The 144,179-nt window shown below is 32.6% G+C and overlaps 9 protein-coding genes, 1 long non-coding RNA gene and 3 pseudogenes across 11 annotated transcripts; 6 read left to right on the top strand and 7 right to left on the bottom strand.

Moving 5' to 3' along the window:
* Positions 1–10,247: 10,247 nt before the first annotated feature.
* LOC124821900 (uncharacterized) lies at positions 10,248–11,274 on the bottom strand (annotated as a pseudogene).
* Positions 11,275–36,942: 25,668 nt separating this feature from the next.
* Positions 36,943–39,513, top strand: LOC124827673 (uncharacterized). Of its 2 annotated transcripts, none has more exons than XM_047300782.2 (2): positions 36,943–37,184; positions 37,689–39,513. In XM_047300782.2, exon 2 carries the CDS (start codon positions 37,719–37,721, stop codon positions 39,216–39,218), a length of 1,500 nt encoding a protein of 499 aa, XP_047156738.1. In that variant the 5' UTR covers positions 36,943–37,184; positions 37,689–37,718; the 3' UTR covers positions 39,219–39,513. The 2 variants fall into 2 exon arrangements, with proteins under 2 accessions (XP_047156738.1, XP_047156737.1); XM_047300781.2 differs by having other exon boundaries at positions 37,587–39,513.
* Positions 39,514–49,385: 9,872 nt separating this feature from the next.
* LOC148194441 (uncharacterized) lies at positions 49,386–50,545 on the bottom strand. Its single transcript, XM_088097230.1, is given in 2 exon segments — positions 49,386–49,631; positions 49,867–50,545. Coding segments are annotated over 2 exon segments (759 nt in total). The 5' UTR covers positions 50,380–50,545.
* A 4,166-nt stretch (positions 50,546–54,711) lies between these two features.
* Positions 54,712–57,233, top strand: LOC124827674 (uncharacterized). Its single transcript, XM_088097471.1, has 2 exons — positions 54,712–54,965; positions 55,303–57,233. Exon 2 carries the CDS (start codon positions 55,484–55,486, stop codon positions 56,975–56,977), a length of 1,494 nt encoding a protein of 497 aa, XP_087953597.1. The 5' UTR covers positions 54,712–54,965; positions 55,303–55,483; the 3' UTR covers positions 56,978–57,233.
* A 14,559-nt stretch (positions 57,234–71,792) lies between these two features.
* LOC124827675 (uncharacterized) lies at positions 71,793–74,231 on the top strand. The gene is made up of 2 exons (XM_047300785.2): positions 71,793–72,044; positions 72,421–74,231. The coding sequence occupies exon 2, from the start codon at positions 72,459–72,461 to the stop codon at positions 73,983–73,985; it is 1,527 nt and encodes a 508-aa protein (XP_047156741.1). The 5' UTR covers positions 71,793–72,044; positions 72,421–72,458; the 3' UTR covers positions 73,986–74,231.
* A 2,186-nt stretch (positions 74,232–76,417) lies between these two features.
* Positions 76,418–79,471, bottom strand: LOC124827676 (heat shock cognate 70 kDa protein 2-like). Its single transcript, XM_088096568.1, has 2 exons — positions 79,162–79,471; positions 76,418–78,327 (listed from the first exon to the last, which is right to left on the bottom strand). Exons 1-2 carry the CDS (start codon positions 79,373–79,375, stop codon positions 76,595–76,597), a joined length of 1,947 nt encoding a protein of 648 aa, XP_087952694.1. The 5' UTR covers positions 79,376–79,471; the 3' UTR covers positions 76,418–76,594.
* Positions 79,472–83,241: 3,770 nt separating this feature from the next.
* On the bottom strand, positions 83,242–87,238 carry LOC124827678 (putative ADP-ribosylation factor GTPase-activating protein AGD6). Its single transcript, XM_047300786.2, has 4 exons — positions 86,344–87,238; positions 86,168–86,257; positions 84,017–84,620; positions 83,242–83,567 (listed from the first exon to the last, which is right to left on the bottom strand). Exons 1-3 carry the CDS (start codon positions 87,097–87,099, stop codon positions 84,018–84,020), a joined length of 1,449 nt encoding a protein of 482 aa, XP_047156742.1. The 5' UTR covers positions 87,100–87,238; the 3' UTR covers positions 83,242–83,567; position 84,017.
* A 9,025-nt stretch (positions 87,239–96,263) lies between these two features.
* LOC148194440 (short-chain dehydrogenase TIC 32 B, chloroplastic-like) lies at positions 96,264–101,265 on the top strand. The gene is made up of 8 exons (XM_088096581.1): positions 96,264–96,766; positions 98,702–98,933; positions 99,020–99,099; positions 99,532–99,685; positions 99,833–99,911; positions 100,560–100,644; positions 100,739–100,785; positions 100,876–101,265. Exons 1-8 carry the CDS (start codon positions 96,646–96,648, stop codon positions 101,047–101,049), a joined length of 972 nt encoding a protein of 323 aa, XP_087952707.1. The 5' UTR covers positions 96,264–96,645; the 3' UTR covers positions 101,050–101,265.
* A 1,325-nt stretch (positions 101,266–102,590) lies between these two features.
* LOC124820972 (uncharacterized) lies at positions 102,591–103,407 on the bottom strand. The gene is made up of 2 exons (XM_047292762.2): positions 103,261–103,407; positions 102,591–103,170 (listed from the first exon to the last, which is right to left on the bottom strand). The coding sequence occupies exon 2, from the start codon at positions 103,141–103,143 to the stop codon at positions 102,775–102,777; it is 369 nt and encodes a 122-aa protein (XP_047148718.1). The 5' UTR covers positions 103,144–103,170; positions 103,261–103,407; the 3' UTR covers positions 102,591–102,774.
* Positions 103,408–108,810: 5,403 nt separating this feature from the next.
* Positions 108,811–111,191, top strand: LOC148194439 (uncharacterized; annotated as a pseudogene).
* A 2,385-nt stretch (positions 111,192–113,576) lies between these two features.
* LOC148194438 (uncharacterized) lies at positions 113,577–115,739 on the top strand. The gene is made up of 3 exons (XR_015781565.1): positions 113,577–113,727; positions 113,877–113,948; positions 115,604–115,739. It is a non-coding gene; the product is annotated as an uncharacterized LOC148194438 (long non-coding RNA).
* Positions 115,740–121,861: 6,122 nt separating this feature from the next.
* On the bottom strand, positions 121,862–123,920 carry LOC124847988 (actin-depolymerizing factor 2). Its single transcript, XM_047325588.2, has 3 exons — positions 123,761–123,920; positions 122,473–122,738; positions 121,862–122,352 (listed from the first exon to the last, which is right to left on the bottom strand). The coding sequence occupies exons 1-3, from the start codon at positions 123,761–123,763 to the stop codon at positions 122,202–122,204; spliced, it is 420 nt and encodes a 139-aa protein (XP_047181544.1). The 5' UTR covers positions 123,764–123,920; the 3' UTR covers positions 121,862–122,201.
* Positions 123,921–129,407: 5,487 nt separating this feature from the next.
* LOC124847987 (phosphoserine aminotransferase 1, chloroplastic pseudogene) lies at positions 129,408–133,274 on the bottom strand (annotated as a pseudogene).
* Between the last annotated feature and the right edge of the window lie 10,905 nt (positions 133,275–144,179).

Below are 144,179 nucleotides of genomic sequence, written 5' to 3'. Positions count from 1 at the left end.
CTCTGATCATCTTCATCTTTGGTGTGTGCGTGCCCTAGCAGAGCTCCTCCATTTTCATTCTCTGATCTCTCTCTTTCTAGAAAACTCTCTTACACGTTTTCTCTCTCTTGCTACGAACACGGGTGTTTTAATTAAACACTGAAAGGGTGCTTTTCTCTGTTTTACCCCTCCACTCTCTGAATTCTCTGTTTTGCCCTTTTCACTAATACCGTTGAGCATCATCTTGCACTACAGGTATGAAGAATTTAATTCTAGGACGCTGAGTGGTAGAAGAGTGTCATTGAGCCCGACTTTTTGCAAGAAGAATAACACTAAGCACCACCTTGGGAAGAAATAAGCACCACCACTAAGCGGCAGTATGCATTTTGATTGTTTTTCTTCTTGGCTGTCTCACATTGATTTAAATAAAATTTAAGTATGTTTGTAAGTATGACTATGTGTGCAGAAATAAGGATTTTGTTATGGATATGTTTGGAAATGTTGTTGAGAGAATTTCAAGGAAAAATTTTGTGTGGTGGTATGTTTAGTGTATGCGTTGATATATGAGAGTTCAGAATATATGCTTATATTCTACCAACCATTCAACTCATATAGAGCAGAGTGATAAGCGGGAGAGAATGACAAATGGTCCTGACCATTAAACTATTTGGTCCTACGCAGAAGGGACTGTAAATAGTAGGGTGATAATCCTTATGTTACATGAGTTATTGCATTTATCAATGTTTAACTTATATGTGATGTGATTTAATTATCTTAGGATATTTCTTTTTGCACACTAACTTACCTTGTTTTCTTTTCTGTGTTTTGATGTTCTTTTGCGATTTTCACTTCACGCTGTGAGCATATGCTGAAGTAGGTGATGATATGCATTTGGTGATAAACGATGACGCAACAAAATAGTTTTATAGTTCTCTTAAGTTGTTTTGTATGGGAGTTCTTTCTTTTTTAAAAATTATTGTAGTTTTTATTTGTTTTGTATATATATTTTGTTAGTATAGTGATTAAGATGGATAATTGTATTAATATTATATATATTTTCTAATTATATGTTGTGTATTATCAAACTTTTTAAGTTCTATACTGCTAAATGAGATTTAAAGTTGTTAATAAATAATAAAGTTGAATGAAAAATATTTTATTTGAAAAAACCAACCCTAAAACCCTAAGCATAAAACACGGACTATTATTGTAACGTTAATATAAAAAAATTAATAAAGAAACACTCATGTTCATATTTTAATTCATTTATTTGTGTCAAATATGAATATGTTGAAATTCCTTATATTTATCTTTCAATCGTTCTTTTAATTATTCAAAATTTGTCTGTAGTATTTCTTTTTGCGTATTTTTTTTTATCATGACACAAATTAATATGATATTTAAAAACTGTCATGTGCATCAAGATTATGCGAGAGATTATGCGACTCATTTGTTTAATCAAGATTTTGAAAAGTGAACAAATATTAAAATGTATGAGCTTTATTTTCATGTACTAATGAAAATTAAATTCCTCTTGAAATAAACATTAAAATATATTTTATTGTTTGTTACACTTTCTTTCATTCAAATTAAAAATATAAAAATTAATAGTGGAAAATTCAAAATTAGTATTTATTTATATTTTTTAATAAATTTAAATATTTATTTGCTCGTAAAACAGTGCTATACAATTTTATTTGCAAATGGATCAATGGGAAACATGCTAAAACCAAAGAAATTGGAGTATCTTATGATGGGGTTGTCATTGATTTTGAGCCTTGAATCGTTCTTCTTACACCACCTCATCTTTTTTCCTGCATTTCTACGTTTCAAAATTATCCTTCTTTAACAAATTTTAAAATTCCTTAAAACTTTTGAAAACTTTTTAACAGATTTTGAAAATCCTTCAATAAATTTCAAAATTTGTTGAAAAAAAAAAAGATTTGTTAAAGGTTTTTTTAAAACTTCAATAAATTTTAAAATTCGTTGAAAGTTTAAAAAATTCTTTAATAAATTTTGAAATTTGTTGAATGATTTTTTTTTAACAAATTTATGGAAAAGAAGTGAAATATAGGATTTTTTGAATTGTAAGGAATAGTTTAAGATTTTTAAAAAATGTGGAGATGTAGGAAGAAACCCTCTTGATACATCATGCGGACAAAAAATGAACTTGCCCAAAAATATAACCAATGGCTCATTTAGCATATAAATCAGGGGTGTTACTCCCTCCACCACCACAACTTGCTTCCTCTACCTCTCCAATTCTATTATATATTTTTTGAATTACAAAACTAACCTTTTATAATTACAAAAATAACCTTTATACTTTTTAATTTTAATTATTTACTTTAATCCTAAAATCTATATTTACTTTAATTATAAAAATAACCTTTATACCATTTTCCTCCACCACAGTTTGCACCATTTTTATTTCACCATTTTACACTTCTTCAAAAGACTACAATCATTTATATTCTTTCAGGGAAGATCGTCATTCCAAGAAGAATACTTCGGTTTCCTACAATCAGAAAATGAAGTTGAAGGCAACAAGTAAGTTTCTTCTTTTGTGTACATGAAGAAAACAGATTTCTAATTTTTGGTTATGATTGAGATCTTTTTAATATGCATTCCTTGTTTGACAGATGGTATGGAGGGAAAAGAATGGGAATAAGGTGAATATATATATGTCGGTTCTGCTAATGGATGTCTCTGCAATGGATGGAGAATCGCGGTGTTGAAATGGCTCTCTGCGAATCACTTTTCAGAGAGAAAAACAGTCGACATCCGTTTTCCCTTAAACGGATGTTGACATCCGTCGACGGATGCTCACATCCGTTTAAAGATTACGGTTTATATTTTAGGGTTTTATTACGCACCTTCACGCTTCTGAACCTCTCACGCCTCTGAACTAGCACCTTGAAGCACCACCCCACTCACGGCTAAAGATGAATTGCTTTCCCCACTTTCAATCTTACTAAGCACAAAGTCCATCACACTCTCACGTCACAATTCTATAAGAGAGAAGAAGAAGTGGAACATGAGAGACAACCCAACAATAGTGGAACATAAGAGTGAACTGAGAAAAATAATAAAGAGAAAGAGGGAAGAATGATAAAGAGAATGAATGTTCACGTGAGATTTTAAATAACATTAACCCTAAAATTTTAATAAGGGTAAAATAGGAATGAAAAAATAAAGAAAAGGATAAAAGGGGAATGGGGTGGTGGAGAAAGCAAGTTGTGGTGGTGGAGGGAGTAACACCCATGAATCAGGGCAGCTTTTTCCTGCACTTCCAGTCCATAGTTTCAATCAGCACCTCGTAAATTCTAAAAATTCATATTTAGCTTCTGATTTAGAATTTTAAGTTTCTGATTGTTTAATATGAAGACTTTCAGAATATAGAAATTAAAATATAAAATACATAACACATTTTAAATTACACAATTTAATATTTTCAATAAAGATACATATTGAAAGAAGAAGATATAGAGAGAGAAAGAAGTGGAAAACTGGTGTAAGAAGAAGATGAAAAAACAGGGAAGAGAGATGGAAGACTAATATTGGAAGAATAAGATGATGAAGAATGAAAGAGCACAACGCGAGACTAATATAAAATAGAAAGGATGAAGTGTAGAAAATGATGAAACTTGTGTTATTAAAGACTGGATTTTGGAGTGATAAAGGAAGGAAATGAGAGGAAAGTTTTGTAATGTATGATAAAATATTTTTTTTATATTAATATATTTAAAAAGTAATTTAAAAAATAAAAATTGCAAAAGTATTTGATATAAAAAATACTTTTAAAAAATATAAATTAGAATTTATAATAAAAAATTATAGAAAAATTTAATAAATAAAAATGTTATATTTCAAAATAAAAACATATTAAAAATAATTAATTTACAAACTATTATAATGTAAAACATATATTAATAAAATATTAAATTATTTTATTTTATTTTATTGGATTACAGAATAAGTATATATTAATAAAAAATTAATAATATAATTATAAAAATTTATAGATATTTATAGTTTATCTTTGTAACGGTAGTTATTAATATATCATAATCTAAATTTCTTACAAAATTAATTATGATTGGAATATTTTATTAGTATTTAGGTTTTTAATTTATCATAAAAGAAAGTATAATAAATATATATTAGCTTTATTTGCAAATCTGCTTTATTTATTGCGGAAAGTTCTTGGAAGAAAATTTATTGCGCAACTGTAGGCATGAATACGATCTTACAGATATTGGAAGAAAATATTAATTATTTTTTGTTTTTATTGAATATTTAAATTTGTATTTTTTAGTTGAAAATCTAAAATATTTAAATATATTTTTAATAAATTTAATAAAACTAAAATTTTTAATGAAAATTCAATATGCATAAATTTACAAAAAAATTAAAATTTATTTGATAAAAGTAAATAAATCCGAAAGTAGAGGATACATGCACCAAAATTCCAACTAGCTAGTTACAGCACCAAAATAAGCTGGTCCCAAAGCACAACCAAACACCTCTTAATTTTCAATAAATCACCTGCCACACAGTAAATGCATCATATTTAAACTCAACATCTATCTCTGCCAAATTTATTAAGCAGTTGTTAAATTATTTTTTACATGGATTTATACATGATAGTATATTTACATTATGATGTAAGTGGTACATATAGAATTAGATTAATCTAATTTTAAACTTAGTTTAATTAAATATCAATGTATTAAGTTTGTTTTTATTTAATTTAATTATAATTGAGTTGGATGGAATCATATTAAATTAAAAAATATATTATCTCTTAGCCTTTAAAATGGTACATAAAAATCAATCATTTTAAAAATTTATTGAACTAGCAACTCATAAACAATAACTTTCATAATACCGAGACATTTGTAACTCACTAAAATCCAAAAAATAGGTATGAGATATTTATTCATTAATTTCTAAAATTACTAGAAAAATAAATATTTTTATTTATTCATTAATTTCCAAAATTACTAGATAAGAGAGTTTACATGGAGATTTAGCTCTCTATAAATTATAAAAATAAATACAAGTAATGAAGAGAATTCATTTCTTAATCTTATAAAGATGTTATATTAATTACATAGGATGTGGGTGAGAAAACTCTTTAGAGTCTCTCTCTCAAAGTGCTCTCAAAGGTGTTTAAAACTGAAGTCCTTGAAGTTTCTCTAGTTTGTCTAAAATTCTGGTATTTATAAACTCTGACAGCATGGCTCCAAAGGTGGTTCATGGCTTCAGCTGTGAGGTTTCTTCCCTTGGTCGGTTTCCCCTATTGCTTTAAGTAGTGAGTTATGGACTAGAGTTGTCTGACGTTACTTCATGATGAAGGATTCTTCATGGCTTGAGCCTTAACTCAAGGCTTAAGGAAACCTTCTTTGCTAGGTTTTCTTCGTGGCTCAAGCCCTCAAAATGGTGTTGTAGTCTTGCTGTGACAAATTTCTTTAAAGATGTTTGAATTCTTCTTCTTTTCTTCAAAATACAATTTTGACTCCCTGAATTCTTCTACTCCTACAAAACAAGTGAAATTGGGGTAGTTATCAAGCATTTTATACAAAATCGAAACAAAATATATGTCAAATTAACATTGAGATATACTAATACTATGCACTTATCACTTTGTTCTACTATTGAGGAGTGGTTTGTCTTTAGGGTGGGATTGTACTCATTTTTCTCTTTATTCCCACATACAAGGCCAGCACAAGGTGGAGTTTTCTACACTGAGATCGTGTTATCAAGGGTTTCTTTCTTCTTTCCCTTGCCATCCATTACCTTAGTCTTGAACCTCCTTTTAACCTTACATTTTCCTCCCTTAGGACATCCATCTCTTAATAAACTCCTATTGGATCTTTGAATGGGCTTCCAGGATAATGGCTCTGTCAGTCAGGAAGGGTTTTGCTTATCATTCTCTAACCATCCTGCTTCTTGTGGACATCATAAACACTTTTCTATACAGAATACAAGTTGGCCCTATGGTGGGTGCCAATTGTTCTTATACACAACTGAATAAGTATCCTACTAAGACTTCTATGAACTCTCTAAATACTTCCAACATTCAAACTTTGGGGTATTAGTTCTTCTCTTGAGTACTCTCATTCTCCTTACACTAGGTAGGGTGCGTGCCTGCAGAAGATACTTTAAGGCTCAAGTTAGTCTCTAACGTCAATAAGCAATAAATGAATAATTAAATAAAGTATAATCAATTTATATCACAAAATGCATTATTTATACTTACAATTTATTACTTATTTAGCTAGATGAGTTTGGACTCATTAACCCAAATACATGATATCTTATGGATTGTCATAATTAATGATTGATTGGTGTTACGTGTCTTGTATTAGGTTTTACTAACTGAATACAAATGGATCAAATACATTTTGATTTAGTAGTATGACATGTACTCGTTCAAAAACTAGAGTCATATTGATATGAGCGAGAAGCATTATGTCATGTATAATACAAATTTTGAATTTTATAATTGGTGAACCAATCAATTTTAATTTGTATAATTGGCTTACACACTCCTAAATTGTGTTTAAATTTTTTAGCATTTTAATATTTCTTTTATGAAGCATTTATTTGTTACCCCTTTAATCATTCATCTGAAATTTCTAGGCCACTACTTGTTAAAATGAAAATAAAAGGGAGCTGTCATGCATTTATCTAACTTTTATCTAATTTTTATTGTTTTAATGAATATAATAGGAATGAAGTAAAAGAAATCGAAACTATTTGTTTTTTAAATTAAAAAGAAAAAAAAAACACCTTGGAAAGCAACGGTGGTGAGTGAGTGTGATTGTTGAAGTTAAGTTCTAACCTCAAGTGATGTAGAATAATTAATAATTGAAATTAGATGTACCCATTTACAATAACACCTTCCCTGGTTACCATCTTTGCTACCCTTGTTATCTTAAAAACTCTATTGACACTAAAAACTTCTAAGGTGTACACGTGGTGCGATGGGAGGTTGCAAGGAGCCAAATAAATTAGCTATTAAAGTATTTGGAAAATCATATTAATTACAACCCTTCAATTTCACTTCTCTCATCAATTTTTCTTCTTTATTCTTTTTCTTTTTTTATTGTGGGTCAACTATAATAAATCAATAATAGAGGTGATGAGTTGGTACATTGAAATGACCTTTTTCTTTTATCTTAGGTTTGATTATCATTAAACAATTCTAAAGGTGACTTTTTTAGAATTTACACTACGGTTTCCTTCGTATCGACTTTTCTCTAATTTTACTTTCTTTGTTTTTTATTTCGCACGTGCAAGTCAATTATTAGTTGCGTGTCATACAGGCAATAAAAATGATAAGGTTAGATGTAACTGACTTGTTTAATGTAACGCTATCAGTGAGTCTCTGTTTCTCTTCAAAATAGTAAAAGGTAAAATAAAATTTGGAAAGTAATGAAAATTTAAACGTTGGGATTATGCGAGAAAAATCACAATGTTATAATTTTCTTTTACGGTCTTATAATTTTTAAACTTAAATTATAAATTTTTTTCTCTCTCTCAAATTTTAATAATTTTAGTCTATTTTAAACTTTAAAAATAAATAATATAATATTTTTAGTTCAGTTATGTTAATTTTCTTTTGAGTGTTAAACAATATTTTAGATTGTATTTAAGTTGCAATATATCAAATCATGTAAATAGTTTAAATATAAGTTTAAAATATTGTTTGACACATAAAAAATAATAATGCAATTAAGTTAGAAAAACTGTATTTATTTACTTTTAAAGTTTGGTGAAGTTTGTGACTAAACTGGATCAAAATTTGGAATATGGTAATTTCAATTTTGTATTTTGATATTAAAAACATATTTAACCATTTTTTTTTATAATATCTAACTTTTAAAATATAATGTATAAAAAGTTAGACATAATCAAATATTCTATTTAATATCCTATCATTTATCACTTTTAATTTTAACTATTTAGAATATCAATTTTTATTTATTGTGTAATATTACAGTAACCATCAGTTTATGATAATAAATGTCCTTATTACTACAATTATAGGTTGCTATTTATTATAAGTTACTTTTTGTAAGTATTTTTTGTATGCCACTTTTGTATTTAAACACATACATATCAAAGTAAATCGCACGATTCAGTACCTTTTTTCTATCTTGGTATCAAAGCTTTTGATCCATAACCACAACAATCATATCATTCGTGGCCAATCAGAAAATTGACCTCCTATATGCTAGGAACGATAGAATGTCTCGACAAATTTATTGTTACAAATAACACAACAACAAAAATCAATCTTTGTTATGAGGATTTGAAAATTCAAGATCAAACCATTTTAAGATGGTTGATGAATTTTATGTCAATTGATATTGCAACTCAATTACTTTAGTATGAAAACCGTATTATAATATGAATCTCATAATTTTATTGTATATTTGTTCATTTGTTATTAAAAGATAATCTCAGTAAATAAGAAGTATAATGTTACATCAATGAACTACTAGACTATATTCAAATCAGTGCAACTGTATACCTCTTATTTACTAATATTATTATATATTAAGTCACTTTATCTTCATTGAAACTTATCTTTAAAAACACCAATTACCTCTACAAAGTTTCGATAATGATAAAACTTCTCATTATGTTTTGTTTAACACCTTTTTGTGTAGAGAAGTGTAGGCATAAATGCATTTTTTAATCACATGGAAGAGAAATATATTAATGAACCCACTTATATATGTTTGCCATTCAAATTTGCTCATCACAACCTTGAACATAGGATCATGTTGTGTTCAAATTTGTTTCTGGATGTGTTTATATGAAGAGTTTGAGAATAAAATAAGGGGATTGATAATAGTTATACCGTTCGGTTATACTATTGTGCCGATCGCTCTTGTGTTGTGCCGATTGCTCTTGTATTGATTCAATGCATCGTTCGGTATCACTGACCTGAATCGCTCGGTTGTGTTGATTCATTACATCGTTCGGTTATACTATTATGCCGATCACTCTGGTATTGTGATCGCTCTTGTATTGATTCAATGCACTGTTCGATATCACTGACCTGAACCGCTCGGTTGTGTTGATTCATTACACTGTTCGGTCTCACTGACCTGCACTGCTTGGTTTATAGTTAGGCTTGTAGTTTTTGTTATTTTATTTAGTTCCTGTTATTCTGTTTTAGTTTCTTTTCCTATATATTTCTTTTCATGTATCTCTTTCACAATTCAATAAACTTCATATCTTTCTCAACCTACTTTTCTCTGGCTTCTCTCTTCTCTTTTCTCCCCTTTATCAGCTTTCTTTTCCACTATTGCATAATAAATCTATGAGAGATAACAGGCAACATTGAATCAATTAGACTTTTTGTTGTTGTAGATTTAGACTTATTTGAGTACACCGAGTAATCATCAATAATTTTGAATATTATTATTGGTTAAGAAGTGGACTTTGAGTCTAACTTAATCTCATAAAATTAATTTGTAAAGTGAAATTTATATTCATCTATATATTATAGATTGATCTTATCTCTAATTAATGTATTTTTAACATTATCATATTTTTATTTTTTTTTAAGATTCCAATTGAATAAAAGGATTTGCATGCGGGAATTTTTCAAGTACACCAGATCCAATGCAAAAGTAATTTAAAATCACTTTCGGGTGTTTTATAAAAAAATATTCACTATTATACTTGTTAGCAACATGTCCAATGATAAATAATAATGTTTCACCGGTGTAATGGTTTTCTTGAATTTTTTGCATAAACAAAAATAAATTTTAAATATTTAAATATAAAAGTTATAAAAGAATTAAATAAATAGTCAATTTAGTACACCAAGTAATGATATGTTTTATTTTTAATAAAAAAACACAATCTTATTACACAAATTTTAATTTTATTGAAGTTATATTAAGGCTTAAATGCTTACTTCGTCCCGATGTTAAGAGGTGAATTTTTGTTTAGTATCCGGTTTTAAAAATGAAGATATTGAGTTCCTATGTTATAAAAAGTGTATGAATAAAGTCATGTCCGTTAAGTTGACAGCAATAGCGTTAACTCTACGCTGATGTGACCCTACTTTTTCTCTTCTCTCTTCTGCTGTCCAGTTTTTTCTCTCTCCTCTACAGTAGGACTTATAACGGGATTAAGGATAAAGCATAATCACACATTTTGTCACTCATAAAAATTATAATATAAATATAAAAAAATCCACATCAGCTCTCCATTTCCAGTCATGAGAAGAAAAATGCTTAGCCAGGAAATAAAAAAGGATAAGAAGAAGATTCTGCTTCTCCTTGAAGATTAAGATTATCAGGGGGCCCTTTCTTTGATAATTGTGGTCTGTTTTTCTCCCTGTTTCCAATGAAGTAAAGTCCACTAGTCAACTAATGAAGATGAGGACTATTCATACCCAATCATTCTTCAACTAATATATGATGAAAAAACCAAAATAATTGGAATACATTGATGCTTCAGAAGGTTCCACGCTAGACTTCCCAGCATGCTGCAAGCATAAAATATAAGAACTATCAGAGAGTGCCAAAACTATAACTTTTATAAATCAAAATCAAAATAATAAAAGAAGAAACCAAGGGCACATAACTATTTGAATTCCTGATCATCTATGAAAATTTTCATAAACAAATAAATGTACTAAAAAGTTAGTTTACCTTCGACAGTCGAGCCTGTTTGTCGGTTAATGATCTATTTTTAATATGCTCTCTTGGGATGGAGTCTGAAGCAAAAAGTACCATCGGAAACAGTAGATGCTACCTCTTCACCTTTTCCATCTTTGTTCTTTTTAATTGCACTTGCATGAACACCTCTAGGGCTTGGTGACTTTGCATTCTTACTCTTGACAGTACATTTTCCTGCTTTTGATTCCTCTGTCTGATCTACGATTTCTGCTTCTACCTCCTAACATTGAGAAAATACATGAGATGAAATACTAAATTTGAATAGTATTAATGATTTAATTAAACCAATTCAAGGGAATAAAAATCCTCTCACCTTAGAAATGGTGACATTGTTCACACCTATGCAGTCACCTGATCCTTCCTTGATTTCTACCTTGGATGAGTAATCAGTTGCAGTGCTATCATACTGGATGAATTTTTCAGAAATTCCATTTGGAGCTTCAGTTTGTGCAGTTTTGGTGACAACAAGGTCTACATTTGAGGCAATACCATCCATTTCAAAGTTAGACAATTTGCCATTAAAAACATTTTGGTAGACCTCTTCAAGTCCATTGGCTGGTAAAAGGTTGGTTGGATCCATCGTTCAAGCCAAGCTACAAGTTTCATGAAATCAATGACCAGCTACTTAGAGATAGTTTAATACTAGTGAAAGGAAATAATTATAACCATACAAAACAAGATTGTTCATATGAAAAATTCCTCATTTGTCTTGTAAGCAAGAATGGTTTCCCAAAAATACCAGTGTGGAAGTGAAGGCGCATGGCAAGAGAGAGAAAAAACTAAACAGTAGAGAAAAAAAGCTGGATAGTAAAGGAAAGAAAAGAAATAGTATGGTCACATCAGCATGGACTTAACGACGTTGCTGTCAACTTAACGGACATGACCTTATTCATACACTTTTTATAACATAGGGACCCAATGTCTTCATTTTTAAAACCGAGTACTAAACAAAAATTCACCTCTTAATATAGCGACAAAGTAAACATTTAAGTCTTATATTAATGATTGGAATAATTGAACCCATTTTAATGTTTATTATTTTCATTAAAATAGAAGTTAATATTAATAGGAATAGAAAAATGAAAGGTTTCAATCAATACTAATTAAATATTAATATTAATATTTTTAATAATCATGTGATAATTAATAAATATCAAATATATGCTTAACTAACTCATTATAATTAATAAATTCAAATTCAAACAAAATAATTTTTTAAATTCTATACTAAAAATATTCTTCTTTTTTTATACTAAATAAAATATATGTTTAATACTTATTATGTCGAACTAAATATTTACTCAAAGTTTTGAATATATTTAGACACAAAAAAAATAGCGATATAACTTTTTTTTCATTATATTATACCAACTGCCATAACCATGCCGATGAAATATAAAATTGAAGAAAAGAAAAAACTGAATGTGAGATAAATGATATATGTGAATTTGTCGGACTTCTTAACCCGAAAAAAGAAATATCTTTAACTACTTCATGGCTTTACCATAAATTAAATTAAGAAAATATAAATATAGCAAAAGGAATCTTCTTTGTAAAAGGGCGTGTATTCATTTCAATAAACTTTATAAAAAAGAATATATATTTGACGAATAAGGAAAAGAAACTTTTACTTTTTCATAAATAAGTTGCCATACTTGTTGAAGTGATGAACGAAGTGTTTAGTTTCTTTAAATAGAAATTGAGACTTAAATTTTATGTGCAAAAATTAAGTATCATAAGAAATTTACTCCTTGAAATTATTCTATTTTAATAGACTTAATACCAATTTTGGTTCCTAGTTTTGTTAGGTGTGTTCAAAGTGATTCTACCTTTTTTGAGATGTTCACAATTATCCCATATTTTATAAAAAGGGTTCAAGTTGGTCATTTTTGCTTATAACGTTAAAAATGCTAATCAACCTTAGCCAAAAATGAATGAGCTCTCCAGTTAGTGATTGCGTGACAAGCTCAGTCAAAGAGGGATTCCCACCTAAATTAGGGTTTCGTACAATTGCAGAATGGTCTCTCCTTCTCAAATCAGGGTTTTCAACCCTCATCTGTGGCGACTGTTGGTTCTTCCATTGCATGAAGGAGATGATGTCTGCGTTTCTTCTGCGATGAAGAAAATGATGCTGCAAAGAACGAGATGTTTATTGGCCATGGTGGTTCGCGAGAACGCGATCTAGGTTCTAATATCTACATAATTCAAGTTTCTGTTGTACGTGTAAAAGCACTTACCGTTATTTCTATTATTACACTTTTCTGCATGTATATAAACCATGCAACTCTGTTAATAAAGTGTACGAGTTATCTTTCTTCATGTATAATTTTCATTGCTTCTGCTAGATTAGAAACTCTTTCTTTATCTTCTATTGCTCCTGGTTCAATAGTGGTATCTAGAGCCAGGTTGAAGAGACCTGGGGTGTGCGTGTTTTGATTCACTTTTCACGGAGACTTGCGGTGGTTAAGAAGGGTGGTTGAAACGTTTGAACATGGGCAAGAAGATTGTTCTTGGGCAAGAAAGAGAAGGTGTCATGGTTGATATTCCTGCTGGAAGCTTCCCTGTTCTCACAAGCAATAATTGGAGCAGGTGGAGTGCACAGATGAAAGTCTTGTTTCGTTATCAAGGTGTCAATGTTGTTGTGGAAGAAAGGGGATATGAGGCTGATCTTGGTGGTGACACGGAGGAGCAGAAGGTAGAGTTTAAGAAGAAAGATGACAAAGCCCTGTTCATCATCCACCAATGCGTAGATGATATGCATTTTCAGAAAATACAAAGTGCAGCTACGGCGAGAGAAGCTTGGACAATCCTGGTGCACTGTCATGCTGGTGGGGAAAAAATCAAGAAAGTTAGACTTCAAACATTAAGGAGACAGTATGAACTTCTTCAAATGGAGGAAAATGACAAGGTTAATGAGTATTTTAACAAGGTCTTACACTTACTAATCAAATGAAAAGCTACAGTGAATCTATCAGCGACCTCATGATAATAGAGAAGATAATGCGATCTTTGCCTCAACAGTTTGATTACATTGTTGTGGCGATAGAAGAATCCAAGGGTCTTGAGACGTTGAAGATAAAAGAACTACAAAGTTCTTTAGAAGCACATGAAATGCGATTGTTGGAAAGGAATCCTGTTAAGCATGATGAGCAAGCTCTGAAGGTGCAACATGAAGGTGCAACATGTTAAGAGAGATGGGAAAAAGAAATTTAAGAAATGGAAAGGGAAACCAGGAAAAGGAAAATGGAAGAAAGAGAGTAGCAGTGCAGATGAACCAGATGAAAGATCTGATTCAGGAGAGAAGAAAAACAATTTTGAAAGGATCTCGAAGAAGAAAGATAAAAGAAACATCGAGTGTTTCAACTGCCATAAATTCGGGCATTTTTCATATGAATGTTTCTCAGGCAAAGGGAAGCAAAAGAAGAAGTTTCAAAGCAAAGAGAAAGAGGCTTACATTGCACAGGAAGAATCAGATTCAAAACCGCTGACCTTAATGGTTATGACAACTAATGAGTGTGTGAAGTCATTGAACAAGAACTGGTATCTTGATTCAGGTTACTCAAATCACATGACGTGCAATAGAGAATGACTGGTTAATTTTGATGGCACAAAGAAGAGCAAAGTCAAGTTTGCAGATGATAGCACACTAATGGTTGAAGGAATGGGTGACTTGATCATCAACAGGAGGAATGGTTCACAGGCGATTATTTCCAGCGTGCTGTTCGTGCCAAATATGAAATGTAATCTTCTCAGCATTGGACAACTGGTGGAAAGGGGATACATATGGATCATGGGAAATCATGATCAAGTTGAGTTGTATGACAGCAACAGAAGACTAATCTTGACCAACAAGATCTCGAAGAATAGAACATTTCAGGTGTGTCTAAATGTTGTAGAAAGTTTATAGTGTTTGTCTACTGTGAAGATTGAAGAGAGCTGGATGTGGCATCTGCGTTTCGCCCACTTAAATTTTAGAGATCTGCAAAAACTCGAGGAAAAGACCATGGTGTCATGTATGCCACGCGTTTCTTTACCAGTTGATGCATGTAAATCTTGTTTGGCAGGCAAGCAATCTAGGAAACCTTTCCATTCAAAGATTAAGATGAGATTGAAAGAGTGTCTGGAAGTAGTGCACTCAGATGTTTGTGGTCTGTTTGAGGTACCATCATTCGCAGGAAACATATACTTCATTGCTTTCGTGGATGAGTTCATCAGGATGATATGGGTGTATGTGATCAAGACAAAAGGTGAAGCATTGGAGGTATTCAAGAGATATGTAATCTGTGTAGAAAGAGAGAGTGGGAAGATTATGAAAATTTTGAGAACTGATGGTGGAGGGGAATTTATTTCACACGCGTTTGAAGACTTTTGTCAAAACAAAGGTATAACACATGAGGTTACTGCACCGTATACGCCTCAACATAATGGCTTGGTGGAGAGAAGGAACCGCACAATCATGAACATGGCCAGATGTCTCCTCAAAGAGAAGAACTTGCCACGAAGTTTTTGGGCTGAGGCTGTCTCGACAGTTGTTTATCTACTCAACATGTGTCCCATTAAACGCATTGAAGGCAGAGTGTGCCTGAAGGTCTGGATAGGAACAAAGTCATCCGTGAAGCATTTAAGAGTTTTTGGTTCACTGGCTTTCACTCATGTTGCAGATCAGAAGCGGACCAAGTTGGAAGATAAAAGCGAGCCAATGGTGTTTGTGGGGTATCATGCTACTGGAGCATAAAAATTACATGATCCGATGAAAAGGAAGATGATCATAAGTAGAGATGTGATCGTATTGGAGAAGGAAAGCTGGGACTGGGATCACATGCATGCAAGTCTGAAGAAGACACTGGTGCACAGAGTTACTGATGATGCACACAAGAAAGAGTTGAGGTTACTCCTAACAGCAACACTGAATCAAGGAATGCTTCTCAAAGACCAAGGAGACAAATGGTAAAGCCATCCAGATTTTCTGATTATGAGGTGTATTCGGATGCAGAAATTGATGAAGAAGGGAGCCTAATTCATATAACTCTGATGGCTGGAGCAGAACCTATGGATGTGGATGAAGCATTGAAGCAATCTATATGGAGAAATGCAATGATGGAGGAACTTAGATCAATTGAGAGAAATAACACGTGGAGGCTGGTAGATCTTCCACCTGGAAAGTGAAGTATTGGCGTTAAATGGGTGTTCAAGAAGAAACTAAACCCGGATGCATCGTTTCAAAGTACAAAGCACGACTCGTGGCCATAGGCTTTCTACAGAGAAAAGGAGTTGATTTTGATGAGGTGTTTGCACCTGTTGCGAGGCTAGAAACCATATGTTTGGTTGTTGTGGTTGCATGTGCAAGAAGATGGCCAATATTTCAGCTGGATGTTAAATCCGCATTTCTGCATGGGACATTAGAAGAAGAGGTCTACGTCTATAAACCTCCTAGATTCAGAGAGAGAGATAAGGAAGAAAAGGTGTATAAACTACAGACATGTCTTTATGGCTTAAGACAGGCACCCAAAGCCTGGAATAAGAAGATTGATTCATCTTTGCTTCGTCACAGGTTTGAGAAATGCGTAGTGGAACATGGAGTCTACGTGAAAGAGAATTTAGAAGGTAACTTGTTGATCATTTGCTTGTATGTAGATGACCTTTTGGTGACAGGATCGAGCTTGGAGGATATAGAAGAATTCAAGGAGCTGATGAAAAACGATTTTGAGATGACGAATCTAGGAGAACTTAGCTATTTCCTAGGAATGGAATTTAGTCGTTGAGCTAAAGGTCTTGTTATGCATAAGCGGAAATACATAAAGGAGCTGCTGGAGAGGTTTAAAATGCATCAATGTAATGTTGCCAGAAGTCCTTTAGAGGTGAATGTGAAATTAAGAAAGACGAAGTAGAAGAGGAGGTAAATGAAACGAGATTCAAGTAGATAGTGGGATCTTTGTGTTTTCTGTGTAATAGCAGACCATACTTGACGTTTTGTGTAGGTCTAGTTAGTAGATTTATGTGCCAACCCAAGAAGAGCCATATGAATTATGCTAAGTGTATCCTAAGATACATCAAAGGCACACCAAACTATGGGATATTATTTTCTTATGGGAATCAGGAGAACGGTTTAGAGCTCACAGGATTTTGTGATTCAGACTACGAGGGTGATACTGTGGAGAGGAAAAACATCACATGATACATTTACTTCGTGAATGGAGCACCAATCTCGTGGTGCTCTAAGAAGCAGTCAGTTGTTGCACTATCGAGTTGTGAAGCAGAATATATTGCAGGATGTTATGCTGTTTGCCAAGGAGTTTGACTCAAGGAGTTGTTTGCTTAACTAAAAGTTGTAAGGGAGAGTCCAGTGAAGTTGAAAATGGACAATACTTTTGCCATCAATCTAGCTAGAAATCATGTGAGTCATGGGAGAAGTAAACATATAGAAGTGAAATATCACTTCTTGAGGGATATGGTGAATAGAGGAAAGATTGAATTGTCTTACTATAAAGTTGTAGAACAATGGCCAGACCTGTTCACGAAGGCCCTAGCGTTTGACAAATTTGAAGCTATGCGAAAGGAAGTTGAAGTTGTGTCTCGCACTGACTTGAATTAAGGGAGAGTAATATCTGCATAATTCAAGTTTCTGTTTTACGTGTAAAAGCACTTACCGTTATTTCTATTATTACACTTTGCTGCATGTATATAAACCATGACACTCTCTTATAATAAAATGTACGAGTTATCTTTCTTCATATACAGTTTTCATTGCTTCTGCTAGATTAGAAACTCTTTCTTTATCTTCTATTGCTCCTGGTTCAATAGGTTCTTCGAGATCGTGGAGAAGGCGAAGATGGAGGAGAACTGTTTACGGTGCACGAAGGTGATAGAGGAGATGAACTCGTCGTTGCGACTTGATTTAGGTTAAGGCTTTCGAATGTTGGTCGTGGATGTTTGAATTAAACAATTTGGTTTTAGGCTTTTCTGATATATGATGTAGGTTTTGAATCAATGATGTAGGAGTGAATCACGATTCTAGTTTGGGATTTTTCTGCATGCATCGTCGCGATTGAGTGAGCATGGTTGTGGTGGAGGCGAGGCGTGATTTAAGGTTTGATGCATTTCTGATTTTGTGCAGGTCGCCATGGCTGCTAAAGGTGTGTAGTGAAGGTGGATGGTGGTTCTGCAATTCAGAACGAATATGGTGCAATGTTTGCGCATGGAGGTTGATGGCGTGGTGGCTATGGAGGTTTGATTGCACGAGAAAGTGGTGGCGCTAATGGCAACATGGTGGCCTTGTGGTGATACTTTTCACGAACCTTAACTCTTTCCTTTTACTCAATCACTTAAACTTTTAAGATTTTTATCTACGTTACTAAGTCAATTGACCTCAACAATGTCATGTAATTAGTAACTAGAAAACTCATTTAATTTTGACTAGAAGACAATTATATCATTAACATTTTTAACGCAATAAAAAAAAAGACAACTATTTTTACAAAATATAAAGCAACTATGAATATCTTAAAAGAGATAAGATCATTTTGAATACTTTTAACAAAAACTAGAGAAAAAAATGGGTACTAAACCACCTTAATATAATTTTCTCAAAAGAGATTTTAAAAAAATGCCGTACACGAAAACGGTCAAGTCAATTAATGAACTGAAAAAGTTGGAAAGATTCTTACCTTATCACATAACGGGATAATGCTCGTAAAATGTTTGATTTAATAAAAGCTAAATGTAGAACCGTAGAATCGCTTTTGCATAAACTTTTTGACGTGAAAAGTACTGAGAAACACGAACTAAACGCGCAACCAAACACGGAAACACCTAACTTATTTGTGTCTCTATATATTAAGTAATATCCAGCACTGGATTTGAAAAGAAAAAGGTCGGGATAATTTTTTTTAATTTAGTAGTTTTAAAATAAATAAATATATACGGGGTGCCTTAGTATTTTAACGTATTTTTATTTGAAATTTAAATTATGTTCACTGTTTTATCTAATTGAAATGATATTTCCAACTGTACAGATATATAAATAGTTTTCTGAAGAAATTTTTATACTAAAAATTAATTTATGAAAGAAACTTCATTTATATATTTTTTTCTCCAATAAATACTTGTTAATAAATATTTTAAGAAAAGTTGGCTGCCTTTTCAGTTGTGCATTTGTACAAACATTCACGACGCACTTTCTATCTATATATATTAGACTTCAATTTCAATCCTATATTACCAATTTTTATATGATCATATATAATAATAAAATATTTAAAAATTATAGTTTAATTACATAAAATACTTAAAAATTATACTTTAATTTCACCAATAAAAAATTTTCTATTTGATATTTTGATCTACATTATTTCAAAAATAAATAAAGTCTAGAAATCTCATCTCTTAATATTTCTAACTTAATACTAACACTATACTTGTAGTAAAATAGGTTATCTCCCTAATAACCATCTATATACACATTATTCATCCATTTAAAAATATATAATCTTGTTTCCTATGCCAAAATATTAAATCAATTATCACCATTCTATATAACCATGTTTTTCATTTATTATTATATCAATTAATTAACTCATTACAAATAAAAAATTCTTCAAAAGTAAACAATTAGAAACTAATTATGTCAAACATGTTAAAAAAATCAAGGAAATATCCCTTAAACAAGAAATTTCATGTGAGAGACCTTCCACATTTTATATGGTTGATAAAACAAGAAATCTTAGCCCGAACAATCTAAAACCCAACAACTCAAAACCACTAACTACATCATTCATATATACAAACACATACATTATGCATACACATATAATTTATTGGGTCAAGGCTTAAACATGAACTAATTTAATATCATTTTAAAATTATTTTACTCATATATATTAAGACTCGGAAATATACCACTCCTTAATTACGAGACACAAGTTGCTACTACTTGTAATAAACAACGTGGATGTCAAATGTCATTCTTTAATATTTAAATGAAATATAATTTTTTTAATTTTATTTATTTATAATTTTGGTTTTCATAATCATCCATTTCTATTTTTCTTCATTAGTTTTTTTTTTAATTTTAGTCTCATATTTTAAAATAATTATAAATTTTAGGTATCATAGAAACTTGAATCTATATTGACAATAAACTTAACACATCCCTTTTAGATATAATAGAAAATTATCAATCAAATACAACTTCTAAAATACAAAAACTAATTAAAAAAAAATACATAAAGATAAGAACACACCCCCACATGATGATGGTCCACAGCAACTTTGAAAAGTGATAAACAAAACAATATATCTAATTTCTTAGTTTGCTAATATAACTTGTCCTTCGAAAAGCTCAAAGGTCGTATTGGGCAATGGCCAATTATGATCTTGTTTGGGTAGTACGTCGTACGGATAAACTACAAGACACACACAAGTTCATATATCATCCAATGTATGTGATTATCGATGACGTAAGCAGCTGTAAACTCTCGTAGGTGATAACTGATATGTTCGTATCTGTTCTGATGCACCACGTGTCCACTACACATCATAAAATTTGATTATAATATGCAAGCTTTTGAGCTTTTCCCATGTAATAATGCCCATTTTCTTATTGTTATTAAGTGGGTGAGTAGAATAAGTTTTCCAAGATCTAGTTGCATCCCCTTTTGCTCAATTATTACAATAAACAATTCACCTTATTTCATCATCATGCTTTCTTTCTTTCTTTCTTTTCTCGTCTTGCATTTTTCATCTCATCAACAATGCCAGATAGTGGAAAGTGTTCGACCCCACTCCTCTCTCCCATTTTCTTTTCTTTTCTTTCAATAATAATTGTGTTAGGCTATTACTATATCGTTTCTTTTAAGAAGAAATTGATTCTACATATGCTATAAGTAAAATATTTTTCTTGTTCTATATCATTTCTAGCACTTATATTTGTTTCATTAAACTAGTGTGTAACCAATAAGATGATGTAATTAGAAAAGTCAAGCTAACAAGAGAAAAGTAATGAAATTGAAACATATTTATAAGTATAGTGGAACATATTGATATATAATATAATATATGGTGTTGTATGAAAGGAAGTGGGTAGAAGATTTTTAAAATGGAGGTAGATGGTTGGTGAGTTGTTTGTTTTGGATGATAAATAAAACTAAAAAGGGTGATATGTTTTAAGATGTTAGAGAAAGGGTATTGTTGAAGAAAGTAGGGATAATATGAAATTATCACTTATCAATGAGTTTCCACGATTCCACGTGCAAAAATCAAACAAAAACTTTCTGCCGACAGCAATTTGAGCCAACCAATTGCATAAACAATTAATGTCTTCCTTTTCTTTTTAAACTATAAATGAAAGTTTAGACAATGAAAAAGGTTAGGTTAGGTTTTACCTAGATCACGGTAAGGAACTATATCCTCTACGTTACAATAAAAATTTACACTTATTTTTATTTTTAATATTAAATAATTATCAAATTTATATATTCATAAATTTTTTAGGATTAAATATGTTTTTAGTTTTAAAATTTTGACATGAAAATATTTTTTTCATTTAAAATTTTGATATATTTTTGTTTTTAAACTTTAAAAATAAATTAAAATAATTTATTTAATTAAATTGTGATAAAAAAATTTTGACATGTTAAATACATTTTGTAACGAAGCGAGCACAGTTCAAAATAGTATAAACAACTAAAATGATAAAATAAAACATATTTTATATGCAAAACAAATTTAACATAATTAAATTAAAATTATTATATCAATTTATCTTTAAAGTTTAGAAGCTGTATCTAAGTTTCATACATTTGTGAATTTTAATTTTACATTAAAGTAACTAAAAAATGTATTTCATACTATTTTTTAAATATTAAAAATGTAATATTATTTAAAATTTATTGTAAAATTATTATTTTTTTTCTTCTAAATAAAATGAAGAAATTATAATTGTACAATTACTATACAAAACAAAAGAGATATATAAAAAAATACAATTACAATAAGAAGGAGAGAGATTTAGATCATTTAGTTCTTTTCCATTTTTATATTTAATTTGGAAAATTAAATGTTATTTATATTCATATTCTATCAATAGATATCATCCGTTAAATTGGAACAAGTTTCAACAATTTTTAAAAGTTTATTTACTATGATTAATTAACTGAAAACCTAGATGGAAATATGATTATTTCATAGTAATGCTATCCTAAATGATGTTTTATACAAAAAAAATAGTTTTTATTTTTTTAACCTTATTATTTATTATATTTTATAATTATTTTTCTTCTCTCCTTTGTTTAATTTATCATGGAAATTACATTTTTCTTTTAGCTCTACTAACTAGCGAGTTGCATGTTCTAATAATTAGATAAAGGAGTCGAATTTGGAAGGCCAAATATGACACTTTGACGTCATAAAATGGCATGCGAATTGAATTATTTAATGTTGTATTAAAAATTATATTTTTATTATTTATAATGGGGGCAACTTTCGTAGACAACCTTATCTATATTACATGTCTTTTTGTGACAACTATTTTTATGTTTGATCTAAATCAAATTAATATTTTTTAATTAGTTATTTTAATCAACGAAGAAAGATTAATCAACTCTTTATTCTTTTCGAGTAACATTAGGAAAAATAAAATAAAATAGGACATTAGCAACATTAAGATAATTTTCTAAGAAATTAGCCAGAATTCTTTAGATTTAAAGAAATTGAAAGTTTCAGTCAAACTGATATTTTTTATTATTCATTTTAATTTAATTTTATATTTACTATATAAGGACCATGTATTTTTAATAGTAAAAATATGTATATTTATAGCAAAATATACTAAGAATTTCCTTAGTATTATATATATATATATTTTTTCAAATTTATCCTTTAGTAAAACTATTTTCTTTGTAATATTAATTTCACGATAAAGTAAAATGTATTTTAATTTTTTTTATAACTTTGTAATTCTAATATTTAATAATAATTCCTATTATTTTTAAAAACTTTGAAAAGTAGAAATTCATTTCTCTAGTTATATATAACGAATAGCAGCGAGAACATTGTAAATTGTTGTATAATAGATTCATCTAAGCATGTATTTCAATATTATTTAAACATGTTTTTGTTGGTGACTTGGTAAAGGAGATGGATGAAGAGAGAAAAGATAGTTTGGAATGAAGAAGAAATGTTTTGTATGGAAGCATGAAGGAAGTTTTGTTGGAGAATAAGTTAATTATAGTTTATATTGTCGCACTATAACTTTGTTTAGTTGGAGGGGAGAAAAGGTGAAAAAAGTGAAAATTATAGAATTTTATAAGACGATAATTGTACCTAAACTTTATACAAATTGGGAAATGGAGATCTTATATCTGAAATGAACCTAGAAAATTATTAAGGAATTAACCAACATGTAACATAGGGCCAACACTAATAAAGTAATTCCACTTTCAATCGTGATGCAACAGATAGCCACATAACCCACCAATTAAAGAAGAATGTCACTAACTGGTGGACACAGTTTTCACTTTTTTTTTCCTTGCAAAAGTACGGCCAAATATAACGCCGTTTGGATCAATTAAAGTACCTCGTACCTACATCACACACACACACACATATATATATCTTTATATGTGTATGTCTCCTTCAATTTGTATTTATAAATTATAAATACACGATCCGTATAAGCTTCTATTTCTAGTGTGATTAAAACTCATTCCACATGATTGAGGGTTTACATGGTAAATTTATAACAACATTTTATAATATAGTGTGATTATTAATTTAACAAATTTTTGGCAAATTAAAAAGTATAAATATGCTAAAATTTTCCTTTTATGCTTACTAAATTAATTTGTAAGTTATAATCCTTCTATTTTTAAATTTAATCATTTAATTTTTTATTTTTCATAATTTTTTTTAATAAAATACATCACTTTTCTTACCACATAATACATTTATATATTTTTATTTCATATTATATTATACATGAGGTCTTACCCATAACTATACATATACATACATAAATACATATATTATTATTATTATTATTTTATTAGTAAGATTATAATTTCATTATATATTCCCTAAAAACAAACCACTGAATCATATAGTATATAATATGTTAACATAAGTAGCAAAAAAATTGTGAAGGTAACAATAATAAGATCCATCAAAGATTCGTCCAGAAAGGTTAAGAGGGACTAACCTTATATAATTTAAAAGTTACACTATTATTATGGGCATTTGGACATTTACATTCATTGAATACACCGAGAAATGTGGCTTCTATTCGAATCTTTTGATATACAGAAAAGTTATTTATATGTGATAATTTTTATTAAGAAAATTGTTTCTACGTATCAGTCTCCAAGGTCGTACAAAATTGTTTGAATGGTAACCGTAAAAAACAGTTTAATACTTAAGCTAGCAAGTGTTTGGGCACAATGATATTAAATGCATTATTTGGACCTTTTATTTATACTACTTGTAATAAGTTTTTCCTTATGATGACATACTTCTTAGTCATGACCAAATATACTATAAAAGAATTAGAGTCATATGTGTAAGGTAAACCCAAACTTTTATATCATGGATCATCAGTGAGTTTTTAGTAGATTAGGCTTATTTTGAGTCTTGAATAATAGGTCAAGTAGTCTAGGGTTTCTTTAGGGCCTTGTATTAGACCTTAGGTTGCAATGTAGGGTTTTAGGCCTAGAAAAGATGCCCTAAGGAGACACATGGATCTAGGGTAAAAATTTTGGTTTGGGAGAGCAAACCTTCTAGAAGCTTGTGGGCCCTTGGCGGGTGATCTCAAAGTTGTTCTTTTTTGTAAGACACATGCCCTTGCCACGTGGCATGCTCCTAATGGAGAAAATTTCTTCTTAGTAGTAGCAATGTTTCATGCTCCTCCTAAAAGAGAATATTTCTCTTTAGTAGTGTCCATGTGTCATCCTCCTAATGGAAATGATTTTATCTTGGTCTCAAAGTTAAAGTATTAGGATTTTTCTTCTAGAATTTGGTGACACCTTTAGGCTTATAATAGAGGAGTATCCCTATGTAAATTTATCTTTGAATTGAGTATTGTTATGCTGGAAAATTTGTGTCATGGTACTTGAAAACGCTAGCGTTGACACAATCAAATTAATATTATTAATCATAGTAATTTTAACTAAAGCGCAATCTCAATTAAAAACAAGAACTCTGTAGATTAATCATAATAATTTTAACTAAAGTGCATTCATAATTAAATATTATTGTGCCTAATCATGTCTATTATTTTACCTCTTATATCAAGTAAAAAGATAATTAGCCAATGTACATTCTTGATTAATTATTGTTAAAGTTTTCCCCTTTAATCAAAGTACATTATCAATTATTGACAAAAGCTTATTCAATCACATGAAAGTGTATATTTAATCATAATAAATTCTCAATTAAAATTTAAAACCCTTGCACTTATATGATTAACATGTTATGTAGATTTAACACTATACTAACTTGTTACAATTTAAAAATCATTACTTTTACTTGATTAAGAAGCAAAAGAAATAGATAAAAAAAATCACCACAAGAATCAAAAGAACAAACAAATTTATTCATCTAACCTTAGAATTTAGTTAAGAAATTACAGTAGAATCAATCCCAAAGGCTTAACACTGCATGGAATCTAGAAATAACATGAAACTAGAAGAAAAAGATGATGGAGAATAATGTGAAAGGTGGTGGAGAGGATGAAATTAGGTTTCCTAAAGGGTTCCTCAACTCCCCTAATGTGTTTTCCTAAGCCTCTTTATACAGAAATTGAACTTGACTTTGTTTTGGGCTTTTCTATTCTTGTAATATTCTTTCTAATAATGTAATCTCCTCCAATTATCTTCTAAATACTCTAATATCTTCAAGATATAATTGATTGTTGTGGAAATCTAAAAATATTTGAGAAGGTCTTTGTTAGATTAAAAAAGATTTGTCAAATATTATATTTTGATATTTATTGATATAGTAAATAAAGTAATTATGTAAAAATATAAAATAAAATATTTAAAGATATATTTTCTTCAAATTATCTTTTATCATAAATATTTATCAATTATCAAATCCTTTTTGTAGAAAAAAAAAGAGGAAACTACAAAGTCCAATTTTTGTTCCTTATTCCCTTTTCTTGGCTTAGTCAAATCTCTTCACTTTTTCATGCTTTTCTTGTCTTTTTCATGCAATGTTTGGCTTGACTTCTTGTGATTTTGATTATTTGCTATTCTTAGATTTATCATTAAGGTGTCATGAAACTTTAACCAATTTATTTTCACACTTCCATGAGCTCAACTTAGTTGCAGTTGCACAGACATGCCTAAAAATATTCGAAGAACATTTATGCAACTAAAAATATATCTTTAACATGTTTTTGTATCTCATGCTCAATAAATTCAATTATAAAAAATCCTAATTAAAGTATTCTTTTAAAATACAAAAACCAATCAAGAAAATTAGAGGCTAAATAACAAAATAAATATGCATTCTTTACACCCTCACACTTATCCTTTTGTAGCCTTGGAAAAAACTTAGTAATTTCAAAACTTTATTTCGGGTCAATATTTATATCAACATTAAACCAAAGGAAAAGATATTCACTAGAAACAAATCAACATTCTAAGTCAAGTTGTCATGAACCATGTGAATGGAAAAACTATATTTTAAGCACATGAGTTATCTTTTGAATTTACCAGGAAATCAAGTATGAAAGAGATCACTTAAGCTAAAATGTATATTCTCTCACTAATGCTCTCTTAAGTGTTTAGACTTGTGTTTTTACTCAAAATACTCATGTAAGTAAACACTAACATAACTTAGCAAGATTATAATATTCATATACTTTTGGAAAACATGCATTCAAAGATCATGAAAACTTTTCAAAGGTTGTAAAGTGGACAAATCAAAGGTAAGAAAAATTTAGGATATAAAGGCTTAAAATTTTTGGAAAGAAAGAATTAAGAAGCAAAGATTTTGGGAAATAAATATATTATTTTCTTTGTGCTTGTTTTGAGAAAACAATTGTCCTTCTTTTTTTACATTTTGTTTTTTGACTTTTACTTTTTCTTATATTTCTTTCCTTTCACACTCTCTTTTCCATGAAACTTTTTTCTTCCTTTTTCCGTTTTTATTATTTTTTAGGTGAGGTACTTACCCACACACTTTATTCGTCATTCATTTCTAATACAATCCATCAGCTCCTTCTTTCATCCTAAGGTAAGGGGGAAACATAATCTTTTCCTTTTTAAGGTTTTATAGTGGCTTTAAACAAGAAAAATAGGTTTAAGGTTCAAAGGGGCTTACCAATAGATTAATATTAGAGTAGACTTATTTGGACAAGTAGATAAAAACAAAAAATGCCTCAATCATATCAAATCATTCATATTTACTTAAGTTATAAAATAAAAAGAATCAAGCTAAATATTAAAGTATAAACAAAACATGAGCAAATCACTCAAGAAAAATAGGAATGACATCTGGTGGTCCATCCACCAAAATTAAACTCAAAACTCACAAGATTAAAAACTCTTTCACAAAAGATTCAACCAAGTAATTCTTAAATTAACTCAATTAATAATTTATAACTATGAATCAATTAGGCTGACTTCTAATTAATTCAATAATTCATTCAACATAAAGCACGATTCCTATTACAAGATTATGATAATTCTAGTTACTAAATCAAATCCTAAATTCTAATGTCAATATGTTTTATTGAAAATAAGAAAATATTTTTGATAAATTTCTTATGAGACATTGTTTAAAAGTCCCACAGAGTAGAAAGTTAATATTTTCCCAATTTTCTCAAAAGAAATCACAATTTTTTTAATTGAAAAAAATGTGAAACTTGAAATAAAAAGGAAACAAAAAGATAGAAAAGAAAAATAAAAATCCTAACTATGATTCCTCAGGTATGGCTTCGAGTGACGAGCCATGATGTGAATATCTTCTTTGTATCTAACGTCCACTTTTGATATTTGATTTGTAGCTTTGTGGATACGTGTAGAATAGCTTATCTATAAAGAGTAGACTAAATTGTGTGTGTAGTAGATATGTCTTTTCTTATCACTTTTATTATTTTTTAACATTGAGCATTTAATGTCCTTTAATATTTGCTCAGAACAATAAAGTGCTTTTTGATTTTTTACCGTTAGGTAGCATTTTGCAATTAACCTCTTTTTTTAAGATACCAAGTATTGTATAGAGACTTCATCGTTGGATGAAGTATTGTTTAAGCTTATGGTATCGTTTAGTCAAATAAACGCTTCTTTTGGTTTTGTCTCTTTTTTAGACATATATTGTTTAACTCGTTAAAGCTTTCTTTTTTATATTTTAATAATTACAATTTTTTAAAGTGTTTTGTCACAGACATCGTCTCGATTGTTTTGCTTCCGAGAGTTACGTTGAATACCTCTTTCAGAAATGATAAGAGTTACGTTGAATACCTCTTTCAGAAATGATAAGCATCAAGCGTTTATTATCAACTCTTTTAGATGCTTTAGGAACAATAGTGTTCAACCATGCGTCTCGGTGTTTTAGCCTAGATGTTTTTCTGTTACCTAAAATCCTAAATGTTTTCCTTAGCTTTTCTATGTTGTGGATTCTTGTCCTATGTCTTTGTGTAGGTTTTCTATGTTTGGGGATTATAGTTTTAAGTCTTGTGTTTTCGTCGTAAGTTGTTTACAAATTATTATCCCGTTTTAATGTTATTTTATTAAACTTCAAAACATGAGAGTGCACTAGTAAAAGAATCGCATACAACGTCGAATATTTTGGGCTTTTAACGGCGAATTCGTGAACGACGTCAAATCAAGAGACTTTAAATTTACGTCGAATTTGTCAATATTCGACGTTAATCAATTTTTTTTGGTTTTTTTTAATTAATTGTGATCCTTTCTTACAACTCTACGAGACCTAAAAAAGCAAAAAAAAAAACAAATTTCAGTTTTTGGTATTTTATAAAACATGAACTATGAACGTGTAGTGTAGTATCAACAACAAACAATAATAACCAACAACAAACAAGTTCAATCAAACAACAACAACAAACAGGTTCAACAAAAAAAAACAACAAGTTCAACAAATAAGTTCTTCAAAACGAAAACAAAAACGAAAACTAACCTTCAAAAGGTGGGTTCATCGGAATAAAGTTTTGTCACAGTGAGAGAGAAAGTAGAATGCACCTATGAAGGATAAGAGCACGAAAATAATCGGTTAAAATAAACAAAAATCATACATAAAGTTATTAATTAACATGCATTTGTATCAAATGAAAGAAAGATTACATGTGATGCTTGTCAAACTTCGTTCGAGAAAAGTTTGAGAAGAGAAGAGAGTATCATGCGCTAAGATAAAGTGAATGAATTTTAAATCTTCCGCTCAAATTTTTATTGAATTGACTAACCTTTTGACGTCGAATTTAAAAGTCATTCGACATTTTATATCCTTTTACGTCGAATTACAATTCTAAACAACGTTTAATAATTGCATTTATTTACAAAAATGTCATCGCTCATTTTTAATGTTGGTTATTCAGTGGTTGGACGTTGAACTCGTGACATTATACGTTGTTTTTGTACTAGTGGTTTTTAGACATATAGACGATTTTGTCTTAACAATATCCCTTTTTTATGTTTAACAAATACACATTTAAACGATATAATCTCCCTTAGTTCAACATTTAGTTTTAAGTTTTATGTATTTGGTTTGTTGTGTGTTTTACATCTTTTATTGTTTTTATCTTTTCCGTGCGGTTAATGGACACGGTCGAAGAAACAATATTGCGTATAAAGATAGAAGTGATAAGCGACAATATAAATTAAACAACAGATAAAATGAACAAGTAAACAAATAAACAATAACCAACAAAGTTTTATTAAAACCCAAAACAGATTACATGAATGTAAGCATGGATTTCCTAAGACGAACTCTAAGAATCTAGAGAAACTCCCCCTGATTCTATGTTATCCTAACTTCTGGTGTACTCCCCATGAGAACATGCTCCTAGATGCTGACGCGTCTACTCTTTCTCCATTCTCCCCCTTATTTGATAAACATCAAAAGGGAATGAGAGAAAAGACATCACAGCCCAACTCCGATGGTGAGGATGTGAGGGAAGAAGGAGGAGGGAGCTGAAAGGTGCGACTGAGAAAAAGAAACAAGGGGAATTGATGGTTCAGGAAGAGGGTAAAAGTAAGGGTAGAGGATGAAAGGGGTGAAGAAGAAGAGGAAAGGAAACAAATTAGGGTTTTGGGTATGATTGATTTGGCTTAGAGGTGCGTAGATAAGGTGGAAGAACTACGTGCGTAAGGCATGTAAGTTCTTAGTATAGGAGTAGGAAAGGATGTTGTGATATCATGTGTATCTTGTTCCGATGTTGGATGAGATGACAATGATGGTCAGGAGGTTTGGAATAGGGCTTCATTGGTTTGGAATGTTGAAGGACTGAGGAATCTGAGAGTTGAGGAGGCATGATTGCGACACAAAACTCTAACCTAAGATTGCTAACATTTTTTTGAAGTGTCTTAACATTATCCCTAAACGTAACTACTTTATCTTTTAGCACTAACACAAAAATAGCTTTTAACATCTGTTATTTTAGGCTTTTGACGTATGTTAAACGTTCGACGTCATAGTAGGAGACGTTAAATTGACGTCTGTTTTCTTTGAAAAGACGTTAATTAACGTCTATTGCATTTACAATAGGCGTAAATTTATGGGTTTTTTATACAAATTTTGTCAATATTTTCTTCCCCTGAAACCATGAAAAATCAATATCGAACACAAGAATTTACCACAAAAATTTTCAGAATTTTAGAAGTAGTAACAACTAATTAAAAGTACAATAACCAATGAAAAATGCAACAACTAATATAATGAAAACCCAAAAATGAAACAAATAGTGAAGGTGAGGGAGAAAACAAGTGTCGTTGTGTGGGTGAGGAGAAAAACGCACACAATAACGATCCGGAAATCGCCGCCGTAGTTGTCGTAGAACGTGCTCAAGAATTGCACCAAACCTAATGAAAACGAATTTGAATTGATGCAAATGAAAGATAATGGTACCAAATGTAATATAGTCGGTGTAAAATAATTTTAAACGGTGCAAAATGGAAGAAAACTTACCTGAACGTTAATGACGAACGAGAGAAGGTAGAGGAAGAAGTTGAACGGAGCGAGAGAGAAATCGTGTAACCGGTGCTCGCGTTTTGGAGTGGGTAAAAATGCAGAGTATTTGACGCCAGCCCCCATCCTAGCCGACGTCTAAGTGCTCTAAAACGTCGACCCCTCTTCCCAGTCGACGTCTAAGTGGTAAAAAAAATTAATATTGACGCCAAAAATAAGGCAATTTCAAACCTTTTTTACGTCTGTGGGGAGGGTGGCCGACGCCTAGGTGAAAAAAAATAAATATTGGCACCCAAATGAGATATTTTCAGATATTTTTTACGTCTGTGGAGGGGAAGCTGACGTCTAATTACAATTAGACGTCAGAGGGCCTGTAGCCGACGTCTAAAGGCAATAAAATAGGGAATTTTCAATCCTGTATGCAGACCATTTAACATCTGACCCTAGGGGAGCCGACGTCTATACCTTATTTGACGTCGCGGGCCCATTTAACCAACTTCTATAATGTCATTTTATTTACAAAACTGTCACCTATCATTTTTTATGTTGGATTTCCTTTCGTTAGACGTTAAACACATGACATTAAATGTTATTTCTGCACTAGTGTAGGTTATTTCTATGTGTGAGAAGTTCTCTGCGTTGATTACATAAATCTTTATATGTATAGGATAGTTTAGACGAATACGATAACAGTTCATAATATGTGTTTCTTACTGAGTGTAGATCAGAAAAGTTTACCTCATCATTAAAGTTGTTTGATGTACTCTCAGCATTCCCTGATATCAAACATACTTTGGCATCCTTGTCCTTGTTAGATGTATCCAGATCTTTCCAAGTGCTCATCAACATCTTTTTCTTTTCGTATATGGGCTCAACTGACTTCTTTTTCATCTTTTCAAGCTCGGGACATTCTGATATGAAATGTCCAGGTTTATTGCACTCGTAACAAACAGTTGTTCTTTTGGTTGTTTGTCTTTCGCATTATTCTTAGAGCCAGATAACAAACGTCTGCTCCTAAACATTGTGTCTTTCGTTTTCCTCCACATTGATTGGAGCTTTCTTGTGATGAATGAAAGCTCCTCTTCATCGTTCTCGTCCATGAAGGCATGTTCATCGTCTGACTCCTCAGAGGACTCATCTGTTCTAAGAGCTTTGGTAGGTGTCTTCTTGATAGCTTTAAGTGCGATACGTTTCTTCTTCTTGATAGAACAATCTTGAAGAAGCTCGAGCTCATGAACTTTCAGTATCCCTACATTCCATCTAAATTCTTTGACATTCGTAGAGTTGTGACCTGAGGTCTCCATTGCTTGGGAAGACTTTGTAGGATAATATCAATATGATCAAAGTTGTCATATTGAACATGCTCTGAATGTTTATGTTTTCAAGAATCGAAAATAGTTCATAATGTGTTGTCACCAATCTCAGCTTATTCCTTTTGACTTCATTTGATCCCTCATAAATGATGACCAAGGTGTCCTAAATTTCTTTAGCTCCTTGGTAAACGTGAACTTTCTTGTATTCTTTTGATAAGTTGTCGTTGAAGCTATCAAATTAATACTACTTTTCAAGGCGACTTCAGTATTGCCAAGTAGTATTCAAGAAAGTAGATAGGGTTAAAGTAACCTTGAGTCGTCTCCCAACGAATACGGAATTGCCTTTTAATATTTGAATCTTATGAATGCAATGTAATGTTCAAGAATAAAAATGATGTTTGGAGAAGGTTTAAAGAACAAATAAGAAACTTAACCAAAGTACATTCTTAATTAATTTGAGGGCGATCATGCACTTAACCAAAGTAAATTCTTAATCAAATGCAAAACCTTTCTAGATTATTCACAATGAATTCAACCAAAGTACATTCTCAATCAAATCCTATTGTGTTTAATCATGTCTATTATTAAATCGCCTAACCAAATTAAAAACTAATCAATCAAAGTAAATTCTCAATTGATTATAGTTGAAATTATTACTACCAATGAAAGTACATTTTTAATTGATAGTAAAAACCATTTAATCATATGAAAGTTCCTAAGTTAAATCAAAGTAGATTCTCAATTAAACCTAAAAACCCCATAACTCATATAATGTAGATTCAACCCACACTATGATGCAAAAAGCTTTGCTTTTAACTTGATAGAGAGATGAAAGACATAGAAAGAGAACAACTTAAATCACTAATCAAAATAAACAATTGCATTAACTCAATCTAACCTCAGAATCCATAATGGAATTACATCAGAATAGCCCTAGATGCTTAGCTCTCCATGAAAGGAGTTGAATACAAGATGAAATAAGAGGGAGAGAAGTGGTGAATGAATGAATGAAGTGAAGTCCCTTCTGCCTCCCCTGAGTCTCTTTATATAGGCTTGATTGGGCTTGGACTCTGAATATTCAATTGACAGAATCTTTTATCTTATATCTTCCAAATAACTAAAAGATTTAGATAATTATAACATTATTTGGAAGATATTTTCTGTTGATATTCCCAAATTAAATTAATTCAACAACTGAATTTTATCTTTTAGCTTTTCTGACTTTCTAAAATTGCACAAATATCCTGAAATTTCCCTTATCTACACTTTAGCCCCAACTGAATTTTCCAAAATTGTACCAGAACCCCTGTTTGACCAACTTTGACAAGACTTAAGCAGTGTTGACCAGCTTTGACTAAGGAAGGACGCGCCCAATGGGGGACTGACACGTGTCAGCCCCTTTCCCACCCAAAATTAGGGTTTTCAGATTGGGGAAAAGGGAGCTCCTATGTCGCCATCGTGCTGCTCGCGGTTTTGCTCTTCTCTCTTGCGGCTGCATATGGTGATTTTCTGATTGCAGGTCTAAATGGAGGAAAGCAACGAGGATTGGTGATTCTTGCAGGTTGGTTGCACGAGGAAGACAAATGAAATCACGCATCTGGTTCGCGAGAATGAAGATCGTGATTCGCATTGGGGCTGCTCTTCACCGTTTATGTGTTTCTAGTTCTTAGTTTTCTAAGTGCAGGTTGAACGGGGAAGATGAAGAAGCGGTAATGGGTGGCGGCAAGGCGTGAAGAACTCGCGAAGAAGAAAGGTTGTGCGATGGTGGAGAGACTCACCTAGTGGTGGCGGGCATGCTTGATGCGTTGTGATGGCTTTGCATAGGGGGAGGCTCGCGGCACACGGCGGACTTGATGGTGGCGACGGTCTTGCGGTTACGGAGCGACAAGGTGGTGACGCGATGATGATGGTGGCGACGTTGTGATAACTGGTGCTAAGTGTGGCAACCTCGCGACGGCTGACGGCACGACAGTGACGGTGACTAGGACTAGGTTAGATTAGGGTTTCTGTTTCTGAAGGTTGAAGAAGATAGCGACGTGGAAGAAACTGACTAGTCTATTTGGTGTGCAGTAGGATCAGTGACGTGGCATTATCTGGGTGGTTGGATCTATTAGTGGTAGACTGCCACGTGGCAGAATTTGGCAGAGTCTGATTTAGGAGGGGTAGGAATAGGAAAATTTAGGGGTTGCGGGACAAAAGGCTTAGTGTGTGGGCTTGGTTGTTGGCCTGTTTCAGAAATAGGAGTGTATGTAGGGATTTTAGGAGGTGCAAGGGTAAAGACTGTCTGTTTGGCCCATCTGTACATTATTTATCAAATAAAATCTTATTTTGGGCCTTAATTTGCAATTTGGACCAATAAAGCTTTAATTCCAGCTGCACAAATAAACATTAGAACATTCAAGAATAATTTATGCGCTAAAACTAACTTTTTACGTCTCTTTAATTTCCAAACCCAATAATTCCAATTGCCACAAATCCACTTTAAATAAACCATTTAAGCACAAATATCCCATCAAAAATTTGAATTTTAAAGCATAAATGTGGGCATAAATATGCACTCGTCACTTCTTTAGAGAGTGCACACACCAGAAAGTCGCGAGCTTTGGAGTTTAACAGGTAGCGCTGCTTCTCCTTGTCAGTCCACTTGCTTTTTGAGAGTAACTCTTCTTCTTCGTCCATAGGAATGTAGTTGTCGTTTTCCACAATGTCCCATATGTTGATATGACATGATTCAAAGAATGCGATCATTCTTTGCTTCTAGTAGTCGAACTTTTCTTCCTTAAATAGGGGAGGATGGTTGACGATGTATCTTTAATTTTCCATTCCTCAAGATCGTTTCCTCTAGTCCTTCTAAGAACTAACTCCGCGAGGTTATCTTTGATATCAATTGAAATACCTGAAAAACACTAGAAAGTGGGTTGATAGTGTTAATTGAAAACTTTTTGCAACCCTTATGATACAACATGTTGTCAAGCTCTTGTGTTTAGAAAATAAAGAGCAACCGCAAGTTTTTGCATGAGGATTGTTTAGACAAGAGAAGAGATAATTGTACAAGTGATTTTATACTGGTTCGCTCCAACTAAGCTACGTCCAGTCTCCTCCGAAGAGGGTTCCAATATAATCTTCACACGATTACAAATGAGTATTAGCACCACTCTTGGTCTCTGAGTATTAGCACCACTCTTGGTACTCAACAATCCCAGCTGAGATTTCCTTTGAGTATTCACACCACTCTTAGTACTCAACAACCCTAGCCGAGATTTCCTTTGAGTATTCGTACCACTCCTACTACTTAGCAACCTTGCTAACATTCCTTAACTCAAACTGAGTTCAGTTGTAAGTATTTTAATTATCTTAAGAATTGCAATCAATGATTGCTTACAAGTAATTTAGACTCTATCTCTTGCAGTTATCCTAGATTAGTTGAGTATTCACATCACTCCTGGTATCCTTGATCAGCGAATATACTTGAGTTACCTTAGATTAGTTGAGTAATCACATCACTCTTGGTATCCCTGACCAACGAATAACCTCTAGTTACCCTAGATCAGTTGAGTATTCGCATCACTGCTAGTACTAGAGAATCCTGGAATCCTTTGATACGCTGCCTAGATTTTCTCAATACAATCTATAAACTCGCTCAATGTTTATCTTTTTTCTCTCTTCTCTCTTCTTACAAAATTAAACAACTATTACAATGAAGTTCGATAGAACTTCTCAGTATTTCACTCTATCACTCTCTCTTCTTTCTTCTTAGAAAGTAAGTATATATTCTGGTGAAGCCTGAGAGTTGTTTTCCTTGAACTCTTCTCTTTATCTATATTGTGTATAGAAATTTGACTCTAATAACTCAAAGAAATTCCTTACTCAAAATAAACTAGACTTAGTAAACATATTCAATCTAGTCTCGAGTCTATATAAATGAACTGTCATGTTTTAAGAAAACTAAGAAAAGAATCATAATTAAGTGTAACTTCAATGAAACAATATTAACATTAATAAAAAAATGTTGAGTCAAGAACATTCAAACTAAAATGAATTATTAGAACTTAACAAAGACAACGCTTAAAGAGAAATAATACAAAGAAAACATACACAAATTTAAACAATTTAAGTTTTGCAGATTTTTAAATTTTTATTGCTAAATAAGATTTGAAATTTCTTTAATTTTAATAAATCATATTATCCGCGTAATTTCTTAAAATTCATTTTAAAATCTTGTGACCAAACCATATAGTTTATGGAATAGTTTAAATTTTTCTATATAAATAAATTACTTTTAAAAGAATATTTTGTGGATAACTTTTTTTTACCGTTACCAGACATCTTTCCTCTTAGATGGTGTATGGTTGGTTATTCATAAATACTTTTAACAGTAAGTTTTTTTTTTTTTTTAAATTGTCGATGCTGATCAGTACTTGTGATTTGGGATTATCCTAAAATCAGTAAGAATATTAAAATTTTATTTAAGTGGATAAGCTACTAATTTTATAATAAATATTTTTTTGAATTAATAATAATACATAAGACATGTGAATAATCTGAGGAAAAAAAGAGAGTGAGATGGAAGATGTATGACTGGGACGCAAAGGTAGTAATAAATATAGAACGCGGTGTAGGGAGATATAGGAGGTAGAAGAGAAGAGAAGTTAAAATTGGAGTGTAACTTTAAATATAATGAAAAGCTAAAGACAGAAAAGTGCACCGTCACCGTAAACAAACGGTGGTCCAGGAGGGTGGTTGTATCCAGTGGAGGCTTTAACCTACGAACTTCTTCTTATAATCACACCCTCGCCTTCGCTTCTTCTTTCTCTCTCCACTCCCATTCAACACCCCACCCACACTCTTCTTCTCTCCCACTCCTACACTGTAGTTTTATTTTTATAATTATTAGGGTTTTCATTTGGGGAAATCAAAATAGGGTGAAATAATACTCTGGAGGTGAGTGTGTAGAAAACATGGTTGTCGATGATATGACGAAGTGCATCATCGTCGGCTATGGAGGTTCGTCTTCTCGATTTTCTGATGCTTATCCCAAAAGGTAATAATTGTTACTTCAAGATCTCCCTCTCTTTCAGAACCTACTTTTCTGTTCTCTCATGGATTTCTTGCTTTTCATTCAATGCTTTCCCCCTGATTTTCGAGGGATTTTCGAGTTACCTGGAATAGATTTAAATATAATTCCCCTCTAGCGTTTTCGAAATCTCTTCCTCTCTTCTGGAGATCGAAGAGAAATCACTCTCTCTGTTATATTTATATAGCTAGATGGATAGTTAATTCGTTACCTCTGCTCTTTCTTATTCTTCTCGTTCTGGTTCTCGTCCAGATCTTTTTTTTTATTGATTTATTAGAAAAATAGAACAATTGTTATTATTTTCATTAGGTTGGATTTGTTGATTTTTTTCTCTCTCTTGTTTTTTATCAACTCAATTGATAAATCTAGGGGTTTGATGGAGGGGAGATATAGTGGGGATTGATTTGATGAAGGTGTTTATAAGGTTGTTTTGTTGAATTGTTTTTGGGATGGCAATATTGTACCAACCAGCAATAAAACTCATCAGCGAGATGAGGTAGCATGGGTCTTGCTTCTTTGTCAATGGAGAATCACCACCCTTCCACGCTCTTGTCAATGGACTCAAGCGCATCTTCTCATGAGGAACTGGATTTGGAGATGAATCGCCAAATCATACTCTCTCGTCCGCCCGATATCAACCTGCCCCTCTCAGCCGAGCGCAGCCCTCCCCCGCAGCCGTGGAATTCTGAGCCCTGTGATATTCTTGATGTTGGTCTTGGCACTCAAGGGTATGAGACTGAGAGTTTTATTAATCTGCCCAAAGCTGGAAGGAAGTGCGCGAAACGCGTTGATAGCATATGGGGTGCTTGGTTTTTCTTCAGTTTTTACTTTAAGCCTTCTCTGAATGATAAGTCTAAGGCCAAGATTGTCAGGGACAGCAATGGTGTTTCTGGGTTCGATAAATCTGATCTGAAGCTTGATGTTTTCATGGTTCAACATGACATGGAAAACATGTACATGTGGGTTTTCAAGGAGAGGCCTGAGAATGCGTTGGGTAAGATGCAGCTGAGGAGTTACATGAATGGGCATTCCCGTCAAGGGGAGCGCCCCTTTCCCTTTAGTGTTGACAAGGGTTTTGCTCGATCCCACAGGATGCAGCGAAAGCATTACAGAGGATTGTCAAACCCTCAGTGTGTGCACGGCATTGAGGTTGTATCCGCACCCAATCTGATGACCCTGGACGAGGATGATCGAAAAAGGTGGATAGAACTCACAGGGCGAGATCTGAATTTCACAATCCCACCAGAAGCAAGTGATTTCAGTTCGTGGAGAACTCTTCCCAACACGGACTTTGAGCTTGAGAGACCACCTCCCCCTATCAAGAATGGTCATAATGCTCATCCGAAGAAACTGCTTAATGGTTCTGGACTGAATTTGTCAACTCATCTATCTAACCACAGTAATGGCGATGGGTTGGACCTCTCTCCGGTCAGCTGCAAGAAGAGGAAGGACTTTTTTCCTCATGGAAATGAAGAGGAATGTTACTTGGCTGTTAATCCTCCATCTGATCGTATTCCAGATATAGAAATGCACCCAAGTGAGCCACACTGGTTAAATGACTTCAGCGGGGTGATAAAGAGTGTTTATGGACCTGTTACAGCTGCAAAAACTATCTACGAGGATGAACAAGGTTATTTGATTATCATCAGTCTTCCCTTTGTAGATCTTCCAAGTGTGAAAGTTTCGTGGAGGAACACTCTGACCCACGGTATCATAAAGGTTTCCTGTATGAGCACATCTCGAAAACCTTTCATCAAGAGACATGACAGGACATTCAAACTTACAGATCCATCGTCAGAGCACTGTCCTCCTGGAGAGTTTGTCCGAGAAATCCCTCTTTCAACCCGAATTCCTGAAGATGCTAACATAGAAGCATACTATGATGGACCAGGATCTGTCCTTGAAATCCTTGTGCCGAAACATCGCGTGGGACCAGAAGAGCATGAAGTCCGTGTTTGCCTGCGCCCTCATCTGGGAGGGAATGATCTTAAGTTAACATGAGATAGGCGCTAAAAAATTATTAGGGATTTCAGTTTGTTGCGCATGTCATTGTTTCTAACTATGTACCATACACTGTTATCCGCAATAGAATTGTGTCTTACATATTTGTCTCTAGCAATTTTAGCTGCCTGACTGCTCTGGTTCTTTTTGTTCCGGAGCATCTGTATGCTTTTGATTAGCAGTATTGAACAACTAGTCCTCATAATTAATAAGAAATTACCAAATCAATGCCTGTGAAATGATTTGTAATTCAATTTCGACCTTTAATTGGATTCTGATTTATTATCTGTTCTAATTATCTCTTATTTTGAGTAATTGTATTCAAGAACAGACGATACAAATAAAACTGCTCCTATTCGTCTCCAACACTTTGTGTGTACTATACTAACGTCGTTCGTTATGTTAGACTGGGTGGGCTTCTTACGCAAAGTCTGTCTGAAACCATTGGGCATAATATCCACACCTTTTCTAAACAGAAATTTCAATTCGAGGTACCTACCTTTTTAGACCATGTTGGAATATTGGTAAAACGAACAAAGTCAACACTCATTATTAAATTAGCAAACCTGAAGAACCTGTTACCTGTGGGATAATTTTCGTTTTCTGAAATTTCCAAAATTATACGTTGACTAAATAGCACAAGATATTTTACCTATCTGGTTATGTGATTCGGGAGTGATTCCTATGAAGATTGTAATGAGACTATGATGTTGTGGCTGTCCAGAGAAAAAAGATGGGATGATATTTTGGGTAACAGAAGGAGGAGAAAGCAATTGTTGACTAAAAGATTGGTTTATTTGTGTGGTGAGTGTTGAGACCATTGGGGATGATGGATGGATGACATAGAATGGAGTGGGGAAGTGTTTCCTTCATGTTTGTTGGCCAAGGATGATGATTTTCTCCCTCTCCTTTTATCAGTCAGTGCATGTCCTTTTCTTTGAACTTTTCTTTTATTTTTCTTTTCTCTCCATTTGGCATTAAATACTTTCCTCATTTTAGTGTTAGGAAGCCTACCATCCTCCGATAAACAGATGGATGACCAGTGGTCCAGTTAACCTTTATTTTTGGAAAGGAGTGCCACTGCTGCTAAATTTCATATTCAAAAACCCTTTTATTATTATTTCTTTATATAGTTAATAACTCTCTCTCGAATATCTTATTAGTGCTTTTTGTATCTTTTTATTCTAGTAAAAAGGAACCTAGAGTAGTTTCTTTGCATTTATAGAAAGCACCTTATTTTCATCCTATAAGTTTTTTTTTTTTGCGAGTTTAACCAATCGATTGAAATTCAGATTAATGTTTAGGGAAAAAATTAAAGTGAATAACTTCTGGTATAAGATTTACATTCCACTTGGAATAATTAGAAAATTAAGGTGAAAATATATTAAATTTTGAAAAATATAATTCGAAGTTAAACTGAATTTCCACATTAAAAGAAGAAAATATTTCTTCAAGAATAGACAAGACAACATATAAGTGGTACGATAATTACTCAATCCACATACACTATCAATGATCAAAATACCATATTTATAAATAATTTCATACATTAAAGTTATAATCTTCATTCCCAAAATCAATCATCTATTTATAATCTTTAAAATCCATGTTCAACACCAAATTTGATTTGTTTACACAAGAACAGTCCAAGGCAGAAGCACCAACGGATGAATAATGGACATTCCATCTTATCTATCTTCTTATACCACTACCAGATTCCTCCTTCCCATTCTCTTATCCAATTCTTTTGCTCTAGCAATATATATACTTAGTTATACTTCTCACAAAAATTCTTTTATTGTTGCTCCAGCCATGTATCAAACTAGAAGGGTACATCATTCTCTTTACCAATATTTCTTCTAACATTCTCATCAAATTACCCATTTGGACTATTTTATCCACACATCATTATTAAATTCCTCCACCATGTATTAGCTTTTCTAATATTCTCTTTTCGTCTAACTTCATTCCTCTCACCATACTTTGATTTTAGTACCGTGCACACCATAAGGAATTGTGTTGCTGAATCAATCCCCATTCTCATTTACCAAATAAGGTCTTATTAAACAAATTTATATGTTTTACCCTTAAACCACCTGCTTCCTTAGGCTTACAAATCCCATCTTTCCTAGTAGATTTTTCTCCTTTGTCAATCTCCTCCCCACAGAAAATCATTCTGCAGTTGAAGTTTTCACAACCTTTCTAAGAATCTTATAGAACGATATGAAAAACAAAGTAATTGCTAGTAGCACAAATTTAATGTGCAAAGTCTCTTACCATATGATACGAATTTGCTCTTCGAACCCTTAGTTTCTTCCTCACCCTTTTCAAGAAAGGTTGTAGGTTGCTTCCTTTCTTTGATTAGCATTGATAAATTGTCCTAATTATCAGAAAGAAAAATATAAAGTTTCACAATTGAATTTATTAGTTATGAATGCTTCATGTTGTCGTCAAGCTTGTATTTGAAAATCCATCTTGTTCCAACCACACTTTGGTCAGATGGAGGAGGCACCAATGTCAAAACACAATTTATGATAAAATGATTTAGTTCTTTCTCCATGTCTAAAATTTAATCTTCATCTACTAGAACTTCCTCTATATTCTTGGGTTCTACTTGATAAACTAAAGTTGTATTAGCTCTATCTTTGAATGATGATTTGGTTATGATGTTATTGTTTCTCTCTCTCCTAATATTAGATATTGAGAATGTGATGAAACATATCTCCATTCGGTTTGACTAGTGTATGTTGAGTCTAATGGACCTTTGTTGAAAACGTTAGCTTTTTGATGATTTTCCTCTCCCATGTGCAGTTTCTTTTCCTAAAAATCTCTCTCTTTTTCTCTCTTTCACGTAGGATTTTGGGTTTTCCTAAAGTGTAACCCTCTCTTCTATCTTTCTTTTATTTTTTTGACTTTATCTAAAACTCTTCCTAACTGATTTTTAAAACAACAATTACCTTTTTGACTCTTTCTTTCTCCTAGGTAACAGATTTTCAAATCTCAATTTGATATAAAATTAGTTTTTCCTCCCTTCCACATTCTATCTCTATCTTTTCACCCTATTTTATTTAAATTTGCATATTTTTCCTTCCTACATCCCATATTTTAATTTCAACACCAATTAATAAAGGGCAAAAAAACCTTTTTGCCGTTAAGAAAAAATTATAAATAAAAATCTAAGGCTCACCAAGTGAGCTACACAACACCTTGTTAAATATACCAACTCTTAAAGAAAAATATACTCAAGTCTCAAAACAATTCTACTTCTAAAATAATATATTTTTCTCAGAACTTATAGCTTTTGTATGATAAAGGGTAGTAAGGGTTGTGTAGTTCCAATATTATCAGTTATGTTAATATATTATTTTAGAAGTAGAATTGGTCAATGGTGAAGTTCCACACTAAATATGTTAATATAACTGGTTAGGATGAGTGTTATTGAGCTGTGAGATATTTAGTGTGTTACTCAAGAGTGAAAGGATTGGTCAATGGTGAAGTCACGTGAAACCCAGTGAATTTGAGGTTTTTTTTACACCTGTGTAATATAGTGGAAAGAGGTCCTTTATGCCTGTGTGAGTTAGTGGAAGAGGATAGGTTACGAGAAGTACGATAATGGTGTTCTATGATAATTGTTTAGCTTAGCGAGAGAGTCACGGTGTTGAACCAAGCATGCAGTACGGTGTTAGCTATGTCTTTAAGTATGCCTTCTAGTTATACTTCCCTACTCCAGGGTTATCTATTTTCTCTTTCAAAGGGGGTAGAAAGGTACATTTTCTCTTGCAAGGGGTTAGAAAGGTGGATCTTTTCGTTTTTAAGAGGCAATGAAAGAGATAGGTCTCTTCGTCCATGATAGGTGGTGGAAGAGACTGGGATTTGAGTGTTGCCTTTTCCTCTTGCGAGAGGGTAGAAAAGGATAAATGTCTCATTTGTTAGGTTTCGACTCATGCTAAGTTTAGTGTTGAGGTGAGCAGTTTGGAGTTTTTACTCATGAACCTTGAGAACCAGGGGAGATAAGGCTAAAGTTGTGGTGGAGGATCACTCAAATCATCTTATTGACGTACGATTATAGAGATGGTTGGTTCTAACATGGGTTACCTTTAATGGACATGTTGTGTACAACTAATAGGTTAATCACAGTTCCTTTTAAGTGAATTTATGCGTTGTTATTGTTGAGACTATAAGACCCGGGAAAATATAGAGCTTATCAATAAGATTTGAGTTACGTTTTATTAAAATCTGCATGAGTTTACAATTTGTGGTGTAGTTCGGTTGATGTGTAAGTCTTGAGTAGAACATAAAGTTCTATGCTATTTATTTATTGTTGATATAAGTGCAACACATGTTATTGTATGGTTGTTAAATTTGTGATGTCCTATATTTTCAATATGATGTGTTGGCTTATTAGTAGAGATGATGGTCTAAGATTGAATGGATGCGAGTTCAAGCCCTAGGAATAGAGATTTGATGTGAAACCTTGTTTGATTTTATGTATATTTTTGTCCAAGGGCAAGAATGTCTTTTTTTCTTTGTGTTTTGAGGTGTAGAAATTATAAATGGGGGTGTAGGAAGTAAAGGCATACACTTGAAATAAAATAAGCATAAAAATAAAAGATTTAAATGAAGCGTTATATTTTAAAACAAGTTGAGATTTTTAAGGAAACATTATCTATGCAGTTACCTTATAATGGATTTTAATTAAAAAAAGATTTATTAAAGGATAAATAGAAAGAGAAGAACCCTAAAAAGATATGAGAAAGGAAAAGAGAGCAACCTGAAACAGAGGAACTATAGAAAGAGAGTTATTTTTAAATAAGATAGCAAAAGTGTGAAAGTTTGTGATTGATGAATCTGGTATCGATAAAGTCCTATAATTAGCTAAAGTATGGGAAACTAACCTTATTTTACTATTGATATTTACATTTGCTAATTTTAAATGCTTTGAAAAATGGTGTGATGTTTATGCTTTAATTGGGTGATTCATGGTGTTTTCTTTTCTTTCTTTCTAAACAAATTTGGGAAGGAGAAATTTTAAGAAGCCATGTATTAGCATTTAAGGTTGATATTTAATTAAAATTATGAACAAATTAGGATTATGATTCCTTACTAATTATAATGAGAAATAAAGTAAGGGATAAGGTTTTTATTTCATTATCATTAAGAATCAATTAGGAATTAAGATTAGGGTTCTAAACCTTAATTAAAATCCTATTATTATTATTTTTCCTAAATTGAAATTTTAATTCCAGAATCCTAATTGGGCAATTTCTCCTAAAGCCCCAAATTTTGTTTGGGCCTTTCTTCTCTCGCAGGCCCAGCTTTGGGCTACCGCAACAGGATGCTTCATTCCCTTTCTCTTTGCCTCGTGCGAGAAGGTTGTTAGGGTAGCACCTTTCTTCTTCTCGAACCTAGAACTCCACCAATGGGAGTCCAATGGGAGACCAATGGGAGACTTGTGGCGTGCACGGGAAAATTATTTCCCTTTCTCTTTGGTTCGCACACACTTCTTCATCTTCATGGACAAACCCAGCGTTGAGGTCCTTTCGTCGCGTCGCCAAGGAGAGTTTTTGCTCCTTCTCCGTTCCACGGAGGTCGCGGGGCAGAAAGGGAGATCCCCTTCTCTTTCTCTTTTCCGTTTTGGACTACTTGTAGGGGAACCACTCTTCTCCTTCGTCTTTGCTCCAGATCGCGCATCCAACCCAGCCTAGGGTTTCTTCGTCACGCGCGAGAGGCTAGGAGAGCACCATTCTTCTTCTCCCTTTGTTTTCTTGGTGGTTCGTTTTGCAGGAGGGAGCCGTGATCTCTTTTCTCTCTGTTCTTGCTCTGATTCGCGTCGCAAGGGAGAGAGCTTTTTCCCTCTTCTCTTTGGTCTTGACAAGGGTTTGCAGGAAGGGGATACGCGTTCAGGCGCAGTAGAGGCGAGGCCAAGGCGCGGCGTTGGTTTCTGGGTTTCGTTTGGGATTTGGGTTTCCTATACTCGCGTGAGACTCGCGATTTGGGTGGTTGATTTTGGTTTCCTTTTCTGCAAGTTTGAATAGTGATTTAGAGTTCTCCCATTGCGACATTGAGATTGAGTTGTTCTAAAATTGAATTGGGGATTTGCGTTTTGTTTCTGCATGTTCTCGGTCTCGCAGGGAAGGGTGTTTCTGGTTCGTTTTGGGTTTGGTTTCTCGCCGTGGTTGCGAGGGCAGCGACAACCGTTACGGGTGGTGGTTGGCAGCGGAGTCGTGGTGGTTGATTGTGGCGTCTTTGGGCCTGTAGGCCAGCGTTGTATGTTTGGGTTGGGCTGGCAGATCTTGATGGTATTAGTTAAGCCTGTAAATTGGTTGTTGGGTGTTACTCCCTCCACCACCACCACAACTTTTCATCTACCATCCCATTTTCCTTTTACTCTTTTCTTTATTTTTTTTTTCTATTTTATCTTTATTAAAATTTTAGGGTTAATGTTATTTAAAATCTCACGTGGACATTTATTCTCTTTATCATTCTTCTCTCTTTTTTTTTATTATTTTATATCATATTGTCTCTTACGTTCCACTATCCTTGGATTGTCTTGGATTGTCTCTCATGGTCCACTTCTTCTTCTCTTTTATAGAATTGTGGACATTTATTCTCTTTATAATATTCTCACCGCTGCACTATTGCACTGTCGCGCCGCCACCGCCCCCACCGCTGAACTGTTGAAGGAGGAAGAAAACTGATATGGAGGAAAAATGAAAGATGAGAAACGGATATGATCGAGTTTGGGTGAAAATCTGGGATATGATCGAGTTTGGGTGAGAATCTGAGAAGGTTGGGAGATGAGTGAGAAGGTGTAGAAAGAAAGATTTTAGAATTAAAGTAAATTAGGAATTAAAAAATATAAAAGTTATTTTTGTAATTATAAAATGTTAGTTTTGTAATTCAAAATATATGTAATAGAATTGGAGAGGTGGAGAGAAAAAATGCGGTGGTGGAGAAAGTAACACCCTTGGTTGTTTCGGTCTGCGTTTAGGTTGGATTAATTGGGCCTAAAGATCCATTCTTGGACAGTTTTGAAATGGTTAATAATAAGACGAGGGTTTCACCTGCACCTCCAACGCTCCTATCACAAACTCCAAAAATTTTGATTTTAACTTTTTAACATACCTTTACCTTTCTCAAAAATTTCAATTCTAACTTTAATAAATATAGTTTTATTTCCTTCTCTTTCTTATTAAAAGAAATATTTTAATAAATATTTTTTATTTTATTTTCTTTTTTATTAAAGATATTCTTCATCAACTTTATAACAATCTAATTTAATTTAAAATTTAAATATTATTTAATATAATTTTTTATTTTAATAATTATTAAAATTTGATTTATATTATAATAAAAATTATATAAAAAATAAAAATAATAAAAATAAAAATAAAATAAAAAATAACAATAAAAATAATATAAAATTAAATTTAGTATATTAAATTATATTAAAATATTAAAATAAATTAAACAGCTATTAAATTTTAAATAAAAACAAAATTTTTAAAAAACTTGTTTATTGAATATTAAAATCGATAAAATATGTTAATAGTTTTGTTTTTTATTTAAAATTTAATAAATATTTAATTAAATTAAATATTACAATATTACAATATTATTGATTATATTTTTATAATTTAATAATTATTAAAATATGATTTATATATTTTGTAATAGTTTCATTAAAAAGTAAAAATAATAATTACTACAATAAAAGTAATAATAATGAAAAGAAAAATAATGTTTAAAATTACATTTAATACATTTTAATATATTACATTATATTAAAATATTAAATTTAACTTTATAATTATTAAAATTTAAATAAAAAACAAAATTTTTAAAAATTAGTTAACCGAATATAGAAATCCGATAATATGTAATACGGATATCCGATTAATAAATTTTTCCAAAATTTTGTTTTTTCTTTAATTTTAATAATTATTTAATTTAATTTAATATTTTAATTTAATATTTTCAATATTAAATGTAATTTTAAATATTATTTTTATTTTCATTATTATTATTCTTATTTTTGTTATTATTATTTTTATTTTTTTAATAAAACTATTATAAAAATATAAATAATATTTTGATGTTTATTAAAATATAATAAATAATATTATAATTTTCAATTAAATGAAATATTTATTAAATTTTAAATAAAAAACAAAACTGTTATCATATTTAAAATTTTTGTTTTTATTTAAAATTTAATAATTATTTAATTTCTTTAATATATCAAATCAAATTTGATATTATTATTATTATTTCATTTTTTTATTTTTTATTTTTATTATTTTTTATTTAAATTATTTTATTTTTATTTTTTAATATAATTATTATTATAATATAAATCATATTTTAATAATTATTAAAATATGAAATTATATTAAATAATATTTAAACTTTAAATTAGATTAGATTATTATTAAGATGATGGAGGGTGTCTTTAATAAGAAAGAGAAGAAAATAAAAAAATATTTATTAAAGTGTTTTAATAAGAAAGAAAAAAAATAAAAATATATTTATTAAAAGTTGAAAAAGAAAACTTTTGAAAAATATTCTGCTTGTTTCTCTTTCTTGTTAAAGATATTTCTTATTAAATATTCTGCTTAATAATTATTTAATTTAATTTAAAATTTAAATATTATTTAATATAATTTTATATTTTAATAACTATTAAAATATAATATATATTATAATAATAATTATACTAAAAAGTAAAATAAATTATTTAAATAAAAATAACAATAATAAAATAAAAAATAACATAATAATAATAATAATATAAAATTGATTTAATATATTCAAATATATTAAATTATATTAAAATAAATTAAATAATTATTAAATTTTAAATAAAAACAAAAACTTTAAAAGACTTTATTTTTTTGGATATCTGTAAAATATGCTAACAGTTTTTTTTTATTTAAAATTTAATAAATATTAATTTAATTGAAAATTATAATATTATTTTTTATATTTTAAAAATTTAATAATTATTAAAATATAATTTATGCTTTTATAATAGTTTTATTAAAAAATAAAGATAATAATATCTAAAATAAAAGTAATAATAAAAATAAAAATAATATTTAAAATTACATTTAATATATTTAAATATATTACATTATATTAAAATATTAAATTAAATAATTATTAAAACTTAAATAAAAAACAAAATCTTATTAATTAGATATAAATCCGATAAGTATGATAAGGATATGGATATCCGATTAACAAATCTTTCTAAAATTTATATTTTATTTAAATTTTAATAATTATATAATTTAATTTAATATTTTAATATAGTATAATATATTCAAATATATTAAATATGATTTTAATATTATTTTTATTTTAGTTATTATTATTTTTATTTTTTCAATAAAATTATTATAAAAATATAAATTATATTTTAATAATTATTAAAATATAAAAAATATTATTATAATTTTTAATTAAATTAAATATTTATTAAATTTTAAATATAAACAAAACTATTAGTATATTTTACTTTTATATCTTATTAATAAGCATTTTAAAATTGTTGTTTTTATTTAAAATTTAATAATTGTTTAATTTATTTTAATATTTTAATATAATTTAATATATTTGAATATATTAAATCAAATTTTATATTATTATTATGATTATTTTAGGGTTAAATATGTTTTTACTACCTAAATTATAAAGCAAATTTGTTTTTAGTCCCTCTTTCAAACTATAGTACATTTTGATCATTCTCCTTAAGAAACTATAACTTTTCGTCTTCCAAAATCAACGGCGTAAAAATCAGCTGACGTGGCTAACGGTGGTGTGTTATGTCTTTTTTATTTCTGATACCGAATAACTTTTTCCAGCTTTTCTCCCTCCCTCTCTCTCTATCTTCTCCTTAAACTCTTTCTCAAAGATCGTCACATCCTTCAACCTCTTCACCACCGCCACCATCGGCCTTGCCTCAAGCACCGCCTTATACGTCGTCCCAAAAGTTCATTTTCCCAAAACTTTCGCCGAAGCCCACAATCGTCGCAGGATTGCCATTGGCATGATTTGTTCCATCAACTCATCAAATTCCTCAACAATAAACGATTCATCATTAGCATCAAAGTATGATTACAAAAGCATTTCATAAAGTCGTAGATTAAGAGGAATTCCATCTGCCTAGTGGCATGAATTGGCATAAGATCCATCATACGACTGATTTGCAAGAGACATGACAGCACTACGAACAACCTGCATAGATTCGGTATTCTTCCCGGTTTCTATAGGCTTATTCAATGCAGCATGAATAATCTGCCGCAAACGATGTGCCGCAGAATTCGACTTATCCAAGGGAATTTGTGGATGCAAAATTAAACCAGCCTCGAGAACCTTCAAGGTTCTTTTCTGCCACTCAACGTACTCTTGCTGATCAGTAAAATTCGAAGCCTTTAGGATTCTGAAATCTCGCCGACCGTAAATGTAGCCATATTTGTCCACAATTTCTCAAGGATTGCATTCAAACCTGACAGTGGCTGCAATTTAAAACCTCAGTGATAACTGATAAGTAAGTAAAATTGAACCAGATCAACCATCACTTATTACATGCGTTGCAGGAAGCGCGAAAAACGTGAAGAATGGTTTAAGTGAAGAGTGTTATGACCTCGCAAGCGGAAATCCTGAGAAGAGCGCGTCCCACACGCGAATCCACGGCCTCGGAAACTCTCATCTGGTTCTGCATGAGTTCTCCGACTGTTAACGGTCGTTTCGGCTTTCACTAGCCTGAACCGAAAGTCGAATCGGAGCCAGAACTCTTTCTAGAGCCTGAACCAGGCAATTTCAAGCTAAAGACCTTCTTAACCTTGTTGGCGGCGGTAGAAGTGATGGATCGCTGGAGTGCTTGCGAGTTCGGCGAGTTCTGGCCGGGTAAATTGGCAGAGGAGTGATTAGGGATGGAATTGAGCGACTTGCCGAAGGAGGTGCGGCAGGCAGCAATGAAGATCTCGAAGGCTATTAAGGAAAGGTCGGAATCGGAAAGGTTGGCGGCGAGTTGGCCGAGCAGAGAAGGAAGGTCGCCGGTGGAAGAAAGGGCGAAAGGTTTTGGAGGCATTATGGTGGGCGGAGTTGTGTCTCTCTTGGAATGGCCCAATGATAGGTCCTTGAAGAGATGAGCCATTGCGAGACCAGAGAGAAAGGAAAGAAAGAAGAAGATAAGAGGTGAGAGATTTTCAACGGTGTCAGAAAAAAAAATGGTGTGGTGTGCCACACTTAGCCTCCTCAACTGATTTTTAACCCCCTTAGTTTTAGAGGATTAAAAATTATAATTTTCTTAAGGAGAATGATCAAAGTGTATCATAGTTTGAAAGAGTGACTAAAAACAAATTCGCTTAATAGTTTAGGGACTAAAAACATATTTAACCCATTATTTTATTTTATTATTTTTATTTTTATTATGATTATTTTATTTTATTATTATTTTTATTTTAATTTTTTAATATAAATCATATTTTAATAATTATTAAAATATAAAATTATATTAAATAATATTTAAATTTTAAATTAAATTAAATTATTATTAAGGTGGTGTATAACCTACCTTTAATAAGAAAGAGAAAAAAATAAAAAGATATTTATTAAAGTGCTTTTAATAAAAAAGAGAAGGAAAAGAAAAAAATATTTATTAAAGTTAAAAATGAAATTTTTGAAGAAGTTAAAGATGCTGGAGATGTTAAAAGGTTAAAATTGAAATTTTTGGAACTGTAGGATGAGATGTTGAAGGTGTAGGATGAAACACTCATAAGACAAAGAGAATTGAAAGTAAACTTAACTAAAGAAAATTGGAAATAAAATTTATTAAAAGTATAATTGGAAATAAATGTTAAAATGGTTTGAAAAGGAAAATAATGCAGTTTTATTTAGATTTTAAATTAATTGGAAATCAAATTAATTAAAATTAAATTCTAGAATTAGAAATTAATTTACTTCAAAAAGGGAAGTAATGAGATTTTAATGATTAATTAAAGTAATAAATGATTTATTATTTTTGGATTGATTTTGAATGATATTTTTTTTTTTTGTTATTTATGGTTTGAGTGGAACCAATGAAAGGTTTATTGAGCACATGGTTTTTTCTGGTTTTTTCTAATAGACTTTAGATAATAATGAATGAATAACGTTATGCACTGAATAAGAATATCAGGATAGATCTATACTCAATAAATTTTGAGACTATTGGTTGTTTGATACGAGATGGCGACTTCCTTTGGCCGTGTGAGCGAAAAGGGAGTGCTCGGGTATTGAGCCTTCTTTGTATGGGGTGACGGTGTTTGTCTTGTCCTTGTGTGACAGTAAACATATTCCTTAGCTAGGATGGCGCGACTACTCAAGCATACCTGTAGGGAAGGCCACAGGGGGCCTGTAGTGGCGACTATAGGTTTGTGAGGTACGATGCAGGAGTGTGACTGATTCTTTTCACTATGGAGTTATGATACTGCGAAAGCTCATGGTATTATTCATGATTAAGGATTCATGATGAGGTTAATTCTGATGGAGGTACATGTGATGATGATTCGTAGTGACGATGTGTTTGGAGATGATGTTGATAAGGATAACGTTGATGGTATGGTTATGATATAGTTAATGGGGATGTTGATTATGATCATGGTATAGAAATGATTTTGTTAGTAGGATAACGTTGTACATGACTGATTTGTTATTAAGTTGTGATTGCTTCCTATGTACAAATTTTATTGTTATTGATTTTGCTATGGTAGCTCACCCATATTTGTTTGTGTTTGTGGTTGTGTGTGTCTTGCGATGATCGTATGACTTTTGGTTATACAGAAGCAGGATGTTGCAGATGCTCCAAATGCATGATAGAGACGCGAGAGTGGGAAAAAGACTTGAATTATTTAAAGTTTTTGCGTTATAAATTTTAGAAACAATGTAATTGGGTTTACTTTATTTCGTTTTTATTTTATTAATTTCGATATTATATAATTGGATTTTCACAATGGTATCCCTAGTTTTGAAGTTTAACAAATATTCATTAGAGAAAAGAGCGTATGAAGAAAATGAATATAGATACAACTTGAGAAAACATGGAACATCCCTTAGTCATCACAAGAGAGAGAGTCTAAACACTAGGCAATAAACAATATCTTATAACCATCAGCAACATCTATGAAATAGAATCATCCAAATGACTATTGGACCAAGAAATAAAAACAAAAAGAATTAGTCTCAAATCATTTAGAAGCATCTACCAAAAACAATGAAAGCCTAAAAAGACTTACACTCAAATGCTTATAAAGGCTAATTCAAAATTCTTTTCATAAGAGATCTTACAAAACGACATTTTGCAAAATACAAGAGCTAACTTACAAAAGCATCTTTCAGATGATATCTCAGTGAGATAAATGAGCATTAGACAATATGACGCACTCTTAAATAGAAGCGTCTAATCAGTAGGAGAAGCCTACATATACTTAGGACATTATGCTTAAAATATCGACTCATTCACAAAGTGATGAGTGAAAAAGTGTCTAAGAGAATCTTGTAAAACAATAAGCATGAGAAGCTATCAAGTACAAATATGTTTTACAAAAATAAATTTTAACAAGCATCGTCTAAGGAAGACATGCAACAATATCAGGATAAATTCTAATGTGCTGAAACTAACACATCTATCCTTGATAAGAACAAAACATTGAAAGCTTAAACATTGTATATTCAATCAGTGTTAATGAGAGAAAAAGAGATAAAGCAAAGATATCATCTAATAAATATAAGCTTTAAATAATGAAACATGGTCTTAAACATGTTTTCAATGAAAATGTCTTATAGAAGAAACAATTTATTGAAAAGTGGGCCAAACAAACATTAAAAACATATGATAAAATGTTTTTGAACATTCAAAACATTAAATTCTTATTAATGTATATACTGGAAAGTGTTATTTTTCTTGTATGTTTTATCCTTGTTTACTGTGCAAATTAGAAATATACAATGGATAATAAGAACAAATGCACATGTTGGATAAAAACGTTGAGAGAATTGGAGAACATTCTTGGAATCTTTCCATTGAAGACTTTTATTTTGACAAGTCATACAAGTTGTGCATAAATGAAAAACTATGATAAAGCATTGTACAACTCAGAAAGGACATGAGTTTGACTTAGAAGCTAAAAAGGCTATTGACCTAATCTACAAGAAGTTAACTCAACACTCAACGAACGTATTCTCAAGAAAGTTAGTCAAACATATAAAGAGAAAAGGAGAATGATAACGAAGTGAATACATTTTCTTATTCAACTTTTTATGCTTATAGTTAATCAATTGTCTGAGAAAAGAAAGACCTTCAAGATCTACAAGAGTGAGGATGCATGCACCTCTCAAGGTGCTTTAGCCTCCAAGTAATGTTTAAGAGTTACTTAAGGCTTAAGCGAGTACAAAGAACTACTTAGTTCACATGGTTACTAAAAAATCAAGTTAAAATATCAAAACTGTATAAAGTTATCTGTTTTAATCGATTATGGGATTTACATAATCAATTAAATTAGAGACTCATAAATAAAAATAACCAAAATACAAGCTCAGATGAAATGTAAATTATCCCAAATACAATACCTAAAGAAAAGTTTTATTTACATGTATACAAAAATAAACTAACAAACTATTATATACAAGAGTAGGTGATTGATTTTTTTAATAAAAAATATCAAATAAAAATAGTTAAAATTTAGAGAAACTAGGGTAAAATTGATAAAATAGTACTTTAATTTAATTTTTTTTATTTAAAAGGTAAAATTAGAAAAAACAAATATAGACCCAAAAAGAAGAGTTTTCTTTAAATATAGATATAGAAGATATAAATAAATAATTTGTATATTTTTAATATTAAATATTTTTTATATAAGTAATTATTTGAAATTAAAAAAGTAATTTATTAAAAGAAAAAAAATGGTAAAATAATTAAATTTAAGCAACAGTATAAAAATGGAAATGTAATTATTTTAATCTAAAATAACAATTACTTAAGAAGTAAAACTGAAAAAAAATGTGTAAAAAATAAATCTTATATATATATATATATAATATTTATTGATATATAGATTATGTATAACCTTTTTAATGTATATATTTTATTATTAATTATACTCTTATCAATGTAATTTATTTTATTATTTTATTTTAAATTTTATGCTATTTTTAAATTTAATTTATTGTTTAAAATAAAAAATTACTTATAATAAAATATTAAAATTATTTATTTTATAACATAGTTTTTAAAATTTAATAAAAAAGTTCTATTTTTTCATTATGTTAAAAAATTATTTCATTATCATGATAAAAATCTGATAGGCATATATTAATATTAGTATTGATATTGATAATACAAATATTTAAAGTAAATTTTTAAATTTGATTGAAAACCTCATCAACTATATTAATGTGTGTCTGTTATTTTATTTTTCTTTCTATCTCTAGAAAGCGAAGATAATAAACGCAATGAGTGTTATAAATTATGAAGAAACGTATGAAACCGCTTCTTCTTTCTCTCTCCGTTCCGATTTAACTCACAACCCACCCGCATTCTTCTGTCTCACAATAACAAAAATTACAAATAGGGTTTTCATTTGGGGGACAAGAAATTGGGGGAAATATTCCGGAGAAGAATGTGTAGAGAACATGTTTTTTATGATACTTCGTCGATTATGAAGGTTCCTCTTCTTGTCGATTCTCTGATGATTATCCCATAAGGTAATCATCCTTGAAGATCTCCATCCTACTCCGTTTCTATTTCAAAATTTGTTTTTCTTTTTGGATTTGATGGTTTTGATTCAGTGTTTTTCTCCTCATCTTGGAGAGATTTTTGAGTTATGTGTAATAGGGTTAAATTTACTTCCCCTATAGCGTTTACCAAATCTCTTCCTCTCTTCTACAGATTGATGACATATCACTATGTCACTCTATGAGTTATATATAGATAGTTAATTAGTCGGCTCTGTTCCTGTTCTTGTTGTCGTTCAGGTCAATTTTTGTATTAATATATTGAGAAAATTAAATAATAATAATTATTATTATTTATCTCGAATAGGTTGGATTTGTTGATTTCTTTTCTCTTGTATTCAACTCAATTGATATATCTGGGGGCTCGATGAAGCTGAGATATAGGGGGATTGATAAGATGAAGGGATTTATAAGGTTTTCTTGAATTGTTTTTGGGATGGCCATATTGTAAGAATCGGCAATAAAACTCATCAACGAGATGAGCTAGCATGGGTCTTGCTTCTTTGTTAATGGAGAATCACCACCCCTCCACGCTCTTGTCAATGGATTCAAGTGCATCATCTCATGAGGAACTGGATTTGGAGATGAATCGCCAAATTATACTCTCTTGTCCGCCGGATATCAACCTGCCCCTCTCCGCTGAGCGTAGTCCGCCTCCACAGCCGTGGAATTCTGAGCCTTGTGATATTCTTGATGTTGGTCTTGGCACCCAAGGGTATGAGACTGAGAGTTTTCTCAATCTGCCCAAAGCTGGGAGGAAGTGTGCAAAGCGTGTTGATAGCATATGGGGGGCTTGGTTTTTCTTCAGCTTTTACTTCAAGCCTGCTTTAAATGAAAAATCTAAGGCCAAGATTATTAGGGACAGCAACGGTGTTTCAGGGTTTGATAAATCTGATCTGAAGCTTGATGTTTTCATGGTTCAACATGATATGGAAAACATGTACATGTGGGTTTTCAAGGAGAGGCCGGAGAATGCATTGGGTAAGATGCAGTTGAGGAGTTACATGAATGGGCATTCTCGCCAAGGGGAGTGCCCGTTTCCTTTTAGTGTTGACAAGGGTTTTGCTCGATCCCACCGGATGCAGCGAAAGCATTACCGAGGACTATCAAACCCTCAGTGTGTGCATGGCATTGAGGTTGTTTCCGCTCCCAATCTAATGACCCTGGATGAGGATGATCGAAAAAGGTGGATAGAACTCACCGGGCGAGATTTGAATTTCACAATCCCACCAGAAGCAAGTGATTTCAGTTCGTGGAGAAATCTTCCCAACACAGACTTTGAGCTTGAGAGACCACCTCCCCCAATCAAGAGTGGTCCTAATGCACACTCGAAGAAACTACTTAATGGATCTGGCCTGAATTTATCAACTCATCTCTCTAACCACAGTAATGGTGATGGGTTGGACCTCTCTCCTGTTGGCAGCAAAAAGAGGAAGGACTTTTTCCCTCATGGAAATGAAGAAGAATGTTACTTGGCTGTTAATACTCCATATGATCGTATTCTAGAAATACATCCAAGTGAGCAACACTGGTTGAATGACTTCAGTGGGGTGATAAAGAGTGTTCATGGACCAGTTACAGCTGCAAAAACTATTTATGAGGATGAACAAGGTTACTTGATTATCATCAGTCTGCCTTTTGTAGATCTTCCAAATGTGAAAGTTTCATGGAAGAACACTTTGACTCACGGTATCATAAAGGTTTCGTGTATGAGCACTTCTCGAAAACCTTTCATCAAGAGACATGATAGAACATTCAAGCTTACAGATCCATCATCAGAGCACTGCCCACCTGGAGAATTTGTCCGAGAAATCCCTCTCTCAACCCGAATTCCTGAAGATGCCAACATAGAAGCATACTATGACGGGCAAGGATCAGTGCTTGAGATCCTGGTGCCAAAACATCGTGTGGGACCAGAAGAGCATGAAGTCCGAGTTTGCCTTCGCCCTAATCTGGGAGGAAATGATCTTAACTTGAGATAGGCGTTTAAAAAATTGTTAGGGATTCCAGTACGGCGCGCAGGTCATTGTTTTCTCCCTGTGTACCTTACAGTGTTATTTTCAATACAATTGTCTGTCTTGTATCTTTGTCTCTAGCAATTTTAGCTCACTGACTGGCCCGGTTCCTTTTTTTGCGGTTTTTGATTATTAGCAGTATTGAACAGTTAGTTCTCATAATTTATAAGAAATCACCAATTCATAACCTTGGAATAAATTTCGACCTATTCTTAGATTTTCAGATATTATTCCGTTGTCTGAAGTATTTTGGGTAGAATTGTATACAAAGAGGAGAGGGTAGTTTTGCCTGGCAATATGTATTTGTTCTCGGAAGGCGCCCTGTAGTTGCAATATGGCAACAGTTGTGATGAATCTGGAGAACAGATAAAACTGCTTCTATTTATATCCATCACTTTATATGTACCATAGTAACGACGTTCGCTATGTTACACAATATTAGGTGGGATTGTTACGTAAAGGCTGCAACTATTGTCCGATATACCCATACCTTTTCTCTCAGAAATTTCAATTTGATGTACGTTTCCTTTCAAGACTAAGTTGGAATATTGGTACAAAGAGCTAAGTCCACACCTATTATATTAGTAGTCCTGAAGAACGTTAAGTGGAATAAATTTTCTGTTTTCTGAAACTTCGAAAATGATATGTTGACTAAATAGCAAGAGAAAAAGACGGAAAGAGGAAGAACTTGGGTGTTTGTGTGGTGAGTTTGTAGACCGCAAGGGATGGAGGGGGAAGCGTTTTCTTCATTTTTGTTGGTCAAGGATGTGATCTAATTGAAATGATGAGTTTCTTCCTATCCTTTTCCTAATTCGAACTTTTACTCTCTCTTTTCTTTATTTGGTCCCTTGATAAATTGATGGATACGCTAGTGGTGGTCCAGAGGTAAATTTCATATTGAAAATCCTTTAGAAAAAAGAAAATTACAAAAGCCAAATCTTTTGCAGACTTTTTTCCGGTTCTGAACTTATAGAATGACACAATCACAAAAACAAGTTAAAGGGTGCACAAAATATAAGAGAAGTTACACATCAAACCTACAAAAGGTTACACATCATTTACATAAAATATAGAATGTCTAATAAGTCGTTGTCACTTAAAATGGGTTAGACATATAATTTAGGTGATAAGAAGGTATTAGGCACACAAATATAGGGCGCAAAGACATATTCGGAATACAAGTTACTAATTAGGTTATAGTAACATGCCTGCGGTTTAAGTGAGTGCACACAAATTTAGGTCATAATGGTATGTCAGACATGAGTTTTTCAAATGATAAGTAAGAAAAAAGCTGTACAAATTAGATATTACTACTGAATGCACCAAATTTAACTAACTCATAAAGGTGGAGATACCTAAATTCCTAACCTCTAAGTTTGAATGTAGGAATTTGTGACAGCAAGTAACTATTTATATTAGATTTTGGTATATCTATGCATCCGCTTCAAAATTAAGATTGGTTTCAATTTGCTGTATTTTTTTCCTATTTAATAAACTTCATTTATATGAAAAATAATAACTGAACTATTGGATTACAAATACGTTAATTTAACAAATAACAACTGAATTGAATAACATTAGAAAAAAAATGCAATAGAGTTCGAAAGTCACTCTAATTTTAACGAATCGTAATTTTTTTTTCATTATCTCCCAACAAGTAGAAATTGTTCTAGATTATGTTAGTGAATAATAATATCCTTTCAATGACTATACTGAGTCTTAAAATCTGTACATCCTCATTTAACGTTAACAGGACTAATGAAGATGAACGGTCTTTCTTCCTGCACCCTCCTTTTTTTTTTTTTGCATCCCATAAAAGTTGTAATCCCAAGATACTCCTTATAAAAATTATAATAAAAGTCCCCACACCTTCGTTTTTATACATTCTGGATTGGGTGATCTGGAAGGTATTTTTGGATTTGAAAAATGTCTTTCGAAATACTTAATCTAAAAAGTATGAAAAAATGCATTTTGAATTGAATGTTTCCCATGACTCCTACTCTAAGCTCATATGTGTGAGGCTTAAGACAAGTAAGGTTGGTGTAGAAGAAATGAAGTAGATTAAGGTTCAATGATGGTATAATGGTGGTGGGAAGATGCTCTCAAGAGAGGTTAGGTAAACTCTCAAAAAATGATGACTATAGAAAACTTAAAGGGAAGCTCTAGTCCAGAGTGATTCACGAAGGAAGAGTAGTATAGAATCATCTTAATAGAGTTTTTATACTATATTCATGAATGAATTTATAAGAGAGGAACTTCTCTACTTGTAGGAGCAAAGGCAAGCAACTTATCTCCAAAAGGAGATAAAAAAATTCACACTCTCAAATTTGAATTTGGAGCCAAAGGAGAGCATGCTTCTAGTGTGCTTACCTATGTGGCAAGATCATGCTTTCCACATGGAGAGGCGCATATCACACCTCTTGGAAAGTATTGGCGCGCCAATTAGAGTTGCTTAAGTCCTAAGCTAGCTCATGTAACCCCAATTTTCATGTCTTACACACAAGGCCCACCCTTGCTAAGCTTAAATTATTCTACTAGGCCTAAAAGCCCAAAGAGTCAAAATAAAAGGCCCACAAAAACCTATACTAGATAGCTCAAATATAAGCCTGAAAGAAATATAATCAAAGGTCATAGTTTAGGTCTTCACATCACTAGTGCAGAAAGACTTTTTGTGACGGGTAAAATGGACATATTATGATATATGGATTAGTGTCATAGTTCTGGGAAATCATAATAGATTTGCGCATCCTATGACGTAGCGAAAAAGTATGTCATAATAGGTTCAGCTTACTGTGACGTACTTTCTGTCACCTATCATAATATATTCAGTCTATTATGACAAACTTTCAATTATCAATCATAATATGTTTAATTTACTATGATGTAGTTCAATTTACCTGTCATAATATGTGAGCTTTTCTGACAGTTATTTTCACCTATCATAATATCTCACATGTATTATAACAGATATTCATTCGCATGTTAACCTACTATGACATACATCATAAAAACTTTGTTTTTTTAAAAATTACGTGCTTACATTTGACATCCAATCAATTTACCTAGAAATCAACAAATTCAATTGAACAAACAAGATGAAATTCATTTCATACATTAAATTGTCTAATAATATTTAATACATTATTTCTACATAAAACTATATATTCAATCCAAATATTACATTAACCTACATATACAACTAAATTGTAGCCAAGTTTCCACAATTTACTATCATTTTCCTTTTTAATAATGTATCCCTCTTTGGTATCAAAATTTTTAGCTTGGGTCCTTTCACCCCTCTCCCGTTTTTTGCGTGAACTAGTTGTGATCACTTACTTAATCTCGTCAACAACAGATTTGACCTGCCTTTCATCCAAAAGCATTCTAGAGATCTAAAGGAGGAAAAAAAAAACATTGGAACACATCCAAAGCAGATTTATAATGCACTATAGGAAAGGAAGGGGAGAAAACAAAAAAGACACAAGAAATGGATCAATAATTACCCAAGCATCTGACAAAACAACTCGTAATACTCATGCACACTACTTAACAAAGACAAGTAATGCATGTGAAATGGAAGAAAATAAACAACAATCTAGCCTTCTCTCACACGACATGGTTTACTTGAATTTAATGACACCAAAATATTCTAATATTATGAATTGTGTTTATAGAAAAACCAATTGCTTAATAGTTTCACCAATAAAATGTTCAAATCACTCTACCTCTAGTGATAATGCTAACCTAGATCAGCTCTCCTTGATAAGGCCTCTTAGTGAGATTGAACTAAAGCCAAAAATACAATAATTGAAAAAGATTCCATTAGAAAGTAACATTCTAACCTGATCAATCCATGGAAAGAATCCTTCTTTTTGCTCATCAGCATAGCAACAAAGCATGTTACACATTGTAACTTTCTCCACTAAAACACTAGTCTTGATCCCAATTTGCTTGTCCCTAAGAGTAATAGTTTCCATACTACAATGGATAAACATAAGTTGGTTTGAACCATTCAACCTATACAAATAATGTATTGATGCGCAATTATGATTCTCCCGTAGTATAAAATTGTTATTACAAAATGAGAATATGCATTTGGATTTTGTAGATTTTAGTTTTATGTGGTCATGGTGGTGAGGTTGATCATAATCAAAAGGACTAGAGTAAAGCAATAAATGTGCCTTAACATTTAAGGCTTAAACTATTGGTGAACAGAACCAAAATGACAAGAAGTGCAGTAGATTCGAGCATTATCAAAGAAAGACTAAAATTCATAGTTGAGAAGGACTAAAATCAAGAGCTTTCATCGTCGGAATACTCAATATCATTGGTCTGAATCAATTGATGTAATGGTTACATCAGGCTTAAGTGAAGCAGATTTAAGTAATGGAGGCATAATAAACTCCATGTAAGGAAGAAAATCTTATCCTAGACATTTGTAGAGTTTATCCCATCCTTGTAACAAATTAAAGTCATTAGACTAAACATAGTCCAATAGGCATTCATGCATATGCTATATAAATAATATAGAAAATGAAGTGTTTAAAGATTTTTCAGAAGCACCTAACTTCCTATCCCCACCCTCCAATTCTAGACCAACTATTTTTCCAAATAATGATAAGCAGTATAAAATGTGAATATACAAAACCAATCATATATCCTTACAAATCAAAATTTTATATAAATTATGAGCATAAAAATAAAGTACTAAGAAATACCTACCTACTTAGCATTTGCCCTAAACTTCTCCTTCCCAATAGTCATTCCAACCAAACCGATACACTCCATGGACTTAGCATGAAGCATCTGGTTAGATTTGTTGGTCGCTTTAATCAATATAGCCTTCAGATAAGGCATTACAACATCATAATATTTTTGGAAGTGTTCCTAAGAAAGACCATGGTATTAAATGAGTAATCCAAGAAAAGTAATAATTATGAATGTCGATTGAATAAAGAAGTTCCCAAAGTACCTGAAAAGAATAAGCAATTGATGCCAAAGAAGTTAAGGCACTTTCTCGCACCATCTACTTACCGTTCTAAAATGTTTATAAAGAAAATCCAAAATTAAGGAAAAATTCAATTATATAATTTAGTACAATGACCATTATAACATTAACATACTTGAAGAAGTACAAGCAGTTTGCTTAAAATTCCATCTAAGTATGGCGTTAATTAAGATATCATGTGTGCAGTTCTCACTAAAGTTGAGAACTGCAAAAGCAACATGTGCCTGTGTAAACAATATTTTAAGAATAATTACACTAGGAAGCTTATTTAATTAACTCCAGTTACAAATGATGGCATACCCCTAGCCATGGTCAAACATCTACAAGAAGAATTGAAGTCATTCATGAAGATGGTCTAAACTCTATCCTTTAGACCACCTTTGGACACCTTCCTCTTTGAGTTGGCCTAACCTCTCTTAGAGCCTTCAAACACCACAACATCATCATTTAATCATCGTATCGTTGTGAGCTTCTAGTATCAAAAACACCATAGCTTTCGCATTTCCAACCTCTATCCTTGATGATCCACCACATTTCTGCACCATATATCTTCAAGGGATCATCTCCATTGCATCCTTCTAGCTTTGCCCAACCTAACTAGGAGATTGGTATCATTTGGTATCAAGAGTTTTGGTTCTTTAAGATCTAAGTCTTTTGGTCCTTATCTATCCTTTATTGTTCTGTGTTGTAGATGTTATTTTCTTTACTTGTGATGTGTTTTTTCCATCTATCACTTGTTCTTACAATAAATTGTAACTATTTTGAAAGTTAAATTGTATCTAGTTCAAAGGTCCAAAAAAAATACATATTTATAGTTAAGTTAAAACCCATTGAGTCTAGTTTCAAACAAAAAAAAAATCATTTCATTTGGAGTTCTGTGAAAAAAGTTATGAGAAAAAACTCAGCAAAGGTCAAAGCTGCCAAAATGTTGTCATTAACATTTTTCAGGTTTTGTTTATATAGTTTTGGCTATTGTTTTGTGCCTTCTAAATGCTCCTAAATGTGTTGGATATCATGTTCTTAGTTTTTATTGAGTCTTTATTTATCTTTTGGTTTGGTCATTTTGATTTTTAATCCATCTATGTTATATAGAGTCATGTTTAGTCCTTTTGTCTTTATTTCCAAGTTAACTTTTCAAAAATCACAAAAAATATGTGTCAACACCCAATTTTGTCCGGGTAAATAAAATTTATCACAAAATTAAATAAAAAAGTATAAGAATAAAAATTAAAAAAATAATACTATTTTTTTACTGTTTGCATCCCCAAATTAACTTTTAACCCTTAGCCCAGTGGCCCAAAATAATCCAACATTTTTTTACTTCATCACCACTATATTTTTCTTTTTACACCCCACTCTCCACATCATCATCCACACCACCATCCACATCACCCTCCACATCACCTACCTTTTTCATTTACTATTACATTTTTTATATATTTATTTAATTTTTATTTTTTTCTTAACTTTTCTAATTTTTCCACTTACTTTTTTTATTATATTTTATTTCACCTAATTTCTCCACCCACTTATTATATTATTTCTTTCACTTATTTTTCATATTAACTTTTACTATTTACTATATTTTATTTCCCTTACTTTCTTCACCCACTTTTTATATTATTTCTTTCACTTATTTTCCACATTAATTTTTACTATTTACTATATTTTATTTCACCTATTTTCTCCACCAAATTTTTATATTATTTCTTTCACTTATTTTCCACATTAACTTTTACTATTTACTATATTTTATTTCACCTAATTTCTCCACCATCTTTTTATATTATTTCTTTCACTTATTTTCTACATTAACTTTTTCTATTCATTTTTGTTATTATATTTTATTTCACCTAATTTTTCCATCCACTTTTTATATAATTATTTTTATTTATTTTCCACATTAACTTTTACTATTTACTATATTTTATTTCTCCACCAACTTTTTTATATTATTTCTTTAACTTATTTTCCACATAACTTTTACTATTTATTTTTTTATTATATTTTATTTCATCTAATTTTTTCATCCACTTATTATATTATTTTTATTCATCAACTTTCTTTCTTCATAACTCTATAAATACTCATACATTCTTCACTCCATTTACACATACATAATTACACAATATCCATTTCTTCTCTCTTACATAAAACCTCTTCATTTCATTCCAAAACTCTACTTCATTCTTCTCTCACACTTCACCATTTCTTAACTCCTCTATACACATTAAATCTCATATCACATTTCTACTCCAAGGTCATCTTCTTCACCTTCCATATCTCACAACTTATTGCAAGTAAGGTTTTTCTCCATCATTCAAATCTTCAACAAGGTACACATATTCTTCTTATTCCATTTATATATAAATTTTGAGCATTTTATTTTTATTTTATAAATTTATCTTGTTTTCTACCACATTTATTTTATGTTTTTTTTATACATTTGTGTGTCATAGATTTTTGAAGTCATCTTTCTTCCTTAAAAAAACAACAAATAAAAAATGGCAAAAAAATATATAAAACTTTTTAAAAAATAATAATATTAATAGTCATATGAGTACTCGTGCGATCGTATGCATCAGTTTAGTGTTCAATACGCAAAACAATAAAATAAACCAAAAAGTCGTATGAGTACTCGTGCGATTATACGCATCAGCCCAATGCTTATTACGCAGAACAATAAAATAAATAAAAAGTCGTATGGGTACTCGTTCGATCTACACATCAACCTAGTGCTCACTACGCAAAACAATAAAATAAACAAAAAGTCGTAAGAGTACTCGTGCGATCGTACGCATCAGCCTAGTGCTCATTATGCAAATCTAAATATTATATCAAAAATTAAAAATATATATAAAAAATCTCCAAAAAGCTAAAAACATCAAACTTTTCAAGTAATCATTCTGAGCCAAAACTACGTGATCCTTGATTCTCCATCAAAAGTAGAGATACGTAAGAGCAAGACTAGTCCTTGTCATGTTCACCTCCCAAAAATCCAAAATTTTCCTCAATTATTTTACAAATCAATTTCTCAAACAATTATCCAAACATATTTTCAAAAGAACTACATATCCCTGATTTCTCGCATGAGAATACGTAGGAGCAAGGTCAATCCTTGTCAGACTTCCTAAAATAAAAAATATTTTTCTTTTATTTGTATTGTCTTGCATTATTATTTTCGGGGAAAATAATCATTTTGAAAACCACAACAACTTTGCACATTTGATTAAAGGTACTGCCTTAGGGCAGGCGCTATAGGGTGCTAATACCTTCCCTACGTGAAACCGACTTCCGAATCCATAATTACTTGTTTCGTAGACCATGTCTTTATTTTATGGTTTTTTCGTAGTTTTCCAGAATAAACTATGGTGGCAACTCCAAACTCTAATTTTCAAATCCTTATTATTTTTTAAGAGTTTCGCCGTCTCCCCGTCGCGATTCCGATTGTGATAATATGTTTGAGCAATTTTTGAAATTGTTTCATTTGAGTACCTTTGAATGTTTTTTCTTTGCATATTTGAGTTCATATTTGTTGTTAGTTCATCAATAAGTTCATAAAATTAGGTTTCATATGTAAAGACCCAGAAAATAGAATAATAGAGTAGATAGAGGTATTAAAATAACTGAACTGAGCTTTTAATGTTGAAATGCACCAATAGTATAAATAGAAATTTCTAAACACTGAGTTCATTATCTTAAAACTGTTTATCTCTCTGGAACCACTATTTCCTAATTTCCCTCTCCCTTCTCTCTAGATTTTTTTACCCATAGTTCATCTATTCAGCAATCAGGGGGCATCTGAGTGATCCTGGCATCACAAGCTTCCTATTCCCTCGATCAATTTTGTGTTTAGAGCGGGTAAGTGTCATTCCTTAAATTCTCGTGAATTTCTGGGATTTCTGGTACATGCAAGAAAACTTTGTTGTTTGCATGTGTTTAACAGTATTCTCTTCCCCTTTCTAACTTCATTTTGGTCCTTTGGGTGGTCTCTTATCACCAATCGGTGAACTATAGGTATTCTTAGGATTTTCTGGTGTTGAGAGCAAAAATTTCTGAAGTTGTTGAGCTAAGGGAAGCTAGTTAATTTAATTTTATGATATTATTATGATTTTGATACTGTGAATGCTGTTTGAGGTTTGCATGTGTATGGAATTGTGTTCGGTGATGATTGGGTATGCCGAATGGATTGTTAATGTCTGTGATCATGTTGTTTTTAACTTCTGCATATTTATGTTAATGTGTTGAGTGAGTGGTGAGGAAGTGGAGTAGTGAAATCGGAGAATTTTGATCCGGTGTGAAATTGGTCAGTGGGGAGAGTCTAGATGAATTGTTTAGGACTTGTTAGAACCCTTAAGTCATTCAAAACTGTACCAAAAGTAAGAAATCTGATTTTCGATCCTTGAGTTGTTGATTATGTAGATTTTGGAGTGAAATCTGGTATGAATTTCTTTAGGATGATGTTATAAAGGTTTAGATATCCTTGGATAGGTGTAATTTGGTATATGATTCAAGTATGGGGGATTTGAAGTTGGGAAAAATATTCAGTTTTGGTAAAATTAGGTGTTGTTCATAATTCTGCAATTATTCTGCAGAATTATGCAGAATGCTGAGAGCGTTGTTGATCGCTCGGTCATAACTGAGTTCGGTCTCTATAGAGTCTTACCATTCATGATCGTTCGGTCTTAGGTGAGGGTGCGATCTCTTTGTAGCATTCGGTTTCTTAGTAGTGTTAGGTCTTGTACTAGCGCTCGGTCTCGGTAGTGCTCGGTCTTGGTAGTGCTTGGTTTTGTACTAACACTCGGTCTTGGTAGTGCTCGGTCTTGTACTAGCGCTCGGTCTTGGTAGGGCTCGGTCTTGGTAGTGCTTGGTCTTGTATTGGTGTTCAGTCTTAATTGTGTTCGGCTCCTTCTGGATCTTCTGTTAATGATCGTTCGGTCATGCTAGTGTGTTGTGAGTATTTTCTTGTTTGGTCTTTTTCGTAGGTTATATTGATATTTTCCGTTCGGTCGTACTCAGGGGTTGTGTTGTTGTCGTTCGGTCTTCTTCTACTAAATGATGTTCGGTCTTTAAATGTTGATTTCACTATTTGACTCTGATTGATTATTATATTTGCAATGATTTACTATGTAAGAGAAATTGTATTAATATTTAAATAAAGTATGATGTTCCAATTGGTATGAAAGAGAATTCCAAGGAGGAATGTCTCAGTGATTGGTTATCAAGGTGGTGGTAAACTATGAATATGGACAGCGAAATCCATAGCGTTCATCCTTACATTCTAATGATTACCAAATCTCAAGTAGAAATGGGTAATTCATGTCGTGAGAATAGCAGGAGGTCCTAGTCTAAGGGAAAAGACCTTAGGTGAGGTATAACGGGCTAACCTCGTGTGGTAGCTGATGGGTTTCCAGTTTCTACACCCACGAGTGCACGAACGGCTAAAGCTACATATTCATACTAGTCCGGACAGTCAAGTTAAAGTGGTCGGGTCAATATATGCTTATATGTTTTACACATGTTGTAAGAATATCCTATTTGCTTGTTTGAATTGTATTTTCCGCATGAATATTAAATTACACTAGCTTACCCTTGCTTTTTTGTGGTTTGTCTTTCTATGTTGTTTCTCTTTTGCAATGATCACCTTAATAGTGTGAGCTTAGGGATGCAGTCTTTTCAATTGGAGCATCTGAAGGGGGAAAGTGAAGCTTATAGTATAGGTAGTTATGTTTGTTCTTCAGGTGAAAATTTTTATTCATCATATTTGTAGTTCTTGTTTTGTCTTTATTCATGTAATGTTCATTTTAGTAGTTGTAGATTACTAAATTGGGATGTTACATCATATATGTCTGGTTTTAGTTTCTTACCATATTTTGATTTTAGTAGGATTTTTCTACCATTTTGTATGCGTGACCTTATAAACTTCTAAAAGCACATTTGAAATCAGATTTGTGGTATGTAGTGTTGTCTTTTATGTTCTGAAAATTTACAAGAAAAAGAAATGACAAGAAGAAAAAAGAAAAAATAACAAAAAAAGTACAAAAAGAAAAAACAAAAAGTAAAAGCAAAAAGCATATGCATGTACCATTTCCACCAACTTTCTAAGCACTTTTATGTTGATTATGGATTCTGTTTTACACATTTGGAGTTGTCGTTTTTACAGCCATGTCACTTGCAATTGGTGCTAAAAGTATGGCAATAGGTAACCATTTGCACAAAATTTGCTAAGGACAAAAAGCACCATAATTTTGTCTAGTAATTTTTTGTTTTTTTGTAATCTATTCTAGAGCAATTTTTTTAGGGATTTCTTTTGTTGTGTTGCACCTTTATTCTTAACCATTTAATTACTTTCTCGTCTCTTTTTTAATCATGGTTTTTCACCTAAAAATTATGTTTGAAAGAGCCTTGTTAATTTTGACCTTTTCTTGCTTTATTCCTTGGCAATCTTGCAATTTTTAGTGGTGTTAACCTCTTTTGGTGTAGGTTTTAGACCTTGTGGTGAGCCAACATCCTTAGGGTAGTATCTTAGGTGAAGAAGGCCTCGTGGTAAGCTTGAGGTATTGGTTGAGGACAAGAAGACAAGAAGACAAGAGAGAATAAACACTTGGTGAGGAAGAGTGATTTGATTGTATTTCTTTTCCTTGTAAAATTGTCTTTGCCTTTCTTTTGGACTTGTAATATTTGGCCTTGTTAGGATGTGTCCTAAAAAGAACATTATACTTTGATTAATTGCGTTTTGTAGTTGGTAAGTGTGAGGGAAAAAAAGTTATTTCTAACTCCACCATTATGCCACATAGATTAGCTTTAATTGATTTCCTTAATTGTAGTATCTTAGTGTGTGTCTACTTGTATTTTAAGTCTAAGTCCCTTTGAGAAGTAGGGTACAAATGACTTAAAGTTATATTTGGCTAAGAAAGACTTAGTATTTAAGTAACCTTAGTGATTCACCTCTCTTTCGTGGAAGTGAGCATAAGATCCTTTTGTCTCCTTAAGTCTCTTAAGGAATTTTATTTGAAATACTAAGTTCGTTTACATAATCCATTTTCGAAAATCTTAAAAGTTTAGAATTATTTGTGAGAAAAAATTTCAATTTTTTTTTTAAACAAATGAGTTTTTATAGTAGCTTGCATTTAAGTCATGGTGAGGATGAGCTACATTATAAAGTTAAGAGTGACATTCCATTCTTTGGTGAAAATACTAGTGCATTATCATACCTAGCATAGGAGAAAAGAATAAAAGAGCTTCATCCATTCTTCGTTAGACATGGTAGATATCATATATTAGTTTATGCATTTTTAAGCTTGTAGGACATGCAAGTGAATGATGGAAACAAAGACAATCTAAGGTTGAGAGAGGTAGAAAATCTTCAATTAAAGATTGGTGTTACTTGAGAGCATGCATGAGAAGAAAATGTGTTCACTCTTCCTTTGTAATAAACCAAGAGCAAATATGTGAGATGAGAGAACTCATTAAAAGGGGAAAAACTTTTCTAAAAAGTATAGAAGGGTTCTTTGAAAGAGAAGATGAGTTCGAAGAGAAAGTGAGAAATCTCTTGAGTGATAAGAGAAAAAGAGAGATTCAAAGAACAAGAGATGAACAAATGAAAGAAAAAGAGAAGAAAGAAAGAGTTGAAAGAAAACAATATCTTGCTACCTTAGAAGAAAATCTTAGAATTCTTAATGAAACACAAGAAAAAGGCCAAGAGGATTTAAGGAAGATTAATAAAAGAAGATAGGAAGACAAGAGAAGGAAGAAAGAACAAAGAGAGAATGAGGAGCATGAGAAAAGAGAGAAAGAATAAAGAGAGAGAAATGAGCAAGTAAGAATAGAGAAAATGGAGGCGGAAAGAAGAAAAGAGTATAAAGAGAAAAAGATAAAAGAAAGTAATGAGAAAGAAAAAGGAGAAAAAGAAGAGATTGAGAGAAGAGAAGAAGAGGAAGAGTATTAAAGCCTCTACCACTCCCACAATTAAGGTTGAGACTAAGATGATGAAAGGAGTATTCCAATCCTTGAACATTTCTAAATACATCCAACCATCTTTCATAACTCCAACTTTTACGTTTGAAAAATTTTCAACTTCTTTTACACCTCCCATTATTTTTAACTCCTTAAATTTTTCCAAATCAAACTTTGAGTTGATCTTACCTTCTAGGATACAATTAATTAAAAGTAAACACAAACAATTTTGTGGAGTAAACCTTCAAAGTTTTTAAGTAAATTCTTTTGAAATTAACATAAGGTATTATTCAAATCTTTCATCTAGATAGATGTTGTTTGTGGCTCATACGATTATTGGATTTGTGTTTGATGACACTTACACATGGATCTTTGATCCCGGTGGAGAGATATACAAACTAACCAATAATAAGAAAAGGGATTTTGTCATAAAAGAATATGAAGATTTGAGGACAAATCATTTTCAAAAGAAGGGTATGATGGCATATACCTAAAAGTTGACTCTTGTGTTAGAATGGATAGTCTTTCAAACTCATACATCCAACACAAGACAAATAAAAGCTTTAAATATGCTCTTACTCTTTAAGACTTTGATCATTCATTTGATTTACGGTGTATCATTCTTGGGAACTATATTCTTCATTTACTCACTATCATAACACTTGTTATAACTTGTGTTATAAGATGGGTATTTGACCCTGGTAGAAAAGAGACATAATGACTCCAAAGAAGATGAGGAAGTTTGCCTTAGCCCAAGTTAAAGATTTGAGGGCAAATCATTTTCAAGATGGGGGATGATGGTATATCCCTAGCCATGGTCAAACATATACAAGAAGAGTTGAAGTCATCCATGAAGATGGCTTAAACTCTACCCTTTGGACCACCTTTGAAGCTATCATGGAGCATAGCTTGGAGTAGTATAAGTTTCTTTAGGCCATGTATTTTGGTCAAGTAGTGTAGGTTTCTTTAGACCATGTATTTCGGCCAAGTAAGTAGGTTTGTGATGGTAATGCTCTAATTAGGACAAACCAAATCTAGAAGCAACCAAGCCATATGTTCATGGAGGCAAGGGGCATAATTTGGTGGTGGAGAAGGTAGATGATTGCTCATGGTTTTGAGTGTTTGTATGGTGTGGGATTATGTGTTTAAGGGTTCTCTAAGAGAAATTGGATCAACTCTTGGAGGAAGGTGGCTAGAGGAGGCCATTTGGGTTATTTTAGCCTAGTGTGACCTTAAAAGAGTAGTATGACACAAAAATGGTTAGCATAACTTTACTCTAGATCAAAGGTGATTATATGATAGAAAGACACCTCTATTTATGGGTTAAAGTGTCTCGAAATGAAAAAAAACTTAGATCTAAAAGAGCCACTTTGGTTGACTTGGAGAGCAAAGAGAAATCATATCCAATAAAAGAAAGATAAGTGACAAAAATCCTCTCAAATGACAGAATGACATATTTACTCTAATACTCTATTTTCTAAGTTTTTACAAAATTAACGAAAATTAACGAAAATTAAAAAAAATTAAAATCTTAAAAAAAACAAAATAATATTTAAACCTTTGTCGGGGTGTTAAAAGATCATTTGTATTAAAACTGACTGAAGAAACAGAATATATTTTCTCTAAGAGAAGAAATTAAATATATATAAAAAATCTTTGTTATTTAATTTTTATCTAAGCTAATATTTTGGCCGTTAAAAAAGAAAAGTCTTTTTCGAGTAGTGATGGACAAAGGAAGGCAGGCTGGTCCAACAGGCCCGGTTCACTGTCAATGCAGGCTTTAGTTTAACCTACGGAACCTGTTTCGTGGTTCTTGCTCCAGTGAGACGCTTCATTACGTTTCTGCTTCTTCCTTTCTCTCTGTTTCCTTTTCACACTCACCGCCTCACCAATACATAGTATTTTTTTTCTTTTTCTTTTCCTTCTTAAAAGAAAAAAAAAGGAAAAAAAAAAAAAGAAAGAAAAGTCTAGGGTAGAATTCAATGGTATGGCTGACACGATGGAGAAGACCACCATCTTAGCCATTGCTGCTTCCTCATCTTTTTCATTTTTCGATGCTTATTGCCAGAGGTACTCCTTGAAGATCTCATTCGATTTTCTTTTCGGGTGTCTCTAATTTAAAATTAAATATATTTTGGAAAATGATTAAGAATTGTAGTTGTGTAAAAAGATGTATAGTTTCAGTTTTGAAATTGAATCCATGGTAAAAGGTAGGATTTTTATGATTGATAGCGTTATTGGTATCTTGTATTGTATGGTTTAATTTTTATTTTTCTTTGGTGGGTGTGTTAGGATTGTGTTATCTTATTCGTAAGCTAGGTTTTTTTTAATAAAAGAATGGGAATGGAGTGTTTGATATTGGTTTGGGGATTGATATGAATGATGACGGTGTTTATAAGGTTGTTTTGTTCAATTGTTTTTGAAATGACAACAATGAACCGACCAGAAGCAAAACTCATCAAACTGATGAGGTAGTTCAATCCAATGGGTGGTTCACTTCTCACATGTTGTCTTTCGATGGAATTGGAGAATCATCATCCCTCCACACTCTTGTCCATGGATTCAAGTGCACCTTCTTCTCATCAGGAACTGGATCTGGATATGAATGGCAAAATCACACTCTCATGTCCACCTGATATCAATTTGCCCCTCTCGGTTGAGCGCAGTCCCCCTCCACAGCCATGGAATCCTGACCCTTCTGATACAGTGCTGGATGTTGGTCTTGGTGGTGCTCAAGGATATGAGGCTGAGAGCTTCCTCCAACTCCCAAAAGTTGGAAGGAAATGCGCCAAGCGGCTTGATAGCATATGGGGTGCTTGGTTTTTCTTCAGGTTTTACTTCAAGCCAGCATTGCTTGAGAAGTCCAAGGCCAAGGTTGTTAGGGACAGCAATGGTGTTTCAGGGTTCGATAAGTCCGACATCAAGCTTGATGTTTTCATGGTTCAACACGACATGGAAAACATGTACATGTGGGTTTTCAAGGAGAGGCCGGAGAATGCTTTGGGTAAGATGCAGTTGAGGAGTTACATGAATGGGCATTCCCGTCAAGGGGAGCGTCCATTTCCATTCAGCGCCGACCGGGGTTTTGTTCGGTCCCACCGTATGCAACGAAAGCATTACAGAGGGCTTTCAAATCCTCAATGTTTGCATGGCATTGAGGTTGTTCCAGCACCCAATCTTATGAATCTTGATAAGGATGAGCAGAAGAAGTGGATTGAACTCACAGGCCGTGATTTGAACTTCACAATCCCACCAGAAGCTAGTGATTTCAGTTCATGGAGGAATCTTCCCAACACAGACTTTGAGCTTGAGAGACCCCTTCCTCTGATCAAGGGTATTCCAAATCCCCATCCAAAGAAGCTGCTTAATGGATCTGTGCTAAATTTATCAACTCATCTATCTAACATCGGGAATGGTGATGGGATAAACCTGTCTTCTTCTATTAGCAGCAAGAAAAGGAAGGACTTTTTCTTATATGGGAATGATGAAGAATGTTGCTTGGCAGTTAATCCTCCATCTGATCGGATTCCAGATTTGGTAATGCACCCAAGCGAATCACTTTGGCTGAATGACTTCAGTGGGGTGATGAAGAATGTGAGTGGACCAGTTACAGCTTCAAAAACTATTTATGAGGATGAAAAAGGTTACTTGATCATTATCAGTCTGCCATTCGTTGATCTTCCCAGTGTGAAAGTTACTTGGAGGAATACAGTCACTCACGGCATCATAAAGGTTTCTTGTGTGAGCATATCTCGCAAGCCATTTATCACCAGAAACGATAGAACCTTCAAGCTTACAGAGCCATTGTCAGAGCACTGCCCTCCTGGAGAGTTTGTTCGTGAAATCCAACTTCCAACTCGAATTCCTGAAGATGCCAACATAGAAGCTTACTATGATGGGCCAGGTTCTGTGCTTGAGATAACGGTGCCTAAACTTCTTCCAGGATCTGAAGAACATGAAGTTCGTGTTTGCCTTCGCCCCAATGTGGCCAATGATCTCATGTTAACTTGATTTAGGCACTTACTAAAAAATACATGGCTATTTCCAGCATGGTCCGATATTCATTGTTCTACTAAACTTTGTACCATACTGTTCATTCTATAATACAAATGTATTTCCATATAAATTTTTTCCTCCACTAATTGCTCTGCTTCTTCATTGTAAGCAGTCATGTATATTCTACCATCCATTCTTTAATGATAACCATTATTCTGGCCTGCAACTGCAATTGCAGCAACATGAATACTTTTCTAATCACTGCAACTGCTGCTGCATCTTGCAATGTCAAGAATCATGGTGTAGCAGCAACTGTAATTTATAATCACGGCGATGCTAGTATGCTTTGGATATGTGGGGTCCTATGCTTCTGAATACTGGTTTCCTTTGCTATCGTGTTCTCTGATATTTCATTCATTGAAATGTGGATTTTTCTTATGAAGGTTTTGACGTGGTCACAGTGGAAACCAGAATTTGTTTTATGTCTAGATGAAGGTGATGAATTTCAATTTTTGTTTTTGATGTTTGTGATGAATTTGAACCTTTAAGTCTAGTTGAATCCATTACTTTCAGCTGGGGTAAAATTTTGGTGTTGTCATTGACTCTGCAACAAAAGCGTAACCAGTCATTATTGAATTTGTAAATTAGAGCACGGATAATCTCATCTTTATTATACTCCTGACCAACACCTTGTTTGTTTCAACTTTATTGTATATAATCTTATCGATATTAGATTTTCTTTAACTTAATGTCTTTCAGCTGTCATTTTTCATCTTTAATTTTAAGATATATTTTAGTATTTTTAAAAACTAACAATAGTAAAAATACGAAGAAATTACACTATCACCTTTTTTAGGCTATGATTATAAAAAATAAGTATTTAATTTCCTTATGTTTTTTATCAAATTATTCATTCACATTTCTTATTTATGAAGATATTATTTTTTCTTATGTGTTTAATAGATGTCATTCACTTTTTATTTATATTTTTAATAAAGTGATTTTTTTTTATTTTTATAAGAATTAAAAGTTAAAGAATTAAAAAAGATTATAGAAATGTATTTATACTGATTTTTTTTATTTATACTGTATTTTTTTTATTTTGAAATGCCATGTTGATAAGAATTAAAAAATGAAGTATTGAAATATTAGAGTTAAAGATTATAGACAAAAGTTAAAAGAAATATTTTTATAATAAAATAATATAAACATTACACGTTTAAATGGAATGTTTACTTAAAAGATATAAGGTATGCGTACGAGTATTATTTTATTAAAAAATTTATTTGACACATTTTAATTACAATATAATTTACATAATTAAAGTGAAATAATTATTAAAAATTAAGTAAATATGTATGCTATAGTATTATACAATGAATTTCTTTATTGGCTGAAACATTTTTAAAATATTTTAATTATGGGTATTAGCATATAAAGTACTCTTTAATTATGGCATTTTTGTATCTTACAACTTTATGGTAAATGAGAGTATTCCTTAAAGGGCATTTTAGTACGCGTCTTTAGCATTTAATTTTGTATTTTTAAATGTATATAAATTTCAGATCCAAAGGGCATTCCTTAAAAAAAATTCCAACTATTTGGAACCACTCTTTTCCTTTCATATTTACTTGTATATCATTTTGACTTCTTATCCCTTTTAATCTATCTTATTAAAATAGTTAATAATTAAATAGTATTATTTATATCAAGTGTGCTATGATTGTTCAAATATTTACTATGATTACAAATAATATATGTATTAAAATAGTTAGTATAAATTTCATTTAAATAAATGTTATCTTCTGTATTACACGTACTAAAATACTAATGACTATAATTTTGCCGCGAAAACATACAGTAGTTTTTTTTGTGTATCAAAATTTCATATAAAAACAAAATTCTAATTTAATTTTACATATTTAACTTATACTAATTACTATAAAGTCTAATAATTTTGCCGCGAAAACATACAGTAGTTTTTTTTTTTGTTTGAAGCAATACCTCATTCTTATACTTCTTTTGTTCCTTTCCTAACATACCCTCTCCCTTTTTATGGCTTTCACCTAAATAGGTATAGAAAATTATTATTCTTACTCAGATATTTATTTTACTTAAAAATAAGAGGCGATAGAATCTATAATTTCGTCAAGAAAACCGAATTTTGTCAACGTCAAGATATTTTCAACATTTGTAGAAATAAAATGATCATAAAACAAATTAAACTTTTGCGTTCGTAAAAAAAGAAAACAACAAATAAGGATATTAAACAAAAATTTGAGTGTCAAAATACCACGATTTTAGTGGTTATCAAGTTGAACACAAGGTCGGAACAAATACCCTGCTAACATACTGTTTAATTTAAGAAGGAACATTCTCTGAATGTGATGCCTCAGTGAAAATGTACACTAACTAACTCATCTGAGAAGGTCTTAAGTCATCCATAATGAACCAGAACAGAGAAACCGTGATCCGTATTATAAACTCACAACAAAACATGATAAATAAATACTGAACAACCATAACACAACACAAGCTTAAAAGCTTGTATGTCTCAACAAATAAAAGTTAAACGATAATCCAAAAACAAAATACTTCAAATCAAGCAGAGGCATTAACTAAATTTAATCTACTTCCTCAATCTTTGGACCAGCACCACTTCCACCAGCAGGCACATCATCGTCCATTCCACCTCCCATGTCTGGACCAGCACCTCCCTGGTACATCTTGGCAATGATAGGATTGCAGATGCTTTCCAATTCCTTCATTTTGTCCTCAAACTCATCTGCCTCTCCAAGTTGGTTGCTGTCCAGCCACTGGATAGTCTGCTCAACAGCATCCTCGATCTTCTTCTTGTCAGCTGGGTCAAGCTTTCCTCCAATCTTCTCATCCTTCACAGTATTCCTCATGTTGTATGCGTAGTTCTCCAATGCATTCTTTGCTTCTACCTTCTTCTTATGCTCTTCATCTTCAGACTTGTACTTCTCGGCCTCTTGCACCATCTTCTCAATTTCATCCTTTGACAACCTACCCTTATCGTTGGTAATGGTGATCTTGTTCTTTTGGCCAGTAGTTTTGTCTTCAGCAGAGACATTCAAGATACCATTGGCATCAATGTCGAAGCACACTGTGATTTGAGGAACACCCCTGGGTGCAGGAGGAATGCCCGAAAGTTCAAATTTACCCAGCAAATTGTTATCTCTGGTCCTTGTTCTCTCACCTTCATAAACCTGGATCAAAACACCTGGCTGGTTATCAGAATAGGTTGAGAAAACCTGTTCTTTCTTTGTTGGGATTGTAGTGTTCCTGGGGATCAAGACAGTCATAACCCCACCAGCAGTTTCCAACCCGAGAGAGAGTGGGGTGACATCGAGCAGGAGAAGATCTTGCACCTTCTCGTTACCCTCACCACTCAAGATAGCAGCTTGTACAGCAGCACCATATGCCACAGCCTCATCAGGATTGATGCTCTTGCAGAGCTCCTTCCCGTTAAAGAAATCCTGCAGAAGTTGTTGAACCTTGGGAATTCTGGTAGAACCACCAACAAGAACAACATCATGGACAGTCCTCTTGTCCATCTTAGCATCTCTTAAACACTTCTCCACTGGTTCCATGCACTTCCGGAAGAGATCCATATTAAGCTCTTCAAACCTGGCACGGGTAATGGTGGAATAGAAATCAATTCCTTCATACAGAGAATCAATTTCAATGGTGGTTTGGGCAGTGGAGGACAGAGTTCTTTTTGCCCTCTCACAAGCAGTCCTCAACCTCCTAAGTGCTCTGGGGTTGCCACTGATATCCTTCTTGTTTTTTCTCTTGAACTCCTGAACAAAATGATTCACCATCCTGTTATCAAAATCCTCACCTCCGAGATGAGTGTCCCCAGCTGTGGCTTTCACCTCAAAGATACCCTCTTCAATGGTTAGCAAAGAGACATCAAAGGTACCACCCCCTAGATCAAAAATCAACACATTCTTCTCACCAACGCTGGTAGCCTTCTTGTCAAGACCATAAGCAATAGCCGCAGCAGTAGGCTCATTGATAATACGCATGACATTAAGACCAGCAATAACACCAGCATCCTTGGTAGCTTGACGCTGAGAATCGTTAAAGTAAGCAGGGACAGTAACAACAGCATTTTTTATCGTAGTGCCAAGATAAGCTTCAGCAATCTCACGCATTTTCATAAGTACCATAGAAGAGATTTCTTCAGCCGAAAACTGCTTATCTTCACCCTTGTAGTTAACCTGAATCATTGGCTTATCACCGGGTCCAGAAAACACCTTAAAAGGCCACAATTTAATATCACTCTGAACAGAGGCATCGGTGAACCTACGACCAATCAATCTCTTGGCATCTGTAAGAGACAGAAAGAAAACATATAAGCATGTGCACTGTAATTCACATTAACGAATACAAGCCACGGTCTACTCTACAGTAAAAGGAACGACTAAATACTAAAAAAACCCGACCTGGACCAGGACATTTCAATAGCCGAATTTTAGGGAAAGTAACGTGAAAACTTTACTTAGTCAAAACAGTTAAATTATGGTCAAAATGAAGGTCATATCATATGTGAATAAACTTTTCACAAGCACTTGATATTTAATTTCCCTTCCAAGTCAAAAACCACTGGTGCACAATCCCCAAACATCAAAGTTCTCCAATGAAAAAAAAAAGTGAAGTATATATGCTGATTTAATTTATTAAAGAAACTCAATTCCCTAAACAAATTCATGATGCATTCAAATCACGGACCCTTCTGAACATGTAATTTTCATCAAAAACACACATTCGTTATACACATGCCTTATAATCTAACAGGGGCAACATGTGTTCAAGTCACGACTACTACAACACATAACAATCTGCAGTAAGAAAAGGTGCGCAAGATAACTCAATTATCGTTCAGTATTCAGCACTAGAAAACAGGAACAATATCCATCAAAATCGTATCACGCACAGCAAAGTAAAGATTTTACAGGCACATGCATAGGCAAACTAAAAATAAAAGGAAAAATATGAAAAAAAAAAGTAAAAAAAAAAAGCTAAAAAGAACTGTCCAATCCAAGTCACGCACACAAGCAAAAAAAACAGCATAACACCAACAAGAACATTTACATTAAACATAAACATGCAGTAAAAATGAATCTTGGTATCATAGCTATACGACTGAAGGAAAAGAACTTACCAAAAACGGTGTTAATAGGGTTCATGGCGACCTGGTTCTTGGCTGCATCACCGATGAGACGCTCGGTGTCGGTGAACCCGACATAAGACGGCGTCGTTCTGTTACCTTGGTCGTTGGCAATGATCTCGACGCGATCATGCTGCCAGACACCAACGCAGGAGTACGTGGTTCCAAGATCGATTCCGATGGCTGGACCCTCACCCTTGCCGGCCATGCTGAGTTTGATGTTGTGTCGGCTGATGAAGAAAGATCCGAGAGGTTTAGAACCGCGGCTGGGTTTCGAAGTTGAGAACGAAGAGGGAGAATAAAGAGTAAGTGTGGGATATATATATAGGAAACATTTCTCCTTTGTTAGGGTTTGTGAGTCCTTTTCCAGAATGTTCCAAGACCTCTTAGGAACCGTTGGATGTTGCTAACAGTGTTTGAACGGTTGTAGATTTGAATTTTTCCTGGCGGACTTCGACTTAGGGAACACTTTTTCACTCACTCCTCAAAACAAGGGTCTTTCCTCACTCTTTCATATCATGGAAACACGTGAGGACGGAATTAAAAGGTTTTACATTATTGTGCATGCACATTTTTTTTAATGACAAAACAATAGTTATTACAATTTAAGAAAAAAATTAAAATAAATAATATTATAATAGTTATGAAAAGTGTGTAGATAATAAAAACAGTAATAAAAATAAATCACATTAATTTTTATAAGGTTACTCTGGATAGTATTTTAAGAAATGGTAAAATTGACAATAAAGTTAATTAAATTTAAAAAGAATTATAAAAAAAGTATATATAAAATTTGAGAAGTGTTTTGGACCGATCCATCTGGCCCGTCATGTCATGGGTATACTTGTTCTAAAACTTATAAGGATTGTGAATGTTTCACTTCAAATTGTTGTAAATAGTGAGCATGGTTCTAAAGGCCCAACAACATGTTATATGCGGTCGAAATCTAGGACAGCGAACAGAAACATAATTTTAAAAATAAAGAATTTAGAGACATTATTATAATTTATTTTAAAAAACTTTAGAAAAACCATAAGATAAGAATGTGGTATGCAAGATTAGATTTTTAGTCTAGATTTATAGAATAGGTATTAATATCTATTGTGTGTTTGTCTTAACATTATTCTTAATTAAATATATATTTATTTATTTCAAAAATAAGAATAAAAGGTTGCACAAAAGAACTACAAATATTTTTTGAAAATTTTGGACTATCAAGTATTACCTTGTTGTTACATATCTCTATACAAAAGGGAAAATTAAGGACATCATAGTTCTAGAATCGAACTTTTTCTTTGAAACTGCTGATATTTTTAATTTTGAAAATATATTTATTTCTTTGGTATTTTGAAATTGAAAAACAAATGTCTAAGTACTAAGATGATCGAGTACTAATACTTTTATTTGGGATGTTAAATTATGTGAGCAATCACACAAACATCCAATCAAAAAACATATTTTTGAATTATTATGAAAAAAATGAGATATTGAGTACTAGAATGATGTAAACTGTCGCACAAATATTTATAAAACCTAGGAAAATTAGATATCTAGAAGATGTAGTAGTCATGAGAGTTGTTATTTAAAATAAGAAAAGAAAATTATTATAGAAGTAAAGGGTAGCATAGTTGGTTAAGGCTCCTTATTATGGATTAGTGGTCATGTGTGATTATTACCGTGTGCATAATATGTGTTAAAGTATGAATGTGTTGTTGTGTTTGTTTAACTATAATTACAAGTATTTCTCTTAAGTCTGATCATAGAAAAACATAAGAAGAAATCTTTATTTTTGTACATTTTTGGGGATGAAAATTGTTTTTGGTGGGATGAGAGATTCTAGAAATTTTAATAATTATGAAAAATATAAAAATGTGGTTAACTATTTAAAATAAAAGATAAAATAGGTTGTTATTTTTATTTAAAGAGTTTGTTTCAAACAGCTCTTCCTACACTAATATTTCGTGTTTGATGTTGTTTGTTAAACTTCAAAACTTGGGTTGCTTAAACAATCTACTCTCTAAACGATTTTTGTCTCAACATAAACAATTGTTTAGGATTAGATCCAGGAATAAATGTGTGTAGTTATGTTGACTAAGAAACCAAGAGTGGTGTTAATACTCGTAAACAAGAGTGGTGAGAATACTCGGTGAGATCCTAGAGAGACAAAATTTGTGTAATCTTAAAAAAGATTAATGGAATCCCTTAAAAGTTCTTAAGAGAGAACTTGACGTAAACATTTTTCGTTTACTCATCTTATAAAACCCAGACGTTTTATAATAGTTATACATTTTCCTTACACGTACTATTCATCTCTAGTGTTTTTCTTGTATGTTCATAAAAACTATTAAATAAAACATCATAAATTTTGATAATATGTATAAGATCACTGAAAAACTATACAAGTTTTTTCATAAGATAAGGAACTACTACACAAACATCAAACTAGAATGCAAAAGAGGCGCTCAACGATGTTATGCTACCTCTCAATGCTCAACGCCATATCAAGAAACAAACACTTCAAATTTGTGATTTGCGAAACCAAAGACCTGCTCAGATGATAAAATTGGTGTTCCTGACTACTTTGTTCAAAAACAAAACTTGCTCAAATGGTTAAATTCTTAGTTTCCTCAATCACCACAGCCTAAACACAACCAACATTTAGTTCAAGTAATGAGACATACCATACAAATCAGCACTACAAGAAATCAAGTTCAATATACTAAATTCAATAAAAAAATATTTAACTCATGTACACTAAAGTATCTAACTTCCCTTACCTAACAAATGACCAAAAAGCTCTGAGAGTCCTATGACCGCTTCACATGCACAAAAAACTCAATTTGCTCCTATAAATGACAAAAACATGATCAAGACACACCATTAAAACCACTAATTAGCAAATAATCTTATAAAAGACTCAGGTATCACATGCAAACTAAAATCGTTTACATACATAAAAAACACAAAATCCTAAAAAAAATAAAAATCAACTTATTCTTTTACAAAAACTGATTAACTAAATTGAATATCTCATCTTATTAAAAAAGTTTCAATCTTTAAATAAATGAACATATAATTAGAATATTTAAAAAAAAGATAAAAATTATAAAACAAATTTAAAAAAATATATGATTTTAAATAATAATACTCATTATATAAATTCTATTTGTTTTTTAAATTTTTAATATTAAAATAACAATTCTGATATTTTAAAACATCATATCAGTTTTAAGAGAGATTCTTTAAATTCTTAACATCAAACACTATTTTTTTGAAACGTAAACTTCAAACATCTGTTTGATGTAAAAACTACTTTTAAAAAAAAATGCAAATATTCTTGTTACTGAAAAACAGAGTATTTACATTTTTACTATATTAAAACAATCTTATTTTAAAGATGTATACACTTTTAAAATTGTATATAATTTTAATATCAAAATTATTAAAATAATACAATAATACAATATAAAAAATATATATAACTTTGTAAAAGTTATGTAAGTTTTATTTTTAAAAATTTATTATTTTGCAATAAAAAATTTGTTTAATTAATTAGTTAGTTAAATAAAAAATATTTTTTTATCTAATAAAGGATAGAAGTGTCTAAATGACATCGAAGAAAGTTCCTCCATATTTTAATGACGTAATAAAGACGTGGACCTTTGTTTCCATTTATAAGAGAAAATGAGTTCAATTTATTAAAAAATAATTCATAACTATATAACTAAAATCAACTTGTAATTGATATATTCTTCGTTCCTTTGTATCCTTTAATTTCCTTTGAAAACCAAATTAAAAATAAAATGTTTTTATTTTTCTCATCGTATGTAAAAGATAAAAAAAAATGCTTTAACACAAGTTATTGTTATGATTACCAATTTGTTTTTACCATTGCATAAATAATGATGAATCCCTTCCACCAAATACTGTTCTGATAAACAAAAATTGAGGTTAAAGAGCAAAAAGTGAAAACAAAAAGAATACCTTAATTCATCATTGGATAATAAAACAGGCGAGGGAAGGGCATTCAACATGGAGGAAATAAAATTATTAGTGAAAAATTAAGAGGCTATAAATCAAAACATTTCTGACATTTCCTTGTCACAATCATGTTTAATCACACTTCGCAAGTAACAGTGCTCTTTAAGAATTGACACTTAGGCGATTAGCCCTTTCTTTTGGATTCTAAATCTCCAACTTAGTCTCCCAAAAAATTATATATGAAAAAAATTACAAAGGGGGGAAGGGTACGAGAAAGAAAGGGGAAAATAGAGTTGCTAAAAATATAATAACCTTCATTGCGCGGCACCCCAGTTTGGCCGGTGCCTGCGACCAATAAGAAACTACAATCTCTCGTCAAGGAAGGAACAATCATGAAACTGGTACAAGTCCAATTAACCCTGGTCAAGAAGGATACCAAATTATAATCTGTTTCAAATTATATACTTTAAATCGGTGGTAAATAAACGTAAAATTAAAACAATAATAAAAACACGATAAAACTGCTAATTATAATTTCAATGTAAGCATGCTAAGTGTGTCCCCTCCTTTCCACAATTCACATAAACAAGTAGCATTCGTTAGAAGTTTACGAAGTTCAGTACAAATCTGGGTTAAGAGGGACGATTGTTCAACAACCAAATGAGGAGATGGTAGAATCTGAGCAATTCAGAAAAATCTCAAGTACTCAAGAATCGTTCACAGACAATTGTAAGGGGTATTAAGAATCAGTTTGAGAAAAAGGTTAGGATTAAGTCAACACATTTCTAGGTAACTATAAGCCATGAAAAAAAGAGAGTGAAAATTTCCCATGTCTACTGAGAGATATAATGAAGCCTAATGTACGGACCTTAGAGAAAGCCTCCCTCTGTCCAAGTGCCATCTGATTTTCCATTATGACCAAGACCTTTCTTATTAGACGCACCTTGGTACAAACTATCAAATCCATCATCTTTGGCATTATCCCAGCCAGCCCAATCATCATTATTATGAGGAGCTGATCCTTTAGCTGGTTCTTGCTTCCTAGAATCTGTTTGTTCCCAATCATCCCAAGAGCTTGAGTTGTAGGTGCTAGACTGCCCACCTGATGAATAGGGAGTTGATCCTTTAGCTGGTTCTTGCTTCCTGCTACCTTGGTGATCCCAATCATCCAAAGAGCTTGAGCTATAAGTTTTATATTGCCCTGATGAAGATTGTTCTCTTCCAGGAGCAGAATTCGAGCCTTTGTTCTGTTGGTTAAAATCCTGATAATAACCATTTCTATCACTCTCATTTCGTTGCCAGTTATCAGTCTTCCAGTTTGTATCATCTTTAGTGTACTCCTCGATCTTCTGGGAGGCAATGGCCATAACTCCTTTCATTATGCCCCAAGTCCTCTGTCCAATCTCTGATGTCTTCTGAGTGACAACAGTGACAGTTTCATTAACCTTGTGATCATAACCACCTTCCTTGACCTGAAACAAATAGTATAAAGACTTATTGGGGCTAAAAAAAATGGAAAAAAAACCTTGCATGGTTGTATCTAAAGCAAGAAACATTGACCTTTTATTTAATAGTTTACACATTTTCATACAGGTAAAGAAACTATAAAATGAGCTGATAGGAATGTGCACATTTCCTTGGCCGAACAGAACCAATAGATGAATGATCATGAGCCCTAAAATAGGAGTTCAAGAAATTTCTTTACAGAGCTGTATGCATTTACATTAGTGATTTAAAGTTTCTCGAAACAGCAATGCAATTCAATTGTCCGTCTATTATTTCCAAAAACTTACACATCCACATATAATATAACAAATCTGATACTCAATAAAAAACCGACAAACATTTCAAACAGTAAATGGACCCACAATCATGGTTCCATGTGCCCATTTGGTTAAAAATTGAGTAGAATAGATACTAATGAAATTGATTGGGAACTGAAAAAGAGACATGCAAAAATTAACCTAATCCACAAATTGTTGTTGGAACATTTTTTTGTTAGAAAGTAGGAAAAATGATAGCCCACATCCTCAAGAACGCAGTTGTGAACAAGTGACAGTCAGATATGCTAGCAATCAACTGAGGCACAAAACTTGCCAAGTGAAATTAAGCTTCTGAGTATGACACGTCATATGTAGCCTATTGCCAATAATTTCCATATAAGGTAGCAAAATGATGTCTTGAGCAGTTACATCCCAATAACTAATACAAAAAAATGTGGGCTGCCTTTTGACGAGTATGATCATAGTTTAAGACACTTATGTGACTGGAATACAAAATTTACTGTCCGTACTTGAATCATATTTATATGCCCCAAGGAAATAATATCCTTTCAACTGGGGCGAGAGGATAGAGCAACATAATGCCATGATGAACATGACAACATGAAGGGAGAATTTAGTAATTCCACAAACGTGCATGAATATCTATTTTAAAATCATTTTGGACATTTACCAGTTTTCATCCATCTCATATAACACTATCAACATCATTTGGCAATCTCAGCCGCCCAATTATTATTTGCAATCCTCAGAAACGAGGCCAAATTGAAAGCACCAAAATTACATGAAAAATATTTTATTATTCATGCTGCTCATACACCAAGATGAACTTTTCAATTAATAAGAACAATACCAACTATATACACACAGAAAAGACAATCATTTATGTCTCAGTTCTTTGTTTAGTTATTCGTACAGGTCAAGAGGATAAAAGGGGTGCCTTTTGTTTAAAATAAACTACGTTTAACTTCGGAAGAAGTAACACATCGAAGCAATGCATGGTTGGATCATCTTCAACATAAGTTCCAAATAAACAAACATATTTGTTGGTCGGGTTTTAGAGTTTCTGAGACCATTATTGTGGCAGCATTTGCCACAATTTCCGGCAATATCAAGGGTTGCATGGTATAGGCGACCAAACTGCAACCGTAATTTAGAACATTCACTTCGTGATAGAAAAAAAAAATCTTCATTGGCAAGAATCATACAATGCAATGCAGAGAGACGAAGCAGAATACCTTTGAAGTGATCTCCTTCGTGCCCGCCTGAACAACATTAGCCGCAGACTGAGCAGCAGAGGCAGCAACCAAAGATAATTTCCCAATACCCTACAATTAAATACTACCTCATTAAATAACATGAACCAATTTCTCAAAACAAACTAAAACCGGGGAGTTAAATCAATTCAATTCACCTGCGAAACGACAGATAAATAATCGTTTTGAGCATCGTTCCTCCGCTGAGGCGGCGGACTGGACCCGAACCCTACGTACTTCCCTCCCTGCGACGGCGGAAGCCCCTCAGGCCGCGAATCGTTCTCCGCCATCTTCCTCGCGAAGAAGCTTTCCTTGTTCGCCGCCGAGGCCTCAAGCTGCGACCGCGTGATGTCCTCCGTCGACCTAGACCTCGCCGGCACACCCGCGCCGTTCAAGCTCCTGAAGTCCCCAGTTGACCTGCTCCGGATGTCCGCCGAACTCCCCCCGTTGTCCCAATCGTCCCATCCCCCCTCATTAGCTCTTCGCGTCTGCGTCAGCGGCGGCTTCCCCTTGCCTGCTACGAGGTTTTCCTTCACTACCGGCGGATCGCGCCAGGGACGACCGTCGGCGATGGCCTGGATCCGATCGCGGTAGACGGCGGCGGCGTTGGTGTTGTATTTAGTAACGATGTCTGTCTCCTTGGGGATGGAGTACTGAGCGAGGAAGGCGTTGAGCTTATCGTTGCCGCCAGCTTCCATTTTCTTGATCTGGACTTCGGACCAGGAGTCCATGGTGACAGATCGGACGAAGGAGATGTGAACGCCCAAGCCACGGTGCTTGCCGGAGCACTCCAAACACATGAAGACGCCGTACGAGACGGAGGCCCACTGCGGGTTCTTCTGGGTGCAGTCAACGCAGATCTTGTTCGCCGTCTGTGATTGGAGGTCCCGCAGCCGCCGCGACGCCGCCGCCATCGAAATTGGATATGAAGAAGAGAAAACCTAATGCGGAGAGCGTTTAGGGTTAGAGAGAATGGATGAATAAAGTGAATCGCACCGGTAAAGCGTAGAGTTGGTGAATTGACTCGGTGACTGGTGCCAGCGCCAACAGATGTTTATCCCACTAATCACGGTTTACTTAACTACAATTTTTTACTTAATCTTAAATACCACTTTTTTATTTTACAACTAAAGATACTCTTTTAGAATATAATTATTTTCATTTCCATATTCATCGTAATTAAGAATGCATTTGGCTATAAGACAAAAGAGGTATTGTCTTATTTTGCTTTAATTAATTAAAAAAATATACTATACTTGGGAAAATATCTTTTATTTGATTGATTTGAACGGATAAAAAAAATATATTATAATATTTAAGTTATGTAAATTAAATTACTTTGATATCTTTTTTGTCTTTAATGATTTGATGGTATTATTTATATTTTTTTCTAATAAAAATGGTGCCGTTTATTTATTGGTTTTAAACTAATTAGAGAATAATGCATGTTCCATTTTTTATTTCATTTCATTGAAGTTATTTTTCTCGATGTGGATCAGACTTTAGGATTGCGAAGAGAGTTTTACCTGCAAAGTAGTTGCTATAAAAACCTGGAATGTATCTAGTTTTACCTAATATAATCCTTGTGTGATAGGGAGAATCAGAGCTACATTTTAGTGTTATTAATACGTGTAACAAACTACATTTGTCTTTTATCTCTTTTTAGAAATGTAAATATAACTTTTAAATACTCTGATATTGTATCATTTTAATTAAAATTAATATTTATATGCGACAATTAACTATAATCTTAAATATTTTCTTAATTTTAAAGATCTCATAAATTAATTTTAGAAATAAAGATATAATTTATTTCCTATAATTTTTATAAGTCATTATAGATTTTTGATAATTTAATTCTTATAATTTTAAAGAATTTAAAAGGCTAAAATAATATAGTTTATATAGTTTTAAATAATTCAAAAGGAACTAATTTTGTTCAAACCATTTAAACAATTTACTTTTATTGTCTAAACTATATTTTTAAACAATTTTAAATATTTACTCACCATAGTAAAATGGCTTCATTAATATAAGTTTAACATTTTTAAAATTAAGAAAATAATTTACTTTAATTTTTTTCAAGATTTTAATGAACAAATAAACACCAAATCAAAGACATTAATATATTACCTGAGGTTGAAATCACTAAAATTAACCATACATTCAATTTTAATAACAAAATGATTTAAACACTATTCAATTTTAATAACAAAATAAGGATGATTTAAACACTACCCAAATTTTAACTACCCAAATTTTAACGCAGATTTGTATATTTGATAATGTTTTAACAGTAATTTTGAGAGAACCAGAGGGAATGAATTTTTTGTTCATATAGGGAGAAGACTCACTTTCAAAAAATTCTCTAACACTAAATCAGTAAAAGAATTTAAGATATTTATAAATATAATGAGTATGAATAATTGTGAAATGTATGAAATGAGTATTCTTTGAAAAATATTATGTGTTTTTATAGGATTAACATGCATAATATACTTATGTTCTTATTAGAATAATACTTATAGCCAAGTTGTTTATATGGATTGGTCCTCTAGCCGAGATGTGTAGGTAGATTGACCCTCTAGTTGAATTGTGTAGGTGGATTGTTCCTTTGGTCGAGCTTTGTAAGTGGATTGGCCCTTTGAGCGAGCTCATCGAAAGTTGTTATGTAAGAAGAGTCTTCCAACTTTTGTTGTGGACTTTAGTATAACTTTATACTAGGTTGTCGTCTTAGGCATGCTCAGTTAGGTGATGTCGACTTTAGCAGTCTTTGCTTAGTGCTGCCAACCTCAACCAATGCTTAAATGCTATTGATTTTAGGCGAGCTTCGTTTTTATGAGGCCAACTTTAGGCATGCTTCTCTTTTGATGTGGTCAACTTTTATGGGTGCTACCAGTTTAGGCAGATTTTGATGAGTTGATGATGATTTTAACTTGTTTCTATACTGTTATTTCACTTTAGGCAATCTTTCATGCTTTAAATCCTCTCAGCGCTTGTCCTCACATTTCTTATCTTTTCTTTTTCGAATTTGTCTCTTGTCAAAGGAAGTAAAGGTGATCGAGGTGAAGGCTAGGTGGGGCATCTTGGTCGGCATGTGTACTAAGGTTGGTGAGAGCTAACAAACAAAGGTAGAGCTCCAATTGTGTTGTTCAAGTTTTCCAACCTTGAGTTTTGATTGAAGTTGTGGGAAAACACTAGAAGGGGGTGTTAACTCATTGGCAAGTATATCAAATCATTTAAGTAATATAAAATGGTAAGACCAAGTATCGTTTCCCAAGAGACTCGTGTAATACTTGTTAATTGCACTATTAACGACTCATATAAACTCAAAAACAACATATCAATTAATAAACAAGTGCAAAGAAGATAAAATTTCACAAATAATTACAAGGCTGGACTTTAGTCATTAGAGACACTTGAATATGAAATAGACTAGAAATGATATGAAATGACATTGTTAAGGTTAGTTTTCACCAATTCACTCTTGTGTATAGCAAATTTCATCTCCTCTCCATCAATTTACTAAAGTCAATCCACAAAAACATTGTAGCCCTAATTCCTTCGGTGAAAGAGCCTAACTTTTTCCTATTAAACTTCAATCCCTTGGAAAATCTAACAAGCAAAACCCACATTAAAGAGCTAAGATATTAAGACAACATGTGAATCATCTTCCATCCCTAGAATCAATGAACCACAAGGACTCTTATTTCAGTTCTAGGTTCCATCTTACGTCCTCATAACCCACGAAACCCCAAAATCATGTCATGAACATTCCTATTACATACAAGCTTTAAGATTGGAGACAAGAGTACTAGCAATGGATAGAAAAAACATATATAAATACGAATCAATTATCCATTACACAAGAATTCATAGGCTACAACAGTCCCTAACAAGATGAATATGGTTCCACTTTCATGGAGAACCCTAGAGCTTACAAACATAGTGGATGGAAGAAGAAGGAGACCCAAAGGAAGAGAAGGAGATGTTCTCACAAGCTCCTCGCAGCCTCCATGAGCTCCAACAGTGAAATCGCACCTCCAAAGAACCAAAGACCTAAACCCCATCACATTTTAGGGTAAAATAAGCTTAATCTACCACATTAGCAAAAGTGGTGCTCAACGCCCTAGGTGGGGCGCCCAAGCGTCAATTGTGCGAATTGAATAGCGCTCAACGTCCTAGATAGGATGTCCGGGCACAAGATTTTTGAAGCAAATGGCGCTTAGCGCCCCTAGAGGGGCGCCCAAGCATGAAATTATGGCGCCCAAGCACCCTTGGAGGGGTGCCTAGGTGCGACATTCTTGCATCATTACTTCTTTCTCCCATTTTTTGCAGATTTGCTTGATCTTGTGGCTGGTTTAGCTCTATACATTGGTGGAGGTTCTTCCAAGCACAATATTAGCTACAAAATAAGGGATTAGTGATGAATTTATACCATTGTAGTCCAAAATATAAAAAAACACCAAAACAAGTTAAAATAAGGGATTTAAGCAATTAATAAGCTAAAAAGGAGCTGATTTTGTCTCTAAAATGAACCTCAGATAATGGTAAGAATTACCGTTATCAAACTACTCCAAACTTAGAACTTTGTTTGTCCTTAAGCAAAATGTAACTTGGCCTAGACAAAATAGCCCTACTACAATGGTCTGACAACTCAAGAAAACAGTTTCAATTAACAAAAGTAAATCAATCATGCTTCTCATCGTAGAAAGACCAATCAAGAGATAATGAGGCTTTAGCAAAACAAGCTTCAACTATGGTGCTCACAGAAAAAAAGATTACAAGACAGATGCAAATGCTTTATAAGGGATCAACAAACATGGTAAAATATTTTCCTTAAATGCATGGAATATTTCCTCACCAAAGAAAGATGTGTGTCTTTCACTCTACTATCTCAATGTCACACAAATCAATTTTGTCCTTTGTTTCAACCAACATAAACACATTCACATGCAAATTAACATCACAAGAACTTTCATGACTTGTATTGTAACTAGGTGAAGAAAGAAATTTTGTTTTTCTAAATACAAAGCACCTTGAGCTAAAAGAGCATACAAATCAAAACATAATAACATAAATATCTCTTTCTGTTTCAAATCAAATATAATCAATTTCCAACTCTTTTCCTGCTTTCATTAATTAAACTCTTTATTATCATTCCTACTACTATTATTATTATTATTATTATTATTATTATTATTATTATTATTATTATTAATAATTATTATAGATAGAGTTTTAAATTAAAAAAAATCCAAAGTCATTTCATAATTGTATTCTTCATCCCTCGTTTTAGGAGGGAGAATACCACATCTTTTCCTGAAATAATCTCCTTATTTATTCATAAATTCCTTGAGAGAAACAAACACATATCATTCTTATTTACTCTCTCAAATAGTAAATACCCTATGTACCAGTAGGGACCGTGTGTACCAGTAGGGATCGGGCAACATATGAGCCGGTCGGCCGTAAGACCAAATATCAGGAGGCCGGTCGGCCCTATGTGTACCAATAGGGACTGGGCAGCATATGAGCCGACCGGCCGTAAGACCAAATATCAGGAGGTCGGCCGACCCTATGTGTACCAGTAGGGACCGGGCAGCGTATAGACCGGACGTCCGTATGGCCAGTAATTACCCAATTACGCGACTTTGCCGCTCGTAATCCGGGTGAACAACAACTCATATGAGCCGGCCGTAAGACCAAATATCAGGAGGTCGGCCGGGCCTACTGCCAGTTGACCAGATTAAGATTTAGGTAAGTAGCTGCTAAAAGCTATTGGGCCGAAGTTGGATCGTGATTAACCTTTCACTAATCCCAAGCCCATAACAAAATCTATAAATACATGTCAAAGGTGAGTGGTAGGGGACACATTTACTGCACATTTATTACTGTTCTATTGAAAACGCCATTGCTCTCAAACTGACTTTGGCATCGGAGAATCTTTGGCAGGTCTTCCCCACCCGCACGCAAAGGAGTTAAAGGAAGAGTAGGAAGCGAGACCGGACGACCGAGAGATTGGAGGAGAAAGACGCGGAGGTATTAGACGACTCATCCCCTACAACTGAAACACCCTAAAAAAACAAAAGTCTTAATAAATTTTTCTCTTGAATCCTCCCAAAGTTCTTGAATGTGGTTAAGGTAAACAAAATTTTGAAAATATAGTTTGTATAATTCAAAAAATGACCATCATAACATCATTCCCAAACATAACATATAGGATCATAAACAAGAATATTATTATCAAATACTCAATTTTACAACCATCAATCTTAAATAACGTACTTATTCAACACTATTTAATATTCTTTTACTTTGAGATTTTATTAACTTAAAAATAAAAATATTTTTAACATATGAACATCTCTTTACCCTCAATGACTTAGCCGCTAAACTTGACTGTAAAAGGACACAAAACTGAGAACTTAGAAAATATTCCTTGGGATCTTGTTAAAGGAGCATTGCTCCTTCTGATAATAACAATAGCAATTTATTAACCTCTTTTTCTGTTTTGCGTGTGTTGGTTGATGTTGAGCTCGTTTCTCTGTTAATTAAACGTGTCTTGGACCACTAAATCGTGGGTGAGCACTTGCCTGACCAATTCAATCGCCTGACCATCTAAATTTTCTCACCACAGACACAAATTCAATATATAAATTTATACACACAACTATACCACAAATATATAATTATTTTAATTTAATAAAATATATTTCTTATACAATTAATGAATGGTGTACTAAATAATGCAAATTATATCGGTGTAATTGAATATGTTTTTTTTATACATAAATAGAAGGAATAAAGATTATAAAAACAACTTTTTAATAGGTTATTTTATTATTGGATCATGTTTAACTAGAAATATGCCGACATGTCATTGGTGTCATTAGTATTGGATTTAGTCACAACAAATCCACAACGAGATATACAATAATAAAATACATATGGCACTAGTTAAAAAATGGGATTAGAAAGCGCAATATACGCTTCGGTTTAAGCGAACCCGAAGCGTATAATAGTGCGGTGGCAGAGTCGTAATAATAGCTTAAATATATGTTTCGGTTGTCCCATGACCGGTGCCTAAAGCATGCTACTAACTCGATTCTACGTAAAACCGAGGCATAAAACTTTGCCCAAACCTGCTTCACTGACAACTGTTGGGTCTAATAAGAGCTACTAACTCGGTTGCCCAGCAACCGATGCCTAAAGGGCACTACTAACTCGGTTTTAGGCGAAACCGAGGCATACAACTCCTGCCACCTAACTCGGTTCTCACATTAACTCTTCATTTTCACTTCTTCTCTCTGTCCGTGGTCTCCCATTCTTCTTCTCTTCTTTGTGCTCACTCCCCTCGTGCTCTCACTCTTCTCTGTCCGTGCCTCCGCCGCTGTACGTCCTCCATCGCTACCTCCACCGTTGTACGTCCTCCGCCGCTGCTGCCTCCGTCGCTCTAGATCCACCGCTCCAGATCGCCATGCCAAGCCGCTCCAGATCGGCGAGCCCTCCGTCGTTGCTGCCTCCGCCATTGCTACCTCCGCCTCTCTAGATCCACCGCTCCAGATTGCCATCGTCAAGCCTCTCCAGATCGGCGAGCCCTCCGTCGTTGCTGCCTGCCTCCGCTGCTCTCGATCCACCGCTCCAGATCGCCGTCGCCAAGCCGCTCCATATCGGCGAGCCCTCCGTTGTTGCTGCCTCCACCATTCTTCCCCTCCGTTGTCGCCACCGCCCTAGACCGGCAATCTTCCTCCAGCCGTCGCAGCCCTGTGTGATGGGAAACCCTAAGGGAGCTTCCTGGTTCGTTGCAGAAGGTGTTCATCTACTCTTGTTCTTCTGCTTTTGAGGCCAGGCCAGTGAAGACTCACAATCACAAGCACTTTGGGTTTCTGAAATTGTAAAATGTTAGGTCTGTTTTGATCTCGGATTGGGATTGGGATTTTCCGGTTGTGTGAAAAACATTGCACCACTCCGTTTCTTGTTGCTGAAACAGTTTCTTGTTGCTTATTGTTGCTGAAATAATTTCTGGTTGCTGAAACAATTTCTGGTTTCTGAAACAATTTATGGCTGAGGTTGCATCTGAAAAAAAAAATAGGATACTGCCTCGTTATGTAAGAACCGAGGCATATTTCTGTCTGCTTTTTATCTCAGTCCATGACCCGAGGCATAAAATCTGTCCTTTTTATCTCGCCCATATATGCCTCGGTTGCAAAACCGATGCCAATAATAAAAAATAACCGGTGTCTTTTCTTGTTAATGTACTAGTGTGGATAACTCTTTTATACAATATAATCTATAAATTTTGATGGTGTTTCACTCTTTTCACACTTCAAAGTTTCATACAATTAATGACTTATAAAACAATCACTGTCATATTCCTTTCTTGTAATATTACTTAACCTACAAAATTTACAATTTTTTTCTAATCAATAAATACGTTAACAACTTTACAAACGAAATAAGAAAGAAAAAGATATCAAAGAAATAAGAAAGAAAAAGATGCACTAATTTATAATTAGAATCGATAGGTTTAGAAATCAAATAATTAAAACATATTTATTCGAAGACATATTGAGGTTGAAAGAGGTCTTTTTTGCATTTTTTTCAAAGGTTTATGCCAAAAGAGAACTCACTGAATAGTGTGTATATATATATATATATATATCCTTAGCTTTTTATTAAAAAATATAGGGTTAAATATGTTTTTAGTCCCTAAACTATTGGTCGTTTCTGGTTTTCGTTCCTCTTTCAAAGTAAGGTACAATTCGGTCCTCATTCTTTTCGAAACATTCGTTTTAGTCCTCGAAAACTAAACACTGTTTAAATATTTTGGTCCTCATTTAGCAACAAATGAGGACTAAAACCAAAACTCCGAGGATTAAAATGAACGTTTCGAAAAGAATGAGGACCAAATTGTACCTTAATTTGAAAGAGGGACGAAAACCAAAAACGACCAATAATTTAGAGACTAAAAACATATTTAACCCAAAAATATATAAACACTGAGTGATTTCTTCATATGTTACCTGCCAAAAGTGAAGTCGGAAAATACTAATTTAGGAAGAGAGAGACAAATAATGCTGAGAAAAGTTGAAATGCTGAGCTAAATGTTCTTTATTTTTCTGAAAAAGTTGCAGTTTGTTAAATTATTTGGTATGGCCATGTGAACCACCGATCAATCTAATCTCACCATTTCTGCGGAATCACCTCTGTCTCAATTACTTTCTTCCTGCCTCCACTGCATTAAACTGCACCAGTCATATGGTTTTCTATGATTGGTTGTTGGGCTTACATTACTGAACAACTATATATATATATATATATATATATATATATATATATATATATATATATATATATATATATATATATATATATATATATCACGTCAACTTATGGAAGAATCATAATAAAAAAATGTTTCAAAGATCAAAAGCTAGATCTTGCTTCATTACCAAAAGCATTCTTACCCCACAAGAAAACCTTATTATATTTTAAAATTAGGGACTGATTTCAGAAATAAAAAACCTTTTTCAGTGACTTTTGGACAGAAAGAATTGAGTGAAGTTGAGCTGATATGTATCCATCATGTCATGCTATTGAAAGGGTATCTCAATCACATGTTGTGTTGCTTTGAAAGTTGAAACGCAATCGAAAATATGTGAACCGAAGATAATGTGTTGTGATAATGAAGGGATGGATTTTGATCGTCTGGTGGTCCATCAATGTAGATGAGAACATGCTGAGACAAAAGCACTTGGTATGTTTTACGGCTCATCACTCCATAACTAAAGGGATCTCTATTTTTTATGAAAGAATTTGAAGGGATTAAGCGAAGGGCTGGTTAGTTGGGGGGTACGTAGTTGAAAACTAAATACGTGAACTGAAAAAGGAAGGTAAATAGTAAAGGAGTTTGTTTTGTTTCGTTTGCATATAATGGAAGACCGAGTTGTATTACTACTTAGGATAAAAGACAAAGCCAGAATAGAAGAAACAGGTGACGATTGAGTGGTTTGAGGATCTTCCTAAAAAGATTGAGGTGGTTCACGTGGGTTCCATTCCATTCCATTTTTCATACATTGGCATGGCCCAACGAAATTCCGTATGCATGATCAAAAAATACTAGTTGATGTTAGTTTGGTCGTTGAGGGAATTTAATTACCAACAGTTCCTCACCGGTGAGAATTTAATACTCCCATCTTTGGTTCAAAATGGATGGAGTTTGCAACCTGCTACCTCCCAACCCTATTTTTATAAATACTCTACTCACTCATACTTTTCTTCCCTCACCTTTTGCCAACCCTTTCGTCCCATATGAACCCATACAGTAGTAGTAATACTTGATACCCCAACAATGGTGTTTGCGTGTATGCTCGTCCATTTCTGCTCAAACAACCGAAACTGAGCTTAGTTTTTGAGCTCTTGAAACAGATTCTGATAAATTCTACATAGTGTTCACCATGCTGGGTATCATTTCGTTGGTCACAGGGAGGCCTGGACCTAGTGGATTTGGATCTGCCTCGACTGCTGAACAGGTTACTCAGGGAATCGATGCCAGTAACCTCACTGCAATCATCACAGGTCAGTTTTCGCAATCTCAATGAACAACAACATCAATTCCTAGCTTTTTCCCACTGTTTCACAAATCGATAACATTTTATTCTCTTTTCCCACGAATCTTAATGTTATCGTCAAGATTTTGAAAAACAGACTCTGATCTTCTTCACAACATTAAGGTTTTCTGATTCAGCGTGATCGTACTACGTGTCCCCAATTGCGGCTGCACGAGTCGCGTTTTTTACAGTATAAAAAAATATAAAAAGACAAAACCCACCGTTGGTTACATTACAGTTCTGGCTCTCACATGCATGGTATAAATTGTTTTCATGATTTTACTGCCTACATGTTTGTCGTTTTCCCGACATTTTGTTTGTGAAGAGATTTGTGTAAGCGGATACAGGGTCTTTGTTTCCCCTGGTTTTGTTTGTGTTTTTTTGGTCCATTTTAAGGAGTGAAAAATTTAGATCGTTGAGAACATTAACATGTGAGTTCGAGTGGCAGTCGCTGCTGGAGTCTATGAATGTGGACCCTATTGCAGTATTGTATTGCTGAGAAATCAAGAAAAAGAGACCTTTTTTTGTGGTACAGAATATGTTTGATGATGTTGTAGTTCTTTTTATAAAGATGAATTTCCTACCTCTGCATCTTGCTTCTTGCTTGTCCATTTGTAGCAACATTTTTAAGTTAGCAGATATTACTGATGTTTTTTAGTTGCTGTGTTTTCTGGTTGAGTCTTGATAAAGCTGTCATGTTTTGCTGTTTTGAAACAACAATTATAAGATCGCACAAAGGGTTTCCACTTTTAATTTCATTTTTTTTATAAATATACAGTGGTAATATTAATATCACCTGCTTCATGATAGGTTCGTTAAAAAGGTAGATAGATAGGTCAAGTTTTATGTAGATTATTGGATTTAGTCCTTTGTACCAGTGGGCGGGGGTTGGTTTGCTGGTATTCATAGCGAGAATGATTCTTATACATAAAGTTATATTATTTTAATTGTAATATAAATATACGTTGTAAAATTGTTTTCTTTTTAATTTTTTATTGTCTTTTTTTAAATAATTATCTGTTAATAAATAATTATCTATGAATGTTTGGAAATACTCAAGTATCTGTTTAATGAATACTCAGGCACGCAGACATAAGATAATTTTTCATCAAATGTAACGAGTGATGGAAGTTATCGCACGTGCCTATCCTCATTTCATGTTTTTAATATTACAACAAAACAGTGTTTTAAATCCAATCAAAGTTGGGAAATTATTTCTGACATCCTTTATTATATTGCTAAACACTTTTTATTTCTTCACCTAAGTTTTAAAACGGGGTGGAAGCACTGAATAATGAGGTGAAAAGGATCATTATCAGTTTCCAAAATAGTGATTTTCATGATTTAATCACTTGTAATCTTTCTTTCGTTGATTCTCTTGTCGCTCCACTTTTATACTATTCCATTATTTTCTATACAGTACCTCTGCTACTAAAGATATCTTGGATTTAAACTCTTCGTACTGAACTCATGATCAATTGCAATAACTGTTGTTTGGAACTAAACAGGTGGCATTTATCTCTCGTCAGAAGCAGGTAGAGAAAAAATTTAAGTAATAAACAGTGTGTACGTACACACCGCATTTTAGAAATAGCAATACGTTAGGAAGTGAACTTGCTGAGCTGAATCGAATAACAGTGACTTGAGAGAGAGTGTGGAATAATATATCCATATAAATATATTTATATAAATCTCGTTAAGATTTTAATTCTAACTTCATTTTATAAAATTAATATTTAAACAAAAATTTACATTCAATTAATTATTATAAATTTATTTTATCTTTAATTAACGTGAGATTTTCACTCAAACAATGAGATTTATATAATAATATATATATTTGAAATTGGGTTTAGTAAGGAATATCTAAAAATATTGTATAAACATTGGAAATGAAATGCAGGAGGAGCAAGTGGAATAGGGTTGGAGACGGCACGAGTGTTGGCTCTCCGAAATGCCCATGTGATTATTGGTGCTAGGAACATGGACTCTGGAAAAGAAGCTAAACAAATGATACTGGGTGAGAACGAATCAGCTCGCGTGGACATATTGAAGCTGGACCTTTGCTCAGTGAACTCTGTCAGAACATTTGTGAACAACTTCATCGCGCTTGCTCTTCCTCTTAACATCTTAATGTGCTTTCACTCACCCACTTTCTCTCTCAATCCCTCTGTCTTTTTATTCAACATCTTTACATGCCATTCTTGTTATTTGCTTTCAGAAACAATGCAGGAGTCATGTTCTGCCCTTATCAGAAAACAGAAGATGGGATTGAAATGCAGTTTGCAACAAATCATCTTGGTCAATATCTCTCGATACATGTCCAATCAATTTCTATTATGATTTTTTTTTAAAAATATATTTTAAGTTTAATTCAACTTTACAAAATTCGACGTTAAAAAAAGTTTTATATTCATTTATATAATATAAATTGATCTTATTTTTAGTTGAGATAAAACTTCTAATCCATTTTTTTTCACTTTAATGTATATATATAACTAAATATTAATAAGTAGTTCGATAATAATTTAACAGTGAGAGAAATAATATGTTTACACAAATTTTGTTAATATAGATTCTAGTACCATATATAAATAAGATCAATTGAATATAAATTTCATTTTACAAAAAGATTTTGTATGATTTAGTTAAATTTAAAATTTACTTTTTAACATTTTTTTAATTCTCATTAACACTGTGAAAAGTCTGATTTGTGTTATTATGATCTCTCAGGTCATTTTCTCTTGACTAACCTTCTTCTTGGTAAGATGAAACAAACAGCAAAAGAAAGTGGAATAGAGGGCAGGATCATAAACCTGTCATCAATTGCTCATGTCTACACTTACGAAGAAGGGATTCGCTTTGATAACATCAATGAAGAAGACGGGTATGCAATGCGAATGACCCTTTAACTACATTTATACTAAAAAGAATTGATGATTTAATGCTTATGCAACTCCGTCATGAATAATCAGTATAATCAGACTCAAACAAATATTGTATCAACTTTTATTTTCTCTCTATAACTTTTCAGATACTCTGACAAGAAGGCATATGGACAGTCCAAGTTAGCCAACATATTACACGCAAAAGAGCTATCTCGTCGCTTACAGGTCAACCTTTCTCTTGTTCAATTTTGATACTTCTAATCTTTATTTTTAATTGTGTTTTATATTAATTAAAATCAAAATTATCATTAAAATCATAAAAGACTCATCAAATTCAAAATTATAAATCGTGAAATTGTAATATAAACAGTCAATTTTACTTTTTACGAAAATATATTTTATATAATAAATATATTAATTTAGTTTTATTTTAATTGAAATTTATTGAATTGAAATCAGCAGAAAATATTTTTAATTTTTAACTCAATTTTAATTTTATTTTAATTAAATATATATACACTAATAAAGCGAATAAGTGGTGCATTTGAAAGAAAAATATAAATGCATTAACTTTTAATTACATTAACTCTTAACTAGATTTATGTTTTATTAATTTGGATAATTTAAAAAATAATTGATTGACACAATTTTAACTATTTTCTTTCATCACGATCGTCCATGAAAATATCAGTATAAAATCTCAATATAATAATCTTAAGATATTAATTACTAAGAAAAACATTGTTTTCCAAATTTAAGATGGATTGATAATAATGATAAGGGAAAATAGTAAAATATATTTTTATGGAAAATGTTAATTTTTTAAAATTCCTTGTACTGGAGCATTTATCGAGCATTTATTAATTTATACAGGAAGAGGGTGCAAACGTGACGGCCAACGCTGTCCACCCAGGGGTGATAATGACTCCTCTCATGAGACACTCTTCTTTACTTATGAGTACGTACAGATAACAACAGTAACAAAACAGAAAACATTTAATGTTGTTTTCATAGTTCTTACTAGACTGAGACCATGTTCTAATATCAAACAGATTTTCTGAAGATGTTTACCTTCTTCATATGGAAGAACATCCCACAGGTATATTTTCTGTTTGTTCTCCTCCTTCTAGCAAGGAATTTTAATAATACCAATCATAATTTTCTGTATTTTCTGATTTTGTCCAAACAGGGAGCAGCCACAACGTGCTTTGTTGCTCTACACCCAAGCTTGAAAGGGGTATCTGGGAAGTACTTTCTGGATTGTAATGAGTATCAGCCAAGTGCACAAGCCTCAAACCAACTCTTAGGTAGAAAGCTCTGGGATTTCAGCAACAAATTCATCAACTCACTTTCAAAAGCTTAAATAATAATTTCACCAATAATAGACCCACCTGTGTTTTGATATTAAGCTAATGAAAATGTTCTACATTTTTAACCAAAAAACTTCTGAAATTCTTGTAATTTGTATCCAAAACAGTTAATTCATAATCGATGTATCAAAACCCGCTACGCTAATTACCTACAGAGCAGTTATATAATCGTAAGTTCTAAATACGAGGGAAGATATTTCCCAAACATATACTTGATTAGTGCTTTCCCTTCACTCAATTTGCACTTAGTACGCGTATTATAGTATCTTCTTTTGTGCATCAAGCATATCATTAAAATTAGAGTAAAATTAAGGTAGTAAGTAATGGATGAAACTACGTTGTTAAAATTAGACTGTAAAATAAACTTTAGATTCAGGTTCGGAAGATTGTACGGACTTGTTGATGCTGATGTTTTTTTTTGTTAGAATTTTTAGATTGTGAAAGAAAAGTTAATAAATAAAGAAAAGTGTAGAAAGAGGAAAATGTGAAAATAATACTTGGAAGTAATATATTTTGTAGCTGTGTTAGATGTTCTCGTGTGTGTGTGTATATATATCAAATGTTAAAATATATGGGTATTTATAAACCTATAAATTATTTTAGAAAATGTTAGTCATAATTTACTTGGAATGTTATTGATTTTTAGTTGATTTTTTTTTTCATATCTTAGGTTTTTCTACAATATTATAGAATTTGTATTACCTTTTAATACTTCTATGTTAAGATTTTCTATATTATTTTAGAATTTGTATTACACTTTAATATTTCTCCTTGATGCCAATTCAGTAACTTTAAGCATAGCGTGTAGTAGTTCAAATATTGAATTTGGTAATGTCTTCGTAAAAATATCTACAATTTGGTTTTATGTTGGGTAGTTCTCAATCGAATTTGTTTAATTGTCTCTTCATCTCGAATGAAGTGATATTTAATGACTATGTGTTTTATTCTTTGATGATGGATTGGACTTTTTGTTATTGCTATTGTCGATTTGTTGTCACAATAGATAATAGTCGACCAATCTTATGGTTCACTCATTTCCTCAAGTATTCTTTGTAGCCATATTGCTTGACTCGTTGTTTTAACTTAGTCTCGATCATTTATCCAAAAGCCTATAAATACAAGAAATCAATAGGATAGCTAGAGACAAACATACCATGAAATATGTATCCTGAGAAGCGTTCAAAAAGAAAAGAAAGAGCTCAAGAAAAAAAATACATCTAATAAAAAAAAGAAGAGACAAAATAAAAATACAATGACCAAATTGATATTAATGTAATGATACGTTGCATGACAGTGACACGTGGCATCATTAGTATCATGTCATACCGTCATTGTTACGTGACACAATATCAACTTGACCTGTGACAATTTGTTTTTGTTTTTTTTTTAAATTAAAAATTTTAAAAACATTTAAAAAGTTAAAAAAAAACATGAACTGATATGTGACACCGTCTTTAACCGTGTTAGTATAGAACTAACTGCAAAAAAGCTAAGACAAAAAAAATATAAGACTTATTTAAGAGAAGTCATCACAGATAAGAATTAAAACTTTTATTTTATCTTTTCTTATATTTCTAAAAGTACCATGTATTTTTGAAGTGCATACGGTATTTTTCCGGCCCCTTTTCTTTTTACATACCTTCTTTAACAACAAAAACATATTTATGTTTACGGTAAAAGAGACAAATAGTTTTAGTAAGAGAAAAAGAAGGGAAAAATTAGGTGGGGATAGGAGAGTGTGTGGTTTCATCATGCTCCCAGAGGCCCACAGCTCTTACTACGCAAGCACAAGCAGCTACAATCAATGCTGCAAAAATGGGTGGAACGATGGCATCGATGCTGGATTTGGTGAGAAGGTGAGCAGGGAAACACGGTGTCTCTTCCAACGGAACTCTAACTCTAACGAAAGACCCACCACCATCGTTAGTTTTGCACGTGTGAGAGGAAGAAAGGGCGAAGACAAAAGCCACCTCTGTGGAGAGTGAAGCAACTGCCACCGTAAACGTCATTACCGTCACCCAACTCACAGCATACATTAGCAGAGGCCACGAACGGATGAAATTTGAGAGCCACACAAACATTGCCATCGAACAAGCTACCTTTGATCCTCTCACCTATATAAGTAATGAGAATGAAATCATTCGTGTTTTGGGTATTACAGTATAACTTTCAATGAAAACATCAAACATAAAAGGAGAACACACCTTTAAAATAACGGTGGTGCAATCTTTTCTTGCAGGAAAATTGTGACATGTTATGTTAGTATTTGGAGATAGAGAAAAACAACCTAATTAAGGCTACTTTTTGAGATGTGGGTTTGTTGGAGTTGATGGCAAATGAGATAGCTTGGAGTGTTGGACTCTCCTTTGTGGTTTGGTTGTTGTAGATTAGGTTTAGATTGTTAAGCAGGAAACTCATCACTTCTAATAAAATATTCATTGTTCATCCATTGGGGAAAAGAAGAATACTTTTTCTAAGAGAGATAAATATTTTTTATTTTTCTAATACAAATGTTTATTTCAGATTTTAAATTTTATTTATTATTGTTCTGAGAGATTTTTTTACTTCAAGTTCTATCTGTGTATGAGATTCTTATATGTTCTTATAATATTAACTACCTTGTGATGTCATCCCAAGTTGCTATATTTCTAAGGACACACTCCATGACGCTAAGGATCCTTGGATAAATAGTATCTCTAGTGGTTAGTGAATTGATTTCTTTTTAACCAATATGAGTTTATAAATCCTAAAGAATTCAATTTATAACTATTCAAATTCATATTACTTTAGATCTATTCAAATGTTTTTTTTTAAATTCAAATTTATATTTTTGAATCTTATTCAAATTCATTTAATTAAATTTGTCTCGGATTTAGATTTGATATTTTTTAATTTTAAAAATTTGAAATCATGGTACTTTTAAGTTTGTCTAAAGCGATTGAGAACTATGTTGACCCAAACTGGTGTGGGTCTAAGTTCGAGTCAAGTTAATAAAGAGAGAGTTACTCTTTCCACCATTCTAACAGTCCCTTTCACTTTCTCAAAAAAAATTTATTTCAAAAATATCTTAGGTTAAAGTTCTTTAACTTTTATCATTTATTTACTTTTTTTAAAACCCTAATTGCCCCCACCCCCTCACTTTCTCTCTTCCTCTCTTCTTCGCACACATAGAGCCTCACCCCCTTCCTCTTTCTCTTCCTTTATTCTTCTCTTACACATTTTTGTGGTTAAAACTTCCTTCTTTTTGTTCTTTTTGTATATGTGATGATGTATGTTGTGTGTTGTGTAAGAGGAAGAAGAGAAACGTGAAAGCTTGAATGAATGTGGAAAATCCGTTCAGCCTTCAACGGATCTAGAGATCCGTCCACGGATGTCGAGATTCGTTGAAGGCTGAACGAATATCTCACATCTGTTCCGCCTTCGCGTTTCAACTCTTTTAATCTTTTATTTTTAATTTATTAATTTATTTTTTAGATTTTAATTTTTAAACATTGTAAATGTTTATTTGTGTAGATCTTACATAATTTAATAACTTTTTGTAATATTTTTATGTATAAAAAAATTGTTAAAAATAAAATAAATCGTTGAAAGAGAAAAGTGAGGGAGTGGAGACTACAAAATTAGGGCTCTAAAAAATTGAGGGGGTTGGATCTTGATTTACATAAACTCTAAAAATCTTTTAACGGGAGGGCAAAATGGGAATGAGGAGGTGCGGGGAGCAACCTGTGGTGGTGGAGAGAGTAACCCTTTAATAAAGATGTCATTTGAGCCCTAGTACATGAGTTAACCTTGACCCTTTTAAAATCAAGTCCTACTTTTTTAACCCACTTAATAAAGATGTCCCGACCAAAGCCCTATGTAAAGTGGGTTGGGATAGAGTTAGAACGTGGCTAGCCCTAAACTAAATTAATTCATTTTAATACATTTTTAATTAATTCTTTTATTAGCTTTACAAATTCTATAGTTTTCAAATTTTGCATAACATTTTACTAATATCCTTTTTAATTAAATACAAATATATAAATATTGTTTTTGTTAAAAACTATTCAAAATAATTTTTTAATTGTAATTATATTTTAAATATATAATTTTATTATTTTAAAAAGTTAAAAATATAATATATATATTGATTTTGTTTAAGTTTAAATTAGTTCTCAAAATGAAACTTAATCATCATCTAATATAACTACGCCTAACATTGTTCCAAAGCATACTTTTCAAAAAATCTAATTACATAGATATAATATCTAATACTAAGAAATTTACTACATAACTACCCAAACTCATAAAAATATTTAAAACAAATATACAAAACTTTATTATTATTAAACCAATTCACAAATTTAATTACGGATTTACATTACTACGATGTGATCCGTTTAATACAAAATAAACTCACACACAATTAAACATTATATTAATAAATTAATATTTAATTATTAAAAATAAACATTACTTTATATATATATATATATATATATATATATATATATATTATTTTTTCTATTAAAAGTTTAGCCAACTCGGACTAGTTGTTATAAGAAAAACTATCTATCCTAAGCAGTAGAATCACATTACTTATAGACTTTTCAATTTTCGTTGTCACACGTGTCTAAAACTTTTACCGTCTTTATTTAGACAGCTTTCAAAAAGTATATATAATATCACACAAATTATTTATTATCATAATAATTTTAAAAATTTTGAGTTACATATTATTTTTTATTATAAAAAATAATTATATATTAATATTAATGGTTTTAATATAAACACATAATAATTATTAAAAATCATGTTTAATTATATTTATGATTAATAAAATTTAAATGAAATTAACAAACTTAAAATTATTATACTAAAACTGTAATTTTGTCCATATTATACTGAAAACAAAACACAACAATATTTATTTTTTAAGATATTAAAAATATCGTGTACATTTTTTTTGTCATCATACGATTTAATCAGAAATGTTTTAGCATTAAAAATCTAAGTCTATAAGTGATAAAAGAATTTATTTTCATGTAATTTGAATGATAAGTGTTTTCTAAAAACTGAGAGTGTGACTTGTTAAAATTAGAGAATATAAGAAACTTAGGTTTTATTTAACAGTTGATTTTGTAATAGTCTGAAGATTTTATAAAGCCATTGGGCCCTAATTTAACAAGCCAGACCCATTGACCCAAGGACACTTGAACCTTGGGATGGACTCTTTCCTTGCAAGTCAGATTTCATTTCACATATTCCTCTCTCTCTAGAACAGAAACCTTGCCCTAACTCAAGTGCTCTGACTTCTCTCTAGGTTTCCAGCCATTTCCACCGATTGAATCCTAATTTAGTGGTGTTTTCTTGTTCCTGGAGTCAAGAGCTACAAAACCATCCGATTGGTTTTGCGTTTCAGCGGGTAAGTAGATTTTCCCTCTTTCCCTTCACTGTTCTTGTTCTAGGTTGTACCATTTTCTGATTTCCTGTGTCCTGTGTGATTTTGTCTTTCATTCTCGGTTTATTCCGACTCGAAGAGCTAAAGTCTAGCACCTATTTGGTGATTTATAGGTTCTGTACAGTTTCGCACGGCGTAGGGGGTACTGTTAGAGCATCTGTGAACTGTGTTGAGCAACCCACCAGGTGAGGGGAGCTAATTATTTTTCTCTGAATTTATTGCTTGAATCTGATTTGTAAATGTATGCATGTTGTGATATGATTATTTTAATCTGTTTCGAATGAGTTGGTTGGCTGAAATTGTTTTGGTTTGAGGGTTTGGAGTAAGATTCTGTGATGGCATTGATATGGGTAGTAAGTAACTATACAGACATTGTTTTAGATTACCGTGAGAGGAAATAATATACATATATAAAAAAATAAAAATAAAAATTGGCAATTGAGGTTTAGAGCACAACAGATTAGTTTAGGTAACTTAAATAAATTAATTAAAAAAATTGGTTGAGAGCCTTTCTTTGTTGGTAGGATAGAGGGGACTTAAAAATCTGAGTTGGCACATCCCTGATCATAGAGCAGCCCTGGCCTGGTCCAGTCAGTTGTGACTAGTCATATTGCTAGCGCCGAAGGTGAGTCTGATGCGTTCAGACATCTGAACCCTCCCCGGTGACCAATTGGGTAGCGATGTGAAGTGGAGAACAAGTATTTTGTGATAATGAAAAATTTAGCAAGCAGTTTCATAATTAAGGGAACATTGTAAGTTATTTAGAGATAATATGTATGATAATATATTATATTATATAATGTATAGATTATATATATATATATATATGTATATATATTAGTTTAATATTATAAATATAAATATTTATAGTAACGTAATATATATATATATATATATATATATATATATATATATATATATATATATATATATATATATATATATATAAAATATAGATAGGTAACGTTATATATATAATATATTATAATTAACGTAATATATATGATATATATAGGTAACGTAATATATATGTATTTATATATATGTATTATATTTTTATGAATCTATCAAAAGAATAAGGTGCAAGCTATTTTCTTTTTTTTATTTATTATTTCATTCAGTATATTAAATTTGCAGTAATAAAATTGTTTTAGTTTTTTAGAGATTATGCTATTATTATTTTTACATATAATCCATGATCTTTATCTTACTGTTTGGTATATATTACTGTTTGGTGATAACATGACAATATCATCTATTAGAGATGATTGAAATTGGTTGTGGAGCATGTTCTGTTATATATGATTTGATATTTAAGGCTTAAATATGTGGTTTGATTATAATTCAAAGGTGTGTGAATTGGGAAAGACTGAAACAGGATTTCATGGTTGCTTATGGTAGTTTCAAATGTAGAATCTCTTGGTGAGATTCTTAGTGTTTTAAAATGAAAAGTAGGGGCTCAGCCTTGGGAGTCATTCTGACGCTCCAATGGTCAATCATACTCACTTAGAGAGGTTGAACCATGTGGTGAGGAGTAGCAGGAGGTCCTTAGTCTTGGGGGCTCCCAGTATGCCTCAAGGCGCGGAAGGGACTAACCTCGTGAGTGTGGCAGGGTGGGGAACCCAAGTTTCATAAGTCACCACGGGTGCAAGACTCGCCATAGCCCGACTATCATTTTAAAGTCCGGACGAGTCAAGTCTAGAAATTAACATGCTAATTAGGTTGTATTTCTGAAATTAATTGGTGTGAGTTATTTCTTATATGTATATGCTTAAGTTGAGTTGCATGATTTTATATAATTAGCTCACCCTTGCTTGTTTGTGTTTGTGTTTGTTGCATGCTTTTTCTTTTGCAATGATCATCCACTTGGATGTGAGCAGAGGAGAATGAGGCCTCAGTGAAGAATGTCCTGGAGGGGAATGAGGAAGCAACTTCTTAGTCTGTCTAGGAATTCCATAGCTTTCCATGTATCTGAACAATTCCAGTTCTTGTATTTTGAAGTACTTTAGTATTCCACGTTTTAAAATTTCTTCTACATTCCGGATTACTGTAATCCTTAAATTTTAATTTCTTAGAACCTTATTTGCTATTTTATTATTCTAACTGTTTTCTATTATCATCTATTTTGACGTCTTAATTTTATACCTGCATGAAGTATAATATTGGGATGTCACATTAGTGGTATCAGAGCAGTTTCTTTCTTAGGAACAACTCTTAGGTTCCGTGTGTGCCATGCAATTGCCCTTACACTCTTAGCGTGTCTAGCTCTTTTTGATTCGATTGATGTTCTGTTCTTTTTGTGTGAAACAGAATAATGGCGCCCAGGCTTCCACCTCCTCCACCTCCTCAAAATGAGCCTCTGAGTCCAATGCAAGACTGGAGGCTGTACTTGAGGCTCTTCAGCAGCAAAACACTACTCTGGTGCAACAAAACACGATTGCCCTTCAACACCTAGAAGCCGCTAGGATAGCCGCTGAAAATGCCAGGATATCTGCCGAGAATGCAAGGATGGAATCTGACCACACCCAGAGGCAGCTGATGGATATGTTGGCCAGGGGTGTACCTACTCAGGGTGCTTCCTCATCTGTTGCTCCAACTCAGGAGTGGACCTTGGAGAGCTTTCTCCAGCACCATCCAGCCAAGTTCACTGGCAAGTGCAGCCCGGATGAAGCGGATCATTGGTTCCAAGACATGGAACGCATATTTGAGGCAAAAGGATGCCCGGATGACAAGAAGTTGGCCTACACTCAGTATCTATTGATAGGGGAAGCTGGCCACTGGTGGAACAGTGTGAAGATGATCCTAGAGAGGCGTGAGACTCCTATTACTTGGGAGTTGTTCAGGACCAAGTTTTACACGGAGTACTTCCCTGATAGCGTCAGATTCGCTAAGGAGGTAGAATTCCTGGAGTTGGCTCAAGGAAACAAGTCGGTGTCAGAATATGCTGACCGTTTTAAACACCTTCTCCGCTTCAGCACTGTACAAGTAAGTGAGGAGTGACAATGCCGCAAATTCGAGAACGGCTTGAGGAAGGATGTGAAGCTGATGGTAAAAGGATTACGCATCCGAGAGTTCTCTACTTTGGTAGAGATGGCCCGAGACATGGAGAAGACGAATGCAGAGCCCGAAGATTCACAGGGCCAGCGAGTCCAACCACTGAGGGTTGGCGGACCAGCAATATCTAGAGGGGGATCCAGCTCTAGGACGACCCCTTTTTCTAGGCCCACGTCTTCTGGGTCCAGGAGTTCCTCCTCTCAGCCTTCGGTGCAGCAGGGGCATCCCAGTTTTAGCAGCCCTGTTCGGTGTTATATATGTGGAGGACCACACCTTCAGTCTGTGTGCCCTCAGTTGATAGGGTACAAGAGGTGTAACTTCTGTAGGCAGGACGGCCACTATGCCAGAGATTGTCCTACTGTTAGGAGGACAGGACCACCACCACGTCCAGCGGGCAGAGCTATTCAGAGGGGTGGCGTCAGGCCACAGGTAGCAGGGAGAGTATACGCTCTGACAGGAGCTGAGGCAGTCAGTGCAGGTAACTTGATTGTCAGCACGTGCTTGTTATTTGGAGCTTCATGTGTGACTTTATTTGATTCGGGGGCGACACATTCTTTTGTGTCTAAGTCTTGTGTGGAGAGGCTTGGTCTAGTGGTCAGAGAGCTCCAGTGTGACCTGGTGGTTTCTACACCGGCAGCTGGGCTAGTCAGGACGTTTACGGTGTGTTCCAGATGTCCTATAGAAGTTGAGGGGCGAAGGTTCAGAGTGAACCTTATTTGTCTACCTTTACAGGGGCTAGAGGTCATTCTAGGAATGGATTGGTTAGCCGCCAATTGTATCCTTCTAGATTGCGGAGGAAAGAAGCTTATCTTTCCTGAGGAAGATGAATACATGTCCTTGTCTCTCAGCGTACTTGGGCAAGACATTTGGGAAGGCGCGAGTTGTTTCCTAATTATGACTCACATAGATGCGACTCAAGACTTGAATTCCTCAGTTCCAGGGGACCAGAGAATGGATTTGCAGGTGGTGAATGAGTTCTTAGACGTCTTCCCCGAGGAAGTCCCTGGTCTACCTCCTCCCCGTGAGGTAGAATTCTCTATAGACCTGGTGTTAGGTGCAGGACCAGTGTCTATAGCTCCTTACCGTATGGCTCCCGCGGAGCTAGCAGAATTGAGGAAACAGATCGAAGAACTTCTTGAGAAACAATTTATCAGACCCAGTGTGTCAACATGGGGTGCGCCAGTACTATTGGTGAAGAAGAAGGATGGCACTTCTAGATTGTGTGTTGACTACCGAAAATTAAATAAGCTGACAATTAAAAACAAGTACCCATTGCCGAGAATAGATGATCTGATGGACCAGCTGCATGGAGCTACAATGTTCTCCAAAATAGATTTGAGATCAAGGTATCACCAAATCTTGGTGAAAGCAGATGATGTTCAGAAGACAGCTTTCAGGTCCAGATATGGCCACTACGAGTATGTAGTTATGCCTTTTGGCGTAACCAATGCGTCTGCTATCTTCATGGACTACATGAACCGGATTTTCAGACCGTTCTTAGATAGATTTGTGATTGTATTCATTGATGACATTCTAATCTATTCTAAGACTCGGGAAGACCATGAAGGTCACTTGAGGACAGTGCTTGGGGTGTTGAGAGAGAGAAAGTTGTATGCCAAGCTGTCTAAGTGCGAGTTCTAGATGGAAGAGGTCCGTTTCCTAGGGCATGTTATATCGGCTGGTGGTATTGCTGTTGATCCAGCCAAAGTTCAAGCTGTAATGGAATGGGAGAGGCCAAAGACAGTCACTGAGATCAGGAGTTTTGTGGGATTGGCGGGTTACTATCGCCGCATCATTGAAAACTTCTCCAGGATAGTATCCCCATTGACTCAGTTGACCAGGAAGGATCAGCCCTTTGTATGGACTGAAAGATGTGAAACAAGTTTTCAAGAGCTTAAGGAAAGGTTGACAAGCGCCCTAGTGCTAGTAATTCCAGACACTGGTAGACCTTTTGAGGTCTATTGCGATGCCTCTCACCAAAGTCTAGGGTGCGTACTGATGCAAGAAAGAAGAGTGGTTGCCTATGCCTCAAGACAACTTAAATTGCATGAGAAGAATTATCCCACTCACGACTTGGAGTTAGCTGCAATCGTCTTTGCTTTGAAAATTTGGAGGCATTATCTATATGGGGCCCAATTCCAAGTGTTCAGCGACCACAAAAGTTTGAAGTACCTCTTTGATCAGAAAGAGCTTAACATGAGGCAAAGGAGATGGATGGAGTTCCTCAAGGACTATGATTTTGAACTCCTATACCACCCTGGAAATGCGAATGTGGTGGCAGATGCCCTCAGCAGAAAGACGGTGCATATCTCATCATTGATGGTTAGAGAGCTTGAATTGGTGGAAAGTTTCAGAGATTTGAAGCTACCGGTTGAATTGGAGGATGACAGCATCAGATGCAGTAAATTGGTTGTGTCTAGTAACTTGATAGAACGCATCAGAGAAGGGCAGTTGTTAGATCCTGAGCTTCAGACATCCACAGCCTTGATTGGTACAGAGAAGGGGAAGGATTTCAACACAGGGACGGATGGTCTCTTGCGATTCAAGGGAAGGACATGCGTCCCCAATGATGGGGAATTAAAGAGATTGATACTTGAAGAAGGACACCGAAGTCGTTTTAGTATACATCCAGGTATGACTAAAATGTACCAGGACCTTAAGAAGTCCTTCTGGTGGTCGGGTATGAAGAGAGATGTGGCCCAATTTGTTGCTTCTTGCCTTACTTGTCAAAAGGCCAAAGTAGAGCATCAGAGACCTGGAGGTTTATTGCAGCCTTTGGAGATTCCGGAGTGGAAATGGGATAGCATAGCTATGGACTTTGTTACCCATTTACCACGCACTTTCAGGAAACATGATGCCATATGGGTGATAGTGGATAGATTGACCAAGAGTGCTCACTTCTTGGCAATTGACTTAAGGATGTCCATGGCAAAACTGGCGCAACTATATATTAAGGAGATAGTAAGATTGCATGGAGTGCCTTCTAGCATCATATCAGACAGGGATCCGCAGTTCACCTCTAGATTTTGGCAAACACTCCAGAGTGAGATGGGTAGCAGATTGCAGATGAGCTCAGCCTACCATCCTCAAACAGATGGCCAATCCGAGAGAACGATCCAGTCCTTAGAAGACTTGTTGAGAACATGTATACTGGATCATCTGGGAGCTTGGGATGAGGTGTTACCGTTAGTGGAATTTACTTATAACAACAGCTATCAAGCCAGTATTGGTATGGCTCCATTCGAAGCTTTGTATGGTAGACGTTGCAGAACACCTCTCTGTTGGTTTCAGGATGGAGAGTCAGTATTGACAGGACCAGAATTAGTGCAGCAAACCACAAAGAAGGTGAGACTGATCCAGGAAAGAATGAAAGCATCTCAAAGCCGGCAGAAATCATATGCGGATCAGAGGCGAAAACCCTCAGAGTTTGCAGTCGGAGATCATGTCTTTCTCCGAGTTACTCCTACCACTGGTGTTGGAAGAGCTATTCGAGCGAGGAAATTGTCCCCTAAGTACCTCGGTCCTTATCAGATCCTACGGCGCATCGGACCAGTAGCCTATGAGATAGCCATGCCACCTCAGCTGGCTAATCTTCATCCTGTATTTCATGTCTCCCAGCTTAGGAAATATGTGCCCGATCCGACTCATGTGTTGGAGGTTGAAGACGTCCAAGTGAGGGAAGACTTATTTGTCGAGGTGCAACCAGTGAGGGTAGAGGAACACCAAACCAAGCGGCCTCAAGGCAAGGCAGTCAGACTTGTCTAGGTTATCTGGGACGAAAGAACGGGCGACTCCACTTGGGAATTGGAGGAAGAGATGCAGAGGTCTTATCCTCATCTAATTACCGGTAAGACTTAATTTTCGAGGCCGAAAATTTTCTTGTTGGGGAGAATGTAATAGTCTGAAGATTTTATAAAGCCATTGGGCCCTAATTTAACAAGCCAGACCCATTGACCCAAGGACACTTGAACCTTGGGATGGGCTCTTTCCTTGCAAGTCAGATTTCATTTCACATATTCCTCTCTCTCTAGAACAGAAACCTTGCCCTAACTCAAGTGCTCTGACTTCTCTCTAGGTTTCCAGCCATTTCCACCGATTGAATCCTAATTTAGTGGTGTTTTCTTGTTCCTGGAGTCAAGAGCTACAAAACCATCCGATTGGTTTTGCGTTTCAGCGGGTAAGTAGATTTTCCCTCTTTCCCTTCACTGTTCTTGTTCTAGGTTGTACCATTTTCTGATTTCCTGTGTCCTGTGTGATTTTGTCTTTCATTCTCGGTTTATTCCGACTCGAAGAGCTAAAGTCTAGCACCTATTTGGTGATTTATAGGTTCTGTACAGTTTCGCACGGTGTAGGGGGTACTGTTAGAGCATCTGTGAACTGTGTTGAGCAACCCACCAGGTGAGGGGAGCTAATTATTTTTCTCTGAATTTATTGCTTGAATCTGATTTGTAAATGTATGCATGTTGTGATATGATTATTTTAATCTGTTTCGAATGAGTTGGTTGGCTGAAATTGTTTTGGTTTGAGGGTTTGGAGTAAGATTCTGTGATGGCATTGATATGGGTAGTAAGTAACTATACAGACATTGTTTTAGATTACCGTGAGAGGAAATAATATACATATATAAAAAAAATAAAAATAAAAATTGGCAATTGAGGTTTAGAGCACAACAGATTAGTTTAGGTAACTTAAATAAATTAATTAAAAAAATTGGTTGAGAGCCTTTCTTTGTTGGTAGGATAGAGGGGACTTAAAAATCTGAGTTGGCACATCCCTGATCATAGAGCAGCCCTGGCCTGGTCCAGTCAGTTGTGACTAGTCATATGTGCTAGCGCCAAAGGTGAGTCTGATGCGTTCAGACATCTGAACCCTCCCCGGTGACCAATTGGGTAGCGATGTGAAGTGGAGAACAAGTATTTTGTGATAATGAAAAATTTAGCAAGCAGTTTCATAATTAAGGGAACATTGTAAGTTATTTAGAGATAATATGTATGATAATATATTATATTATATAATGTATAGATTATATATATATATATATATATATATATATATATATATATGTATATATATTAGTTTAATATTATAAATATAAATATTTATAGTAACGTAATATATATATATATATATATATATATATATATATATATATATATATATAAAATATAGATAGGTAACGTTATATATATAATATATTATAATTAACGTAATATATATGTATTATATTTTTATGAATCTATCAAAAGAATAAGGTGCAAGCTGTTTTCTTTTTTTTTATTTATTATTTCATTCAGTATATTAAATTTGCAGTAATAAAATTGTTTTAGTTTTTTAGAGATTATGCTATTATTATTTTTACATATAATCCATGATCTTTATCTTACTGTTTGGTATATATTACTGTTTGGTGATAACATGACAATATCATCTATTAGAGATGATTGAAATTGGTTGTGGAGCATGTTCTGTTATATATGATTTGATATTTAAGGCTTAAATATGTGGTTTGATTATAATTCAAAGGTGTGTGAATTGGGAAAGACTGAAACAGGATTTCATGGTTGCTTATGGTAGTTTCAAATGTAGAATCTCTTGGTGAGATTCTTAGTGTTTTAAAATGAAAAGTAGGGGCTCAGCCTTGGGAGTCATTCTGACGCTCCAATGGTCAATCATACTCACTTAGAGAGGTTGAACCATGTGGTGAGGAGTAGCAGGAGGTCCTTAGTCTTGGGGGCTCCCAGTATGCCTCAAGGCGCGGAAGGGACTAACCTCGTGAGTGTGGCAGGGTGGGGAACCCAAGTTTCATAAGTCACCACGGGTGCAAGACTCGCCATAGCCCGACTATCATTTTAAAGTCCGGACGAGTCAAGTCTAGAAATTAACATGCTAATTAGGTTGTATTTCTGAAATTAATTGGTGTGAGTTATTTCTTATATGTATATGCTTAAGTTGAGTTGCATGATTTTATATAATTAGCTCACCCTTGCTTGTTTGTGTTTGTGTTTGTTGCATGCTTTTTCTTTTGCAATGATCATCCACTTGGATGTGAGCAGAGGAGAATGAGGCCTCAGTGAAGAATGTCCTGGAGGGGAATGAGGAAGCAACTTCTTAGTCTGTCTAGGAATTCCATAGCTTTCCATGTATCTGAACAATTCCAGTTCTTGTATTTTGAAGTACTTTAGTATTCCACGTTTTAAAATTTCTTCTACATTCCGGATTACTGTAATCCTTAAATTTTAATTTCTTAGAATCTTATTTGCTATTTTATTATTCTAACTGTTTTCTATTATCATCTATGTTGACGTCTTAATTTTATACCTTTATGAAGTATAATATTGGGATGTCACAGAATTAAAAGGAATAAAATTTGATAAATGTTATATAAAAATGTATTTTAATGAATAAAGTTTGGCTAGAAAAGTGGAAAATGCAGTGGGTTACCATGAATGATTGAGAATATTATCAAGAAACATTGACAAAAAAAGTAAATTTTCTCATTACGTAAAATAATTTTTTTTTAAGATAAGTACAAGATTTTTTTTTCTATAACGAGTTAACTAATTAATAAACATGATCTTAGAATGATATTCGAAGATATTGTTTTTCTTTTAGTTTTGATCACAAAATATATTGTATAAAACACTTTCATTTCCTGAATTAGAATTAAAATAAATATTGTGTTTAGATATAAAAAGAAAAAATAATATAATAAAATCATAAATATTAATCTAGATATTTGAAATTTTAGAGTTCTTTTGTAGTTATTTATTATATTTGTTTTAGGTTGAAAATACTTTTTTGTTAATTACTTATTTGTAACAATTGATTCAATGATTTTTTATTTATTTATTGTTTTGTGTGATTTTAATATTTTTAAATTTTTTTGTTAAATTAATATAATAGTATTAATATAATTATATTTAACAATTCTAAAAAGGAAAATTAATGGGTTGGTTGGATTTTGGGATATTTCTTTTCTAATAAATTTCTTTTCTAATAAATTTCTTTTTGATCCTATTTGTTTTTTTGATCCCAACTCACATAAGCTAGGGTCTCGTTATGTTATGGCATGTAACAAGTTAGTCTAGGTCAAAGGTTGAGTTAAGTCTTCCTAAGGTTAAGCCAAATCAATTTAGGTAAAGTCAAGTCAACTTATAACATCCTCTATTTTCATATTAGATATTAATCTTATTTAAATTCCATAGTTAAATATTTAATATAAAATAAATTAATTTTTAAAATAATCAAATAAAGTATATACTTCTTTTATTTTAATTAATGAACTTATACTATATAAATAGTTGACTATCTTATAAGAAAAATAATTTATAATTGTAACATCTAAATATTTACATTATAAATAATATCTTATGCATAATTGTAACACATTCTTTTTTGTTACAATTATTTTTTATGTTAACTATATTTAGGTTTTTTTTATTTAAATATGTTTATATAAATAAATTGAGAAATTATGAAAAATAATTTTGTAAAAATTAAAAAATGATTTTGAGATCCAACTAGTTCCTATTCTTAAGTTACCTCGGTAAAAAATTGTTATTACAATCTCATAAACTATTAGATTAAGTAAAAAATTTATAACATATTATTGAAATATTATTCTCCACTATGACCAATGGAATTTATAATTAAAAATTTATGCTAAGAGAAATAATTTCCTTATTTTAGTATAAAGTTTAAGTCTCCACATATACCTAAAGCTAAGTTGTCTTAGTAAACATTTTATTCCCGATTCGTTAATAGTTGAATCGAAATGAAATTTTTATCTAGAGTTATTAAGATATAGTACTTCACTTTGATTACCGGAATCTCCATTTAGAAATATGTGGTTCAAGAAAAAATTTTCGCAAAGTGAACTATTGTCACTTATTTCTTTTTTCGAGTTAATTTAGTAAAAATTTGATCCCACCTTTTTTAATGATTGGATCGAGCTCAAACTTGTATAACTTGTTTTCAAAATATATCCTTCACTCTGACAACTTTGATTTACATTTAGTGTTTTGTAATAAGAATATAGTTTTCACATTTTTGGTTGTTACATTAATGTTATCATGTTAATGTGGCCATAAATTTTAAATATTAATTTTATCAAATTTCAATAATGTATAAAATGCAAAAAGGTAGTGAAACATGTAACTTGGCATTTTCAGGCCATGAATGATGAAGACATATTTTATATATTATAGAATGGTTTGTAAATGTACAATGCATGACATGTGAATGAACTTAACAAAATTTGGTTAAAAACAAGAAATCCATGCAGTTCTAAAGTTGGACGACAAAATGAAAATACAGGAAAAACTAGAGAGAAGGGTGTGAATTGTGTTTTCAAAATCCCTTTACAAAGCAACATCTAATGCTTTATAATGAAGATGTATAAATTATGAAATATTTAGACGCTAGTTTTTATGAGATGGGTAAATGAAAAACGTTTTAAAAAGGCTAAACAATAAACAACATATTTAATATTAGTTCACTTAACCTCAGTTACGTCTAGTTCTTTCCTTAAGAACTCTTAAGGGGTTCTACTAATCTTTTAACAATATTACATGAGTTTTACCTCTACAAGTTTACGCAAGTATTCTTACCACTCTTGGTTTACCTAGTAAACATGACTAGTCCGAGTTTAATCACTCTTAGTTCACAAGTATTCTAACCATTTATGATTTTCTACAAAAAGAGTTGGGATTATCGACGGACTAAGTCCATAAAAAACATACAAAACTCAATGGTAATATTGTATTTCTGATGGATTATCGACGGGCAATTATCCGTTGGTAAATCCATTATTGGTAACCACTAACGACAGATAATTGCCTTCGGTAATTACCAACGGTTAAATCTTTCAGTAATTAACGACGGTCTAATCCCTCGGTAATTACCGACATAAAAGATCGTCGATAATTACCGAAGGAATAGGCCATCAGTAATTACCAAAGAAAAAGGCCGTTGGTAATTACCAAAGGTATAGACCGTCGGTAATTACCAAAGGATTTGGTCGTCGGTAAGTCTATAGGAATGTCCCTAGCAGAATGCAGATCAATTTTGTATTTGTTATCCAACTACACAAACCTGCATAACATTTTCAAATCACAAACAAACATGCATTATATGTATCCCACAATAATCCAATCACTAATGAATTAAATAATATGACTTTATTTGTATTATTCAAATTCAAGAACTTGTATTTGTAAAGTGACATAAAATATAAAACAAAATATGTTCATCTACACTAACAAAGTATATGTTTGAAACACCTAAGAAAATGTAATATTATAATATAGCATAATCATAATGTTCTAATAATTATGTCCAATAATAATAATAATACCAATAATCTACATAGTCATCATCAAAATGGTCTTCATCATCTTGTTGCTCTCTAGGTGGGGCACACTGGTGTGGGCTAGACTCATGTGGGATGGACTTATGTGGGTTGTTGTGGGACGCTAGGTGATGAAGAGGCTCTTAGTTGGGTCAGAGGGACGGTGGAATGAAGCTGTGAAGCTTCAGGTAGCAATTTCATGACCATGGCCATAAAGTTTCTAAACTTGTCTTTCAATTGGTAGTATTCCTAGTCACGATGTTCTAGTAGCTGCATGAGGCAGCCAATGGCCTTGTCAGGAGTGCTGGTGAAAGTCTACACAGGTTGTTAGACGTTTGATTTATAAGGCACTATTTAAACCATAATGTTTAGAAATAGAGTGTTTTTCAAACATTTAGCAAAACTACTAAAGCATTTTAAGAAAGACTATTTTAAGGAAAATATTGTTTGATGACAAAAGCGTTTATCAATGGTTAACTTTTTAAGCAACTATAGTGTTTATAAATAAGGTGTTTTGTAAATCTAAAACAATAAACAATTATTTTATATTGGTTCACTTAACTAAACTACGTTTAGTTCTCCTCTAAGAACTGTTTCACTATAATCTCAACAAGATTATAATTGAGTATTAGCATCACTCCTAGTTACACTAATCAATCCTGGTAACAACTGTTATGTTGACTAGAATTGAGTATTAAACATCATTCTTGACAACCCTAGTTAATCCTGGTAACACCTGTTACTCTGACTATAACTGAGTATTAGACACCACTCCTACTAACCTTAGTCAATCCTAGTAACAATTGTTATGCTGATTAGTCTGAGTTTACCCACTCCTAGTTTCTCCTAGACAATTGTCTAATAGGCGCTTAACTCAATTGAGCTAACCATCAAGTGCTTGAATTCTCTTCAAAATGTACAATCAATCAGATTGTTTACAAGTCTTAAATGATAATTCTCATAAAGAGAATGTGTTTATAATACAACTCAATCTAATAGACCTTTTAAGATTTTCTCTTTTCTTACAGATGTAAGTTTATGACTCTATAAAGCTTGAGAGTGTATTCTTAGACTCTTTGTTCTTGCACAAGTAAGTTGTGATATTTTCGTTATTCGTATGCTTATCCTTCTTGATCTTCTTTCCAAGGGATCTTCTATTTATAGGCTTCATGAAAAAAGATTCATTAGACAATGCTTGTCTTTAATCTTCAAATCTTTGTAGCCTTTTCGTAGGTAGCAGCCATAGGTTAAAGTCAACATGTTAGAGCAAACATGATTTTTGCAGTACTTTAACCAAAGTAGGTTGTACAAAATCTTCAACACGACTTTTGATGAAGAGAATATTCCGTGAATGTCTTCTTTATTTCTAATGTCTAGTTCTAACTTATTCATGATGGAGCAGATGGATACATGCAATAGACATATGCACAGAGTAGAGTAGAAATGCATGTTGGCATATATTTCATTTTTCTTATTTATTTTTGTTGTTTGAAACGTTGTGCATTTAATGCTTTGCATTACGTGTTCAAAACAACTTTGTTAACTTTTCTATATATGTAAATTGTTTAAGAACTTTTGAAAAGATACCAAATACTAATTCATAAAGGTTTCGTCATTGGATGAAAACGTCGTTTAGTATGAATGTATCGTTTAGTCTTTAAAAGTTATTTATTATTAGCGCATCGTTTAGTAATATTTATTTAGTACGAGAGCATGTTTAAGAAGGTGTTGTTCAACATATTGTTTTTGAAGCGTTGTTTATAGCTTTAGTGCATTTACCAAAAACATCTTATAACACATTGTTGCATTGTTTAGTCATGTTACTAAGATATTGTTTAGTCCAATGGTCTTTTCATAAAGCATGGTTTAACATGCATTTGCCAAAAACATTTTATAACACTTTGTTGCATTGTTTAGTCATGTTACTAAGATATTGTTTAGTCCAATGATCTTTTCGTAAAGCATGGTTTTTCATAAAGCATGGTTTAACAGTAGTGCGTGTATTGGTAATAAGATCGTCTGGTACTCATAGTAGAATCATTTGGTTCTAATGCGTTTACTAAAACTTTTGTTTGTACATTCAAATGTTATAACATTTGTTTCATAAAATGTCTTTCTTCTAACTATGTTATTTTTACAAAGATAATATTTTGTCAAATATTTATTTTATTCATTATTATTTGTTAAACTTCAAAACATAAAGAAAGATGTTAGACGATCTTCTCTTATAAATGATCTTGGAATGAGAAAATAGAGAACAAGTGTTGAGAAGAGAAAACAAAGAGCAACTCGAAAAAAAGCAAAACAGAGACCAAAGAAAAAATTAGAGTAGCGAAAGAAAAAAATGGTGGTGTAGCGAAAATAACGATTGAGAAGGAAGAGAAAAAATCCTCACCTAGTGAAAATGAATCAATGACACTTTGACACTTTCACATGTCAAAAGTGGTGTAAAAAAAACTTGTGTTAAAGTATCATTTTCCATTCAGAATTAGCCCTTTCTGAGAGTTTTTTAAGAGACAACGATAGATGCATTTATTTATAGTAACATACCCCGATTTAAAAATTACAAGTCTTAAAATTTATACCTACCACTTTCAACCACCATCCAAGTGACATTCCTCCTACGTCACGTAATGCATATATAAGTTACCCCTTGATGTAACATGGCACACAGCAAGTATTAATTATACTAAAACCGAAATTAGTAAAAAGAAGACATTAGTTATATTAAAAACAAAATTTGTTAATAGATGTTGTATTAAAAACATATTTTGCCCGATGGTATATTGTATGTGGGCTTTGGTTGTGAACTTTTGCAATTATATAAACAAAACTACTTTCGGTACAAAATTAGAGAAGCTTAATCACCCTAAATACTTTAAAATCCTACGGTGTTTATGAAACATCATTTCAGTTAACTGTTGTGTAATGCAAATGCAAATGCAATTATGACAAATTTGAGTTCAGTTAATTTGAGTTGCAAGACATTAGTAAGAATTGTCGATATTACATCAATAGCCGATCCCATTTTAGTCCAATCACACAAAAAACAGTCACAAAAATTAACTAGCAGCCATAGGATTAAGATGACACCAAAACACGGGTTGTATGTCACAAACCAGAAGATACACTGGAACGAAGAGAAGCTGGTTGAAGTTGCAATAGACTTCATTGTCAAAACTTGGAAAATTGAGTCCAAATTAGCCAAGTTGACCATCCCACAAAATATAGACATTTCCATATGAGGAACTTCAGCTTAAGGAAGATCCCCATCACAACTCATAATGCATAAACAGAATCTTTTAATTGACACGGCTTTTGAACACATCAAGACCCATCTCAGTAGGATCAGTTGCCTGCAGCTCAACCTGAATTCCATCAAGCTCCCTCTTGAATCTATCTTTGGAGCTTGCATAAATCATCTTGCTCCTAACCCTAGATGTATCAGGGGACCTTCAAACAAAAGCAACAAAATTATTACCGATAAAAAATCTTAACTGTTTGTAAAACACTAGATTGGAATTTTCATATTTATGGTTGTTTAGCTTGTGCTAACTTAGTTGTTGACATTACCATGCAATGAAGAAAATTCTGCTCTTCTGGCAATTCTCTTCCGTGACAAAATCAAAATCATAAACAGCATATCGACACTCATCAGCTGGAAGACTGGCAGTGAAATCTTCATAACCATTTGCTGGCTCACCCAGCTTCTCCACAACAACTTGCTTCTGCTTCTCCTCAATCTTATAAACGATATACCGATATGTCCTCTTCGCCTTGAGCTCCAAAAACTTTAACTTGCAGTCATCGTGGACAGCCATACCTGATGCTGCGTTCGCCTGTAAAATTCCGCACGTTAACAAGCAACTGGCAGTTACATTATGAAAACACCTCCTTTCACACTAGCAATGCCTACAATGTACAAGCAAGCAGATCCACAAGCCCATGCAATGTGATTGAAACATCAACAACAATGTCTGATTCCTCTGCATAGGGTGAATTAAACTTAGGTCTGCTAGGAAAAATTACTAGAGAAGGACTTTTAGAAGAAAAACTCAAGGAAAGTGAACAAAAAAAATCCTCGTAAGCCTAAATTTAGCTTGTAAGTTAAAAATCTGATTTTGGAAGAGCTAAAACGAGATAACCTCTACAAGAAAATTTGTTTTCTTCTTATTTTCTTCTAGGAAGAAGTTTATCCAAAAATGCTTTCGACAGATACGACTGAATTAAAATAAACACCAAAGTTTTTCAATAAATCTATTTGAAGCAGCAAGCCCAAGCGATTACGCACAGAAGAAATAAAATAAACATAAACATAAACATAAAAGAAGAAAAAGAAAAAAAAACTACGAAAATGAGCAACGAAAAAGGGATCCAAGGACTTAAAAGCAGAAAACCTAACAAAAGACGCTCCAAAAGATAATCCAAACCATATGCTATAATTACATTCATCCCTAGAGAATCAAGCAGGCAGAAAAAAATACTACACCACAATGCAATTCCAGATTGAACGCTGAAATCCATATCAAAATCAGATCTATCACCGAACATGCGCACAAACAGTTAGCGAAGCAGAAAACGCATGATTAAAACTTCGATTCTACTCTGTTCAATGTTGATAATCAGATCGACCACGAATCCAGCTCAAAATAAAATAAAAACACAAAATCAGTAGCCGTCGAAAATCATTTAAAATCCAGACAGACAGAGAACACAGAAGAGAACTATGAGCGTAAATGATGGGATTCTCGGAAGAGAACTTGAAATCGGTCAGAAGCTGTGTTGAGTTGAGTTCAGCTGAGTTCTCTATCCAGAGGCTTCCGAAATAACAGAACAAAACAGAGAAAGAGGAATAACTAACCATTTTTTTCTCACGAGAAGGAGGGGCAAAAATGGAAAATGAAGTTGGGAGCGACGCTGAAGGAGGAGATGTAGGTAAGGGTTTTGAGGTGGAAGAAGAAGAGGAGGAAGGAGGGGAGGGTTGGGTTGGGGATGAAGGAATGGAAGAGAAAAAATGAAGTAAAATTGGTGATGGCAGAAATCTAATTTATATTATTGTGGCACGCGGAAGAGCGTCTCCGAGCGTGATGAAATTGTGATTAGTGGAAAAAATCTCAATTCTCAACAGTGCCACCTGTCGCGGTTACTACAATTACGTGTTTAAAATCAGTACTAACATCGTTTTTTCAATTTTGACGTGGCTCGCTCGCTTCTGCTATACAGCTCGGCTCGGCTTGGTCCTTCTGTGCTTATCATGTATATTTTATATTTATTTATTAAATGTCACAATAATCTTTTATTTTAGTTCTTGAACTGTGTAACGTCATCTAAAAATGGCCGTTACATCAATTAGATATTAATGTAGCTAATCTTTTAGTTTTAAAGTAGTTTAACTTTATTGTAATAGTGATTAGAAATTTTCAATTTTAATATGAACTACATAATTAAGATGATTAACGTAAATAACAGTTAATAAAGAGATCATATATACACATTTTCTTATTATTTCTGTTTTAATTGCAAAATATCTCAATTGGGTCCAAATATTTGTAAAATTGAGTTAATTTTGTCATAATTGTTAAGTTGTCACAAAGGACATTAAAATGTGTTGAGATGGATATGTTGAGGTGGATATTTTATTAAAAAAAATATGTTGTCAGTAATGACATGAAATTTAATAAATTAAAAAAAATAGAAAAATTATTCAAGCATAACAAAAAAGGGGAAAATGACCTGCACTCAAAAAAACTACAAAGACCCAATTTGAAAAACCCTTCGAACTCCAAATCGCCACTGCCTCACCGTCATCTCCTTTGCAAAACTCTAGTCCCGGAAAGCTGTCGTGAAGACGCTACCACTGTCGAATCACGCCACCCAGAAATCCTTTGCAAAACTCTAACCCCGGAAAGCCGCCACGAAGACGCTATCACTACCGAATCGCGCCACCCAGAAATCCCAAGTCGCGCTTCCATGACCACAACCACAAAGCTCCGCACCTCCATCATCCTCACCAGCAACCTCAACCTGCAAAGACAACTAGAGAAACACAAAAACCTAATGGCGTCTCTCCCACAGAGATCCAATCCTATATTCCCTGGACGAAAACCCACCCTCAATGTATGCAAGTGAACATTAAGTTTGATAGAGCTTAATTTCAATCCTGAGTCTTGGCATGAATCTGCAAGTGAGAAACAATGAAGAAAAGCTACTGCAAGTGAGAAACAAGTACCTGACTCCAGCTACCTGACTCCAGCTACCTGGGGCAGCACACAAATCTACAACACGCTTCACTCCTGCAAAAAATAAAAAATTAATCTCGAAACAGTGTCTCAGCGGAAAAAATATTCAACAAACATCCCACCTTCAAAAATGTTGAATTCCTCATCTATCTGAAGGAGTTTAAAGGCACTTCGAGCACGCCAACCTTCCTCTTTTGCTCTCCGATAATAGATATCCTAAAATCCAATTACGCCAACATCCTTCTTATCCCTTGAAGTTCTCCCCATACTCTATCGTTCACTTGCCCTGCCACAAATTACGCAAAACAAGTCCTTGACACCAACAATTGCCAAAAGAAATTAGAACATGCAATTGAAATAAAAACAAGAAATTTAAAAAGAATAAAATAAAAGTTACGTTCCATTCTTTTAGCCATTTTTTCAAACAGCCGGTGAACATACAGAAAATCATCCTTTCACATTTACATTACATAGCTTAAAATCCTTCTTTTAGCCATTCGCGCGTTGTTCAGTTTTTCCTACAACTTTTGAACAGAACCAGCAAAAAAAAGGGGAAAGAAGAAAAACGCTAAACACGCTGTCGTGAACGAGCCACCATAAATGCGTGAGATAGAAGATAAAAACGAAGGAGAAGAAGAAGAAGAGAACGACCAAGGGTTGCCATGTCATAATCTCTTAAATTAAAAAAAAATCACGTAATAAAATATTTTGACATCAACGTATTAATTATACAACACATCACCACCGCCATTTGTGACAACTTTAACGGTTAGGGCAAAATTGGCTCAATTTTACAAATATTTGGACCCAATTGAGATATTTTGCAAATATATGGACCCAATTGAAACAGTTGGAAGTATGAAGATCCACTTGAGATTTTCATACAAATACGAAGATCATCGGAGGGTTTAAACCTAAAATTATATGTAGGTAATCTAGAAAATATATTTTTTTTATAAAAAACCAATAGAAAAGAGATTAAATTAAAAAAAAACATTGTAGAAGATAAAGTTTTGTTATCTGTAGGTTTTGATGTCATATATTTTAAGAAATTTTGTTTATAAACATGTAAACCATTTGCTGAATAAATATATAATTGAATCTTATATATCCATATATACACTTAATCTAGATTATTTTTATAATGTTATTGTTATTATTGCTCGTAATATTCATAATCCAAATTAATATTATCAAAATATATAAATTTTAATTTTAGACTCTGTAAATTAAAAAAAAATTCATAGTATTTACTTTAAGATAATTTAATAACATTTTTATAAATGATTTAATATATTTTCAGTTAATTAGTTAATGTGATATAATATTGTGCATCAAAATTTAATTGAGTATTTTAAAGAGAGAAAATCTTTTATATTGTGTTCACTTTGATGAAATATATTGTTATAGTTGATTATCGAAGATGGATTTGGGATGAATTGCATGTTTACTTTAAATGATCTGCAAGCAATTAGAAGCGTGGATTTGCGGGAGAAAGGATTTTCTCATCTTTCCTCATCAGTACAGATTTGCAGGATGTATCATCCCTTCTCATTTTTATCCTCGTACATTTGCACATGTAATGGATTGATAAAGATGAATTAAAAATAGTAATTATTATTATTATAATAATAATAATAGTAGTAATAATAATAATATTATTATTATTATTATTTCAATTTACTAAATTATCATTTTTCTACATTTTAAAAATTAATTTTTATTTTTTTCTACTTATAAACATTTTAACAATTATATATAATATTAACAATTATCATTTTATATTACTTTTATAATTATGAACATTTTGGTAATCTTCAATTCTACCAATTAAATAATATTTTTTATCTGTCAAATCAGTTAAATTCTACACTAATTTTTACAAAATTTACTTCCAAATTGACTTCCAATTACCTCCAAATTCACTCAAATAAATAACAACAAAATTTATCCTCAAATCCTCTCAAATTCATACTCGGTCTCCCCAAAATCATTTCCTCCAACTCATCTTATAAACATGTAATTAAATTAACAGAATATATCTTGAATATTTAAAAAATATTAATTTTTTCTTGTTATGTGAATGCTATTTTCTTACAAATATTATTGAAACTACTAAGCAGTACTTTTTGGTACATATTAAGCACTTAAATCAACATATAGGACACTGTTTTCACTTAATTCATGATCACTCAAATTTAGGAATAAAGTTACGTTAAATAACTCGACGAAGCTACATTAAATTTTGGAATTCACTCATGTATGTGTCTTTAAGGGTGTATTATAATTTTATTCATCGAATAGATTGTAAAATCAGTAAAATAGGGGTAGATAATAGGTTACGAAAGTCCTCAATGCATTGTATCGGTAATCTTACACAAGGGGTAGTATTTGATGATGAGTTAAGATTTAAATATTTGCTAAAAAATGTTTCTTTTCAAAAAAGTAAACAGTTTTATAATGTTAATTTCAAAAGGTCAGCTAATTTATTTTTGTTGTTTTTAATAGAAAAGTTCTTGAATTTTCTCTCATTAGAATTTGATATTACGGATACAAATAATCAAATAAAATATATTTTAAGATGATATTATTATAGTAAAAATAGTGAAATATGTTTATATTTCATTTAAATCTTCATGGCCGTGTATTCGGTTCCAAAGTTGAGTTATCTGGTTCTAATATGTAGAAGGAATTGTACAACAAGTTGTATTTGGTTCCAAGTTGGTTATCCGATTCCAGCGCGTAGAAGGAATTCTACAGCATTGTATTCAGTTCCAGTGCATATGGAAGATGAAGAATATGTTGTATTCGGTTATGGTTTCTCTTGTATTCGGTTCCACTCCTTTATTCACCATGCTCTATCCTTGTATTCGGTTCGGTTCCTGGGTGCGTTATTCGGTTTCAGCAAGGCTTCACCGCTTCCTCCATGCGCGCTGATGTCTTTCCATGGTTGATGGTGCGCGCTGTGAGATGTAGAGGTCCATCCGGCAGTGATGCAGCAACCCGAGAGTGCTTTGTTTATATGGGTGGTTTATTGTCATTGGAGTTGGAGATTGCTTCCATCTGATTCCTCATTTATTGGTTTGGTATTTTTCTCATTGGAGGTTCTGTGAATTTGGTGTTTCAATCTGAATCTACCAGACGTGCACTTTCGGTCTGCTTGTGGCGGCCAGAAGCTTAGGAAGATAATGATGGATTCCAACATTGAGCTCTATGGACCCTACGTAATAATCTCAGCAACTTCAAACAAAACAGTTTCTTTTATCAAACAGTTTCATGTTAACAACATCCCTTTTTTCTAGCTTATAAAACAAACTCTGTTTGCTCTTTGTAACTCTGATACTTTGCTCTGTAATACCTATTTTATTGTGTGAACATGCTTTTGGTAATTAATTTGTTACCTTTTCTAGGCCAGAACTCTGTTAAATTGTGCAAGGAGTGAAACTTGTGGCACATGTATGGTGGAGGTGATCTGTATAATGATAACCTTTTAAGAAGTGTTTCGCTTGGGCCATCCTTTTAAACTATTCTATCTCATGTTTTGTATGAATTGTTTTAGAAAACTCCTGAAACGGCAGAATATTCATTGGAAATATGAGAATCTAGAATGCATTCACAACATTCTTACTAATTAAGATTTCCATAGTCTTAAAAAATACAATTCCTAACAATGGAAATGATCAAACTTACCTTTTTGTTGAACATCATCTCAGAATAAACAACAATGGATACTTTTCTCGTGAAATTGAGTTAATAATTTGTTAGTACATGGTAATATAGTTAGAAGACAATCAAATATAGTTAGACTTCTCCATTATGTTATTATTATATTACAAAAATATTACATTTTAAAAAAAAATATTTTACTAAATTATAATTTTTGTACATTTTTTAAATTAATTTTAATAATTAATGTTAATTTTTTTTTCTTTATAAACATTTTTAAAATTAAATATAACATTAATAATTATCATTTTATATTATTTTAATAACCAGGGGTATTTTTAGTAATTTTCAATTTCTATCAATTAAATAATTTTTTTTGGTTTAATACCCAATTTTGTCCCCAGTTTGGTTGACAAATCTCAATTTAGTTCCTCGTTAGAAAAATGTTTGAAATGGGTCCTTACTTGTAAACTTTTGAGTCAAATTAGTCCCTTTCGTTAAATATAACCAAACAGAATTAATGGGATGATGATGTGGCAGTAGTTAGTGATTACATGATGGTTAATTAGAGAATAAAGGATTTTATTAAGAAATTGGATTTTTTTAATTGGGGATAAATTGCCAGCAGTGGTGGGTGTTCTTCTTCTCCAAAGTGAATGATACATTCATTAATGACCTCACAGACTTCTCAACAGGGCACCTATAAAACCCTTTGCTCTCATCAATTGTAGTGTACAGAATCTCAGTCTTCTTCTTATTATTCTTTTCAACCTCCACCAACCCCCCTTCTCCAACAAATGCTCAAACACCAACCCACACATGTAGATCCCGTAGTAAGGAGGGGTGTTGATAGAGTGAATTGTTATCATCGTGGATCTTGAAATCAAGCATCATAGGGGTGAGACCCTGAGCATTCCCAATGAGGTCCTTCCTGGTGATCACAATGGTCACACCAGAGGGCCCCACATTCTTTTGGACGCCGGCATAGATAACTCCGAACTTTAACACATCCACAGGCTTTGAGCATAAATTTGATGACATATCAGCAACCAAAACACCACTCTGAGGAACAGGGTACTCCTTGTACTCAACCCCGTGAATAGTCTCATTGGCACAAATATGCAAATACCTGGAACCCGGATTATGCTGCAAATCGCCAAAAGGCGGAAACTTTGTGTACTTTTTGGATTTTTCAGACCAGATCACGTTGGTTTGCAGTACTTATGCGCCTCCTTGGCGGCCTTGTCGCTTCAGGAGCCAGTGACGATGTAGTCGACGACGTCGTCAGGGGAGCAGAGGTTGAGCGGCACGACTGCGAATTGGGTTGTGGCGCCGCCCTGTAGGAAGAGGACGAAATACTCCGGCGGGATTTGGAGGAAGGTGCGGAGATCTGATTCGGCCTTTTGGATTATGGAGAGAAACTCCTTGCCTCGGTGGCTCATTTCCATAATGCTCATGTCGGATCCACCCCAGTTGTAGAGCTCGGATTAGGCAGCTGGTGTTCTTCTTCACCTACATTGCACAAAATTAGTTAAAAACCCTAACTGGCAATTTATCCCCAATTAAAAAGAAAACCCAATTTCTTAATGAAACCTTTCTTCTCTAATTAACCCACAAGTAAGCACACACACAATTATATTTTGACACGTAACCACTAACTACTGTCACATCATCATTCCATTAACTCCGTTTGGTTATATTTAACGGAAGGGACTAATTTGACTCAAAAATTTACAAGTAAGGATCCATTTCAAACATTTTTTTAACGATAGACTAAATTGAGATTTGCCAACCAAACTGGGGACAAAATTGAGTATTAATTTTTTATCTATCACACCAATCAAATCTTACACTAATTCTCACAAATTTTACTTCCAAATCCACTCAAATAAACAACAATTATTTCACCCTTAAATCTCCTCAAATTCATCACTCACTCTCCTCCAGATCATTCCTCCAACGTAAACACACCTTGAGGGTTTTTGTATATTAAGGTTAAAATATACACAGATATTTGTATTAGAGTGTAAATTTTTTTTATATAAAAGAGTTAGAGCAAATATATATATATATATATATATATATATATATATATATATATATATGTTAGAGTAAAGATATCAATTTTAAGTAATATAGAGAAAAAAAATTGTTTCATATTTTATTAAATAAACAACACTAATAAGCATTACAATTCAATGTCTTAATATTATCTTGCTCTCGTGAATGTAATTTCTATTTGGTGTATCATTTTCTCCCCTTGTTTGATAAACATTAGAAAGGGAAGGGAAGAAACACATCATGAAACGAATGAAGAAATATAGGGTGGTGGAAGCACCAGGTAGGTGAAAAGAAGTAGAGGAGAAAATGAAGATGAAAGGATAAAAGAGAAAGGGTTTCATGATGACAATCTCCTAGCAATGTTGGGCAAAAACTAGAAGAAAAGTCATGGAGGTAGGTGAGTAAATGATGGGTGCGGAAGCTTTGATGGACAAAAGACATAAGCTTACTGTTTTGTGATCTTTTATGGTGATGATAGTGATGTTTAGCGATGCTCTAAGAGAGGTTAAGTCATCTCTAAGAGAGGTTAGGTCAACTCTAAGAGGAAGGTGACTAAAGAGGCCTCATGGGTTGCTATAGTCTTCTCTTAAGAAGAGTAAAATGGCCATAAATGGACAACATAACATTACTCAACATAAAAAATGAATACAAGAGTAGGAGACACCTCTATTTATAGGCTAAGGGTGTCTCCTAATTTCTAAAAGCTAGACCTAAAAACCTTACATTGGCTAACTTGGAGAGCAAGGAGAAAATCCCCTCCATTAAGAGAAGGACAAGTGGCAAAAATCCTCTCCAATGAGAGGAGGACATGTGGCCACTACTTATGAAGAATCATCTCCATACCTATGGAGAATCATCTCCATTCATAAAGTGACATGTGATCACTAACTAGGAGGAAAAAATCTCCCAAGGGGTGATGGCATGGACAACCACTCCTCATTGTCCGCCAAATTAGATGAAACTTTGACCTCTTGGTCAACAAGGTCAAAATTCACACCACTTTGATCAACATTGGGCCTTAACCCTTTGTTGACTTGAGTGGTCTAAACTCTATTTTAGTTTATCCAAAATTATTCTTACTCTACTAGAAATTTTATAATGACTCAATTGTTAAGTATTTTGGTTTTCACTTTCAAAAAAGAAAAATAATCCATATTTCATTTTATTTAAAAGCTATAGTAAATTATTTTTTATTGATTTAAGAAAAAGTACTATTACATTTATCAATATTTCAAAAAAGAAAAACACTCCATATATTATATGTTTATTAATATTTTATTTAATTAACAATAAAAAAACTTCATTTTGTAGTGATGAAGTTAAGAAAAGGCAAAAGATGAAGAGCAATTTCCCTACATTTCTAAAATGTCAAAAGTACTCCTACCAACATTCGAAAGTTGATTAAAAAATTTGCCATTCGGTTAAGAAATTTACTTAAGTGACATTCAAATCTCGTTAAGTTTTTTTGTTTACTTTTTTATTTTTATTTAATAATAATAATAATATAATTATTATTAAAATAAATAAAATATATAAAATTAAAAAACAATAAAAGTTTTAACCAGCTTCGGTTAAAGATTTTTTAAATTTTTCTTTAGTTTATTTTTTTATTTAATAATAATAATAACAATAATAATACATATTAAAAATTTACAAAACAAAAATTTAATATTTTAAAGTAAAATATTATTTATTTAATAAAAATATATTACAAAATAAAAAAATATGTTAATCGTACTTGCAAATACTATTAACATATTGAATAATTCGAACATGTTAACCGTATTTAGGGTTAACATATTTATTTCAATTTTTTTTAATTTTATAATATTTTTATTTATTTTTCTAATAAATGATATTTTATAAATTAAAATATTAATATATATTTAATTATATAAAAATATTAAATTAATTAAATATTTATTATATTAAAAGAAACAATTTTTATTATTAAATTTAAAATAAATAACTTTTTAAATTGTAGTTTTTCAATTTATAATATTAAAATTTTAATATTTTAATATATTTTATTATTATTATTATTAAATAAAAAAATAAAGTAAAAGAAAAAAGAAACTTTAACCGACTTGAAACATCGTTAAGTAAATTTTTTAATCAGTTTTCTAATATTAGTAAGACATTTTAAATATTTTAAAGGTGTAGGATGAAAATTAAAAGGTCTAAGAACTGCTCAAAGGTGAATGGGTGGAATGGCGGGAACCACGCGACTAAGCTGGCTCAGAATTTGGTTGGGGTAAGTGGCGTAAAGTATAAAGTGAATTAGGGGATATTTGTTGGTGGTTGACATTTTTGCGTGGAAAAGCAAAGCACAGATGAATAAGAAAGAAAGAAAGAATGAATGGGTCTTACTTGGAATTGGGTCCCTCCATTTCCTTCTTCTGCGTCCATTCTACGCGACTCATATTCCTACTATTCCTTCCTTTTCACCACACCACTAACTCTTCCAACACGCACGTCTTTTCACTTCCACACTTTCTACAAATTTTAATTAATTCAAACCCAATAAATAAACTTATTTAAATGTATTTTTATTTTATTAAATATTCGTCCTATTTGCCATTTCACCACCCAAGCATTCAACAATGTTTTTTCACTGAAAAGGAAAAATCAAAATCAAACCTGAAAAATATATGAAAAAAGTTGAGCAAAACTAAACGGTAGTTGATACCTATAACTATTATAAAAAAAATATAAACTAATAGTAGAAGGATAAAAATTGAACCATTTTAAAATTATTTTTTTAGTTTATATAATTTCTATCACGAAAAAAAGAGAATGCGAGACTCATTGATTCTCTAGTTAAGTTAGTATCATATACACGTTGATGGATGAGAATATAAGTTAATATAATAGTCTTGTATATAATAATATGTAACGTTGATTATTTAACGTTTATTGTGGATGGAAATTAAAGTTCTTTCTTTTTTCAGATTTTTCTTCAAAATAAAAAACTTTTTTTTTCTAATAGATTATTGTAGAGAAATCTTCAGTTTTTTTCTTCAAAATAAAAAAAAAACCTTTTTAACAAATTATTGTAGAGAAATCTTGAAGAAGTTTGAAATAGAAGTATTCACTCCAATGACAATGTTATGTTATCTTGATAAGGATTATCTTAACAATAATTATCTTGACAAGGATGAATAAGGTACGTTTGTAAATCAAATTTTGTATAGAATCAAGATAAGATCATTGTTATATCTAACTGGTAGTAAGTCAAGTATCATGTAAAATGTTTGTGTTTGTAGTAGGTACCAAGCTAGTCCTAGAGAGTCTCACCTCACCACAGTTAAGTGTATCCTTAAGTACCTTAAGAAAACTGTGTCTTTTGGGTTGTGGTATTCTTTTGGGGTTGAATCTAGTCTTGTAGGGTTTCCAAATGCAGATTGGGAAGGTTGTAAGATAGATAAAAAAAACTCTAGTGGTACATGTCCCCTTTTAGGTAGTTCCTTAGTTTTCTGGCATTCTAAGAAATAACTTTGTGTAACCCTTTCCACCACTGAGGCTGAGTATATTGTTGTAGGTCACTCTTGTGCTCAAATCTTATGGACGTAACAACAATTAGAGGATTTTGATATATACCTTGACCATATACCTCTTAAGTGTGATAACAATAGTGCCATCAATCTTACTAAGAATCTCATTATGCACTCTAGAACCAAACACCTAGAGATTAGGCATCACTTTCTTAGAGATCATATCCAAAAGAGGGATTGTAAGATAAAATATGTAAATACCAAGCACCAGTTAGCAAACATTTTCACGAAACCATTGCCCAAAGATATGTTTTATGAGGGTTTTGTTTGTTGCATTTTTCATGTTTTTGAAAATCATCGTACAATAATCGATTATCCCTTGATGTTAATTGATTATCCCTTCCTTTAGAAAATGTCATTAGGTTTGACAATAATCGATTATTATGAAGCCATAATCGATTATTTCGAGTTTTGGGCTTTTGGTTTTTGAAGCAATAATCGATTATCAGTTAGAAATAATCGATTATCATGAGTTCTGACCATTAGAACTCAAAAACTAGTCGTTGTAACGACTATAAACGACCATATTTCGTATTCATGTTGCATGTATGGTCATATTACTATATATAGGAGTCTGTAATCAATTGTTTTCTCATGCTTTGAGTCTTGTATGCATACTTGATCATATTTGTGCAATCTTGCTCATTCTTGTGCATTCAACTTCCCAACCCTTAGTTTTCCAATACTCCTACCTTCTCCAAATGGCTGATAGAAGAAAGTTACCAACTAGAAGGAGCTATCGTAATTCTCCCTACCAATCCAAGAAGTCATGGCAATAATCTTAGTGGTTGGATCTCGGATGAAGAAAAACACCGTGAGTTCACCACTTTCTGGAAGAAAAGAAAGTTCATATCCCCCAAGTACATTGATCTCACTGGTTTCACATATATGAGTTTCAGTTTTTGCCACTTATTTTCCACCAAGGCATTCAATCCCTACTAAAGATGCAATGTAAGTTCTATCCAGATTTGGTTAAAGTTTTCTACTTTGATTTCAAGGTTCGAGATGGGGTCTACTCCACCAAAGTCAAATGAGTATATATTGTTCTGGACGACGATATTTGGAAAATGTTTGCTCAAATTCAATTAAATGTGGATGCAGTGACGTTATCTTAGGGCATTGAAGGCTTCAACAAGATTTTGGCCTTCCGCTTATTCATGAAGAATCTTGAGGTTTATGCCAACAAGAAGCAGCTGCTAGTAGGTGGTCTCAAGAAGGATGAGAGGTTAATTCACTTCTTGATTCTTTGGCTACTTTGCCCCCCTACTTCTACTCTCGCGTAGTGCTCAGAGGCGGATATGATGATAATTTATGGTATAGTCAATAAAATTATGATTCATTGGCCAAGCCTGATATGTGACACCATGATGAAGGCTTTTTTGGTATCCAGGATCTGCGAGTATAAAGGAGTAAATGTCTCTAATAAGGCATTTAAGAGCACTCATAATGGGAGTCAAATAAGGAGTTCTTCCTTCCGTCACATGGGATTCGTCTTGCAAGGAAATACTTACATCCATTGTGATGATGTGGGAACCCAGAGGATGAAGATGAAGACCAACAGATGGATGACATCCAAGATGAAGTAGGACCTTCTGCTCCAGCACATATCGGCTCCTCTTACTCTTTAGCTAGTCTGTCTAAGCAGTTGTCCGATATGTCTCTTCTTTAAGCCTTTAGGCATGAAGAAGTGTGTTCTCTCCTTAGGGATCTAGACAATAGGGTACAAGTCATAAAAGATTTAGTTAACCCTCTAGCTGATGATGACAACGACGAGTTTTAGATGTCATTCATGCATCCCATTTGCATTTCCTGTGTTATGTTTCATCTTTTTAATATTAATAAAAATTTGACTTATTATTTATGTTGTCTTATTTTATTTATGAATTATATTCAAGGGGAGTTCTTATATTAAGGGGGACATATAAGTTAATCATACATAGCTTTTGTTTTTTAATAATGATAAAAAGTGGGTTGAAATATATTTAAAGACTTAATTTATTTATCTCTTGTCTACTAATCCTTTTTCTTTAAGTTATGTATGAATTACAGATTAGTACATGTTTCAAAAGGCTTTAAATCAAAGGAGTTTTGATCATAAAAAAAAGGGGAGATTATTAGCATAAAGATGAAGCTTAAAAGTTTTGATGATGTCTCAAAGTCAAGTCTCAAGTGTTCAAGTTGTAATAAAATCTTCATGAAGACTTGTTTTTATGTTAAAGCTTTTGTAATTTAGTAGATTTATGTATAGGGTTTTGTTTATCCTTGATTCCATGTATTGTGTGCTTTTAAACTTCGTTTTTGGAATAAAAAAACTCTAAAAACTCATTTTTAGTCAAGAATAATCAATTACCAACTAATGATAATCGATTACCCATAATCGATTATGATTTACCATAATCAATTATTACGACTAGCCGTTGGAGTTTTTATACATGTTTTTGACCATTGTGCATTCATTAAATGCATAATCGATTACCATAAGTGGAAAATCAATTATCACGCGTTAAATAGTTGACAACAAAATTTTAGAGGTATCCTTAAGTGAGATCTCTATATATTAAGTTGAGACTCTCATTCTATAATACGAAATAAGTGAATTTCAAAAATCTTATCTGTTTTGATATGTGTTGTGATAAGTGTGCTCTGGGGTTTGTGTAACCCTTGTACTTGTGGCTTTGAGAACTTGGTATTGGCATAGAGTGAGAACTTTCACGGGGATTGTGATTGATTATTATTGTTTCTAAGTTAAAGCATGTCATCCTTTGTGAAGATTCAAAGGAGGTGGTTATCCTTCATGAAGCATTTGAAGGAGGTGTTCATCCCTTATGGGTTTTAGAGGAAGTGAGTTTGATATGTTAGGGTAACAAGAGATTAGACTTGTTTATTTTTTGTGTGATTGTAACAGTTTGTTGGTTTTTTTATAGTGGATCATAAATTCTCATTTGAGATTAACAACTGGACTTAGGATCTTTGTGATCTGAACCAGTATAAAATCACCTGTACAATTTTCTCTATTCCTTACACTCTTATTTATTTTAATTTATCGTTAAGGAATTTAATTTAAAAGATAAAATATTTAAAGGCACGATTTGTAATTAGAAACCAATTCACCCCTCCCCCTCTTATTTTGTGGTTCACGTTAACCATTTTGCTACACTATTATGACACCTTTGAGAAGCGTTCAAAAGAAAAGCACAAAAGGAGCTCAAGAAAAAGAAAATATCTGAGCAAAAAAAGAGAAGAGAAAAGAAGAAAAGTCATACTGAGCTTCATTGTAATATTTTCTTACTGATTGTAAGAAAGAGAGAAAGAGAAAAGAGAGAAACACCTACGAGTGTTTAGACTACACTATAATGTAATCACATCCTTTCTACGAGAGTAATAGTCTGAACGACTTGTAAGCAATCATTGATTGCAATTATGAAGAGAATTAAAACAGTTGTTGAACTCAGTTGAGTTAAGGAAATTTAGGCAATGTTGCTTAGTACCAGGGGTGGTGCGAATACTCATCTAATCTAGGGTAACAAAAGGTTATTTGCTGACTGAGAAGATCAGGAGTGGTGAGAATACTCATCCAGTTTAGGGTAATAGGAGGTTATTCGTTGTCTAAGTGGTAAACCTATATTGAATGGTTACATAAATGTAGACATGACTAGCGATGTGGATTTTAGAAAATCTACTTCGAATTATATGATGCTTTTTGTAGGGGAGTAGTGTCATGGCAATCTAGACAACAAAAATGTGTTGCTCTATCCTCTATAGAGGCATGATATATTGTTATTATAAAAGCTACCAAGGAGCTATTGTGGATGCAACAATTCCTACAAGAGTTAGGATTACCATAAAACAAAATTGTTTTGTATTATAGTAATCAAAGTGTAATCCATCTTAGTAAGAACTTGACCTTTCATTCAAGGTCAAAGCATTGAATATATGATGCATTAGAGATGAATAAAATATTATTATAGAAAATTTATATTGATAAGAATGGGTATGATGATAAAAATATTTCTTACAAGAAAACTTGCTATATGCAAATAGAACGCATGTTTGGTTGACTATGACCCTAATTAATTGGTAAGGGAGAGTTTTGTCAAATGGGTCAAAAAATTATTAGGCCCACATAAACCATTAAGATGATGACAACAATGTTATAACATAGAGTGTCATAATGTCACAACAACATTAGACTGCTTCTCATTAGCTTGAGGTTGCTAGGAAGTTAAAAGGGACCACCCTACCAACTCATCATCACCACCATGATAATATTGATGAGTTTATGAGACATGTATCTTCTAAATTTAATGGGTGATCTAGTCTATATATCAAGAAGACTAATTAATTAGATATATAAAAAGAAGATCTTCAATGTCATACAATCTTCAAAAGAGAAAAATATTTTCTTATGATGTATACATATTGATAGATTATGTGAGGTTCTAATGAATGTGATGTGGTAGATGGTAGATATTAGAGGTGATGTCCTCTTAGGGTATACTTTCATAAAGAAATTCTTACAGGAGTATTTTTCCGATAACGTTCAATATACATAAATTAAGAGTTCATGCAATCATTAGGATGAACTATTTGTATTGGAGTATGATACAAGGCTTAAACATCTAATCAGTTTTTATACTTAAGTCACATACAAGGCTTAAAAATGTTGAAAATTTAATAACTATTGCAAATGACATTGTTGTCCTATGACATATGTCAAGTCACACTCCAACCATTATTATTGGACTATTATGCTTTTAATTAGATGGAATTGTCAATACCATTCAATTAGAATTTTTAGGCAATGCTCAATTCAACAATAGAGGATATTGATACAAGTGAAGTGACATTAATTCTTCGTAGCTAACAATTGATGAAGGAAAAATATTTGTAAATGATATCAATTGTCCTATAATATAGATTAAATGGATCAAGTCATAATCAAATTAGAAGATTTGAACTACTACACTTTTAAATAGAAAAATTACATCTAAACTATTAACTATAACTTTTAATATAGTTATAAATAATTAATCTAACAATAACACCTTAAGATAAGATATAACAACAAATTATGCACGTTTGCTATTAGCATATCTATTTAAAACATGAGAGAGGCATGTTATTTTAATAAATATTATAGGTCCAAAAATAAACCTTTTTTTATTCTGTTCAACAAAAACTTCAAGATAATGAAAAAAATACTTAGAACAATAACTTACATAAGAGTTGGAAAACAATATAAAAGAATCTTGCCATTACCATTTTCCTGATAAGTGAATTTTTAAAGATAACAACTTTTGTTATTAGGAAGAAAATAAAGTATAAGTTTTATCTAAAAAATAAAATTTAAATGGATAGATATTAGTAAGTACATAAATAGTATAAACATTCATTCTTTATTTGATTAAGAATTCTATATTTATAAATCTTAATTTTTTTAAGTCTCTCTAAACTCATAAAATATTTAATACTATCAACAAAATAACGTAAACAAATAAAAAAGGTGATTTAGGAAAATGGTTTAATCCTTACTAATAATTTTATTACATTTCTTCTTCTTTGTATATCATTTGTGAGGAAAATATATTGTTAAAAAATTTGATATTTGATAAATTATTTAAAACTTGATTTCCTTCTTGAAGTGTCTTAAAAATATTTTTACTTGTAGTTATTATCTTAAAGTAAAAGAGTTAATAGTAACATTGAATCAATATAACTATTATTTAAATGTATAGATATTGACTTGAATGAATAATTGTATTTGGAAACAAGACGAGGCTTTTTTTTATTAATTGTTTAATATTATTATAAAAAAAGGATAATACATTTCATAACCTCCACAATTATTAATTTTTTTTACAGTTTAATTGTGCATTCACTTGTTTATGCATAAAAATCCACACTATATTTTCAAATTCAAATAGAAAATAATCTTGCACTCTTCATAATATCGACATTAAGCTTTTTTATGATCCAAACAAAACTTTAGAGATATTTTATATTTTAATTACAATTGATATTTTTAATTTGTGTTGTGATGAATTTTCAATTGAACAAACTTTTATATTCGATATTATCATCAAAGAAATATTATAATTATAAATTTATTATTTAAACTTAAAAAAATAAGAATTAGAAGATGTTAAGTAACTAGCTAATATAAGTTTAATTATATAGAAAAATAAAGTAAGAAGTTAAAACAATTATATTGATTTTTTATTATTTATTCAAACTTCATAATTTATTTATTGTATTTTTCATCAATTTTATTTTGAATATTTTTGTAAAACTCCACAAAAAATTTTAAATTTTATTATAAATTCACATATTCTATTCAAATATTAAGAAAAGAATTCACTCAAATTCAAACTACAAAAATCTACAAAAATCTTTGTAACATCCCAAAAATACAGCAATAATCTATATATTAGGATAATCGCATTAATAATAATTCAAAATCAGTCTTACACTAGAGTCGAGCGTACGCTCATGACCGAACGACCTTACAAAAAGACTTTCAACTAAACTGCTCAAGGTAAAAGAAATCATGACCGGACGGTTTACAAAAGAGAAATACCGAACGATCATACCTAACAAAAAGGAAGGTGATCGAACGACCACCTTACTAACTAGATTATTGACCGAACGTCCTACTGTTCGGTCTTCACATATTTTCTTCTTCCAGCAGCTCGCCTCCTTCTGCTCACATCCACACGGATGATCATTGCAATGACAAGGACGGACGTACAAAACCAGACACGATAGGAAACGCAGGGTAAGCTTATGTAATTTAATTCATGCATAAACATACATTCCAAACAATCCAACAAAACAAAGTACATTTCATCATACATATCATACGAAGCCTAGTACTAGACTGACTGTCCGAACTTATGAAATCTGTGTAGCTACAGGCGTTCATGCACCCGGGTGATGTAGTAACTGGAATACTCTCATCAGCTGCCACCCGAGGTTAATCCTATTCATCCAAAGTACCCCTAAGGACGGACCTCCTGCCGTTTCCACACATGACCTACCCTCCTCTACGTGAGGACGAGTACTCATGAAACATCAGGATGAACTGCCAGCACTAGCATAACCACAATCATACTTTACAAATCTCAATTCTCAATCCTGAGTCGTTCCTCCCTGGAACGCTCGTACAAATCCACAACATTCTATTAATCTCATATTTTCTTCATCATTCTTTATCAATCATCTCAAGTTTGTCTTTCATTACCAATCATTTTAGTTTCATCTTTCACTTTCAACCATTTCAATTTCCTATTTGATCAAAAATTTATAAAGACGCCAGACCGAACGTAAATCCTCACTCAGAACGAGGACGAACACTTGAGACGAGACAAATAGGTCTCCAGTTACAGAATAGAATAAGACCGAGAGGTTTACTGTCGGTTTGAGAGAGAACCGAGTGTAATAGATATAGCAAGGAACGAATGAACCGAACGTTCATTACAAAGTGAATCAATTATATGAACCGACTCTTGATAACTCTGACCGAACGCTGAAAAGACCTCGCCAAAGGCTACGACTCTAGGCTGGAACCAATCGATACAGACACTTCAAGATATTCCAACAATAATACTTAGAAGAATTCTCATGAAGAAACCGAACGCTTATGAATATTTAACTTATTTGATTTTACATCAAGAAATCCGAATGCCAGTAAATGACCGAGCATGGTGGAGAAGAAGATTCTATTTAAGTTAGACGAACTCTATTTTTCATCAAGATAGATTATGTAAGAAACGAGAACGAGCGCTTGGTATAAGACCGAGCACTACTCAGTACGAGTGCTTGGTGTAAGACCGAGCACTAATGAACTTAAAATAAAAGGCCTGATAAATAGAATAAGATACTATCGAAGTAGTGTTTACGAACAACGAGAATATACCATTACATATATATATATATATATATATATATATATATATTGAGTTTATCAAAGGATACCCAGATACAACTATGCTTGGCCGAACGCTCAAGCATAGTATTACCACACGAGGACGCTCGTGCTCAACTAGGATTCTCTCCAAATGAAAGAATCCCATTTCAACTATGTTTACCAGAAAAACCGAACGGTCAATAACCATTCAGTTACGAACGTACACTTTTATATGAGAAATTTCATACCAGACTTGTTTATTTTCAAACTCATTTCTTAACATATAGTTTCATAACTTTATACATTTATATTATAATCAACTTTCATACTTCATACAATCCATATCATATAAGTTTCATATTTTTCATCCATCAGACAGGGCAACCATCATATATCATATAGTCAAATATCACAATACTCATACTTCACTTTAATTTTAGTAACTCAACGAACGTCCATTCAATCCAATCACATCAGTCATCATGCATCAAAATCATTCAATCAACTAAACGAACGTTCAAACATTTCAACAGCATACAAATTAAATTAAATAAGCTTCCCTTACCTCTAAGCATGACCGAACGTTCCCAGATGCCGAAATACAATTTCCCCACCACAGGTTCTCCCACCGTCGACGCTCGACAATTCAAACTACAACAAGTGATAACCCGACACTATCAGAACCACTCATTTTAAGAATGGTGATCCACGCACGAACCCAGAACTGGGTTTGTATGTTTAGGGAAACAAGTGACAGAGCGAGGGGAAGGACTTACCAGCCCAGCTTCACAAACCGAACGGTTTATTTGGAAGCTCTTGACGCCGGAAGTGCTCCTACGGTCCCGGAATAGTAATTGGAGGAGAGAAAGTAGGTGTTTTCTCAGAAAGAAGATGAAGAGGATGTAGAGAGAAGGAGGAGAGATTGGGACTCTTCAGAAATCTGAAAAGAGGGTGCATGCAAAGAGTAGAGTGTTTTTCTGAAAATCCAAGTTTTGCTTCCCACTCAAAAACGAACGTTCCCTTCTCAGTCGACACCTGTTTCCCACTAACTGATTTCTGACTCCTCTCAGCTTGACACCTGGCGTTCGTCACCTGAGTGTCGAACTCCCCTCTTGACACGTGAATTCCACTAAATATGTGCGTGGATTTTACTGGTTTCTGACTTTTTATTTTTGACAATCTTCTTTTTGTAAAATTGTTTTAAAAACAAATCTTAGAAATTATTACATTTATACCTGGTATTTGAAAACTAACTCTCAAAAAAATATTTTAGAATATCAATATAATATATATATTCTTTTAGTTTTTATTTTTTTAGTTTAACTAATGCTTTCAATTTTCAATGAAATACTATTTTTATTTTTAATTTCCACCTAAAAAATGCCTTAATATCTATATTTACGGTAAATTAAAATAATATACTTACTTGCAGAAATGATACGTTTTAATTGTTGTTTTGATACATACGAAGAATCTTAAACCCGAAGAATCTTAAACCCTAACAGCAGGAATATTAATTTTACTTTAGTAATACAGTAACAAAAAAACACGAATCTAAGGGAATTAAAATATAATATATCAGTCCGAAAACTAAACAGTAAATTTAGTATTCTCTATTTTTGGTAAGAACTTCTGAGTATTTAAAGCAAAGGGTTTAACTTGACATTAATGATTAAATTAGAATACTTTAATTAATTTACGCACACATCCATATTAAATTTAATATATTTTATAAAAAATTGAAGTTATTTAATGATACATCTTAAGTACTAGTAAAAAAATTAACACATTTCACCACTATACCTTTCATTTATTAGACTAGTTAGACATTTTATTCCCTGAAGCTATCAAATA

Source organism: Vigna umbellata, chromosome 8, assembly GCF_029865625.1.
Source record: "Vigna umbellata cultivar VRB3 chromosome 8, Vumbellata_1.0, whole genome shotgun sequence".
Lineage (NCBI taxonomy): Eukaryota > Viridiplantae > Streptophyta > Magnoliopsida > Fabales > Fabaceae > Vigna > Vigna umbellata.
This window is presented reverse-complemented; position numbering and strand designations above follow the sequence as displayed.

Excerpts from the sequence above, each read along its gene's own strand:
- LOC124827676 (XM_088096568.1), bottom strand. The coding sequence starts at position 79,375 with ATGGCCGGCAAGGGTGAGGGTCCAGCCATCGGAATCGATCTTGGAACC. Across the intron at positions 78,328-79,161 it reads CCCTATTAACACCGTTTTTG|ATGCCAAGAGATTGATTGGT; the intron begins GTAAGTTCTTTT and ends TGTCTCTTACAG.
- LOC124827675 (XM_047300785.2), top strand. The coding sequence starts at position 72,459 with ATGGGTGGTTCACTTCTCACATGTTGTCTTTCGATGGAATTGGAGAAT.
- LOC148194440 (XM_088096581.1), top strand. The coding sequence starts at position 96,646 with ATGCTGGGTATCATTTCGTTGGTCACAGGGAGGCCTGGACCTAGTGGA. Across the intron at positions 98,934-99,019 it reads CTTCCTCTTAACATCTTAAT|AAACAATGCAGGAGTCATGT; the intron begins GTGCTTTCACTC and ends ATTTGCTTTCAG. Across the intron at positions 100,645-100,738 it reads ACACTCTTCTTTACTTATGA|ATTTTCTGAAGATGTTTACC; the intron begins GTACGTACAGAT and ends AATATCAAACAG.
- LOC124820972 (XM_047292762.2), bottom strand. The coding sequence starts at position 103,143 with ATGGCAATGTTTGTGTGGCTCTCAAATTTCATCCGTTCGTGGCCTCTG.
- LOC124827678 (XM_047300786.2), bottom strand. The coding sequence starts at position 87,099 with ATGGCGGCGGCGTCGCGGCGGCTGCGGGACCTCCAATCACAGACGGCG. Across the intron at positions 86,258-86,343 it reads ATTTATCTGTCGTTTCGCAG|GGTATTGGGAAATTATCTTT; the intron begins GTGAATTGAATT and ends ATTTAATTGTAG. Across the intron at positions 84,621-86,167 it reads CGAAGGAGATCACTTCAAAG|GTCAAGGAAGGTGGTTATGA; the intron begins GTATTCTGCTTC and ends TATTTGTTTCAG.
- LOC124827674 (XM_088097471.1), top strand. The coding sequence starts at position 55,484 with ATGGGTCTTGCTTCTTTGTTAATGGAGAATCACCACCCCTCCACGCTC.
- LOC124827673 (XM_047300782.2), top strand. The coding sequence starts at position 37,719 with ATGGGTCTTGCTTCTTTGTCAATGGAGAATCACCACCCTTCCACGCTC.
- LOC124847988 (XM_047325588.2), bottom strand. Across the intron at positions 122,353-122,472 it reads AGAATTTTCTTCATTGCATG|GTCCCCTGATACATCTAGGG; the intron begins GTAATGTCAACA and ends TTTTGTTTGAAG.